Source organism: Anopheles marshallii, chromosome 3 (assembly GCF_943734725.1).
Source record: "Anopheles marshallii chromosome 3, idAnoMarsDA_429_01, whole genome shotgun sequence".
In the NCBI taxonomy this organism is placed as follows: domain Eukaryota; kingdom Metazoa; phylum Arthropoda; class Insecta; order Diptera; family Culicidae; genus Anopheles; species Anopheles marshallii.
In genome coordinates, this window is record NC_071327.1 from 32619947 (window position 1) to 32753671 (window position 133725).

A 133725-nucleotide genomic window follows, 5' to 3' on the forward strand; every position below is an offset into this window, starting at 1 on the left:
TATGAACAATAATATACCCCCACGATGAAAAAAAATCCCACAACACAACATAAATCCCAACACCATTGTCGCCCAAATCTACCGGCATCGTGTTTCGGACATTTTTCGTACCTCTTAATGATGTGATTTATTTCGATCGTTAGCGATAAGCAAGCGCGTGCAAGAAAAATTGTGCCAGACATCCGCGTTTCTTCGCGAGAAAGCCAAACGGGACAGGCACCTGAACTGATCGAAACAAGTAAATCTTTTCCCACCGGTTAGCGATCGGCTTAGCAACAAGCGAGATTGAACAAATGGGGCAGGGGGATGATAGAAATGCACTAAATCAGTGTCAGTATATACCGACACATGTTCGCTCACGAACTCGACAACATTTGCAATATTTCACTGTATGCTTATATTCACCTGTTTGCGTATAGCTCTGTCCGTAACGCGTTTAACCTTTGTTTCGAAATGTAGATTCCACGAAATGATGATGTCAACAGTATGATAGATTTTGTTTTCCTGTACCTCGTATTCATACCCAACATACAATTAGCGGTGGCTCGAATAAAAGATAAGCATATCAGTGCTGCATTCATACCTCCCCGAACATGTCGCTGACAGTCAAATCGATTTCTGGACAATAATATTTCACAAGACAAACCAGGGGAAGCTCATTCTCATTCTGGCCACTGCTACCCGAACCGATATTCGCACGATGTAACCCTTACTACACCTACTTTACGTGTAGGGGTTTGCCCTGCGGGTTCATATGGCAGTTCATGATGACGGCGGAATTGATTTCGTTCTTAATTGATGTAATTAAGGTCACGGCGCATGGTAACCGCTTGTGCATAGTGAGGAAAAAATTATCTATTAATCGATCGATGAAAATTGTATTAAACTTTTTTGTGGAAAATTTAAGGTTGAAGTTGCAATAGACTTTTTTATAAAAATTAATACCACACTAACTATTTGATACTTATGAGCTAAACTTAATGCCTTTCTCGTCATAAGTATTGAAACTTTCATCAAACAATTTCACACTTAAAAGCTTTTCCGAAGTTCACTCAAGAATTTGCATTCTAATTTCGTTTACACTCGTGTAATCAAGTTAAGTAATCGCTAGCGCAAGTAAAAGTTACCGCGATAACGACATAAATAGCCCGTAGCGGTAATTTAATATTTATGCAAAAAACGAAAACCTTACAACTAATCTGCATCGGTGTGGGGTGTATTACTGCCCAGCGGCACTAAGCACATTGGTCTGTTGGGACGATGACGAACTTGAAGCGCATCATAATTTTGAGCATCACATTTAATCAAACTGTGGCTGTGATCTGCGTCATATTTTCCTGCTTGTCCTCCTCCCCGACTGAATAAGCTTATTTCATCGTTTGTAAGTTTTTCTCGTGTTTAAACATTTTTCGGCACTTTCGGTTTTTTTTTTTTTGCACTTTTATTCCCTCCAACAAAAGCCACATGGGACGAGAAGTTTCACTCGTGTACTTTGGCAAAAAGTGAAACGTCGCAGTCGTGTCTTCACGAATCGCACACAACAAATACTTGCGAGAAGTTTTCCTTCGCTGGCGTATTGTTTCTTATTGTTGTTCCTTTTCATTTTTTGCAATGCATTTTCCACCACTGGACAGTGATTATTTTTACTCTCCACGCTATACGGCCTGCAGCACGGCTTCATGGATAGCCCGTTTCCTTCAGGTATTTGCTGGGTGTGTGTTTTTTTCTTCTGTCGCTTATGCGAATACTCGCGCTGAAAGGCGATTGCTTTTCCGTGAAGAGCAGTTCTTGGAAAAGTTTCGCTCGAATGTACATGATTACGTGATAAAATATTCACGCACTGACGACCATTTCGTTGCCTCACTCTGTCAATACTTGTTCTGTAGTGTTTCTTATCGTACAACGCGTGGAATGGACCGTTTTCACTTCATCTTTAATTTAAATCGCTTGTGATGAGGGTGTGTAAGTACGTTGTTAGCTAAGCATAGTTCAAATTAATTTTCATTGGTGAAAAAATGAAGATTAAATGGTTGGGTAACTGAAGAAGAAATTTATAATTTGTAATGTCGTAATGAATTACAACAAAATAGTCAACTTCATGGACTTCAGATAATTAACGCAGGAGAGTCAAAACATCATAGAAATTATTAAAGCAAAGTTAATCTACGAAATATTCAACAGACCCACTTCGCATTAAAAAAAACATTCAGTCTCCATTCTACGGACACGTAGTCATTCAAAAACAAAAACTAAAACCGAACAAATCTAAACTAAAAGCAACAAACAAGAAAAAAAAGATACGAACGCACACATGGTTTCTGTGCTATCGTGCTTTTCTACTTCCCGGCTTAAACAAGCAAAAAGGGTTATAATAAGCAAGGGATGAAGCTAGCATAGTTATGTAGAGCTGTTAAACTTTTAATTTTGCTATTAGTCGGAATTGAAAAGCTTCATGTAAAGTTTTTACGGTTTCATTTTATACAGAACAACTGTAAATCATCTGTGAAGCAACGGAAACAATCTACTAATGGCGTGGTCATGCTAGAAAATAAGAACAATCATAATGCTTTTCCTGTTCATCAATCAATGCTTGATCATGATCAACATTTGGAAATGAAATTAATTTTCCATTCAGAAAGCTTCTGATTGTATTATGCAGCTCCTGCTTCCAGTAAATTACGTCAGCTAATTTCGGTTAAAAGATAAGACGCATGACGAGAAAGGCACCATAAAATCAACACCATTCGATCGATGGCTTAACAATAGTTCCCAATTCGAAGCGAACAATGATGTAATTGTGCCTGGACCAAAAAAAGAGAAGTAAAACAACACAACACCGCAACGAGATTGCTTAAAATAGAAAACGAAGAATGTCAAGAGCTTTCGCTTCCTCCTACATAATTCTAATTTATTCCATTGCTCCAGCGACGGAGACAGTGGTGATACGAATGGCGAAAAACTCAAGAAGAAATACAGCACCGTAACCGCAAATAAAAATACCAAAACCAACACCACCGGGCTGTGACTCAATCGTTCGTGCTCAACAATCGATGCTTTTGCATGCTTCAGAGTCAGAGACAAACTCGCACGGCCCATTCCCACCACTTTCCACTTGAGTTTAGGTCCTGGTCTGCACGAAGCGTAACGAATCCCATTTCGATGGCATTGTTATTCATTCTAGAAGAAGCATAGAAATACCAATCCCACACACACACGCAGACACTTTCATATACTTTTGCGTTGCGTTTAAAGATCCATTTTTTCGGTAAAAGCTCAGGCACGGCTTAGTTTGCACTCGGTGAATTTAGATACCGAGCCAATTGGACCCCAAATCGAACAGATTGTATTTGCAAATACTGAGTCTGTCAAACTCGGTAAAGTAATATAATCCCTCTGTTTGTACATCAACCTGATCCGGCGAGAAGGAGATTTGTTATTCTACTAATGGAATATTTGGGATATCGCAAGAAAAGCAAGCTGTGAGTTATGAGTTACTTATTGTAATGTTGTTAACAATGTCACAATGCATTTACGTAGTGATTTATAACATTGAGTAATTAGTGAAAATGTCAGTGTTTTTTGTGATTTTGTATATTAAGCAACATCCAAAGTGAGTCTTACGGGGGAAATATATCATAAAAAACGTCTTAAAATATAATTTTTACTCGTCCTACGGTGCAGTACATAATTCCCAAATGTGTTTGGGACAACAGTGTTACTGAATTGCTACCAAGTGATTCGTGTTCTAAGCAGTGTACATCTCGTCAGAAATTAACATGCTACCATGTTATCATCCTCTTAGTTATGTGTGCTTAAAAATGAGTAACAGTGTTAATATTCCCCGTTCTAATACAACCAAAATGGCTTCATCTAAATCATTAATGGAGCCGCCTGGTAGGTGGTAAAGATGACTAAATCTCCACGCCGGCCCCAATCAATATTGACCCATCGTATTGAACTGCCCCAACAGTATGCGTCCCACTGACTTCAAGATTGAGCCACCAATTAGTATGCTACGCGAACGAAGTTAAGTTTACCCACGAATAACCAGCCTCAAAGCGCCGGTGTATAAAGGACACGATGGCTAACCAAACCAATCAATCATTGAAAAGTAATAATCCTTCGTCAGTGCCACCACCACCACCAACGACCACTACTGCAGCAGCTGCCACAACCATGACCAAAGATTCCATCCGCATCCATCGATCGTCATTGTACGATCGATCGCATCCGGTTGCGTCAAGACCAGCATCATTGCCGACCGTCTCGGCGTACTCAACCCCATTGCCGGGAACCGCCGTGAGTTCGCGACCTTCGCGAAGTGTCACACGCCCGGTGGGTGTGGGATCAAACCCTTTCGCCTCCCAGACGGCGGGTATGCGCGTGTTCAAGAAGTGCAAAAGCGCCACTTTTCAGATCGATGGACACACCTACACCATAGGTAAGTATTACTGGGTGTTCTTTCTCCGAAAAAGGGTTCTCCACGGTTTGGAACGCGTTGCCAAGGAAGCGGATTGTTAGTTCTAGGGCGAGGGTAAAGTTTTCGGAGCACGGCGCAAAGCGTGCGGCTAAAGTGCGTAGTGCAGAAACAGTGCCGCGCGTGCTGTTTCTCTTTCACTTTTGAGAAGGGTGCGTCAGCTATGGAAGGATAAGTTCCGACCATGGATAAACTGCCAAGGCGTCATTAATCTTGCGGTGAAACAAATAGCTGTCACAGGGGGTGATATGATAACGAACAGATTTAGGATCGAAACACTCTTCCCGGTGTGAAACACCCTTTGTCCCGTTCACCACATAACCGCCGACCAAAAAGGTGCGAACCACTGAGGCTCAACGGCGGATAAGGGGAAATATTTGACAAGTTTTATTCGAGCCCCCCTGCTGTGACGTACCGATTGGGTGAGATAAAGTTTCGAAGCCAGCTTCAACCGATGGCGATGTCTAACAGACTTTCTGATGGGCTTTCGATGTTGTGACCGTGGGACACGGTTACACTTCGGTGTCTGGTAATGGTCTCCGCAGGGAAATGAAGGTTGTTCGAAATGACAAATCTGGCTGTTGTCTATTTTCCCTAGAGGCTTCATTAATGACGGCAGAGGATCTCAAAACACCTTCATCAAGGAGGAAGAATCTAATAATAAAATGATAATGTGCTTTGGCTACGATGCTGTTAGCGTTGGAAGCTGTTTTCAGTCAATTGAGACAGACGACGATTGGACGAGCTTGAGATTTCCCTTTGGATAAGTGATGATACTCCATAATTCATTTAATGCATATAATGTTTTTTCTTTAATTATTCCCAAAGGAGAAAAAATCGAATCAATTATGCATGGGTATCTTCATTTTCCACATGTCAAATCTAATCTCACAGTGATATGCCTATGTGAGTGCCAATAGCCTTTAAAAAGGAAACTGTCAACAATGGTAAATGGAGCAACGTCCTAGTCTCCTTTTAACCGTGTGTAGAATCATCACTACTACCACCATAGCGCGCACCCGAACATAGCTGGACACATTGTCGACACACATCCATCAAATCGTTATCCGATTGTTATCACTCATTCCCGTTTTCTTGCCCCATCCAGTACTCCCTCTCCTCAGTCAACAAGTCCGCCGACTACGGAAGGAAGCTGTTTAACGCTTCTCGGTGCTATCTCAACCATGAAATACACAGATCGCACATGGTGTACGCAACATGGCGGATGGTCCGTGAGACAAACGACCGACAGACACCGTACAGTGCGGACACGCCTCAAGGATGCAGCCCTACACGCCTGAACAAATACGCACAGATACACACACACATACACACGATGTAAAGAAAAACATTGTCCGTTGGCTGTTTTGTTCCGCTTCCTTGAGGATTTCACGTATTTTTTTTTTCTCGCTGGTCTGAATCGCTTGCCAACCGTATCGATCTTTTCTCTCGTTGTTTATCTATAACGCACGCTGGTCACGCCAGCTCGTGGGTCGAAGATAATTTGCTCAATCATCATCAGTTAAATTTGTTTGCGTTTGTTTGTTTGGGTTTTCCATTTCGAGTTGTTTGTAGTCACACATTGGAAGCGGTATTCGTAAATGCTATTATTAAAGTGTTGTTGTACTATTTTACGGCAAAGCTATCGCAGGTTACGTTCATGTCTATTAACTAATGCACTGAGATTTTCAGTAATCCTCAATCGCAATCACCAAATGTTTAACTGATATAACATAAAACTTCCGTGAGATGAAGATGAAAGCTACAAACATTAACCAATCTCATCGCTCCAATCGCGCGTTGACGTTGTATGCTCACCGAAAGCTCCATTGCATGATAGATCCGAGCCAGTTGGTTCGGATTTTCAGATCATGCTACTGCCTTTCTTGTGATGCCGACTCAAGCAAAAATGATTAGGATATTGATTTTCGTTCCGTTCACTAGACTCCCCGCGGTGTGTAGCTAAGGCACTAGGGGAGAAGAAGCAAAAACGTTGAACTAAAGACGTACCGATTTCATGCACATTGAAGCCGTCTGGTAAAAAGGGAAGAAATGTACACCGAAAAGCGTACCAAGCGGAATAAAAACGCCATTGTGTATGAAATGAAAAATTTGTCCACCACCCGCTGCGGTGGTAAGCAAATCTCATTTCGGTCTGACAGAAACTGACTTCTGTTAACGAGCAGCGAAGAATGTGAGGTACAAAACAAAGTACTTTGGATAAATAGGCAGACGGAATACAAGTACCAAGAAAGGCTCAACGCAATTTTTTTAAAATGTAATGCAAGCATATCCATCTGACTGCCAAATCAAACGAATCGCTAAGCAAATGTGAAACGAAACGATTCCCATTAAACCTCGTCCTATGCCGGATATTTAAAGGTTAAACTTTCTTCGGAGAATTTAATCATACTCGTCCCCTCTTTCAATGTACATCATTTTAGATCATATTGATTGAGCAGTACTACAAACAATAAAAGTTTGATCAGAAGCAATTTAGCTAACATGCATTCAGAAAGGCATCAAATTTGTCGTACATGCATTGGTGATTTTTTTCCCCAATAAAAAGTACATAATTTATAGGTTATTCACTAATTATTGTACAATACTCTATGAAGTTTATAAAATAATTTAAAGGTCAGTTGACTCCATATAATCATTTTTCAACGTTGCGACTTTGCATTAATTGAAACTCAGGGGAGTTATACCGTAAGGATGTAATTGCATGTAAACAAATAATTGAATATTTCATTACCTATTTTTCTCGAAGGAACCGGGGTCCAAGAAATCACTCAAAAGATACATAAATCAGACAACCAATAGACTAGATATTTTCGTCAGGTACCTTTGACTTTGCAACGTCATATATTTAAAAAAATCATTTTGAATTGAAGGTCATTTTCTGAATTTATTTACGTACAAGTTGACCCGTCAAATACTTGTTTTGTAAAACGTCAGAGGGTATGCCTATTTATAATAGTCTTACTTGCAATTCAAAACAGTTAAAGATGATTGTAATCCATATAATATGCCTGAGCCTAACCTATTCTAACTCCTCTCCATGCAATAAAGTTGAAAGCTGTCCTTCTATTTAATAGACGCTCTAGTCGCACAAAGGCTGTGATGTTTGTTTATTTTACGAATCACTTTTCAAGATCAACAAATATCATTCCTTCTTCACTTCACTCAACCTGTTCACCTTTGGCACCCAAGTTGCACTGGTAACAACCATGGTGAAAAATCAAACCCCATATATGAAGACGCACGACACGCCAGGTACCTCGATACGGCTTTGGGAGGAATTCCGTTCCCCGTTACGGTTGACACTAAATTTGTGTAAACAAACCCCTGCGAGGTGTGCGTTTTCGGGTGAACGGAATTCAACGGCATGCTGTCGCACTTTCACGCCCTACGCTCGCTGTCAAGGTTTTGTAACCGTGCTAGCAACGCACCGCCACGGACTCGAGGCTGTGTTCTGTGTGTCTCGGTAGCTCGGATGGGATGCTGTATGGTGCGGCGAAATCTAATTTCACGTGCATGTTATTCAATTTCGTAGTGATTTTAATGAATGAAATTATAGATTACACGTACATGGGTACACGGTTGGTTGGGTCGAGCAGTGCCCACAAATCGCGCACTCCGGACGCATCTCTCATGTTCCGAGTGTGCTTGGGTACTTGGGTGCTCGGATAAGATACTCATGTGAGTAGGATGGTACGTTTGTGTTAAATTTGCTGCGCTTGTAAATCAGGACGATTTATTGCGATTTTCAGCAAATTATTTCACGAGATTACACACCATCTCCAGTTCTGCTACAATAATTAACAAGCTAAGCTGGATGTAGCAGATTTCCATTAATTTCTTTCTTGTCTTAAAGAAAGAAAAATAATGACAGAATACGGTTGATAGAGCCAGACAGACATGTTCAATTGGATGTATCTTTATTTATTGTTAAAGTTCTTTTGATAACAACATTCAGCTTTTATGATACTTTTTGTACATTTAGACCAGGAATAACTGCCTTTTGTTTTGGACATCAAAGATGTTTGCAATTTGTTTTGTTCATGCTTAGTCTATCTTTCTCCAGCAGAACATACCGTACACGGAGTAAGACTTTACCTGAATATTCAAATGCTGAATGTTAAGATACCAACGCCCTGCAGCGGAACTTTCTACACATTTCGAGTGAAATACTGTATGCAAATCATGACTCTGCATTTTCGGTAAACTACATACCTCAAGGGTTTCATCACTCAAGGGTGGGATCTAACCAAGCGCCGTTCGATAACTACGACCAGCCAGGGATATCATGCCGCTTTTATCGTTTGTCTTTTCGCTGTCTCTCCACCACCCTGGCTTCCTTTTGTACCAAACCGCAACACCAACGAGGGAGGAAAATTCTTTCAATTCTACCCTAGGGTGTCTGGGGGTGCTAAAAGTCATCCATTGTTGGGAACCTTCGGACGAATAGAGGAACTTTTGTTTTATTTACAGCTTTGCTCTATATTAAACATTCCATAGTTTGCAATTTAGATGACACCGAGAAGTGGCACCGTTCTCCGACTCGCTTACGCGTAGTATGGAGCGCTCTTACAAAAGCGTAGTCGCAGAGAGGTCACTTGAAGTTGGAAGATACTGCACGCTCGATTAGAGTACGATGGGATGACATGGATGTAGAATAATATGGCGTATGGGATGGAATGCTATGACCAGTGCACACAGTCAACCGCTGGCTGGTCGATAAATGTTCAAGGTTAATGGGGATAGGCAGTGGAGACATTTTCGGTATTTTAAAGTGACTTACATGTGCTTCAAATTTATGTGGAAAATAAGGGATGGTGATGTAAAATTTTTCGTAAAACATTGAAAAGAATTGTTGAGGTTATTTAGGACACTCCAGAGCGATATTAAGGCCCTTAATACTTTATTATGTTGCAGTGCATTGTGCCATGTTATTGTGTTACAGTAGAATATTTCTAACAATGTTTTATTCTCTTTTACTTTAAGGTAAGACATCTCGGGGATAAAACTCTATCATACGTCATATTTTGCTTACGGTATGTTGCAATGCATTTCGATATTATTCAACCGATAGTACTTATAATATTTAAATAACATTGTTACTCGATTTAAACTGAAAACACAAAAGGGATAGCTTACGCACTAATTTGTAAAATCGCTAAAACGCTTAAACACACCGGAAACCCTAACCGTTGGAAATTCTGCACTTAAGTTGCTAGTTTCTATTCCACCTCCGTAGCTCCGGTATATAGCCCTTAGGCAAAAGAAACGACGACAAGGTTCACCTCAACAGAATCGCGGAATCCGGATGTAGAGAGCGCATTCACAACGGAAGGATAAAATTCGCCACTGAAGTATGTTCCCGACGAGGTTCATTATGTTGCGCCCTAGCGTCCTGGCGGAACAGGAAACAAGGGATGGAATGGAACGTGTCGGAACATGAACTGTACGTGACCGGTAGAATTGTCGCTTGCGTTGCGATAAATGCACCAGCTCGCGAGAAATTTATCATTATAACCACTCGCAAGTTTTCTGGCTTTAAAAACTTAAACATTCTATTCCTTTTTTTAACCAGTGACGATAATTTAAAACCGGAGCTTTTGTTTTCATTTCTAAAGCAATCGAGCCCGCACGAACAGTGCAGAAAAAGTGAAACTAAAAGAATGCAATCAAAAGTAGTAAAATTTCTATGACCTTTCTTGGCCACGATGAAGCGAAAGTTTTCACATAATAAATTGCACTCAGTAGCAAATTGAAAGACTTTCACAACAAAGACACCATTTCTGGAGGGAGTTCTTTTTTTACCATTTTCCATGCCATTGTGGAATCTTTCGAATAGTTGATTTCTCCGCCAGCGTATGTTCCATATCTTTGCCTTCGAAAGGAAGTAATTCATAATGCAAATCATATTTTTTTGGTCAATAAGCTCAAGGAATGAAGCTTTCTATATTAAAAGAAATATGATCATTAAAATCTAGCTTCACGAACAAGTAGTTCACAAGATACAATAATTTATAATTGATTCTCTTTTTTGCACACACTGCTAATAAGCCCACTCGAACGTGTTGCGTTCATTCCAATTCCTACTTACTTTTATCCAAAAGCAAAAGCAGCTTGAATCATGATTAAATGATCGGTCACCAGCACTGGCAGCAATTAGAGCCAGACAATCCGTCAGGCACTCGGTCAGCAATTCAGCTTCTGTGCAGTTGATCCACCATTAAACTTGGGGTTTCAAACGTTTTGTGACAAACTGTAATTGCTAGGATAAAGTCGGGTTCGAGAAAGGTACGTACCAAACCCTGGATTCCTGTGTGGTGCTTGTCTTCCCCAGCACCGTGAAACGTGGATGATTCAAACGCCCACCCGTCCAGTGTAAATGGGGCTAGTGCTATACCATTGGCTTTTAGCATCTGGATCCATTCCGGAACCTAACGAGCCCATAGCATCGCTCTATACCGTACCGTAAATACTGGCAGGGCAATTTTTCAATCCGCTTCATCTTGTGGGTTTCTGTTTTTACCCGGTCCTTACCTTCAGGATGGAGCGCATAATCCTTAAGTGAAACATTTAATCCATATTACATTTATCCCAGGCACCCGTTTCGCCGTGTCATCTTCGCGTGTGAAATGGCACCCAACGACTCACCGAGAAACGAGTTGCAAAGCTCACAAACGACAGTGTGCGACGATGCAATTTAGTTTGCTGTGGGAGGGTTTTTTTTATTTCTTCCTCGCTCTCTAAGCGCCATCCAACAGTAACCATACTTGAAACCGAGAGAAACTCTGTCCCTAGCTACAATCTGGCGAATGCGACACAGGGCTACAAACTCACTAAGCCGTATCAGAAGCTTCAGTACACTTCTGTCAAGTGTGCGACCGTGGTCATTCCGACAAACAAGGTTACCGTTCCGTTTCTTTCCGAATCCATTTGTACCGAATAAGGTATGATGGTAAATCGCAGCCACATGTTTTAGTTTACATTTTTTAAAGCGTTCCATTCAACCACTTAACTCTTAACAATCGTGAAGCAATCACTCAAAGTAAGGGTATGTGAATCTGTTGTGATAAAATATTTATATCGCCAGTCAATCAAATCGCAATGTAAAAATAACCACATCGTGTATGGTTGCAGGTTTAGCTGAATCTCATCTTGCATCCCATTGAACATTGAATGATGAAATCAATTCAACGAATAACAAATATTAGGCAAACGAAACGGTTTCCAGTTAAACCGCAAGATACATTTCGATTTCATTGAAATTCGAAGCATGAGCGCCGTGTTATCGTAGAATTCCATGTACTGCTCAATATGATGGGAAACAATATTGAACGATAGGCTGTATTTTTTGGGTACAGGTCACGTGGGATGTGCGGTTCCGGTCCTGAAGCTTCCTCTTGATGGAAATTTTACATGAACCTTCTAGACAAATTTTATTCCCTTACAAAGGATGTTTTCTTTTGGAGTTACCAGGAAAAATGGATAAATTTGTCTGAAAATTAATCTATCACAGTGTTTATCACGATCGAACAAATGGAGGCGGCTCTGTTTAATTTGGTTGTATTTTTGGAATCTAAAAGTAAATAATTATTCCATCAAATATGATAAGGCATCAGAAGCTGTTTTTGATTATTGACACTTCTTCGAACAGTATGTATTCTTCAAGTCTCTTTCGAACTTCCTTTTTCGATGCCGGCGGCATTTCGTAAGAAATATTTCCCAATATTTTACATTCGCTAACCCTGCTTGTCGTCGTATATCATTGAAATGTTCAAAGCGTCCACTCCACTTCTCGACACCATGTCCACACGGTTTGCTAAAACTTTTGTAAAATTACAAACGAACACAATTGAAAAGTCAAATAAAAAGTTGCTCGTCATAAAGCCATCGCCGAAAACAACCGTACGACTCCTGTGCGGTGCGTGGAAACGATGGTAATTATGCCGGCGGTTATCATTATGGAAAACTTTTCATCATTCCTAGAAAATGACCTTAGGGCATCCAAGGGACAATTATATCAACACTTCACCGTACTCTTCAAACGTGCATGAGGTGTAGCGTACGACTTGAAATTTCGGCCCATCAGCGATTTCCACTTGTCGGAACCGAGCAAAAGCCAGAGCTTTTGTAATCTGGTCTTCCGTACCGTAAGGTGAACTTTTGCCCGTGACAAAGATGCAGCATTGACAGGGCGGCAAAACGAACATTGTCAACGGACTGATAATATCATTGAAACTTTGGTTCGTGAGCGTTAATTACCTCGCTAAAGCGTACTTCACGCTTACTTGCTGCTTTACGATTCATGGTGAATGAGTAATGATGTGTGAAATAATTGATTTTGCGCATCATGCTCTTGCAACTGATTCTTAGAATAAATAATAAGTAAAAACAGAATCCTCTGTTCCACTCACTGAAACAACAACCCTGTAAGTTCTGGTAGAATATTTATAAAAGCACAATGGCCTGAGAAACCATCACTGGTCATTCCATGCATTTTAAACCAACACAAATGCTCCTTAGTCTACATTTAATTAGAACTTTTTCCTTCCTTTATTCGTCCTCTTACCATTGTAGAATCCATCCACTACCGCGCACATAATACCAGAGCAAGTTTATTTTAACAAAAGCTTACTTGCCTCCACTTTTCTATCAGATTCTTTTCATAGACTTTTTCACTGTAGGTTCTATTGGCCAAACAGCCAACAACCAGAGTTGGAAATGAATTGCCTGCCAACAACCTGTCCATCTGTATTACAAATTTAATTGAAATTCTCTACCGACTCTGAACCGTCAATCAGTGCGGCTAGAGCTATAATTTGAGAATGCTAAGCTTTATGAATTAAATTTCATGAATTTTTAAATTACTATGTTATGTTGCAAATGTTCTGCACAGCAAATGACTTTTCCAATCACTCATATGCATAATGAATTAAAAATGGCATTTAAAGTTGAAAATAATACATACGGTTTTTTAAATGAATTTTACATCGTTATCCAAAATACTTGCTTCCAAATTATACCTTATTGTTTTATAAGTACATTCTATGTTAATTTAAGTTCAACATAAAGCAAACAACCTCTTAAATATTCCAAATAGATCAGCCTCTCATGCTTGCTAACACTTAATTGCAATAAATCTGTTCATTCGACCATTGCTTCGCTTCACAACGCATGAAGAATCATTATGCACCATTTGCGGAAAACTAATTAGCCCATCTGTCACGTGGCCCGCCAGTTGGCTAGGTCAGACTCGCGTAGGTCAAACTGCCACCGGCACTCGGAGAGCGAAGATTTACGAGATTTTCCTCCGATTTCGATCCCCATGTCCTGGTGATGGACAACCGAACCGAAGAACGGAAGTAGCGCGAAACGACACCTGTTGCGCTTTCGATTTTTCGCTTCATTATTTCCGTGATGATTACTGTCCTGAAAGTGAGAGAGAGAGAGAGAGTTGCCAGAGAGTCAAAGTGAGAGTAACATTCAAAGCTCGAGAGAAACGGGTTCGATACGCTCTGAAGCTTATGGCAGAAACACAACAAAAGCTTTATAGCATCAGGATAAATACAAAAAAATACAAAGGAAAAACATGCAATCAAAAAGCTTTTCAACACTATGTAAAAGCTTTCAATGAAAGCTCCAAAGGTGCCATAAAGCTTTTTGATTGTATCTTATTTTAGCGGATAATTTTACTGTCGTTTTCGAAAGACTATTCAATTTGAATACTATTTGTATTCAATAAACTGAAAGTAAACCATTTAAGACTCGAAAGTTAACATAAAAAGTAATTTAGAATATAATTATAAATCATTTTGGGGAAATCATCCATGCCATAACTTCAACTCACCTCAGGCCAACCATGTTTCCGTTGCTAGATTCAATGTAGAGGACTAAAAAGACTTTAAGGACTTTATCATCCTGCGCCTTTCTAATGGCAATGCAACCCTCCTCGACTGAGGTGTAGTTAAATACAAACCATACAATGTACGGATTGCACTGATATTCTCAAGTAAGCAGCAACACATATCATCACACAGTCCACTTAACTCATTCATTACTATCCGCGAACATGAAACAATTGCTTATTGTCCTTAATGTCATGTTAACGCAGCAAAAATAACAAACAGAAGCGAACGTCAATATCAATACAATCAATCAAATAAACACCACCAATTACATCGGATCGAGTGCTTTCAGTCGTGTCATTTCTCGCGAACATGCGATGATTTCTCAAAAGCTGAGAGAAACAAACCCCCCTCGAAAAAAAAAACTATCATCATTGGACATTCTGCAGCATAACTCATTGTTTTGGTACCCCATTTTTTTACGAGTGACCTTAAACATTTATCATTTTTTGTGTTTATCTGCTTTGTTTTCGATTCATTTCGATATCGTTCGTACGATCATTCGTCTGGAAAACGGTGGCGGTCACACATTAAGGATTCCCCGCGAAAAAAAGGTGCACTGTCAAGCCAAGTGAACGTCGTTTCGGCAGCGCTACTTTACCGTGGGCTTTAAACTGAACGCAACGACTGCATGTGCCGGCAGAATCGCTTGAAGGGAAATAAAATGGGCAAATATCGAAACTGCAACCGGCATAGCCCCAAACCGGTTTGCAGTGCGAACTGCAGCGAGAAGGCAAATATTTCATCAATATTTATTTTCTCACTCTCCTCGACAAGCTTCGCCCTGTTGCGTGTGCAAGAAGTAAACGCACCGGATCGAACAAAAAAAGCACACAGATACAATCTTCTGGCTGCAACCAAAAACCAAAAAAAAACCAACACGGCATGGAACAAGCGGCGTGCCTTACTGCGTGCATGCTTGATTTACATGCGAACGTGCGTGCGTGCGACCCACCTTCCGAAAGCCAGACGATCTTCCTTAGGCCTGCTGCAGCATCCAAGGCAGCAAGGCGTGTGTGAGTGTGTGAAGCAAGCACAAACTGAATCCGCCGTGGACACAAAAAAACGAAACGAACCAACACCGGGTTGCAGCATGGACAGCATGGGCACAAGACACACACCAGGCAATGACATGCACGTTGGCGGGAGCGATGTTTTGCGTATCGCCGGACACTAATTGGCTTAATACCAGTCACTTTGGACTGATTACGACCGAACACGTGTAAGATGGTTAGCGGGAGAGATGTTTTAAGGAGATTATTTGAAAAGATAATCACACCAACGGACAGCAGAAGCAAACAAAAAAAAACACACCAAATGATGCGCTGTCGGCTGCTTAGCACTCATTATGTTGAAAGCAAACACACACACACACTGGTGTAGTAATTTGTAAGCAATTATGTTCCCTTTTTTATTCTGTTGGTCGCTACCGATGAAAGGGATTAACATGAACATGCCTTACAGAAACACCTCAAATCAGACGTTATGTTCATGTAGAATTAAGTCTTAACAGAAGGACTTATTCGTTTGAGGGTATTTTTATTTTTTGGAGTTTCGTTTACTAGTTGAATCGCTTACAAAGGTGTGGTAGCAAATAGTCCTTGTATCAGCAGTATTAAGTCTTTCTTATTATTATGACCTTTTCAAATATGATTTCAAATGAACTTTAATGCTTTTTTGTCTGCCTTTTCAATATTCCTTGTTATTGTAATTGATATTATTTTCAGCCAATCACACTCTCCAAATTATTTCCTGGTATGCTGGATTAGGCTAGATCATTCCAAACCATCACCACTCCTTTATATCATGATAAAGCAGTGCGGATGGTTTGGAATGACCTAGCCTAATCCATCATTCCAGGAAATAATCATGGATTTCAGAGGTAATTTTCGAAAGATACTTTGTGAGGACACAATACGAAATTCGAATTTTTCACCAAAATCATCACGATTATTTTCATAACAATTGTCAACTTCATGCTGAGCTTCTGATGCACGTGAAGCACCTATCTGCTGTCTTAGGGCCAAAAATCGACTTCTATTTGTAGCTACGGGTTTCTTTTAATGTGTTTTAAATTCTAGATTGGCCATGCACACGGAATTCTTCGAGATGTAAAAGTTCTTCGCTCTAGAGTGGAAACAAATTCTAAAACCAGTTCTTTTTTCTTGTATACATAATTTTAAAATGGTCCTAAAGGTATATCAGTGGTTTGTAAATAACCTAAAATGTTTAAGTAATGTTTAATTTATGTAACATGTTTGAAGTCCTCGTTTTGTCATACAATAATGAGTACCCTACCATCTGTTTACTTTTAAACAACACACAAAAACATTGGCTTATCTAGCTCTAGAAAAAGCTAATACCCAACTTGCTCTCCTTGGCTTAAGAGCCTTGCACCTGTTAAAAAACAATACGCTCAACAATCGTTCGACAACCAAACCCTTTAATCCCTCCAAGCCTAACACATCGGATCAGGAGAACCAAAAACAAAAAAAAACTGAAACAACAAACAACCCTTCCAAGGTCCGCTTGACACTCGACAACGAGTAGCCTCCGTTAGGTAGCCCATGTGCTGACAGCATAAAAATGACAGGGTATTCATTGCACAGGAAACCCCCATCCGAATGGAACTTGCGCTGACGTTTAATTGGTTTCAGACGCAATCTGTACGACGCGACCCCGGTCCACCCTAGGCTGAACACCGCTAAACACAATGTATCAACAGTCTGGCCCAGGCAATCCGCTATCGAAACTAATCTATCCATCGCGCGCTGTCAAAGAATGGCAAAAAAGTGTGCGTAACGACACCGTGATTGTATCGGCACATGCGGACCCAAGCAGTCCAAACGACGATCGAAAGCTAATGAGTGATGTTGTCCGAGTCGGGTCAACGATCATATCGGAAAGGGACACACTCTGGTGGGGCAGAAAATGGTGTTTGATAAAGTGTTACTATTAATACCCAGCAGAAAGCGTTCTTTTCCAAGGATAAATCTCTCATAGAGTGTTGATTCGAGTGGACATTCTTGTTACAATCGGCATCCAATATATCCCACGTTTGAACAGTTTTTGAACTATAAATCACTAGCTTTCTGATAAGCATGTTGCAAAAGTGCATCGAACTTTGCATCACAGTTAATTTTAATCCCGTTTTATTCACCACACATTGCTTCACTGCATTGTGTGGTGTCACTGTTCGAACCATGTTCATTACTCACACCGGACAGGCGCCCTCCGTTGCTTGTACTCCATTGTTCCATCGACCCACGTTCATTAATCCGTTCGGTTAGCGGCTCGATTTGCAAAGTGCATCAAAGAGCAACCACATTTTCGCGTGCATCGATCACCATAACCGGATCAAAAAGTCGCCTCGCCAACAATATGCCAGACTTAATTAATATGTGCTAATCTGCAAACGGACTCCGGCACACGTACCTTTGTGGTGAGATTATGTGCACTCCCCCGTTCGTCCGTACATGGCCCAGCTCGTACGGAAGGTTTGAAAATGAAAAATTGATTCATTACCCGCACACGAGCATCAAGCAAAACGGATCGAACAGCACCACTTACGGGACGGCGATCTCTGTGCGCGTTCGCCACGCGACATTATCTCTCCCAGCTGGTGCAGAACGTCACTGAATAAGGCTTGTGCTCGCCTATGGAGCTCCACCGTATGGGGGCGACCACAAAAAGCCGGCGTCTAGCGTACATTCGGGCCTTTTCTTTTGGACCTTTCCGAAACTCTGTTTTGACTCCGAACCGTCCTAATGGACAAACGGTGAACTAGTTGCCCGCACAAACATTAATGTGCGTGTCATGACCCATGGCAACCCATGGCAAGGCGAGCAAAAACTAAACCCCCATCGCAGCATGCATTCCCGTCACGATGGCAACCGAAAATGTATCGCAAACCGGGTGCGGCCCCGGTTGCGTGTGGTTTGAAAAGATTGGAACAAGCGTCTGTCCCACACTGTTGCAGTTAGTTGTGTACGGTTCCACATTACCGGGCGCATAGCTGTATGCGGTGTGTCTTAATCTTGGAAACAATCACTGCCCCACTGATGCTGGGTGATGATGGCTTTTTTCCCCCCGTCCCGAAACCATTTCCTAGCGTTTCTTTGTCGGTGTGGCCTTAGAACCGCAAAATTTTAATCTGCCGTGTCTAAAAAGGTGAACGATTCGCTCGTGTGATGTAGTGGCTTGTGGTTAAATGTGAGTACGATGGGTTGAACTGTGCTCTGCTGCTCTCCAATAATGATTGGAGTAATACTTTACAGTTTACTGTTTAAAATAACGATCAAAAAATAACCAATAACAAATATTCAAAGAAAAATAATAAATAACAATTATTGTTTTGAAAAATATATAAATAAAATAAATACCAATCCAGAAAAGCAATAAACACAACTAAAAACCTTTGAGATTTTCAAAAATTAATAAAAATTATACGTTTTATAAAACCCACACGCGATATCAGTGCTAAACGCATCAGCAAAGATAGTAAACTAACTACCAATTCCAGACCATTGCTGAGAATGATAACAAGCAATGCCTGAGCGCCCGTGCGCCATTTAATAAATGTTAAATAATGACAAAAACTACAAATCAAAACACGAGAATGGAAACGGTACACAAAGGTGTACACTGCTTCTGCTGCGTCACCAACCCCAACCCAAACCAGGTGACCCAGTGCGCACACGAACCCATCCGGTCCCCGTTGCGTGCGTTTGCGCAAGCAAAAGAACTATGTTCGCGTGCGCCTTAACACTCTCGGCGCTGGTGTGTGATTGAAATTTTGTGTGCTGTGTTGTTATTTGTCTGCGTTCGCTGTGTTTCGCTCTTTCTTCTTTTTGTGTACGCTGCATCTCCCACATGAACCCGCGTGCCACGCTGAATAGTTTCCCAGCGGTGGTGGGAAACACTCGAACGGGCTCTTGTCGAGCAAGAGCAAGTGTTTCTGCGCACGCGTAAGGTACGCGACGTTGCTTTGCGCAGACGCCAAAGCCACAGTTGCCGAAGAACGGTATGCCGGTACTTAACCTTACTGCCCGACAGTACCACCTAGTGTGCCTTTCAATGAACATCGCCATAGCCACGCAGTGCAGTGTGTCGGTGAAACTTGCAGCATCCGATTTACACTGGTTAACCCTTGATGGTAAAGCATTTTTTTACAGCCAAATTCTTCTTAGTTACGCCCTGATATATTATTTTCATTACTTGTTAGATTTCGGTGAGCAAATTTATGTATTTTGAGATCAAAATAATAGGCATAAATACGAAACACCCCTTTATCGAAATCTTCAAACCAAGGGTTAACATATCAAAGATGATAAATTGATAGAGCTTTAGGGGGTTTGCACGACACCCTTTTGCTCCGGCGGTCTAGGCAAACAATGGTAGACAGGGGAGGATCACAGGGCTGAAAGGATCGGGTGGGGGGCGTGATGTTGGCGGGGGGCATTAAAAATGACAACAATACCAATAGCACCAACACTAGCAGCAACGCTAGCGCAAAACATCATTAAACCGAAAAGCTTACGCCACCTCGTCTTTGCCACTTTAATAAGATCGTTTCGATCATCTCGTGTTCGTTCATCCGTTCATGCCACTTCGTTTCGTTCACTCGATCGTGGACCTGATCGTGGCCGAGAGCCCCCGTGTTGTGTTGTATGGAGATATGTTCAGTTTCACTTTTTAACGCAACTCGTGCGCACTATAGTACGTTCCGCGGTTTATATGTTGCACACTGCGGCCGGTTTTGGTGCATCGGGATTTAGTGAAGTTAATTTGCACCGCTTCGATTTCATTTGCAAACGTTCTATTTCGTGTAAGTTTGCCCTTTTTCATTGTGTTTGTGTGTGTGTGTGTGCATTAGTGTGTTTAGTGTGATGTCTCTAAATACTTCGCTTTGTGCAGCAGTACAATTAGCAAGCCTTGCCAAACAAGTTCTCCCACGTCAAGGGCACAACGAGGCCCCCCGTCAGTAATGTGCATGTTGTTTCACACAAGACGAAAAAAAACCTGCTCAAAATTGTTCTTTCGACATAAAATAATTCTACCATCAACATTGTTGCTCTAGTGTACGCCCTTTTCTGCATTAAAGTTTCGTTATGTGTCGTGAAGTGAATTTTCGTAATGTGCACTTACTGCTCGGTTTATAGTATATTTAACAAGATCACACGGATCAAAAACCGTTGTTAATAATGTTGTTAATAATAATGATTTATTTGAGTGTTTAAATCTTTTAACACTAGATAATTTTATTTTACTTTATACCAAATAATCCATGCATACTAAAGAATCGATATCATACAGACCAAAACTATGAACATTATTCGACGCTAAATTGCTGGATCTATACTCCTAGAGCCGTTAAGCCGATGAACTCTTTGTTGTATTCAATTTTAATCACGTTTGTGAAATAAATCATGAATTTGAGGCGTTTTTGATTTTACCATCGTTGTACCAGTGCATCATTCTCAAAACAAAAAATTCATTCATAATTTTAGTACTTTCTATTACTTTATAAATTGAAATTATAAGTCTTCTTAGTAATGCTAGAAAAAAAAAAGTTCACTATCGTGATTTTCCGTTTGTCACGTTTGAATTTCACCAATGGCTCATTTGTTTGAAGTTCGATGCAACCATTATTAAGTTCCCTTTGCTGCATCTAAATACATTCCCAGCGCGTACACAATTCGACCGTTCCGAATCTAACAACCAACCAAACCCAGGCCAGGAAGGGAACTGAAAGGCATTTTAATGATGTGCCACAGTAAGTGGACGAAAAACCTCGCCTGCACTCCACTGAAACCGGCCCATACCACATTCGGTGACTTCTTAATTATTTATTTCACCAAACCGCTCGGCCCGGCGTACGGCCTGCATACTGCAACAACCACCGAGCATTGGCCGCAGCTCAAACGCGCCCGATAATGTGATGCCCGGGCCGGATTCCCCATCATCAAACAACGTCGCGTACCGCATAAACAGATACCTGAATACATTGAACAGTCAGCGCTGTACTGGGTGGTAGTGAAACGCGAGCGACGCAAAATCAAATAATTAGTTTCTGTCCGATCGGTACGAAGCAGCACGCTCGAGCCAGCCAAGGACTGACCCCATGCGACATGCCAGAAAAATTGATCAAGTCAGCGAAACATACCCAAACGAAAGCATTCGGCAAACGGGTGCTGAGCACGGTGCGGTCCGCTACCAATTGGATGGCCGATCGGTGTGAAAATTCGTTTAGCAATCTCGAAGACGGGTGAAAACCGTTTGCATCGTGTGCGCGTTTTCGCTGTAATAAACTTGTTAAAAATGCTACTCCCTCCCCAAACAAACTCGATTATTCTTCGGGACTAATTGAATCCCTCGAGACGGTGTGCCCCGTTTTGTCTTCTACGCGCACAACGAAATGCGATCGTTCGCTTTCCTGTGAAGTAATTTGTTTCACAATGGGCCGTGCAAAAGCGAAATCGTGTTGAAAAATGCGCGGGAAAGTACGACAATGTTAAAGCCTTTGCCATTGGAACGTAAAGAATATTTCCAGAAACTGTGCCGTACACAGTTTGAGGAAGAAATCCAGAAACTTATTTCAACAAAGCATGAAATTTAAACTAACGAAGAATAATTTACTTGTAATTTACTATCTGCAATGCGTACAGTCTTCAGCATAACTAAACACTTTTGTGTGATTCGTGCAAGTTGTAGAAATATTTAAGTAATAAATTCTTCCATCCTTTCCATTACCTGCAAGCCTGCGAAGCCGAATTGAACGAACCTTGCCTCCGTTACTTTCGCTGATGAAATTTGATGAGCAAATTTCAAGCTGGTAAAGAAATCTTTGGGCACTTTCTTTGTAATCTTTGCACCACCGGGCCGTGCAATGATAGCGACACCGGTCTTCACAATACAAGATTGGTCCAAAATTTCATCCCGACCAATCTTCCGTCAGCTGGACTGACTATCCGGCACGGGTGAATAAAGGGTAGCCAGAAATGTAACAGCGTAAAATTTGTAGAAATCATAGACAATCATGTTATTTTCCTAACAACTTCAGAAATTAACATACGTACCTTACCGTACCTTGCTTAAAATGCTATTCTTAAAAAAAGACGAATCACCGTGCAGTTACATTGCGCAGTTTATATACACAATTTTGTTTTCATTTTCATCATAGCTCGTTATAGCTAATGACAGTTAATAATATTGGCAAATGTTGAAAAATCTACAGACCAATAATTGCCGCAAGGTATTTCGTTTGCATTAAAGGCATGGTTGATATATGATTCAATCAATGAATTTCAAATCAATGCTTAATAAAAAAAACGCCAATCAATTTTATTAATCATTCCTTCCCATAATTATGAAAAACGGTTTATGTGAAATGACACAGAAAAACACTTCTCAATAAACTCAGCACAATCGTATCGTTTGCCTTCGGAAGCAATCGTTTTCACGACTCCCTCTATAAACTTCATCGCCAACGTCAAGGATGCTCAAGAAATTCAAATAACAGAATCAAATTAAAAAAGACAACCACAATAAACTTACTCACCCACAACGGTCGTAGGCGGTAACGGTACGATGCGAAAGGATCATAAGTCTGCGATGATGATTTCATTATTTCCGTTGCAATCGCTTCTTCACAAACAGCGCAACGCGCTGTAAAAGGACAAAGGATCTGGAATTGCATTCAAGACATTAAAGGCATAGAACGAAGAAAAACCGCAACAGTGCACAAAAGGGTGATCGCAGTGATTTCAGTGTGTGAACCGACGCTATAGTGCGGACGAAAATTTAAGTACACAGCGAACGAGAACGTGTACTTGCCACGCGGCTCGAAAATGCCCAAGCGAGTGAAACAGTGTCGCAGCAAGGACATTGTAATTACCGGCGACAAAAACGAAACCAACGTCACGGACAGCAGCAACAGCAGAGGCAACGGTTGCATAAGCGCTGTCACAAGCAGCAACATCAGCGATGCTCCAGCCAGCACACGCAAAGGAACCGGTGCCAAAGGAACGCACACCGGTACCGTTGCCGGCAGTGTGCCACGCTGCTGCGATGCACCTCTGTGCAACAATAGCAGGAAGTGCATCGTGCGTCAGAAATCACAAAAAATTGTCCTGGCACCGTCGAGTGGAGAAGATCACATTTATCACATTTACGGTAGGTGTGACGGTGTGCGATCACCCGTTCGGGAGCATTTGGTAGGCAGGAAGGAAATGGCTGTATTTCATGATATACAAAATGCTTCATGACACTGTAAACACCCAAAGCAACGAAAAATTGAATAGTGATTGTAATTGCTTTAGTTAGAAATATTCATGGGCAAAGTGCTTTAGTTTTATTCAATAACCCACGAACGAAAAAGAACAAACCAAAAGTAAAATCCGTCCATGTGATTCTTACCAGCGTAATGGAAACGGTCCGAAAAATTGTAATGAAATTTACCAAAAACATTTACCCTTTTTTCACGCTTTGCAACGTATGCGCACAATGAGCTACAACTCGGTCGCTCGTGTTTACCATGTATCGTAAATTTAATATTCCCTCACGTTTATCATTACCCATTTGCCTCAAATTGATTTGCGCAAGAGTGAAATTGAATAATTGCACTTGCACCGTGCAACATTATGTCATCAATAAAAACATTTCCCCTTTTTTATGCTTTGCGGTTGTGAAATTATTTATTGTGAACGGCGCAGTGATTTATGGACGGTAAATTTTGTGTGGGCAGTTGTAAAAGAAGAATGATGTTGCGAGTAACAAAAAAACGCATCTGGTTTTTGTAATTTAATAACTTTTCAAACTTTACATCGTTTCTTTGCAATGATTGATCAGCTGTTTCTAGAGCTGATCCCTTGAGTACCATGAAGTTTGATAATATTTCTGTAAATGCTTCTTGTTTCATTAACTTATTGTTAAATAATACCAGCTTCAGAGAAAATTACTTTGAAAGCTGCCCAAGGTTCAAAAAGGCAAAGAGATACAGATTTCTTCGATCGAATTTGAACCGAATATTGAAGCACCAAATAAAGGAACGTTTTCAGCTAATCTTATTTATTTCACTAAAAGGAGAAAAATTGGAATAAAACAAGACTTTTTAGACATTATACCCCGATACGCCGCCATTGTGATATCTTGTGCTTGCAGTAAACTATGCCTACTGGGGTTATGGTGTCTTCTAAGGCCGTTGGAAAGTCATGTGCTGCGCTTGTTGTGATAGCTTGCGTTGTTCTATCATATAAAAACCCCTGTAACAATCAAGGTTGAAAAAGTAGTTTTGGTTCACAGTTTCTTGTTATTGCAATTGAAATTGTCAATAAAATGCTTTTTTTTATTCAATGCATTATTGTAACAATAACTAACCATTGTTAACATTTTTCTTTTCTTCGTTACAGGTAAGTGGAAAAAACGCTCATACTACTATTCGCACGGGTAAGAAAACCGGAACCCCTTGTTCGGATGATATACTAAACTAATTAAAAGATATTTATTTATTCATTGTTCCGACGCATGAATAATGTAAATCTTACTGCGCTGGGTTCCATCGCGGTTCTTGGCGGAGGGAAAAATTATGAAACCCTTCACACATTCTTCATTACATCGACAATGTTGGGCTGGGTAAAATCCCTTATCGATTTTCTACCATCATCATTTATTTTTAACCACCGAGTTCAATAATCTGCCCCCGTCTTCGATTAATTACGCCAACCGCCCGGTTATCGGACACAATTCTTGCGCTTTAAAGTCTTGCAGTGTGCATCAAGCATAGCGGAAACCAACGGAACGGATTGAAACTTTAAAAGCACCCACCAAGCAAACTTTGCGCTGGATAAAGTTGCCCTTAATTATTCGTATACTGCACAAGAAAAACTACTCCTTCGCTTCGGGTGTACAAACAAAAACCCATGATTTTCCACCAACTCGGCTTCTGTCCGTTTTCCACCCACCACAACCGGGTCCCCCATTTTGGCCAAACTATCAAAGTGATGCAAAGCGGAAAAAGAACAAACATATTAACCATCCGGGAACGGGAAACCCGAGACGCGCTACCCTCCACACAGTGCGGGTCCAGTTCCGATCGATTTCCCGAGCAGTGCTTGGCAGTGCTGGTTGCGGAAGCAGGATAAGGGTATGTTGCAAAAACATATGATTTGCGCCGACTGTTATGCGCCAGAGCGGGATAAATCTGGTTGGCCCGGGCGGTTAAAAATACTGCTGGAAAAAACGCGATTTGCGCCAGAAAATGGGAAACAACAACCTGCTGCATGCTCGGGGAAAAATCCGAACGAAATGAACCGCACGACGAACGTTTGCTTGGCGGTTTGCGATGGACGTTTGCACGGTGTGCGAGAGAATTAAATGCTACGCTCTCGTAGAGCTGCATTGAAAGTTCACGCACCTATGAAGGTTATACATGATTTTTAAATCCTTTCAAAATTCAGATGTCTGCTTAGTAAAACAAATAACTTGACAAAAAAATGACAGATAAAATCATAAAATGACGGACACAAATTTTAAGACTTTCTGAAGTGCTGAACATTCATCGGCATCAGAGAATCCACTTCTCTTCAGTCAAGCCATCGTCACATCCTCCGGGAACTCATTCATCTATTGTTCCTTGTCTAACGCAGGTCTATAGCCTTTCAACTTCACTGGCGCATAAAACAACCCATGGCCTGCCACAATCTCCAGCTTCACCTCTATTCGGACCACGAGAGCTATCGCCTTCTCGACGACCTTGTTCGTTTCTTTTATGTATCTTTTGCTGCTCCTGCATCTCCTTGCCAAACTCCACCCGGTCCGATCCCCTTGCGCTTATTACTCGATGATGCCGTGCCGTCGCCGTAACTCAAGCGCATGTTACAGTTATGTCATGTCGGCGAACGTTCGCTTTCCCGGTTCCAATCAACAACAAAACCATCATCAACACTGGCTGCAGTAGTAGCACTGGCACCAGCAACAGCAGCAGCATGCAAAATCGAACGATACGAAGACCGAAGTTGAGATTAAAAGGAAGAAAAAAAGGAAAGAAATTGAGACAGGTTTGGGTGAAGATATAAAACGGAGAGAAAAAAAGCAACGCAACCTAAAGCATGAAATCTATGCTAAAGCAAGGCGCGAACATGGCAGGTTGTACTGGTTGAGCTTAATCCACCTAGGAGGGGTGTTCCTATAACTTATGAGCATCGATCAAACCTTTCTTAAAAACATTTTCACTACTGCAGAGAATTCTTGAACAGATTTCATACACGCCAAACAAACTCACGCACATATGAAATTATAACACCTCATCAAACCAACAAATCCACTCCATCGTTCGATCGTAAAACGTAAAAGAAGTGGTTATTTCCGGAGTCAATTAGATGGCCCCCTCTGGCAACAACGTGCGTCCGTATATGGAACTCCAAAGTCCGAATCCGTTATGCATTTATTGCTTTTTTGAACACTCACTGTTAATTAAGCCACCAGTGTAAATCGATGGTAGAGCTGTGTGCCAGCATCAATTGTGTTATTTATGGGGAGCTTATTAATTTATAACACAAATTTGTCTGAAATGCTTTAATACGTCACGTATGTTTTTGTATCATCAAACTACCATTTAGCGTGACGTTATGTTTGTAAGTGAAGGTGCCACACGTCAACCAGCTGTATCGTGAGTAACACCTTCTTGTGAAAGATGGTAGATCATTTTTAACAGCATGCAATCGAGACAACATTCTCGAAGAATTCAGTTTCACTCTTTGGTATGAATGTATCTCTGCTGATTTCATTTCACTAGGTCAAGAAATACACTTCGATCTTATAATCGCCGCTGTCCGATCTTGCGCTTAAGCCATGCCGATAGACACCTACTTTTTGTATTTACGGTATCAATTTTCATCAGCGTGAATACAAAAATTGTCATTATGAAGACAAAAACTGAGGCATACCTTAGCACCAAAGGTACTGTATTATTCTTTTTAAAGCTAACGTGCCAAGACTGTTTTGCGTTCTATCGTTTACCGCTTAACAATTCGTAAACCTTCTGAGTAATTCAAAGTTTACTTAATATTTTAAATCAAACATCACATATCAGCATCAGGAAAGAAATACACAACGCATGTTTGTGTTTTAAAACAAATTTTAACCTTCACGCTCTCTCGCTCTCTCCCACTGCATCCCATAGTGGGGAGCTCACCGAAGGGAGCAGTAGTTCATTTCGCCCCAGCAAATCATTTCGAATATGCCATGCTCGCACACTCATCCACCGCGGGCTGATACCGCCGGTGTTCATTTTCCGTACGAAGGCCGAGATCCAAGCTTGGCCGAGAAAGAGATGCTGTTCTCTTTTGAATTGGAACCGCGCTTGTGCGTGCGTGAACCCTCCGCAGAGAGAGAACTGTTTCACGGAGGTTGGGCCACAGCGGTGTACAATGCACGGGAGGAAAAAACGCGTGGCCCTAACGAGGACGTCTAGCGACACAATCCAACTCGCAAAAGAAACAGTTTGTTTCAAGAAAGCATCGCGTTCGCGTGCACCCATCGAAGCGTCTGAACCGACAACGGCAACGGGATTTTTCGCGCGTCGCATTTCACACGGTCGCGGATTTGTCGGGACGAAGTACACACGGCACGCTTGACTAAAGTACGTTTCGTTAGCTAGAAGAAACAATTGTTTGCTCACAGCTTCATAGAGCACAACCATACGACCACGAAACACAGGAATCAATCGTTCGCAAGGACAATTTCGGGAACGCGCGCGCGGATTGCATTAAATCGGCGGGTTTTATTTCTCATTTCCGTGACCTTCGCAACGATCGATTACGCGTTTAATCGTGGAAGGCATCCTTTTGCTTGTGCGTGCGAAACGGCATAAAAGAACCATCCCGGGGAAAATGATTAAAACTAATACCGTGATGCACGGCCCGCATTGTGCTTCTCACGGGCACTTATCGGGATTGAAGCCGCACAGTTAAATTAGAGCATAAAATACATAACCAACGAAAAACCGATAGCAAAAAAGGAAAACGAAACTACCAATCACAACCGGAAACATTAAATTCAGATTCGCTTACGGTTACGAATCGTCCAGTCGGTAACAAACTTCGGTGGACCGGTTTTTTTTTTGCTGTGTGAGATAAAATTACATCCCAACGGAATCGCCTCACCCCGTTGGTGATTGGAATCGGTTCGGGTGCGTTCGAGTGCGTACTGGTCGGGGCAGAAAAGTAAATAAATAATTACATTAAATACTGCTCTTGAAATCAATCCAAACCAACCGGTGCACATCTTTGCTGAAGGCAAATAGTTCAAATAGTTACAACATTGCGAGTGTAGGTGTGTATTGTGTGTGTGTGTGATGTGTTGTGTGTGGCATATTTTTTGGGGTTGATAAAATTATATGTAAAGCTCTTGTCGTTGGCTTTGCTGGCCCGCTGTGAAGTTGTATGTGAATGAGCAAAATAAATAAATAGTGCTCCCATAATATCGTGCAACGCCATCCATACGGTGGTGTCAGGTGAAGCAAAAAAAAAAGGTGTGCTGTTGTGTGAAAAATAGCGAAAAAGAAAAGCTTATGCTGTTATAATTTAGAAAGCAACGATGAGAAAATACCTCCACTCCAGACGTTTTCCACACGGTTACATGGAAGTCACAGGATCTGCACACAGGGAAAAGGTGTTTTATTTCCAGTCGAATGTTCAATGTTGCTGAATGTTGCCCATTTTTTCGGTACAACATTCCGATTAAGCTAAAAGCAAAAGTATATTCCCGAACAAAAAAAAAAACAACAAACCTCAACAGCTTGCGGGCACGAATGTATCAATGTGTATTGAGCGAACACAAACACTCCTGCCTTCGGGTAACATTATCCATCTGTTATTATCAAACGTGTAGGAAAATTTTCGAGAAGAAATCAAACCCCAACCCGGCACCCATTGCAATATGAAATATTGTTCCTTTCTACGTAAATATGCTTGCTGTGCGTTCAACCTTTCGGCGATTACGACGTTGCAACACACTTTCTTTTGAAAATCCCCCTACAAATCGAATCAAATCGTACCGTACCGGCAAAGTACGCACTTATGAAATAAACAAATAAGTAAACAAATTAGTGTCAGTAACGCACACAGACACACACACAAACCGATCGAATAAATAAACCGATCCTCATCCGGTGCATGTGAAATTACTTGTTCGAGGAAGAAAAAAGAAATGGTGGATGTAGTCCAGGGGTTGTGGCGTTTAAGTTAGCCTTAGGGGAATAAGTATTTTGGTTTTGTATGTTCCCGACCAAAGATCCAAGCCTCGAGAAAGGAAAAAAAAGCTTGTTTATTGCAAACCTTTCGCTTTCGACGTATGGATGAATGTATGGTTTATAAAGGTGGAAAAAATCTACGTCACCGGATGTATTACGGCACGCGTATACATGTGAATGTAAACGTACGCAAACACTAGATTCGCGAATAGACCGGATTTAATGTTCTTAGACCAGTATTTTCAACCGGTGCATTATCCTCTTCTATTAGTGAACTCTACACCCATTGCATGAGTTAACACGCTGAATGATCATGATCAATGAACATGTTTGAAAAGCAAACTCTAATCGAGCTTTAATGTTTAACACGATAAAAATGTATTTAAATAGGTCCTATTGGAGCAAGATTTTTTTTATTAACTATTATTAAAGGCTTAGCAAATTACTCCGTTCATTAATTTGTCTGCTTGTACATAAAAAGTAAACCAAGCGCATATGTGAAACCTTTACCGAGGAGAGTTTTTCATTCCCAACAAGCAAACCCATATCATTAAGCCAATGAGGGTTAAACTACTCCATCAATCTCAATACCACCGGTCGCGAATCGATGAGTGAACGAAATGGGCAACAGTAAATCATGCTTTCATGCAAGCAACGACAACAACAGCAATAATGCTCGCAGCTCACCCCAAAAAGACAGAGAAAGAAAGCAAACGAACGATCGTTTGCTGTCTGAAATTGACTGGCAAGTTGCTGCAAAAACACCGCTCTGCCTGGTTTGTGAGCTTTATTTTTTATGTTCTTTTAATATACACCTACAAAGACGTATGTGAATTGACTTTTCAACACTCGATCGAAAACGTTGCCAGCATTCAAAACCAGCTGTTCCATCTTTTTTCCATAAAGAAGTTAACCATTTTTCTTGCCATTGTGACTGGGACGAAACGAGCTGCCAACCCATTTCACCAAAACCGGCGTGGAAACCAGCTGATGCGTAACCTTATTAGGTACGTGTGACCACCGTAAGAGTACGAGTTCGGTTGTTCGGGTGCACTAATGATGTGTCCACACAATCCGTCCCGACCGAATTGTCCTTGCACGGCGGATTATCAACTCGCATAACGATGAAGGAGTGATGAATGGGCAGCAATTTTGTGGTGAAGCCTATATCTCGTGCTCACCTCGGACGAGGGCATTAGTTCCATCCCTTAACAATAGCTATTAATAACGAACGCTCCTCTAGCAGTGCTTTTCAACGTTCAGTATTCAATTTGTTGGCAGATGAGTCGAAAACTTCATAACGACCTTTGCTAAGCTTGTCATTTGTCACGTTGAGGTTAATTTGGTATAAAGACATATCTCTACAAAATAATCAATGGTTAAGCTTTATTAAAGCTCAGACTCTTCGGTTTATATCAGAAGTCTCCGGTTTATGCGCTTTTAAATCTGCTAGACTTTTGCTAAGTCTTCCAAATTCTAAGTATTTGTTTGGCACAGCTTTATCTTCAATCAAACCGTTGCGTAAACAGGGCTCTAAAATCCCTCTGCGGCAATCAACTACTCCTAATTTAATCAGTTAACAGGTTTATGACTTTCGGGGTCGATCCAACCTTCTATTGCCGACCGGTAAAGCAAACAATAATTTCTGCAAATCTTCTCTTCCATCTGACAACACACTAATCAACATGTTTTGTACAAAACGTTTTCGCACTAAGCCCCGTTACTTGTGAACTGTTTCACCTGTCTCGTAAAATTTCCTATAAGTCAAACCCCAGCTCAAGGCTTGATTATGGGCAGATAATGATGTTTCTAGCTACCACGACCTACCAGTAAAACCCTTTCCCGAAGCAGTGTTGAATTCATTGCACTAGTTGTAAGATGTTGGGAAGTACGTGGAAGTGTAAATCACGGATGTGCCTTCCAACCACGATACGGTGCTGTGCCTTTCTTAACGGGCTAAAGCGGTACATGGGCGAGTTTGATGAAACAGGAAGCATAAAAGTACTGCCCCCACATTGCTTAAACACTCCTCCTGCACAACTGTTGGGCGGAAATCGAGTGGGAAGAAACCAAAACACAGGATAACAACCGCAAAAACACATTAAATCGTTTGCGGTTAGTTTCCTCATTTCAATTTTCAATTTCCCAGGCCCACTGTTTGGTAGGATGTTGAAGATGTAACATAATCGGTAGCAAAAACGTTTCATGTCGGGAAATCACTAAAGAGCGTAGGGAGGCACGTTTTTGGAAGAAAATAAATTCGAGATTGAGGCACTTGTTGAAACCACTGCTGGCGTGATTAGGATGATACGTGCGTCACAAACATTTCTCTTTGGAAGTAGTATACTTTTCATCCCCGAGAACAAATGCAATTCAGTCAGTTGTCTAAATCATTAACAATTTCATCATCTTTGGTTATATACTATTTTTATTACACTTATTTATCTACTTGTTTGGGACGGATCAACATATGTCAGACAATCCTACGAGCTGAAGTGTGTTAACCTGAAGAAAGTTGTGTTAAAACTCCTCAGTTAACTAACTTGTGGGAGATATTGCTGAATCTAAATCATAAATCATTAACTTGTTATTTTACAAGGCATTTTTGAGCTTCAAAAATTGCCAAAAAGTTGTCTAAAATGATATTCCTCCACATCTCAAAACACTGTGTATATTGATGTAAAACACTGTAAACTTAATATTCAGAAAGACTCATCTGATTGTTTTCGCGAGCTGTAAACAAAACACGATTAATTAGCATGCTGTAGTTGATGCATGCCCTCTTGCAATCCATTCCATAAAACTCTGCCAAATATTTAGCACCAAAAATTTAACACTTTTCCTAATGAATGTGTACACTCGCTTGCCCAACCGGTGAGCTCCGTTTTTGTGTCATTATATTCTTCGACACAGAAACGGCACGTGGTCGAAACAACTCGTATGTGAGTGTAGTAAGATGCACAATCCCATCTCGATAACAATTCACCCAGGGCAAAGCATCCCTTCACCAACGACTGCCAACTGATGAAGCCAACTTTCCGATCACCGACCGTACCGTAAGTGATTGTATTTTAATGCACTCGGCTCAGGCGCACATATCACATGGTTTGCCAATTAAATCATCGGCATCAGCCGGCTTCTCGATGCCTTAAACCCCAAACGGTTCGTGACTCAAACCGGACGCGAGTTTTGTTTTTGGGACCGTGGAAAAGCTTGACTCGCTATCACGCGACATCTCGACATCGTGAACGGGTACGAGCCAAAAAGGGGACCCAACGCGGGAATCCGCGCTGACAAGCGCGGCTCATTAATCACGGGGCCTTTGGCATCACCACAAAAGGCACACCGGCACACGAGTGACACCCTTTCAGTTTCGTTTACACTGGTTTCGCTGGTGAAGTGTTTTCAATTAATTATGATTTTATATTGTCAGCACCCGTGAGCGCTGATCTTGGGACAGCGATTTACAAAAATAGCCCTTCGGTCAATGGTGGCCTTGGTGGTTTCGGGGCTTTCGAACTACCGGTGGAAGCCAAGGGACAGGAACTGGGACAGGATGCAACAGATTAGGTACAAACTAGGAGGTTAATTTTGCTCTCCGCCAAACACCGCGCCCGGTACGCGATGGTACGGTGAACCACCCAGCACAATCTCCGCTAATGGTCAACGTGGTGTTTGAAGATCGCTAAAGAATTCGGTCGATGTTGGTTAGCGCATGGGAGCAACGTTGTGGCGGCAGGGTAGGGCAGTATGTAAACAAGTCGTAAAATTAGACTGCAGAAACCGAACCGATCGATGACCGTGAATGGGGCCAATGGTATAGGTCTGGCAGACCGGGCTCGCTGTGTCTGTGGTTTGTTGATACGGACACAAAGGTGATATTTTTCTTCCTTTTTCCTGGGTTTAAGCGTCGAAACGACAAACACACTGGTTCGGTTTAGATTCCGTATTTTAATCCGAGTTTATAAGCAATAGTTAAATTCAATTTAGATGACAGTTACTTTCTTGTAAATTCTCTTTTTTATAGCATTAAACCAATAGCTACAAATAGAAAATCTCACTTTGTTTATGGTGCTTCTTTCGGTTGTGCTAAAATTAGCACTTCCGATAATTTTTTGTTCACATTTCACCATGTAGCGTCACACAGCTAATCTTCCCATTGGGGTCCATCACCTTGACGGAGTACCGTGGGATAATCAGAACGACCTCCATCGTATATCCAAATCGAAGTAGGTAGGGGATGACATAATGACCACCAAAACCGTGCCACCACTCACCCAGACAGACAAGCCATTTACCGCTGCCCGCCAAAAATTATCAAACTTCCTGCGCGAAGGTCATGGTGGTTCGGAATTCCGGAAGGAGCACGCTAAACCGATTCACCATCTATTAACGTATCACCAATGCGTCACAGTGAGCGCGAATGTCGATGTCCATTTGCTTCTTGCAGGAATTATTGATTTTTTGGTTTAAAATTGTGTTATTGGAATATTGCAAAAGGGTACAAGGTTAAGCTAGGAATTGAACATCGATTGGTGGATGTTGATTTTCCATGTTTAAAGTTGAACGAATGCGTTATGCATTATGCATTTAAACAAATGCAATTCCCTAAGCAAAAATAATTTCTGGCATTGCGTAACAACCTTTATTTATTTACAAATAGATAATTTTTTTACGTCTATCGCAACTATTCTAAACAACAATGAAAGCTAAACACATTTGCGTCACTTCAGCGTCACGTCTCTCACACTCGCGTTATCAATTAACTTAATTGACATGATCTTCCATTGCCATGGGATTTACTGGTGACACGAAACGTCCCTTTGCAAAACCCCCATTCATCGACGGGAGACCACGCATTTTAGCACGCACTTGTGAACACATTCACCATTGAAACTTTAGCCAAAAGGATGAACTCAAGGGATGTCAGTGTCGATAGCATTACCCGATTCCATCCAACTTGACGCGCGGCTGTTACAAAATGATGCTGTGAAATACACACACACACGAGCCCAGATACGGCCAAACAAAATGGGCCGTTGTCCTTGAGCATCGCCGGGAAGAAAGCACACGTTCGATATTGTGTTTTCCGTTTTTTTTTTTGTACCATTTCCTTCGAAAAAAAGGATCAATCAAATCAATTTTAATCGTGTGTCCCATTGGTCGATCTATTTGATATCCGTTTTATCCGTTTATTCGTTCCGCCTAGCCATGTGTTTGTACTTCGTGTCTGTAGGATGATGGCAGTGTTATGTTCCGTTTCGTTGAGTCCAATTTTCCATACTGTTTTTTTTTAGTACACTTTCTACGCTTTTCACTATTTCGTTACAAAAAGAAATCTTCAGGAATACGAAACTCCTTAAACCACATTAACACGTGCATGAAGGCTTGTGTGATGGAAATGTAGGAAATTATTGATATTCCAGTGATCGGATCTTATGGCGTCGTATCATAAGATCACACGAATCGAACGAGGGGTTCATCTCGAATAACTACTAACACCAACCATAATCTTCCTCGTCAACACACGACAAACCCATAAGTGTGAGCTTGAAAAGGGTTTCCACCGAAAAAAAAGTGGAATTTACATGTTTTCCATCTCCATTCTGTACGGCATTGCGGCAAAAGCAGCAAAACAGCCGGTCTTTTTCCTTCAAATTTCACTCAACCCAAAACCGTATTCAACAACGCGTGTTTTGAACGAGTGGCGCACATTTCGGACTGACAGCATGAAAAAGGAGTACACGTACGCAATTTTCACGCAATTTTTTTTCTTCTACAGCATTTGAAGCGACTTTATCTTACACCAGGTGTCCTTGAAATGCTGTACAATCATTCGAGCCCCGGCCAAAGCGTACGTTTGACAGCCCGCACCAAAAGCAACCATCTGATTTGGTCGCAGGCAAATCTTCAGTCAGTGTCAGTGTACTTCTTTTCCGCCCCTGATGTCCTTCAAACCGTTGAATAGCGAATGTCGAAATCTCAAGTTGCCACAACCAGGAAGGGCCTGAATGCCACCCGATGAAGAGGGTTTTTATTAAGGGCGACATTTCGTATGACATATCTGTTCCTGCGCGTAGGGTTGGTACTTTTCGGTTACTGTGGCTTTCGTCGAGCCCGGTTGGGAAGGAAACAAAACAGAACCAAACGGAGTATTTGCCATCAAGATGAACTACCATCTCGGTGCTTTATTCTCTTGTCTTTTAGTACCTTTTTTAAATTTTCCACAAGAAGGACTACATTATAACAAGATGGCGCGGTACCATTTCCTCCAGCAACAGCAAGCATGCATGCGTGCTCTTGGAGTATCAGCACAAGACAAAGAAAAGGACAAAATGGAGCTAAGATTGTGCCGGAAAAGTAAAATTTCAAACCCGTCGAACGATGAAAGATGTGTAGGGTGTGATTTTCGTTTTCCTATGCTTTAGTCTGCTCGTCAAGGCATGTGTCTATCCTGTCCTTCCGTCAAATGTTGCAATATTTAAAAGACCTTTCAGACTAAAGGAGCTGAAATAAGACATTCAAGGTTTTATTCCTCGGAATGCAAAGCGGATCCTCAATTCGCAGAACACATTCACTTCAAATACCACACGGAAATGACATCCTGCTTCACAACACTTTGCCACACTAGAGAACATTACCATTTCATCTTCAAGGTTAGAAGATCTAAAGCTCTTTTTTCATGAGCTGTTGATAAACTTAATATTGGACAGATTATGCAAGGTTTATTCTCTTACCCATTTTGACAAGCCACGTGTTTCACGGTCACATCTGGCTCAGATATAAAGCTCTAATCTTTTCACGCGAAGGACCTTTTCATCTCTGTTACCTTTCTTTTCAGACTTAGAAAAGAACTAAGCGTTAACAATGCTGTCCCACGATCGATTGTTCAATCTATTGCTAGGTAAGCGATCGAACAATTCTTTTAAAACACTCTTTATGGGTTTACCGCAATGAGCAATGATTCTGCATTGTGAGTGCGTTGTGAACCGTCAAAAACAGAAACATAAAAGCTCTTTTAAAGCTAAGCTCTCCTTCAAGTCAGCAATCGGCGATGCTCAAACGGCAAAACCCATTTCATTGATGGTTCTGCTTGCGTTTTCCTGTCAAGCACCAAATGATCAAACTACCCAACTGCGGATGTGTGTCACTGGCAAAATGTAATCCTCTTTGCCGAGCCACATTTGTTCGTACATGATCGGATCTGGTCGGAAATAAATCCTCCCTTTTTACAGCGTATCGTAATCCTACACAAGTTACTTCCACCGTGCTGCCGCATTGAAATTATGAAAATGCTGACAGATTTCGTTCGAAAGCATGTGTCTTTAGAAATGGTGGAGCATTTTTGGAACTGGTGTGTGAGGGAACGAGCGGCTCATGTGCTGTACAGCGAAGCAAATGAACCGTGCGCACGTATCTACATTTTAATGCTGGCATTAAAGCTTGTCTAAAGTGCGATGAATAGGGCCTAGAAACACCGACATCATTACAGCGCATTAATCTTGTTCTACAAACAGTATTACTGTGCTGCTTGGGTGCAAAAGACGAGATAGAAGAAGGGAAAGAGAAAAAGACAATGATGGAACTGAGTTTAATTGCATTTATTCATGTTCGCCAATAACGTTGACAAACAAATTGTCTATTTTTATGTTGTATCTAAAATGTATTTCTATTAATTTAAAACTATTTGGGCTATTTTAAAATTGTTTAATTTTTGTTTTGTTTGTAAAGGTCTTATACAAATTCCCTTATTCTTATACAAAGTATCCTTAATTTCAGTTTCGTTTCAGTTTCAAAGTTTCCTATAATTCTTATACAAAGTTTCCTTGAGAAATGTCGTCCAATAGAGCATTTGATAGGATAGACAGCATTCAACTTACAGCAAGCCTCGCATTATCAGTAATTGATGTGATACGCATAAAGATAATTTTTCAATTATAAACACTGAACGCCCCTGGAAAGCCAGCCGGATGCGCTCATACCATGTAACGGAAAGAAATACTATTTAATGACGATTTTTCTACTTCTTCTAGAAAATGTTTAATGTTGCGTTTTTTTTTCGTATACAGTTTCCATACTTAAGGGCAGCTTTTGTGAATCTAGCGACTTGGGCTATCGATTTTTATCTACTCTCGCTGGTGAAGTGTTTTCACATCGCATGCTTGCTTTGCGTTCGGAAACCGAATATTGTTTTACGCCAAAAAACAAGCACCCCTCAATGCATAATAGGAGGCACAAAAAACACGCACCCACCACCGAAACGTACTTACGGGAATGGCAATGAAAATCAATATCTACATTCGTGCAATGAATCTGGTGGCCCACGGGTACGATAAAAGATGGCCAACAGCGTGCTTGACTTGTTGGCGGGATTGGGGCTTTGGGTGAGAAGAACCGCATGGTGCAGAAAGGGCCAGCTGGGGATGAAAGGAAAAACAGGCGACAACGATCGCTTCAATTGATTTTCCCGTAAAATCCGCTTTTGATCAGAACGAGATCCACTCTTTTGAGGATAAACAATTACACACCTTTCCTTTGATATACACAATCATGGATGAAAGCGGTTCCGTTTCTATAAGAAAGAAAAAGCAAACAATCACTGAAACGTGATCATACAGTATGGGTAAAATAACACTTTTGAAATAATAATTCACTTGCATGCCAACAAAAAAAGGATACACAATCAAAAGCCTTCGGTACATCTAAAGAGGTCACACTTTTCGAAGCACTTTGCGTGATTAAATTCTCCCATAACGTTCCATTTCATATCGAAGTTTTACCGCCGACGCCATGCTGAATAAATCTAACTCGCCGCCAGTGGTACCGAGCCGAGCAATTTCTCATTTCCTATTCTAACTTTACACATTTCAAATCGAAATCGCACAAAAAAAACCCACAAACTACTCAACACAACCCCTGCTTTCATGCGGAAAAATCACGCCTGGTTTCATCGGAAAGGTTACAAGTAGTAGAAAGTCATATGTTCTTACACTCTACACAACCCTTTTGAACCCGATGCCAAAACCGGTGGAGTCACAGAAATGGGATTCAAAATGTTATAACATTTTCAGTAAAACAAAACTTTATCTTTGGCGTCAGCGCTCGCCATGGGTTTTTTCCCACTGGTTGGAAAATTCGTACACGGACAGTGGTTTTGCGTCACTATCGTTACGACGGAAAAACGAAACGAACTTATTATCAACACACAACGGTGCCTGATATGAGCCGCTGTACCGGGAGCATGCATATTTATGAATAGTTCTAAAGGTCACAAACATAAAACAAGGAAAATATTATTTTTAAATTATTCATTCGTTCTCGTAAGACAATAAAGGGAAACTATAATTATTTTCTAATGAAAGCTATTTTGAAGAAGCAAAAAAATAATAGAAGCTACATTTGATTCTAATTCAAACGACCTTCCAATTTGATTCACTTAAAACTAAATAAATATTCAACCAAACGCATTAAACCACATTCATTGTGGTTTCCCCATCGAACGCATCGCTTGAATGGGCGGGAATAGCCAACTTTAACCCCCAATGCTCGTCACCAATCGAATCGAATCGATGACGCTGTGCGTAGATGTCATAAAATTATCATACCTCCCAGCTCACAATATTTGCCGTTTGCGAACGCGTCATGCCCTAGCGCGAAACTGTATCCCTGCTCGGTTCGTCTAACTTTTCCAATCAATTCGAACTGGGCCAGAGAGTGTGTGTGTATATGTGTAGCATTTAAATAGCAATGCCCTTTCCGTTCTGGACATCAAACCATTATCAACCACTACAACGTAACCGGCCATAATGCTGATCGCCGCGCCTATCGATAAAAACGTGGGGTGAAAAATGGGTAAAGTTTTTCCCTTCAATCGATACGCACGACTGCACCAATACTTTGGTCGAAGGAGTAGCACCAAGCAACTGCAGTTCCCGTGCCGTACTTTATACACAACCACCTCCTAGCTGGGGCGCACATTGTCTGCGTCTGCGGGTGTTTGTGTTCGCAGTACAGGGCACGTTGCTTGTAACCTCGTTATCAGTTTCAGCAAAACTATTTTCCCTATTTACGTTGCCACGCGGTTTTCCCAACACAGCTACACAGCCGCACACCCTTTAATCGGAACACGTGTTTCGCAGACTTTCCGTCTCCACGCGATGAATTGCTCGCTAGGTATTTGTGATAAATTGCTGGCCCGATTACAGCCTTTTTCGTCCTCGGGTTTGGCCTGGTGGCAAACATCCTTTTTCCACTGCGTCCGTTTGTCGAAGTGACCTCCAAAAACGGACCGACATGTGCACATAAATCGTGATGCGATTTGCGTTCATGTTTTTCCTCCTTTTTTCTCGGCGCGATGGCGATCCTTGCTGTATTTCTTTTGCTTCCGCCCCAGTGACAAACAATCATTTTCCTCGTGCCGGAAATGGACCAACCAGTCCATCATCGTGCTTTCAAACATTCAAAGCAAAATCGTTTCAGTTTCGCCAAGAACGCGATAAAGGCCGGCTCGAACAAAACTTCCACACACACCCAACGCTCCCACTCCTCCCGAACTATCCGGAAAATCGAGCACTCGAGAACAAAAGTGTCGGAAGCGTGCAGGAAAGCAGGAACGATGGCGATCCTTTCCTGTAACCGTTCCGGTTCGGTTCATTCAATCGCCACACTCGTACGGAATGCGTTGTTGTGAGTGTTGTCCCAATGCTTTTGAAACCAACGCAACCGGGGAAAAGCTACAATAAAAACAAACAGACAACAAATAAACAAAGTCTCACCGACCCGAACCGTTGACGCCTGGGAGCAGGGAGATGGGTTGCCTGAGATCTGTGACATGGAAGGGCGAGCGGCCTGGGAGGGAGGGGCGAGAAATAAAAACATCTCCCGAGAGTGGTCAACGCTTAAAAGCATTCGGACAGGAAGTTGGGAATGTGTCTACGAGGTTCTACACCGTCTATACGGCTTGTCCAGGCCGTCGGTATCGGTCATTTTCTTCGTTTATTGTTATTCTTGCAGCGTTTTATTGCTTCCATACGATTTTCTCGTCACAGAAAACCGGTCCAAAATGGTTATAGTGTGTTTTTTTTTTCACGTGCCCAATCGAGTACTTCGTATCGTTATCGTTTTGCTTGTGTTTGGCCATTGAGTTGTTAGTAAAATTGAAACTGAAACCTTCTAATAATTGCTTTATTCCACTTTCTGATTGTCCTTCTCCGGTCACCGGTGAAATTTATCCGATCCTGGTTATAAAAAAAGTATCCTGAGTTTACCTTTTATTAGCGAAACTTTATTCCAATTAAAGAGAATTAAGCTTTATTTATTTCAATAATAAAGCTATAAATCAACCACAATTTTTTGTGCTCTTAAAAAATCAATAAACGCAAACCCTACTCATACATTTTGGAGTAAAAACTTTCTTCTTCATAATAAAAGCTCAATTTTCTCTTTTTACCCCCTTGTCATAAATTACACTTCACCTGCGCTGAGTGTTTGACAACATAAGACCCCAGGAATTAGCTTTTACATTTTCTTGCGCTTCAAACTAGTTTTACCCAACGAAAAACCCCTAACCCATTTCCCGGTACATCTCTTGATCCAGATTTAGTATCGCAGACGTGGATTATGTTCCACAAACTCTTCGTCTCTCCTTTTCTCCCTATTGCTGGGAAGATGTTCACAAAACCGTTGCTCAAACTCAAGCAAAACACCAAACTTCGTCTTCAGACTTCAGGCCATGGATTAAGAAAACGATCTTAAACTTCAAATCCCTCTCCACCAGAATGATCCATCATATCAGGCGAACAATGATTTAGGTTCATACATATTGCACCGTTCGCTTCCGAGTGCTCTGGCACAAGTTGGACGAACGTGTAACGCGTCCCGTCGTCCAGCTGTGCCAAAACCCGAGACTCGACCGGTTCAGACTCGACCTCGACGGTCAAGTACAAGTAGACCCCGGGAAGCTACTTTTCAGAAAACGGCCAACCAATTCTCCTCTGCTTGTGCTTGCCTTCCCCAAGCTTATTCACAACCCCCCCTGGGATAGACATCGTTGTAATTACTCTCATAACACCGCGCTAACCGACCCTCTCACGTTTCACTTTCTCATACTCAATCTTGTTCTTCCGGCGACTGTCAGTGCTGCAGTTGGCTAACACAGATTGCACTCTCCATCACCGAAAGGGGTTTGCTTGTCTCCCGTGTCTCCTCAACAACACTCTCCAGGCCTTTCTTCAGCTTGGGGAGCAATGCATTTTTTTAAGCACCAGCCAAACCCGGGCCAGACTGTCCGAACGAGTCTGCCGGAAACAATTAATTACGCGCGACAACACGCGAATTTCTTCGCGAAAACCCCGGGACACGGAATGTGTAGCACCGCCACTTTGCACACAAACACCGGGCTAAACGGTTTGCTGCATACTGCACCGGTGGCGCAAACCCCCGTAATTTGCATGGGTAGATGGTTTCGTCACGCCAAAGTGTCGCTCCAATTGGTAAAGTTTAAATAAGCACTGCCGCCAGAACTGTTTTCAATTATAGTTCGTTGTTTGGAATAGGTTATGCCGTGTTAGCGTTTACGGGTGTGTACCTTAACAGCCCGAATGGATGCCTTTTGCGCTTCGTTAATTGTTTTCCACACGGAGAAAGGTATGCTGTAGATATGCTAAAACTAATCGTACAAATTAACTACATGATACGTTTATTGCCCGCGTTTACAAATTGTTTTATAACAAAACTGTCCCTAAAACAAGTGCTTAACAGCTGCCAACAGCATAACCATCAGCGATAGCTTAATACCAGCCGCTGCAGAAGCAACAGCTCTCAGTACCACAGAATCGTGCTTCAGCAGTGTCACTTGGTGAATATCAACTTCATCCCTGAAATAAAATTAAATCCCAATTAAAATGGTGCTACTATTATTTAATGCACCAACCCTTCACACCTACCCTGCTTTGAAGTTCGAGTCCGGTTGTGCTATTTCCACCTTCATCCGGTGCGGCAGGTTGACAAAGTCTCCCAAATCGACCGTACGGTTACTGGCGGCCATGTTAAGCACGGTGACTAGTGTATCCTCCCCGTGAAGCTCTCGGCTAAATGCGTACACATCCGAGCCAACCGTGCGGTGTATAAACTCACCGTGCACGAGCGAAGGGTGGCGCCTGAGGGCCGTAAGCTTGCGGAAATGTTTCAGCGTACTCTTCTCGGCCGCCTCCTGCATCATTACGTTGCGCGTCGGATAGTCGGGATGCATCCGTAGCCAGGTGGTACGGTTTGTGCTGAACCCAGCCGATATCGTATTGTCCCACTGCATCGGTGTACGATTTGGATCGCGATTATCGTACGTTTCAGCTTCCTTAAAATCAAACATACCGATCTCTTCGCCCTAGAAAAAATAACCGTCTAAGTTATGATGGCTCCAATCACTGAGATGACTTGGCGATATTTTCTTACGTAGTACGTGATGCTTGTGCCCGGTAACGTGTGCAATAGTGTAAGCACCTGATCAACATACTCCAATCCAACTCGAGTAGCCACACGAGAGTGATCGTGTGATCCCGCCACCCAGCTCGGTGTATGACGGGCAGGCATGTGGTTCATCCAGAAGTCGATCGATTGTTTCAATCCGATCGCGTTCTGATCGTTTCTGAAGTCGTAGATCAGCTGGAAGTTGAAGGGCATATGGGCACCTTGCCGCGTACCGGTTGCATCCTCATAGTACAGCATCGTATTCTCTATCGAAGCATACGCCTCGGTCATAATAATGATCGTTTTATCAAACCTCCGGCCGTAGTCTTCACACAACTGCCGCCAACTGTACACGACACCGTACGTGTCTGGGTTATCTTTAGTGTAGATATGATCCAGCTCATCGTACGACCCGGGAGCTCCCCAACCGGGCGGCTCATCCCTTAGCTGCGGATCCTCGAACATATGATTGATTGCATCGAGCCGGAACCCATCGACTCCCTTCTCCAACCAGAACGTTAGCATGTCCGTCATTTCCTGCACCACGATCGGATTGCGGTAGTTAAGATCAGGCTGCTTCTTCGTGAACTGATGCAAGTAATACTCGCCGCGACGCGTATCGTACGTCCAGGCCGGTCCACCAAACACCGATATCCAGTTGTTCGGAGGTTCTAGCGCTCCCGTGACACTATTCACCTTTCCAGGGCGCCAGATGTAGTAGTCACGGTACTTGGCATTCCCGGTGGCCGACTGTACGAACCAATCATGCTCGTCGCTGCTATGGTTCGGAATAAAGTCCAACATCAGCTTGATTCCATGACGGTGCGCTTCGGCGACCAACTCCTCCATATCGGCCATCGTACCGTACTCAGGTTGGATATTGTAGAAATCGGCCACATCGTACCCAAAATCTGCCAAAGGTGACACGAACGGTGGACTGAGCCAGGTCGCATCGATGCCCAGCCCGGCAAGATAAGCCATCCTCGAGGTGATACCTTTGAGATCTCCTATACCATCGCCGTTACTATCTTGAAACGAGCGTGGATAAATCTGATAGAACGTGGCATGCTGGTACCAATCCTTGTCGTCAGCCGCCTGTAAACCACACACCAAAACCACTACCAATCCAACAGTTACCAATAATGGTCGGAAAACCATCATCTCTGTTTCGTATCGTACCACACAGTACGGTAGTTGCACTGACACTGATAGATGGGTGGCACAGTCCGGTTTCTGACAAAGGCCCGCATTATTTCTTGTCGGTTTTTTTTTCGCTCTACCGAACGGCTGATGATAATGATAACGACATTATTAAACTTCTGTTACTTCCACATCAATCCAAGGATCGTCGGCGTAACCGGTGTGTGTGTGAGATTACGAAGCTTGCCGATAAGATAGCCAGTTGACGGCATGCTAAATTGAACCGCTCTTTATGGCGTCAGATGATATTGTTTTACTGTTGGAGCATAAGAGAAGAAATCGATCGGCCATATAGTGAGAAGCGCGGAACTTATGATTCGATTCCAGTTGTCAAATATTGATGTTCCACAATAGTTCTTTTACAATTCCATCTCCGGCAATTGCACGAGAATTCTCTTTCAAAATTGACATTTTTAATAGAACTTGGTTGGTAATAAATGAAACAAATCTGCTGATGATATCTTGCCGCATCAAATTGTTTAAAATGTAACCGTAATGTACATCTTAAATACTTTGTTGAGAAGCGAAGAGATCATCCAAAGATATAGATGCATTGAACACATTGTTCACAACTTCGAAATGGGTCACCTTTAGCAACTTGTATGACAACTCATCCCCAAAACATAAAAAGCTAATAAAATTGGAGCATCTTGGGAAAAAAACCCGAGCGACAAGCACACTAAAACATAAAACACGGCCACACGATCAACCCGTCGGTTTTATGATGCCTCAAGATCAAAACTTTTCGCGGTCAAATCAAGTGGTTAAGATTATGGACTGTTCCGGTCAAACTTTCCCTCCAAAAACTGAAGCAGCAGCAGCAGGGCAAAATTATCCTTACTCGAGTCTCACACAGCCCGAAAATGATGGTCGTGATGACACATTCGCGAACTTTGCGCACTTCTCTGTGGCAAAAAAAAACTTCCCGCCGACATCTGGAAAGAGCTGTTCGTGCATTATGGAGTATACCAAAAAAGAAGCGGGAAATTCTTCTTTATGTGGGACGTAGCGACCCCACGAAAAGGTTTCTATTCGCGCGCTTTACTGAAAGAGGGCAAGACAACAGCTCCACTATAAACATCGATTCTTCATGATGGCGATGATAATAATGGTTGATGATTGTTTTTATGACCACATCTACCATTTCCCATGCAAGCTCACCCGTTCATGATGGGCGCGCATTGTGCAGGAGAGTTGGAAAAAATGAATTGCGCTGATAAACTGCGACGGGATGGCACGTACATTGGTCGCCGTTATAGGAATTTATCTCACCCCCCTGTGTTTGTGTGAGAGAATTGGTGTGCAAGAAACGTGAAAAATCGAAAACGGGGTAGATAATTGAACAATCGAATGCGAGAGATATGACGCTGGTGGTAAGGTGCCCGTTCTCAGCGTTCCCGGTTCCCTATTTTCGTCTTTCGATGTGGCACTATCATGATTCACAATTAAAACACCACCGGCACCGGTACGATATCTTCATGATTCATTTTCACCCATCGGGAAATATTTCTTTCACCATTTACGTAGTTGCAAAAAAAGCCGTGCTTTTGTTTCTCTAGCTCGCAGCATTTGGCCACCAGGCCACCCGCTATGGTAATGCTTCGATTCCGAAGAACCCTTTTCGTTATGCGCCCCTCCTATCGCACCGGAGATTCAGCACCTTCGCGAGCGCGATGGAGATCGTAATCAATTAATTAATTGCTCGATTAACCTAGAAATCGAATTGGCCATCGCGCACACACACACCAACTATGTCACTAGCCCGTTAAACACACGATGGGCCAATGGGTGGGATAAAAGATCACCACAACTAGCGATGCAGTTTTCTCATCCTCGCACCCCAAACCACCCAACGTTGGACCGACGGTTGAAGATGAATTATTGATGACCCGAAGCCGTCAGTCGCACAAGAAAGTCCATTGCTTTCCCGTACAATTACAAACCAATTACCGGACCACCGTTCCAATGCACCGCATCACCCAATGCCCGCATCGGCTGTATTTTGCAATGATGAGGCCAAAGGCGATCATCCAGCTACGTTCCCGGTGTGCTAGCTTTAGCTGTTCGGCTGCAAGCGATGGTATCGGGCGGTACCCGTTGTCCAGTGCACTGGGAGTTTCCAGTGTGGAATGAGAAACTGCAGTTTGCTTGCAGTGAAAAGACTGTCCGACCATGCAGTACGCCTCAGGTGATAGGAGTTGCAACAAAAGTGCTTTCCACCTGATGATTAATGCATGACCAACGATCCGGTCCGCACGTTCGGTATTCGGAGTCATAAAACGGTGCCAGTGTGGGCACTGAAGGTGCATCTTGACTTAGTTTACTCAGAGAATGTCTAGTTAAGATTTCCCCCGAGTATCATCTATAAACGTTCGGACGATTAACTTCACGACGGTTTGAACGTTTTTCTGGGTTTTATGGGTTTGCTATTTGCAGAGAATTCGAGGCCCTTTGAATATCCGGTTGACTTCTATTTTTCGACTCAAAAATACAACTTAATGTAATCCGTCAAGATTTATCAAGTTACCAACCCCGCTTAACACAACACCCTTGAGATCTGATGGTGTACATTTCAACGTTCTGTCAGCGATCCGAAACACGAAGGTAACTACGTCAACACTTTAGTTTTGTAAATCCCTCGATACCCATCCGTTTTAATGTTAGCCATTTCCTGTGGGAAAACCTTTTCTGAATCAATACACCGCAAGAGCAGTATAAAATTGGTGCCCTGTTCTCCTAGGTATACCCCAACCCATATCCAGGAAGGATGAATATTGTACACGAGCCTGTAAATTGGTTACCATACCCCGGAGCGCCTAGGTACTACCACTTGTCCGAGGACTTTCAAGGTCTGGTACACACCCAAGTGCTTCTGGATTTTCTTAAAAGGAATCCAATCACTACCTTACTGGTGGCCCTTCTCAAAGCACTTAAGTGTCCAAGGGGTCAATCATGATGCTACGAGCATGTTTGTGCTTCCACCGCAATACCTGACCTAAATTTTGATCGAGTGTTTTACTTGTGCTCACACTTGAAACGGTAGATCGAAACTGATTGGCAGCAACCCATGACGAAAAGCTTTATCAAGTTGAAGCTTTTTTAAATCGAGCTACTAGATTGCAGAGAAACTTCTTGCAGTTTTCCTCTTTGAAGAAAATGATCAAGAGACTGTCTTTCGGGTTAGGTTGTTTCTAATTGTTTCGTCCTTATCAACTCGTAAACTACTGGTGCACAGCTACCGTTCTGTACACGATTTAAAGCTTTTTGGCATGACCATTTTCCAAAACATCAGAAAAAAGTACCGGCATTGCTTGCCGACCCTTTCGTCACCTCCTTTTTTTGGACTAGCATTTTTTTTCGTCAGAAATTATATTGTACGCCATTTTTGCACCAAACGGATTGGTCAGAATGTTGGGCCTCTGCCATTGTGTCGTTTTGTCCCCGGGGCGAAACAACCGACCCATGACATATTTATGACCTAGGAAGGAAAACCTTGCAGAAAATAAAAAAGTGAAATACTAGACTTCCTACCCGAACACCCTGAAATGTCGTCACAAAATAGGGCCGACGGAATGTCCTCCTACAATGGAAGAAGACCAACAGCAACCGAAAGCATCACTACGAAAGCCACGTAAGACAAACGTAAGCTGGCACCAGAGAGTCGTAACACACGTGGGCGTTGAATGGAGCCGTAAACTGCACGCGTGCGCTAGCGTCCTGTAGCTGTACGTGTGTTGGACGGACAGTGCTCCACTGTTTGTACCCCGGCGAAGGATTTGGACGACGAATTTGTTTATTTTATTGCCAGCACTTGTACACGGTGAACTCGTAACGGTCGTGGGATGAAATCAAACCGTATAGAAACGGAACGAGAAATGGGCACACCAGTACAAACAAACCAACAGGAAATGATCGGCGTAAGTGTCGGCGCCTTGAGTGGCATAGTAAGTGGTTCGTTTTGATGGTTGCCCATTTATGTACACGTTACGAGCACGTTTGTAGTGACAAGTCGATGAGCCTTTTACAATCACATCTTGTCATAAATTAGTGCAACCAATTTGATGCGTGTGTTATGGCGAGCTTTATAGCGCACTGAAGACATTGATAGCCGACATCAAACGAGCGAGGTGGAACTTTTTGTATAAATTTAAACAAACTTTTCTCCCTAAAGGGAACTTTTTTCCTTCCGTCACTTCCAATTTACGCATCAAAGTCGGTCGAGTTTGTTGCAATGGGGAAAAGGGACGCTAATTACCATGCTGTACACTTTTAGCTCTTCCAACGGTTGACTTTTCTGACACTGTGTCCGTTGGTTGGCCAGTTCGGTAGAAAGTTGGTCTAAAATCCCCAATGATCAATATAGTGTGCAGGGGCTAGTGTCCCAACCATTCTCGACCGTCCGTGATGCATGGAAGGAAAAAATATGATGCCCATGGTGATGACAGGATGCCAAAGTTCAACTTCTAATGGGTCGTTTAGGAAACTTGCTCACCAACCAGCTCGTAAGTGAAAGCGATCATGGGTATTTGGACCTTCTTTCTTAGTTCAAAAGTTTTAGTGTACGGTATGATCTTTGGACAAGCTGCTAACTTTAGTGCCATATGGAGTTAATTTTATATTCGTGTTGCACATTTTACAATAAATCCGTTTATAGATAGCTTTTCTATACATCTCTGATAGATAGCTATAGACAGCTTAGTAATAAATGTAGTGTCATTTCTCTTTACGACTTTTGGAGTAAAGTGCTTTTTATTGGACCTCAATTTGAACACATTTTCCTGAATCATTCATCTCCTATAATCATTTTGAGTTTCTCCTCTAACTCTACCGAAAACAGATTCTTTCGTCTTGTGTACAAATGATGTCAAAGCTCTAATGTGCTTTATCATCGTGTCTACCATTAATCGCTAGCAAGATTGTTAGAAAACCCTAAGCAGTGATATTACAGTTGCTTTCTGGTGGAAGAGTCGCCCTAGTTGGAGTATAACAATTACCAACTGGCTCAATTTTACCAAGTAGTGATGTCAATAACCTGAACTCTAGCAGATTAAAAAAAGATTTGTTTCCGTTAAAAACGGTAAAAAACAGCTTAAGGACATAAAAATAAAGTTGATCAATTCGACATAAAACCCGACCCGACATAAAAGTTTTGTTTACACGCTTTTGCTGAAGTTGTTATATAATCCGTCCTTCACTTTTACATTGTTTCAATCATGCAAGTCAGCTCAATGTTTATGCAAATAGAAGTAAAAGAAAACCATTACAAAAACCACAAAAATAAATAGCTGAAGAAGATTAATTGACAGTATGTATAACATATTTCAGGCTTAAAAAATGAAACAGTGAAAAACAAAACCAATCCCAAAAGAGAGGAAATAGAGAAAATGTTTACATTTCCATCCTGAAAATGTTCTCATTGAAACGCTTTGTGACCTTTACCAAAACATTGAACTTATTGTTTTTTTTACCCATTATCTAACCTCCCACATAACGCTTTGCCAGATTATCGGAATCTTTTATTTTGCCCATTCGATTGGGTTAAGTTTATGCTGGTTTCGTGCCGCAGCATATTCGAATTTCGCTTATATCGATGTCAAGCCAGGATACCGCAACGACCCGAAAAGAGAGTATTCGCTGCTCTTTTGTTACAATCTAACATTGCCAACATCCCACATTCACGCCCACCCGAAGCCATCCTCAAATTTCGGGCCCTTTTCATACCATTGTCTCGCGCTCAAACCGCATCCGACAGTACTGCTACGATTTTTCCTCAAAGCACACTTCGATTCGTGCCTTTTGCATAGGAACGATTTTTCTCATGCCCGTTGCTGCTGCAGCACTGGTAAAAGCGCTCGTAAAAGATCCTTTAAGTAGAGTGCTTTGCTCGCTTTTGTGCTTTTCGGCTTCTGCTTTCCATGCGGTTCTGCTGAAAGCTTCTCATGTGTTTTTTTCCCCTTTGCCTTTCTTCATGATAGCCATTTTGTTGCTGGTGTTTCCAATGCTGGGAAGATGTTCTGAACGGTATTACCGCTCTCTTTAACGCTTTCCTTACAAAACGAGTAGCTTTCGCTTTGTGTAGGAAAGTATGAAAGTGACCGAAATAATGGCACCTTCTCCGTCACAGAATGCACAGAAGTCGACAGCCAAACGGCACCGGCACCGGTTCATCGTCATGATTATGCAAATTATTTATGCTACACGATCCATTTGTGTGCGCTCAGTTCCGTTTTTTTTTTTGCTAGTTGGCGGCCAAGTTGTTTGCCAAAAACCAAAATATTATTTGCCAGCAATATGCTGCGAGTTTGGTGCGCATTAAAAGCGTCGTACAAAACTTCACGACCGTGGTAAGCATGTTGTCTAACTGTGACGAAGCAATTCTATCGACCTCAAGTTGATCGACAGTGTTTTCGAGTGGTTTCATTAAAGAGATGACAGGTTGAAGATAGCTTTGTTCATTAATACAATAAATAACAGTTGTTTAGACGATGGTTTTGAAGAGAATGTTAACCTGATTACATTCTAACTTGTCTCAAAATTGCCTCAAATATAAATAAAGACATTGCTAGGTTTGGAAACAAAAGCTCCTTGCGTTTAAAGGTCAAATTATAAAATGATAAGCGCAAGCAAAGCTTAAACCGGGCTCAATATTACGGTACTCATTCTGGTGAACTCTCCTCAATGATTTTTACCACCGAACGACCCGATCGTTGCCATTGGAGCCCATTTTTTGGGGGATATGCTTCTAACGAGCACTGTGAACGGATCCCATCGACCCCATCATCAGATAAATGGCAGCATGATAACAACATGAAACGAATCCTCGAGCGCACAACTAGAACCATAAAGCTTCAGTAGCTTTGAATGCCAACTTTTTCCCTCGCCATTGGATGAAGCTGGAAGAAGAAGGAGTACCGGGCGTTACGCTGATTCGGTATTTCTCTGTTCCAACCCGAGAATGAAAAGTGTTGCCAGGCAAGCAGAATCCACCGTCTCCACAGACCATTTTCGCCATCCACCATCAATCGCCCGGGCCCGCAACAAACACTGTTGGACACGCCGAGAATCGCACGAGCGCATTAATAAATTATACGACGAAATGTTCCCGATAACGGGCGAACAATTTCACAAAACGAAGATTCCCGGCCGTGTCTGTTTCGTGTGTACACGTGCACCAGAGCAGATCCTTTTGCGACTTCTTGACTTTTCTGCACAAACGTTTGTAGGTCGCCAAGGTGTGTTAAGGTAACGTTTGCCCATTTGTCCTCATTGTTTTGGACGACGCGGGGGTGAAGGGGATCGCACGGCCGTGAAATAAGGACAATTTTCAAGGATATTTAATGCCTGCCTAACCTTTTCACTTATACTACGATGCCTGAGAACCTGCCTTAGCAGGTGGTAAATGGTGGTAGAGGGTTTAAAGGAAAAATAATTTACTGTTGCTCGGTACACCTTCAACTCACGTCACGTTCCATTTTATTATCTCAAGGTACCACGGAAGGATCGTTTGTAAACGAGGTTTATAGCATCCATGAAGTCCAATTAAAATCACACAAAAAGGTACGGGCAAGATCAATACGCATTTCATGGCACGGGTTGAGGGCATTTGCGAAACGAAGCAATAACCATTTGCAGTATTATTGTGAAGAGTATCTTTTCCACTTCACATAATCATAACTGGTGGCACTGTTTAGCATGGAGATTTGGTTTTAGTTCCTTTCATTGCTGGACAGCCTTCATTCACGAGGATCGCTTTCCTCTTCCGTTCTTTTCGCTCGGGCGACGGAAAGTTGATCCTTTCTGTACCATTCTGTGCTTTCACTGGTTCGAAACATAATTTCTGGGTGGGTCCCGTAAAGAATAAGCCGCTTTACGAATTGTTTCCCATTTCCCGGAGGGCTTTTACTTCGGTCCGTACGGAAATCTCATCAGTAGCGGCTACAGCCATGCAAATATTAGAGAGAGGGAGAGAAAAAAAAGCTCACGCACCTATGTTTGGAGAAACCTACACACAGAAATACGAATGTATGAAAAAAATATCATTGGCCTCGCCAAAGGCGTCACAAAAGTGGATTTTCAGTTTCAAAATACTTTATACGAGTTTGCTGTACGCCCTTATACATATTCACTCCCAAAGCCCTGGTAAACGATTAGCTTGGTTTCGAAAATCAAGTTCTCAGGAAAAAAAACATTGCCAGAGCAGTGAGGCAAAAAAAGATAAGAAACAACCAGAAATGTTAAACATTCCAATTGTACACACACATGTACAAACCTACAAGCTAAACAAACACAAGCAAACTCACTGATTTCTTTTGTGGAAGTTTTGCGAGCTTTCGCATACTAGGGAAAAGCCTCGCAGTCTTGTGTTGGGTCTTGGAGTATGATTTCAGAAATTGAATTGCAGTAAGCCGCCATGTAGCCGTCTTCGATACTTTCCCTGACGCCAGGGACCCCAACCAAGGCACCGCTATTCTATGTCCCAATTCCCAAACGGAACATGTTTCTCCACTCTTAGTGCTTCTCCAGAGACGTTACTTCCCTACATTGCGGGCGTGAATACGTACGTTCTTTTTCAGTCTAATCAAATTTTCCCTTGGCGTGAAGAAAATTGAGCATTAAGCCGAAGTAGCAACAAAAAAAAGCGTCCTAGTATCTGCCATTAAGCGTTTATGTCTCAATTTTCACCAGCCGGGTCGAGCAAATCCCATGTGTTGGGCATTTTGTTAGCCCCCTCCTGGGGGGAATGGTTAACGATCGGTACGGATCGCGAACGTGCTACGCTTCCAACCAGTGCAAAAAACGAGCAAAATAAAGTAAGCTTTAAGAAAAAAAAGTTCTCGTGAAGACAATCTTGCGACAGCAAACGAAGCGTGGTTAGGGTGCTCGGCATGGTGGAGAGAAAAATGTAAAAAATAGAAAATGCAAGAGCAAGCAACAAAACATAAACGGAAAAATAATATCTTCACTTATGTACCTACATGGAGGATGGGCTGCCCTTACGATGGTACGATCATCCTTCAGACTCGTGGGACAAATTTACCATTTTACCGCAAACCTCGTTGAAGGAGCAATAATTTACTTGACACCCAACAGCAACAGCGCTCGAAGCGATGGAAGATGAAACGGTACGTACGCCCGGCCCGGGGACTTGCGACCGAAGACAAATCGCAGGGCTTTTGTGCCGTACGGTTTGCCTTTCGCCACGAGGCTAATGCTTTTCATCAGCAGGAAAATTTACCATCAGCGCACTTCATTTCCGATGGCATGATGTCTTTTGAAGGCTTTGATTTCGTTTCTTTTTTGTTTTGTGAAAGGGTTTTCTTTAGAAAGATGTGCAACCTCATGCAGCATGGTTGAATGAATTAAGTGCCAAGTTCAGGAAGCATATAAAGCATTTGGTAACTTTGTTTTAAATAGTTTTATTTTAAAAATTATGAGCTCTAGATCAAAGACAGGAAAAAAAGATAACTAGAATGATACTTCCCATCCTCGTGATCTTGCTAACCGCAACCAAAGCGTTTGGAGTGTTCTCATTTGCCTGTCGAATCAAATGAAAATTCAAATGTTCTGTTCATTTCATCACTATTGCTTAAAAAAAGTGATCGTTTATCGTGTGTGAATGTTTAAGTAAATCAAGCTCCACATACGGTAGAGTGTTACCGTGCATGCAGACATCATTAGTCATCTTTACCACGGGTGTATCGACAGCTGGCACAACGAGGGAAACCTCATCATTTATCGCACAACGAGGGAAAACATTCGTCCACTTCATCAATTGTCCACTCATCCCATCGAAACGGTCCCACGGAGCGGTTTTTCGTTCGTTTAACTCGCGCGGAAATTCGGTGCATGTGAAACGTGTAAACTCTGCTTAATGTGTCTGCGTATGCTACTAAGTCATGAAACACACAAACTCAAAGTAATGAATTAAATTGTCAAACAACTGAAAATAAGGCATTTCGTCGTGACTAGAAGCTAAACAAAGAGCTTTGAAAAAGCTCCATCCCAACATTTTTGTTTCTTGCCTGGTTCGTTTTATCCCACCCGGCACGTAGTCCGTCCGACAACGAAAAGAGACTGTACAAATTGTGATTTCGATTCGGTAGTGCGCTTGATTGATTGTGATTTCGAACGTGATGTGATTAGATGGCTATAATTTAAAACGGGGAAAATTGTGATTTATTTACGACACACGTAATGCGTGGGAGCAAATTGCACCGCTGTTACTGGTAAATTCTGAATACAAAACGCCACAAGAAAACCAACATACAACATCGTTCCTTCAATGCATCCAATGCTCCCGTGTGCTGCGGGTTGGGCGAATTAATTGAGAAGCTTCCAGTCAAACAAACAAAAAAACCAAAGAGAACATACTACATCATGGCGGGTGATTCGAACTCGAGCGACGAAGAGCTTCAGCAGCTAGCACAAGCGCTGGAACGTGGCCCTGCCAAGTGCCACGAGTGTTACGGTGACTGTGTGGACTGCGTACCGGACTGCTGTAAGGATACGACCGTGCACAAGTGCCACCTCGATGGTGGGCCCGGTCGTTTCCAAACTGGCAAGAATCTGCTCACCCGGGCGCTTCGCTATCCACCCGGTACCGCCACCAGGAAGTGTGTCCTGACGCTCGACGGGTACTCGTACGTAATTGGTAAGTGATATTTGTCTTCGGTACGATTGATTGATTACCACCATGCTGGTAGTACGGCAATCGGACGGTCCAAAATGTGTGCGTCGTTTGATGATTTGCTGGGTAGTAAATAATGCAACAAATTACGGAAAGTTTTATTAGTATTTCAGTTCCAATGAGCCGATGATAATCGATGTTAGTTCGGGGAAGAGACACGATATTGGATGATATTATATATTGAGCTCGATAAATACAATCTATATTTATAAAGCTTATCAAATCTGGGAAATGATTCATGTTTTTTTTCTATTTTGGTCTCAGATTGACCAGTGAAATTGTATCGTCAGAGATACACCGCTTAGTAACACCAGTCTGCACGGGTTAAGCTCTTGCCAGAAGTATGTTTATCTTTTGAATAATATCAAGCTCCCAGTACTTCAAATCACAAGCTGTAGTAGAGTCATGCACCTACGATATAGTCAGCTAATTGTCCTTCAATGTTTCTTCAATACATCATTAACATGACAAAAGTTCTAGCTAACTCAGCCTGGACATGTTTAAGTCACATCCATGTTCTGTGACTAATTTGTAAGAACTCCGCTAGGTACTCAGACAACCTCCAGCAAACAGTAATCTTATCTCGGAAGCGTCAAAAAGAACACTTGCTAAATAACAACAAAACCTTCAACCTAATCAGAGTAATTTCTATGATAATAACGTGACGCTGATAATATTAGCGGCGTCTTATTCCGAGGGTATTCCACAGAAATCGCATAAGTGAATCCCGAGCCCATCCGAGTAGTCTTGCCGGACAATATGATATTTAACGACGATGGAGAAGAATTTTTCCCCGGAATTATCTTTCAAGAAAGGTCACAAGGGATGTATGTTCTAGCCGACCCCTAGGGAAAAATTATCTTGCCAACTGAAGATTCGATTGGAAGGAAAATTTTCAGCTTTAAGTTGAAAAAAAAATATCCCACTTACACTTTCTTAGAACTGGTCCAATGGAAAAGGGCCAAAACCGTGCTACAAAATCGATTTTCCCAGTTGCCCAGCTTTCCCGTAGGTTATACGAAGACGAAGCGACGCACAAGAAAGCTTCCCATACGGGCGCGTATGTGACAATAAATCAACTTCAAGTTAAATTTAGCTCGCCTGGAAGTGTCATCATTGTGGCGGGACATTCAAGAAGGCTCTACTGGATTGGTTTTTTCTTTACATTGTTGAACCAGACATCATCCACCGTATTGCCCACCAGAGCACTTTCGTACGAGGAGCGCGAATGTTTACAAATAATTCAACCTTCATCAATTTTTTTCTTCCGGTCCCATGCAGAACGATGATGATGGTTCCTGCAAGAAAATTTTCTTTGCTTGCGTTAACGCGCACAGACACGTAAACAGGCACCAGCCAAACTTGCCACGTCATAGTGCTGCGATACGGCGCTACGATGACGCCACAGCAATCAAATCGGGAAAAAAAGGAATTGTCATCCCAGACTGGCACGTGTGTATTTAGCCAAACGGCTTAATCTTCGAACGCAATACAAATCCTGCACGCGAAAACGACAATATGTACGCTGTGTGTCGTGTAAGGGTATTTATTGCCCTGCCATTATAATCGGTGACAAAGGAAAACAAATTGATAAAAAGGTCTAGAAGAGGAGCGATTTTACCACCGCTACGATGACTAATCCAAGGGAAAGAACAGCCCGTACTCCACCCGATACCGGACCGAGCACGATCGAGTCCCATGGTCCGAGTGAGACTTGCTTTGCATCCAGCAGACGACCGACCTTGTGTCGCGATTCCGTACCGACAAGATACACCTGCGTGCGGTTGCGGATTTCGTACAGGTCGTTTACGTCGATCGTTATATGTTGGTCGTAGAAATTAATCAGCACCACCCGGTAGGGATCATCCATTCGGTCCTCATATTCGCGCAGGTAACGCACGAACGCAAACACACCGTCACCGAATGCGTGCGATTTGAAGTGGCCGTGTGTGAAGATGCGATGCTTGCGCATTGCAACTGCATCCAGATAGAACTTGTAGTGGCTGTAGTCGGCCTCCTGTTGCTTCAGCAGGTTCGTCTGCCGGTAGTACGGATGTACCGGGAGCCAGGTACGGGGTGCCTTCGAGAACCCGGCATTATACGAATCGTCCCACTGGTACGGTACACGCTGAGGATCACGTGAAGCATCCCTGTACCCATTCGGACCAAGATTACAACCCTGCGGATCGAGCGTGTCCTCGTACGAGATGTCCCGATGGTCGATCATACCCAGCTCATCGCCATTGTACGTTACGGCCACACCGGGCAACATCAGCAACATCAACTGCATTCCATCGACACGCTCCTCGCCGTATCGGCTAGCAACACGCGGCTTATCATGGTTGCCCAACACCCAGTTGGTAGCCTTACCGCGCGGCACATTGCCCAACCAACGGTCGATAACGCGCTTAAAGTCCTTCGCGTTTGACCATGCGCCCAGTTCTTCGATCATGACAAAGTTGAATGGGAAATGGGCCCGCTGCTGCCTACCATCGTCCGACTCGTAGTAACGTAGGGTCATCGTCAGATTGGCGTACGCTTCCGTCATCATAATGCTGCAAGATAATCGAACATTCAGTACCGAAAATGGAATACACCCGATTCAACTCCCTACTCACACAGCATCACCACCCTGTTGGCGCGAAAAGTCATCCAAAACCGAGCGCCAGTGAGCGATTACGTCGTACGTTTCCAGAAGATCCTTCGTGTAAATGTGATGCGTGTATCCGTAACTGTTCGGATCCTCCGGATTGTTGATGGGCTCATCGATAAAGTCCGGATGTTCGAACATATGGTTGATGGCATCGACTCGGAATCCGGCCGCTCCACGCTGCATCCAATAGCGCAGCACTTCATCAAACTCGGCAATTACCGCGGGATTGCGGTAGTTTAGATCCGGCTGTCCTTTAGCGAACTGGTGCAGATAATACTCGCCTCTCATTTCACTCCACTCCCAGGCAGAACCGTAGAATACCGATTGCTGCAAACCGAAAACCCCGAAGCTGATTACTTCTGCCTAACCTCAATTATCGTGCCCAAACAAAAATCCCGTTCTCATACCCAATTGTTTGGCGGCATACGCTGTCCATTCACCATCCTTGCCGGGCGCCACACATAGTAGTCCCTGTACGGGGCAATACCGCGCTCCGAATCGATGAACCACTGGTGCTGATTGCTCGTATGGTTCGGCACAAAGTCCAGCACAATCTTCACTCCCAGCTTGTTCGCTTCGGCAAACAGTTGCTCCAGATCAGCATTCGTACCGAACAACGGATCGACCTGCTTAAAGTCGGACACATCGTACCCGAAGTCTTCCTGCGGTGAGCTAAAGATTGGACTCAACCACGTCGCATCAATGCCCGTATCCTTCAGGTACTGCAGCTTCGCCGTTACACCTCTCACATCTCCCACACCGTCATCATTCGTGTCGTAGAACGATCGTGGATAGATCTGGTAGAACAATGCCGTTTCCCACCACTCTTTGTCGGATGGTGAGCTCTCCTGCGACTGTATGGCGCTAACAAGCACCAACGCTAATAACACCAAACACCAGCGTGCACCCATCATTGACCACTGTCGCGAGCGTACTACTCCCGCGGGTGCTGCTCTGCCATCAATTGAACTTCGGTAGGTTGCCGTCCTATCGCTGGTCAATTGAAATAATTGATGCATTAAATCGTTCCGCGACTGGACGGCACGGGAATTACATCACCGTATCTTGAAGATGCCCGACAAACCTGGCGGCATTCGTATCAGGATCGTTATCCCACGGGGTCGCTACGATAACGGCATGACGATTGCAACACACTGTATATATTATGATCCAACGATCAGTCACACTAACAAGGGAGGTGATAATAAAACGCTATTCAAGTCGTTCATGTCCATTGAGTGAAGGTTTATGGTTGAGGTTAGTGAAGATGTGTTACAGTACGTTGTGTTATCAAGAATTACGGTTGATCAAATTGTAGATTCCAGCACCCTGAAAGTCTCCTAAAGCCTTCAATTCTGAAAACTAATTTAAAATGCACTTTTACACAATGTCTCAAACATACCTCAGATAACAGATAGTAAAACTTTTCTATCTCTTTACTGTTTCTTTCAGGTAAGCTTCACGACATGATCACCTTCAACTATCTGGCATTAAACATTACCCCTACATACCCCCAGAAACACTGCACTTCGTAAGTACACTGTATTGTTAATCTGTTCCAACCAATTTAATCTTACAAAAAGATGCTTACCAATTAATCTTACAAGCAAAACATTACCAATTTCGGACTCGACAAATAAGCGGACCGATAAAGGCGTTCCAATGTTTTCAACCTTTCGGTTCTTCTACCTATTTATGCTGTTCGATCCGTAGCGGAATGGCACACCTAATAGGGCTGTGTGCCATCCTTCATCAAATCCGAATTGCCTACTATCGATTGATGCATTAATCTTATCTCACCGCACCCAATCCGTCATATCGGAACGTCGTTTGCCGATTGATCGGTTGTCAAGCTGTCCAATAAGGGATTGTTGTAAAATATGAGACTGTTTTCGCCCTATGCTGCCGAATCTATTTTCAACCTACTCCAACGTACACCACGGTTTGTTGGCGCGTGACTTTGGGTAGGTTTCGGATGATAACGAATCAAGCGGTAATATCTTCATTAACGCGCTGAAACCTCATCAAAACGCAATCGTACGAAACCAAAAAGGGAACAAAAGCTTATTCATCGACACATCTTGCCCAACACGGAGTGGCCCGGTTGCTTTATCGAATAAATTACAATTACACTACAGATAGGTTGACACAACAGAAGAGACGAGACTTAGAAGAGTGTTCGCAGGATCGATGCGACCAGCAGCATAACCATCGACAGACCGATCGTGCTGGCTGACGATGCAATCTCGAACACAACCGCATCGTACCGGCCGAGAATGATGTGGAACACCTCGGTCACCTCGTCGCCCTCCTTCATGTGGGCATCGAGCGACGTTAGTTTCACCTTGACCGCATCAATATCTTCGTGCAACTCCTGCAGATTCACGTTCACATCGTTATCATTTAAGTTGACCACCACGGCGTACGATTGCTCGCCGTCGAGCGTGCGCGTGTACCCAAACACATTGTTCAGCAGCACCTTCGACTCGAACTTGCCGTGCATGAACGCGTGCTCCTTGCGCAGCTTGATCAATTTCTGGTACAGCTTAAACATACTCTCGGTGGCCATCTTCTGTGCCGCGAGATTAACTTCCCTAAAATTTGGATGCACCGGTAGCCAAGTTTTTTGAGTCGTTGCGGCCGTAAATCCGGCATACGGTGTAGCATCCCACTGGAACGGTGTGCGGACAGGATCGCGTGTGAACTGTTGGTACACCTCCGGGTTCGTGTTGGCGGCTTGCGGATCTTGCGTTTCCTCGAACGTAATGTCACGGTTGTCCTCCATACCGATCTCCTCGCCGTAGTATACGACGGCAATACCGGGCAGTGTCATTTCCAACACCGCCAAGCTAGATGCACGGTCACGTCCAAAGCGCGATGCAATGCGAGGGCGATCATGATTACCCAGCACCCAGTTCGCTTGAGCGCCGGCCGGCATAGCATTAAGCCACTCATCGATAACCTCCTTAAAGTCGCGTGCTCGCGAGTCTGACGACAAGCGGTTAATCATGGCGAAGTTAAACGGAATATGGGAACCCTTACGATTTCCATTCCCATACCACAGCATGGTCTGTTCCATGTCGGCATACGCCTCCGTCATCATGAGACGCGTCACATTGTCGGCAGCCTTATACGTGTCGAAGAGATCGCGCCAGTCGTAGATGAGATCGTAACACTCTGGCAAATTCTGCGTGTACTCGTGATCCAGGTTCTCCCAGATCAACTCTCCTTTCGGGTCGATCAGCCTTTCGTCGCGGAACTGCGGATCCTCGTACGCGTGGTTGATTGCATCGATGCGGAACCCATCAATGCCCTTGTCCAACCAAAAACGCACCATATCAGCCATTTCCTGCTTTACTTTCGGGTTGCGGTAGTTCAGATCCGGTTGCTTCTTGTCAAACTGGTGGAGATAATATTGCGTTTGGCCAGGCAGCAGTGTCCAGGCAGGCGTATGGAAGACGGATTGCTATCGAAACACAGGAGAAAACAAGCGAAATAAGCTTTGGAACATCATAAAAACTTGCACTTGATGTCCGTTTATCACTTACCCAATTGTTGGGAGTGCCTTGGTTCACTGCATTGCGCCAAACATAGTAATCCCGGTAGTCTCCTTCGTTGTTAACCGATTTAACGAACCACTCATGCTCGTCACTCGTATGGTTTGGAACAAAGTCAAGAATCACCTTAATGCCGAGCTGCTTTGCCTTCTGGACCATTCTGTCCAGATCAGCCATACTGCCGAAAATTGGATCGACATCACGGAAGTCGGCAATATCGTAACCAAAGTCTGCCATGGGCGATTTGAACACAGGACTGAGCCACACACCGGTCACACCTAGATCGGCCAGATGTTCAAGCTTTTCCGTTATACCGGCCAGATCACCTACTCCATCACCATCGTTGTCTTTGAATGATCGTGGGTATATTTGGTAAAACACGCCCGATTCCCACCAATCCATCTCGGCACCGTGCTGTTTGCCAGAGATCACCGACGATTTGCCACTGACCGCGGCCAGCAAACCAACGGTCACCAGTAATAGTGCACCCACTGCGATCCGCATCCTGGTTGAAAACTCACTCTGTCAACACTGCTGCGCTGTTCGAAACGCAATCGTGTCAGTCGAGGTGGAAGACACAATTTATAGGCTACTCTGCATTCCATCAAGCAAATGGGACGCTGCGTTATCTTCCACAAGATAGGCTGATAACAAAATGGCCAATAGTGGAATACTCTAGCTTCGGTACGAGATATGATACTGAGTTTGCCAAATGTTTCCCATGACCGTGGATACATCCAGAGAGCAAAGCCAACAACACCATTCCAATATCTCGTAGCTCCCGTAGCACCAATTGATGGACGGCTCAATGTGAAGGTTATCAACATCGACACACTGCTATATTACGAACACGTATGCCCCTAAGGGGTTTGATATAACAAGGCCAGTCCGCTTTATTCCTCGAGCCGGATATCTTGTACAACGAACTTTCCCTTGACTCATGACAATCGACAATCGGACGAATTTCGGAAACGACCTATAAATTCGCGTTATCAAAATCCGGCTTTGCTATCCACCGATCAGAACCGCATACTTATGACTCAAATGCTACATTTAGCCATTGTTTTACGTTTGTGTCTGGTAGAGGGAATACATATTTCTTCGTTAGAGATTGTTTACCAGTATCTAGTGGACCTCAACGGCACACAGCGCTGCTGGCCTATATTCTAAGTAATTACCGCCAAACTACTTAGCGTTACTAGCATTAGGACATTTAAAACTCTTACCCAAGTCGTCCCTGACGAAAGTTCTAAAATAACTGCTTCGTATGCACCGAGTGCAATATTCGTAACATCCTTCATGCATTCATCCACCTCGTAAGTTCCTTCGGGAGACGTAAACGCTACCTTTGCCCGTGTCGCATATCGATGCACAAGACTTAGATTGAATGTTACCGCGTGTGAATTACCGTTCAGTACCGTGGCATATTCATTCTCGCCCAGCAGCGAACGCAACACCGCAAACACATTGTTCGGCAGTACGAACGATTGGTAGGATCCGTAGCGCAGTGTGACAGATTGTTGGTGCCATCTTATCAGCCCACGGTACAGATGATACATAGACCGGTTGGACGATTTTGCCTGTGCCAAATTGAGCAAAGCATAGTTGCCGTTCACCGGGAGCCATGGTTCGGTTTTCACCTCCGCGGATGCAGACGAAAATCCTGCCCATTTGTTGCTGTCATCCCACTGGAACGGTGTCCGGGCGGGATCACGCGAATAGCGCTGAAATACCGTTCCGTTCGTACTGCAACCGAGCGGATCTTGCGTTTGATTCCACGAAATCTCTTCGTTATCTTCCATACCGATTTCATCGCCCTGAAATTAGTAAAAGTAGTCTTTAATTTGGATCATATTCGTTGTGGCTTCCTGGAAAAGACTTACATAGTACACGAATACCATCCCGGGGAGGGTGAAGCATAGCATTGCCAATCCAGCGGCACGTTCCCGCCCAAAACGGGACGCCACGCGTCGAAAGTCAGGATTACTCAGCACCCAATTTGCCACACCAGTTGGTGGTAGCGCATTTAGCCATCCATCGATTATAAGTTTGAAGTCTTCCGCCCGGGATTCGTTGGAGATTTCCCGCAATAGGCCAAAGTTCTGCGCGATATGGGCACCGACCTGGTTCGCTGTACCGAACCATTTCATTGTGCTTTCAAGGGTACCGGTGTAGGCAGACGTTATCATGAGCTTTCTGTCAGTAGCACCGTCTGCCGTGTTGTACTCCTCGAACAGTGCGCGCCAATCGAAGGCAAGGGCGTAGTTGTCGGACTGAAACGAAACGAAGGTAGTTACAGTACGAACACAAACAAGCGCGGAAAGTGTTATCCCATTGCTTACCAAGTCACGTGTGTGAATGTGATTCAAGTTTTCGTAGCTAATGGTACCGGCCGGATCGATCAGAGGCTCGTCCCGAAATTGTGAATCCTCGTACAGATGATTGACCTGCATAAGCCTCAACCCATCGATATTCCGATCCAGCCAAAACCGCATCGCGTCTTTCATCTCCTGTCTCACCTGCACGTTCCGGTAGTTTAGATCCGGTTCGGTCTCGCCGAACTGATGCAGATAGTGCTCGGTACCACGTACGTTCTTACTCCAGGCCGACCCACGGTACAGTGATTGCTGTCACATAAAGAAAACCCATAACGGATGAATACAATCAAGCGTGTACGAACAAATCAGCTGCTACGCACCCAGTTGTTTGGTGGGGTGCTTTCTTTGTCCTCTCCCAATTCTGCTTCTTCTCGCAGGATGTAATAGTCACGGTATGTTTCATCCTTTCGTACACTCTTCTGGAACCATTCGTGCTGCTCGCTGGTATGGTTGGGCACAAAATCCAAATCCAAAATCCCGTTGCACTACCTGTACGAAATCGGCCATCGATCCGTACATCGGATCAATGTCACGAAAGTCTGCAATGTCGTACCCAGCGTCACGCATCGGTGAACGAAACACCGGACCCAAACAAATGCCCGTTACACCCAGTTCGATCAAGTGATCGAACCGGTCGAGCAAACCGCGCAGATCACCATTGCCGTCACCGTTACTGTCACGAAAGGAGCGTGGCAACAATTGGTACAGGACGGCCGATTCCCACCAGTTCCCGGTGCCCGGTGGATCCTGCCGAGGAGCATACTGGACGGTGGAATCCACCTGACAGACTATCTGTAGCACGAAACCAATCACAACTGGTCGGAACAGTCCCATCACGGGACAGTGAAATTTTACTTCTGTTAGTGAAATTTCATCGACGCTAGATGACACGCTATTTATACCACGATCCAAAACGGCCCGTGGGATGAGTTAACAAGCGAATGGCAAATGTTACACGTGCCAAAAGCTTATCGCCAAATTGGAAGTTTCTCTGACAGGTACACGTCCAATAATGTTTCGGTTTTCCGATGTCTTGGCGTTGAAATGGTGCGTTTTTGTGATGCTTGATTAGTATTACACGTCGGATTAGATTATCAAACTAATTACGCGTTCTTTTCGGCTTGTTTCCAGTAATGTGAGATAAACGCATTCATGACAGCTTCACAGTATAATTAAGTATCATTTCAAACGAATTATTATTCTCAAGCAAATGTGATCGTAATTCAATCTACATCTCCTCCCTAAGTACAATGCTTGATGAGGAGCACAATGCGATATCGATGTGAAAACATATTTTTTGTTTTTGTTTTCTACAAACTCTTTGATAGTAAATTAAGCTGATTTGCTATCTTATCAAAAACCTCTATTGAATCACGTTCTCGGTGCCTGATTGCTTCCTGTCACGTTCCTCGATCCGATTGCTGTGAACGGAACAGCCATAACATATCCGACACCGTATCCGATCGAATGCCGGTTGTTTGTATACAAGTGATTTTACAATTTAATGGTCGATTATTTCGCACTTTTCATTGATCACAACCTCCACGAGGACCCCAAGCGGGGGTCCTACAATCAATCAAAACGATAGCAATATTACATGATCTCTTATCTTGCAATTATTATAGTCTCAGTGTCGGCGACCCACTGGGAGTAATGAATTTCGCAACAGCTAAAACAATCACATGCCTTAACCAGATCGAATCTTCCCGAAGTGGCAGTAATCATTTGCTTATCGAAGTATCTCGTGACATAAATTATCTGTACCTTGTTTTAGAACCATTTGCGAACAATCTGGAGAGTGTGACATTGCCTTGATTAATTTGATTCCGTGTACTGGTTTTGTGCTCAACCCAATTTACATCACTCGGACAACTTCCATTTCAAACACAGGACGAGATACTAACCGAGATTAACTGCAAACTAAACAATTGATGTTGACAGATACATTCATTTGATTACCAAAAAACACGCCATCATTCGTGGCAACTCAAACTGTACGTGCTGTAAACCGGCGTTCTATTCACGTCCGAAAGCTCTTTTTAACAAATTTACCCTGCCACGAATTATTCATTCACAAACTAACCACAGTGCGGTGCAATAAAATTAGAATAAATAATGATTAAATTAACCAAAAGCACTCACTGCACAACAACACGCTAACAAACATGCAAACAGCGACACATTTCCTACGCCAATTGAGGAAAGAAATGAACAATAATGATTATTTGAAATGCCAGGCCCGTGTGTTGGTATTCATTTATGTGTGAGTGTGTGTGTGTTTTTTTTCTTATTAGCTTTCCATCCATCCGTTTCCAGTCGACAGCACTTGCTTTGCTTCGCCACTGTGTACTGTGCCAGTTGCAAAGAGCGAAAGAAGCACCCGTGTCCTTAATGTCCTCCGTGTAGACCCGGGTCCTGGCTTATGGTTGTCATTATTTTTTTAAACTACCCCGGGCAGTCCACTTGCCGATGGTTTGCCATGGCGGAAGCCCGTAGTAGCTGGAACCGAGCGCAATTATGATAGACGCAATTACTGCTGCGTCCTTCACCGTGCGCCAAAGGACAGCTAAATTTGTACTCGGCATCGCATCGCGGTCCCGCGGTCTGTGATAAGACATGAAAAGATGAGAAAGAAAGAGAGAGAGAGGACGAAAGTTGAAAGAAAAATTAAAACGTATACACACACACACACACACGCCCAACGTGGAAATGTAAAACAAATTGTTTAGTGTGCGCAGTGTCGTACGGAGAGGTCAGGAACTGTGGGAACAACGTCACAGCAACAGTAAAACGAGGAAAGGATAGAAGTTTTCTTTTCCACCATAGAAACGCCATGAAATGGCCATTCGGTAGAAGTGTAAAGAATGCCGCTGATGAAATGATAGATGATGAGGGCACCACGTTGGGGTGGTGTGGTGAGCAGAGCTCTTTATCCCGCACTCTTTAGGTATCGTCCACGAGTCTCCAGTTGCGCAAAGAAAACTGAGCTTCATTTTTTAATTAAAGCACACCCTTTGCTAACCTATCGTGCGCTCCAATTTCTGCCCTATCTCCCCTATCCCTTAAACCATCCTTAAAGTGACATCTCAGGTGGATGACCCAGCAAATGAACCCGTGACATCGTCGGTGTCTTCTTGCGCGTCCGCCCAGAGAAGATGCTCCGCTAGCTACCGGTAGGCAAATTGGAAATGGTACCAGCTAGAACAAACAGCCGCAGCATGTTCATTTTATACTCGACAATGGCGAAAAGAACAACGGAGGCAAATCTTTTCCGGCAGACCGAGGCCTCGAAAAAACACAACACGCCCTAAGTGGAGGAGGACGCACGTGCCAGTAAGAAGATCGCGGCATATCAAGTGGAAAGTGGGTAATGGAAATGTCAAGCTTCATATTTTTCCTACCACCAACAAAAAAGGGACTGGGATGGCCTTGCCTTATGACTTAGCTCTCCAAGTTTGAGGGAGCACCAGCAGCAGCAGCAGCAGCAAAAAAAGAAGGTTGCTCCAGCAGAATGTGTCTTGTAGCAACAGCTGCAGAATGGAGCGGTTCAATTAATTTCATCATTAATTTTCTTGAGTGAGATCAATGAAGCACGATATTCGATTAGTGAAACGAGCGTCATGAATGCATTATTCACGGTGGATTGATTTGCTAGCAATGTCTACCGTATGTGGACCAGCTGAGAGTGTTGTACTACGAATGCAACACTATTTACACCTAAAAGTGTTTAAAGAGAATTAATAGAAGTGCTGTACATCATTGTGTGATTTTATACAACAATTTTCACGACACGCAACTCGCAACAATGCAATAAGCTTTTTATTTTGCTAATGAAACACGCTACATGTTTGCTTCAATGAAAGTCCTCCACTCCTAACCCGTCCGTCCCCGTCCGTCCCGAACGTCGACATTACAGTGGTTTACAATTATAAATTCAATGTTTTCGCTACATATTCCCTTGCCAATCTGTTATACACTTGAGAAAAGCATCAAACGAAAACAAAAGCATGCATGAGAAACTTTTCTAATTCGATGGTGCTGTTGCTTTGTTTAGCGAAATGTTTCACCGCACTGCAGCTAAAACTGCCCCAGGCGTGTGTGTGTTTTATGTTTCGGAAAACAATTTCGATACAACTTTGCTACCCTGCAATGCAACACTGCGTCGAACAGGTCCTGGGTTGGAGGGGAAATTTAATTAGGATGTGATTTTTTAATCTAATCACTAAACTTCATTACCAAACACAAACCCGTTTAATGTGTTGTATGTTCTCGCACGTTAACGCAATGTTCAGAAATAGCATGGAAATGTTTTACTTGGATGATTGTGCCTTCATTTTGCCTTCCCGTTTCTCCTAATGCTAGTTGTATAATTTACCTCGACGCCAACGGCGTACTTTGTAACACTAGCCCTTCGTATCCGCCTACGACCAGTTTGTCCGACTGCACGATATCTCTGGAGGCAATGTGATGTGAAGGAAGAAATCGAAAGAAAGTTACAAATTTATAATGTTGAAATATTAAATTTTCCATCTTCATGCAAACTTCAATCAAGTACACTTACCCCGTACGATAGTTAGACTCGGAACCACTGGAAGCGACCGTTAGCTCGGGCGAAAGTCTTGGAAATACTGATGCCAAATCGACCGATCGATCGGTACCACACGACAGGTTGATCACCACCACAAACGTGTCCGTGTCCTGGAGCTCGCGCACGTACACGACAATACTGTCCGAGTATGGGACGAGTTGGATCGAACCCTTCCGGAACGTTTCGTGAGCTCGCAAGCGTACCAACGCTTGGTAGGTTTTGTAATGGCTACGGTCGGAACGTTTCTCCGCAGCCAGATTTAGCCGGCGATAGTTTGGGTGTACCGGTAGCCAGGTCGATGGACCAGTGGAGAAGCCCGCATTGGCGGTGTCGTCCCACTGGAATGGGGTTCTTTCGGGATCGCGTGAAAACACAATAAATGCATCACCGCCACCGGTGACAGAGTCACCCTCGCCGTTACTACTGATCGCATCCGGATTGTCTAACATTCCTATTTCTTCTCCATAGTACGTGACTGCAATACCCGGAAGGGTTAGCAGTAGTGTGTGGATCGCATCTATACGTTCGGGCCCGTACCTAGTGCCCACCCTCGGTTGATCGTGATTCCCGAGCACCCAGTTAGCAGTGGCACCGTTGCGCGGCATATACGTGAGCCATTTATTGATCGTGAAGACAAAATCTTGAGCGGTCGAGTCTCGGTTAAGGTCAGTGATGAGCAGAAAGTTAAAGGGCATGTGTGATCCCTGCCGAGGTTGGAGTTCTTCACCCGAACGATAGTACTTCATCGTGAAGGTAATGTTGGCGTACGCTTCCGTCATTATGATACGACTGTCTCCTCCGTGTTCTTGGGTCCAATCGTCCAACAGCTTTCTCCACTGGTACACCATATCATAGCCTTCAAGCTAAAATGAAAAACATATTACTAAAGTGAATCCTATTAGGATTGTGTAATTGGCCACTAATTTAACACCAAATTTATGGCAGGGTTACCCAAGGACACGGTATATTAAGTCCCCCCAAAAATCGTGACTAGAAACGTTAAGTTGTTTCCTTATCTAGCTTTGCCTCATGCTTTTCCCAACCTCGCGTTGTTGCCACCCTCCTTACCAAATCCTTCGTGTAGATGTGGTGCGTAAAGCCGTACGATAGTGGATCCCGGTCGGTGCCCGTTTCCGGCTCGTCCGGAAAACCCTCCACCTCGAACAGATGATTTACCGCATCGATGCGAAAGCCTGCCACTCCTTTGCGCAACCAGAACCGCAACACCTCGCGCATCTCTTCCGCCACGGCCGGGTTGCGAAAGTTCAGATCCGGTTGCTGGGCGGTAAACTGATGCAAATAGTACTGACCACGCACCGGATGAAGCGTCCAGGCGGAACCGTAGAAAACCGATTGCTGGGTGGGTTTTGAAAGGGATGCACGAACATAAAAACACCGTACAATGTTGTACAGTTTCACTTTTTTCGCAGCTTCATTTACGACCATCTGGTACGCGTGGCAAACTTACCCAGTTATTTGGTGGCAGCCGGGTTCCATTGCCGGTGGACGGATCCACGCGACCATCGTGCCACACATAGTAGTCGGTGTACGGTTCTTCGCGCGCCACCGAACGTTGGAACCATTCGCACTGGTCGCTCGTGTGGTTGGGCACAAAATCAAGGATGATCTTGATACCGAACCGTTCCGCTTCTGCCAGTAACGCCTCGAAATCTTCCATCGTTCCATACTCCGGCTGGATTGCGGTGTAGTCCGCGATGTCGTACCCGAAATCTACCATTGGCGATAGGAAGATGGGCGATAGCCAGGTCGCGCCGATACCAGCATCCTTGAGATGTGCCAGCCGACTAGTAATACCGCGCAAATCTCCCACCCCATCACCGTCCGAGTCCATAAACGAGCGTGGATAAATTTGATAGAATACCGTCCTTTGCCACCATTCATCGTCCGATGCTTCCGTACGGCTCGTATGACTTATTGCAACCAGCAGAACAAAGTAAAGCCACCGCCATCCGGCACCACAGTTTGGCCGATGTTGGTTCACCATCATCACCAGACCACGCACGATTTGGTCGTGTACGAAATGTCACGTCGCTTGCGGATGATTTATGCAAATCGAGAATCAACTATCACCCTGCAATGCAACACACAGAGGGCGACCCTTTTTTTCTATCCGCGTTTTTTATTTTATTGCACTCACAAATGCAGAATGCCAACGATCGATGATACCGAAACGGCACGGTCGAGGTTTTGAATAAATTTAATCACACGTTCTGTGTGATTGCCACCCATATGCACCCGCTCGTGATGCACTCGCTCGGGTTACTGCAATGTGTTCGTTCACCTAGAAAGGAAGACAATAAAAGAGAAATAAGATAGTGTAAAACGCTTGAACCGTTCGCTTCGCTTGTGTTTGGGTTTTGACTGAGAAAACGATCAACGATCGAATGTTGATGCTTCACGCTTCGGGTTGAGTTCACAATTACGACGAGACGCGATGAAATGCAACACCAACACTGTAAAGCATGAATCAAAACAAACACAGAATGCTATCAATAGTGCGCTATTTTTTGTCTTGTTGCAATCGAGCAGTGAAACGCAGCACTGACATTGGATTGCTTTTCTTCACCGATCGGGATCGGTGGTGCATTGAAAATGCAATGATGGGAACGGTGTACAATTGGATATTTTAAATGCAATATTGCACTGTTTTATCGTTTTAAACATGATAGTACAAAGCTTAAATAACGAAATAACAGAAACAGTATACAGTGCAAAATCGCACGAAATACTTCAAATTTCGTCCTTTATTCACGCTCATGAGAGGTCAAGCGACCAATGTCGATAACTACAATTCGGTGATTTATGGTTAAGAATAATGTATGATACCATGGACACTACAAACGACATGTGTTCGGCATCTCAGACACGTGCCTCCATAAAGACGTACGAAACGCAAACAAAAAAACACACTTCAACTCCCAATCCGAAACGATTCGTTTCCCGCTGACATTAGCCAGTAGTTCACTTCCGTCACGCATCCGTTGCTTTTGCACAAGTGAAGTGACTGGAAGCAACTGACCAACCATGACGGGACCCGTTGCTGGGGTTGGTCCGTATCTAAAGGAATGTCCACTCACATTCCCCACCAAAATGGTGGTCACCAATGGAAGGTGGCTATGAACTTTTGGTCACCCATTTTCTGCCGGAACTCTTCTCCGCACCAATATCTACTTCTGCTGCAGAACTAGATTCATAAGTGCTTTAACATACTTCCAAAGTATTCCAAATAGCGAAACTTTCTAATATATCCGGCTCTCAACCAAGTCAACGATTATTGCTTCAAGTTCGGCATAAAATCGCCTTCGACTATAGCAACCGCGTCACACCTACACCGATCATACGCATAATCTGACTGGTTGTTATTTTAGAAACTCATCAATCCAAGATCTTTGCGTCGCACAAACATACCAAACCAGACCCAACCGTTGCCAAAGACCAACTTTGCCCCGCTGAGGCTTTTCTGCCGAAGATTCCAAACTTTACACCCGTCACACCGTTCAACCGTTCCCACGAGGGTGCTTCTTAGTTCTCGGAAAATGCTCCAAAAACCAACTTTTACGCTTCAGTGGTCGACAGGTAGCGGTGTCTGCCGGAAGCGTATTCATGTGTTCGTGCGTCAAACGAACAACCGCTTGATGTTCTTTCTGCTCTTCGCTGGCCGTATCGCACCGAAACCTCATCGAATATAATGCAAATTTATGGAATATTTTACCGAAGAAATTATTGTCCGCTTCCCTGGCTAAAACTCACGGCCCGCGGTGGCCACAACGTACGTACGCCCGCGTCCTACCACCGAAAGCACAACCTTTACACGCATGACAAAGAAGACACAGCCCGGTTCCAAGCGTTCCGAGACAGGTAGTGTGTAATTGAAGTTTGATTCCGTTGCGGTAGCGCTGGGACGACTTATTTAGGATTTTTACTCCCGAGGTTAAACACGCTGAACAGAGCTCGATAATGCGGTGGCCATCAGAACAAAGACCAAAAAAGCTTTCCTACGGACGTGGTTTTGCTGCGTGAAATCGTTTTATGGACGACCGTGATGTGGGGAACGACCGTTCCGTTTATCTTCTGGATTTGGCAAGAGGGAATTAAAAAACTTTTACGTTGCAGCTTTTTGTCTGCGCCGTTGTCCGCAACGGCAACATGGATTTAAATGGGTCGTTTATTTATATTCTTTTTTAGCGCACTGCTTTGAATTGCAACACTTTGCAGACAGTCATAAAGTTACGGAGGCAGCATAAACGAGATTATTATATTTATCGTTATACCCAAGGTGGTGCCGGTTTTATACTGTGCTTATAGCAATTAAAAGCCTGCCTCACTCTCTGAACTTTGATATGAAAAAAGCTCTATTTAAGTGATTATGTTGAACCTGGCATGCGACTTTTTGATGAAGAAATAAATGTCAAACTAAACTTCGTCCATCTTGTACTAGTAGAATAAGCGATCTGATCTGTTCGCATAATAATCGAAACATTACTGCATGCACAAAAAGCGTACAATTTACAAGCAATCAAAACAAACATTTAACTATCTTATCAGCCCATTCTAGGCTGAGCATAACGTTCCCATTGTATCCAGCAAAACTTTCCCAACCAATCTTCCACACGACCGCTGTGCAGATACTCTCAGCGCTACTTCAACCTGTCCACTGCAGAGAACTTGCACCTACTTCAGACGCTGGCAGTGCCCAATCAAAAGCACTGCCTCAGGAGAAGACCGCTCGTTATTAGTATCATATCGTAAACGAATTTATTAGTATATTTTACGACTAGGCGAACTGACCGTGCTGACGCGGTGCTGACGGTGGCGAGAAGTAGAAGTTGTTAGCGAACTTGTGCTGGCTTTTTTTCTTTCTGTTTCCTTCGCTTGTCTGCTTGCCTTGCCTGCGTGAAAAACGATCGGTGCAAAATGTTCCATGATGCTTCGCCTCTATAGTATCCAGTCATCGTATTACCCAATGTTTGACCATTATCATCAAGATCTGATACTCTGTCATCGTGATACACTGTATCGGTATCGCCTTTTTTCAGCATTTTTGCCACAGTACATCCTTCACAATGTGGCCAAAAATTGCCTAAAACCAGGCGGAAAAGTGTCCGCACGAACCAATTTCATCACCATCGCGATGCGATTGCTAAATGGGCGCAATAATGAAGAAACGCACCGCCATCAGTTTTCGGTTTGATGAGTAATATGAGCACCAACGTAGTTTGAAGCGAACCGGTGGCGAAACTCTAAAACCAAAGCCACAACGGGAGATGGCGCGTTATTGTATCAATTCGCGAACGAACCCAGTTGTCTGTCACCGAACACCAATCATTTATCTGTCTGGCAGGATTTGGTCGCTATGATCGCTCGCTTATCTTGATACTGTTTTTCGATCCAACTCCACATCGGTTGCCCAAAAAGTGCGGACCGATTGTGTGTCAACAAATCTGGCAACGAGTGCATGTTGAAAGGACGTGTGCATTAGCGTCGAGCGTTCGTATGTGTGAGGGTATTTGGAGTGTGAGATTTCTCAAATCTATCCAATCATTCGAGACGGTGTAATCTCCTACTCCGACCGAGACATGAGTGGACAGGCGTACCGAGTGTTCGGCAGCTACGTGATGAGAATTCTGTTCCAATTCTTGCTTGAAGCATTCTACCAGCATCTTCTGGCGGTCTGTTTAGTCTTGTTCTTGGTTGCTAGGTTTGCTACATTCAGCATTGATTGGATTTTGATTATATTACTAGGAAAGGAGACGAATTTTGAGCCGAGCTTGTATATGTATGTCTGTCACGATTGGATTACATTGTGATATTTTCTGTAAAGAGGAACTATTTCCCATACACAGTTTAATTCAACAGTCAACATTAAATTTCTTGGAATTCAAATACTTCACTACGATGAAAATTCCAGGGCTGTTGAAGAAGGTTTCCGATCCATATTAGCGATAATGCTCTGCATTTCCATGAGTCTTTCTGTGATTAAGCTTACCAGTAATGAAAACTGATGATGTTTTGTTAAAGATATAACTCCCATAGTTATATTAAAAAAAAAACCCATAAAAAAATCTTCTAGTGGTAAGAAATTCCCCGAGCAATAGTGTTTCAAAAGCGCTTGAAAAGCTTCGGTTTCTTCTACCAACACTTTGCACCTTCGAACCAATGCATTAAATTACAAGCAAATCATATCGTCTTGGTTCATTGCAGTTCTGTTTTTCTTGATCCAACCACTCTACGTACTTTTCCACCCGCACCAGAAAACGCCAAGGTGGGAAAGTTTGCGGTATGCTCAAAAGAAAGCTAACGACTTTTTCCAACCATCACCGTCAATACGTTGGGACGGAAGAACACGAGCAATAGGGTGCACCATGGATGCACGATGCAATATGCAACCACTTAAGCGTGCTTATAACGCATTTTCCTTCACAGCCATACTCAAGCAACCCAGCAATAGACGGAGTAAGCAGTTTTCTGTCCGCTTGGCACTATGAAGCGTTGGTGCATTCACTTCACAGCTTTCAAAACCCACCGTGCACATTTTCAAAACAAAGCGCGCGATGCACAGGAAAGCTTTTGGTGGACTAGAATCGGGTGCAAGTGGAAAATGACATTCAGTTAATGTAAAAAAGTGGAAGAAAAAGGGAGAGTCTTTTTTCGCCCACGGTCGGATTGAGGCACTGACAGTTGATGGAATTACTAGCGCTCACCAGAGCTAAGTTTATTTTGTTCTCATTTTACCGGGGGCTTGAAAAGTTTGATATAATAGGGTTGGAAATGTAAAAACTTTAATCAGCGTAAAATTAATTTGGTTAAGAATGATGATGCAGGTTGAGACGAAATTGCATTTTATAGAGCAATTTGCTACATATACCCAAACTAATTGTGCGATGTAACAAATCCAATAAACTTAATTCATGACATCAGAATTTTAAATTAGCGGATTTCCGTTAAAATTTATACTTTGTGTTGATATTACAAGAACTTTTTGTTTCACTGAACCAACATAATACAAAAGACCCACGCTACCTTTTTCAGCGACGAAACAAAATCATGTTGACAGATGCTTTGAAGCGTACGCCCGCAGAGCATACTTTCAAACCACAATTACTGACAACAAACCGGCATTATGTTTCTTCGCAACCCATACCTGTTTCGGGCTTTTTCACGCGGTTTTATAATGTGTAACAGCAAGCAATACTTTTCCCAACATTTGCCCACTTCCGATGAACTTTCCCTTTCAATCGAATGGCTGTGTTCTTTTGCGTTCTGCTTTCTTTTCTAACCACCACCAAACCAAGCAAAGGTCTGCCTGCAAATCGAACCAAAACTTCCGAGACCCGGTCGTTTCCGGTTGAATGGAAAAATGCTTCCCAATCATGGAGGGTTTTTCTCTTAGCCTAGGTTGCGGTCCCGCATTGTTTTTTTTTTTTGTATGCTATGCTCGCACAAGTTCAATCTCGCGGGGTCCAATTTTCACAGCAGCAAATATTCGCGACCGTGCATTCCCAGGCACCTCCACAGCACAGTAAACCTCCACAATCCAAATGCAAACAACCGTAACTTCCATTAATGGGTTGCATGCCTCTTTAGCAATGGGACTCCCCAACACGCGCGCCAAATACCACACCCGTTCACTCGCGAGTTTCAGATTCGTGAGCATCAAATATTAATGGTCCCCGTAATAACTTTGCCACACTGAAATCCATCACGTACCAACCGGGGAACACACCACGGATGTATGAGTGAGGTACGACGCGTACGACCTTACGGGTGATGTTGAGCACCAAATTTTACAAACCTTTTTGCACAGATCCTTACACAGGGTGCGATAAATTATAAGCGAAATTTCTTTCTGCCTATGGAACGGTAAAAGAACAAGGTAAAAGTCTTGTGTGCGTGTGCATTGGGCGCTGAATCAGCCGGGGGTTAAGTGGAACAAATTATCAGCACCTTTCTAACAGTAAATCCCTTTGGAGTGATAAGGTGAACTGTTTGTTCGAAGGAAAACGCAACATCGTCGTGTGTGCAGCGAATCATAAACGTGTATTCCACAACGTTGATTTTAATTGTTCATGAAATATTAAGCTATATTTCATTGCTACAGAGGCCATTTGTAAGCGTTAGCTTAATGATCAAATCATAAAAATTAATTTTTATCTCACTGTATCGTGTACGCAGTGGTAGTAAATTTAATTGTGATTTATAACAGTCCTCTTAAAGCCCTAAGTGAACTTAAAAATTGACTAAAGCTTTTTTTTAGCTTAATAGTCTACGGCTATTAAATAATGCCTGCAAGACTTAATTTATTTCTCTCTCACTGGATATTTATGTAACTCAATAGTCTGTCCTTAGTACAAGGATATGGCGCTGATGATATTCTATCAAACACCTTCAGTTAATTAGAATGTGATCAAAGGTTAGAATGGTTAGAATGTCATCAAAAGGTTAGAGATCAAAGAATTCTAGAAGGATAGTTTTTGTCTTGTTTAAATAAGTAATTATAGACTGCTGATACATTTTGTTTCTAAACGAGCTACACAAACAAATCATAACCATCGAAAGGATCAACAGATAGTCTAATTGATACACAACCTGTCATCCTTGATTAATTGTCCATTATCTATGCACTCTACGAATTACTGGGTCTTAATTCTTCGTGAGCTTTCATTAGTGAGAAACACACAGCAACATCTCAAATAGGCTATCTAAAATCTAACAAATCATATCCGAACAGACGACCGAAGCTCTCGTAGTCCAATCAATTAAAAGCACCCATTGCTTAATGGACTGTAGACGCTAGCAATCTATAATTCTAGAGCCTGTTACAACATTTCCGCAAACATTGCTTTCTATTCCATCCAATAATCCACTCACAAACTACACATCGTTTCCCCTTGGCGACGAACCATGCCCCTGGGATGATGGTGGCAGCAACATAAGAAGTCTGCAGTCGTATGTGGGATATCAAAAACTAACATTTCATAATAATGGTCAGCCAGCCAGACAATCTTACCCGATGCCGTACGGAAGCAGACCATCGATTCAAAGGAAATTCAATGCCTTGCCGGTGCAACGCAGCAAAACCGTTCGCTCCAAACAACCCCAGTGCAAAACGAGCTCAACAAGGAAATGTTACATTTTCACCTCCAGTGTGAAGTTGACTTTGCACCCTGACTGAGTAGCTAGTAGTTCGTTGCGTTACTGGACCACATGCAATGGTCCACTGCTTACGCTCGGTTGGACCTGTCATAAAAATACGACTTTATTTTTCCCGGAGAAAATGAACACATTGCATCGAATGGGACGACACAAGACTCTGGTGCTTATCCGGTTGAAGATGGTTGTGATGTAGCTGCTTATCCGTTTACATGATTTATAACGATGTCTTTTTCGATGTCTATCCTATACCAACTGTCCCGGTGTGCGGATGAGTTCATAAATGTTTATGAACCGCTGCCATAAACCCTTTGAACACTTGCTGATTTTCAATTTTGTTGAATCGTAAAACCATCGCAACTGTGCGCCATTTGCCATTCCACGAATTTATACCATTAGCATGAAACTCGATGGCGAAAACAAGATGTGTTTCCCGTTAATCTATGAACTTAAACATACCTCACTCTATTACACAATAATTTAATTCAACCGGAAATGCCAGCAACAGTTCCCATTCTGTTCAATTCATCATTAAACAACACATCACCACTAATGCCCACACGCCAGTCAGAAGCAAATTGTTGAACGCATTCCGGACAGCTGTCGGACATAGTTTTCACACGTAATCGTGCATAATTGTATAATGGTTGCATCGAACAATTAGACACGTGACGCACTATTCATATGAAAACACAGACACGGGAACTAACTGATACAATCGCATAACGGAAATGGTTCGTGTTCCGAGCCGGTCGCGGTATGGAACGATCGTTTACAGCCACTAATTAAAGCAAGGCTCAGCTTCGCACCGACCGCAACGTGTTTCATTTGCATCGCAAGTAGGACAACACGCTGATCACCATTTGTCACAATAAAATGCCATCCTCGGTGACCTGCCTGGATGTCGTTGGAAACTGTCAGCCGCTGGAAGCACAGTGGCTGTTTGGGCCATTTAATTAACGTAAAGGAAGGATTATGGTGATAGTGTCAAACTTTGGTCACGAATTGAAAATAATGTTTCAATACGATTCAAATACATACCACAAACACGGCGGGTTTAAAGTCATTGGGTAAATCACAGTATAATGGAGGCGCCTGGTTGGTTACAGCAGCGTTGGAGTACTTTCACATACTTAAACTAATGCGTAGTGATCCGATAGCGTTCAAACTATTGCTTCAAGTAGTTAAACAATATGCTAGACTTTAAAAATACTGCTTCCAATAGTTATCCGCTTGCTAGTAGTTCGATTTTGACATTTAATTATATTAAAAGAGATGCATATTATTATTGAAAATGATATACTAATTATCGTATGCGACATTCGTTTGTTATCTTTTATATATATATATATACATAGAAGCTCGTATACTGTATTCCGAAATGTCACACATTATTTCTTAAAGTAGGCTTTTGACTTCAAATATAAGCATCTATAACCATCTTTCAGACCTTGAAATATTACATTTTTGCATGTGAATGTAAACATAAGTTATACAGAAGGTAAGATCGCATTAATTGAAGGTGAATGCAATAAAACACGATCGATGCAGATATTATATTTTAATCTTATTCCGGTACGTTCTGCACAACCTACAATGGTTGCAACGTCTTTGACTTGAAGCAATATTTTACAAACAAACAAATCGTTTAACTTAAACCTCTTCTAAATTGTATTACTCTTTATTTCCCAATTGATGTTCAATACCGCACCAATTCTTAATGTGAAATTTTCTTTCTCAAATATGACAATTTAAAAATAAATCAATCCATTCCAAATGTTTAAACATTGAAATATTTGTGCAACATTAAATTCCCAAAAACAACTCTCACAAACACACACACGATGCATTCAATTCAATCTGCACACTCCTTCAGTTCCACATCTTGTCGTATACGATTTTTTCTATTTTTCTTGCTTTTCCTCTTTTTCTCTTTTTCACTCTCGTGTTTTCGATACCTCTCTGCATTCTCAATCCATCGCATGCATTGGGCGTTCGTCGCAAACAGTCGCTAGCTCGCCAGAGAATAAGTTTACCAAAGATGATATAACGCTCGCCGGTGCTGGCCCGGGGCGCGAACAGTTGCCCTGCTGCGATCCGGCCACGTGTCCAGGCCCAGGTCCCACAACCAGCTACGGAGCTTGCGGATCTACCGGACCAATCGGATCGGTACCGCCGGCCGGTATCACACCGGGTACTACGGGCAGTGGCATCAGTGGTGCCGCATTGTCGCACAACCAGCAGCAGCAACAATCATCATCAACTCAGCAGCAACAACAACAATCCACTGGCAGCTGCTATCCGTACCATCATCACTATCATCACCACCACCATCACCATCATTGCCATCAGCCAGTGCGAGCGGATTGTCACTCACGGAACGGACAGATAGCAAGTAAGTAGTGGTACTTGGTGGTTTGCTGTATTTGAATTTTGTATGCCTGAACGAGTTGTTTGTTTGTTGTTTTCTACGTAAATGTTGTGCCTGTTTCTTGCAATTATATGCGTATAATCATGTTTGTAATCGTATATATTAACCAGTACGTATATTGAATGATTGAATTCAAAACAAAACCACCAACCCATGATGGTGTTTGGTTACGTTGTCTCGCTAATAGTGGCTTAACGCTTATAAACATTAGTTAGATATGTAGAGTCACTTTATCCTGGGTATAGTGAATCATTTCGATGAGGGATCTCAAAAATACATCAAAAGTTCTCACTGTTGGCATTGGAAATAAAAGTTCATACTACGAATAATATTGCACTAAATGCTGAACGAAACCCCACTACAAGCTCTACGAGCAAAAAACCAGTAGTTCAAACATCCTACATGATTCATTAAGCGTCTTACCTCAAATCCCAAAGACCTTCCAATGTCTGAAGAAATTATACCAACCCTAAACATGCTGTGGGCGCCCGGTGCGTCACAATCATAAAGCGCAACTGTGCAAAATCAACACCACTCAATTAAGGCCATTTCTCTCTTCTCCTAGCTACGCGCGTAATACGTTTGCAGCTTATGCACGTAGCCTTCCGGCTAATGAATACTGCCTTCCTTGCTCTCTATCTCCCTCCCACTCTGTGTATCCCGGTGCATCAAAGCAGAAAAAGCATCTCCACATTGTCTTGGTACCGTGTGCCACAAGACACAACCTGCTGTAAAGTGATATTCATTTCAATTAGGCACACTCTTTCACCTCTTCCAATTGGCTGCGATGCATACGGTCCTTGTAACGATGGACTTGCCTTTTGAACAGAGCTAGATCTCGAGAACGTTAGTGCTGTGAGTGGTTCAACTGTGAACTATGTCGGGACGTATCTGCCTCGGGCTGCAGGAGCATAACGCACACGAACGCAGCTAATCGGACCGATCGATATGCAGAAACGTTGCCTAATGCATTTCACCTCTAGAGCACAATACCTGGCTCTATGTTTACCGCAAACATCGACCACACAGAATCTCAACGCGAAAGCTTGGGCAATAACACAACATCAGGTGAGGCGCCACATTAAGTGCATTGTACGTGCAAGGCAAAAGTCAAACCCAGACAACCACTCGCAATGCTAATCTAAAGCGTTCCGTCATATCCCGGTACTTACAGGATCGAAGACGACTTCTTCGCTTCTGGCAGTGCGACTGTCTGCTCCCGGCCGGAAGGTATTCGCGTACTAATGAAAGAGGATGTAATCAAGTGAAATGTTTCCAACCGTATTCGGTTTGCTTGCTGCTGTGCAACAAAACCATTTCTCATTAAGCCGGACAGTACGGTTCGAGGCATGGTTCCTGGCTTCGGGATTAATGAGAATAGTGTTGCAATAATTCTTGAATCTGAGAGAATTCATCTTTGAGGCTCCCTTGAATGAGACTGCTTTTAATTAGGGCAATCTAAAAGCTATGAGAAACACTGAATTTTGTCGAAGCAACCTCAATAAATAACGAAAAGACAAGGACAATGCCTAACGGAAGGTGCACAATTCCAATAGAACGGGAATTTGTTTAATTTAATTTTGCTGCTGCAGTAATGTTGTCCATGCATTGAACGTTTGATCTTTCCATCGCTAGTCGCTCCATCGATACAAAAAAGCAGTTAAAGTGAACAATTTCTTTCAAGCCTAACAATGACTTTCTATTTAGAAAATACTTAAAGATAAAAAAGGACATACAAGTATTTCTTTGCTAGTTATACAAATCCTGAGTTCACAGTCAGTTAAACAAGTTTACAATATGTAATAAAATCAACCCAGAAATCCAATTATACTCCAGAAAACCCACAACACAAAACATAATAAAGAGAACAGGAATGCTTCCGTAGTTTACATAGTACGGAGCTTCACTATTCTAACGGACGATCATGTGGATGTTCATCAAATAATTGAATAACACACAAATCCCAAGGCACGAGCACATATGGTACAACACGAGGGTAAACTGCAAGCAAGTGAAAGTTTGAGGAACCTGTAGAGCATTGTACGAGCGAACTAACACAATTTAACCTACCTGGTGGTATAGATGTGAGGTGGTAGTCACATACATAAACCCAACTACAAACCGATGCTAACGAACTGAACCTTAACTTCATTTATGGTGGTATTGTTGTTAAACCACAAACGCCCACAAATCCAAGCTTATTGAAATTAGTTTCCTCGTTTGTTACTAGGTACGGGTGAATTAAATACTATTAAACAAAGCATCTAAATACTTGAAAAACTATTTGTTTGTATAGTTTGTATAGTGTAGTAAGTTAGATTTGCATTTTACTCATACATTTTATATACTCGCAGCAAGGTATAACAATTTGAAAAGCACCGTTCAGACCGTTTTATCTAAGAAAGAACCTCTTGTTAAGTTGCTTTATGGAAATGAGCACTCTTGGATTTACAACTTAACCATATTGAAAAAAACATCACATTAGTTTTGAAATATTGAAATATGAATTACTGCTAAGAACTTATCATTCCTTTTCGGACACTACTACCCTCGCTGGATGAAAAACCACCCTAACCATCAAATCAGGGGAGAAAACTCGTACGCACAAAAGTTGTACTAAGAGCATCATACAACATTAAACCCCAAACCAGAAACACATCATGTACCGGTGCTGGTCGGTTTAGCTTACAATTCCGGTATACGATAAAATGGTCAGCATCGTCAACATCAGTTAGTTGGTTTAGCTTTCCCTTTTGCTATTGCTACATGCGTATGGTTTTTGCAAACGGAAAATACATTCATATGAAATATGCGTGAGGCAAGGATGCAGCACCTGGTGGTCAGTAAATTGAAATTCGTGGTAAATGCTACCATGTTAACTCTCTCTTTCTCACTCTTGGTATCGCTCGCTACTATTGACAAACGAGCTGTGAACTTATAGTTCGATGCAAAAATGATGCTCCTGTTTGGTGGTTGCATTGGTTGACTCTAATTTCCGAGCATGGTTTGTTGAGGGATCGAATTGAATCCCTGAAAGTAGTCCGGGATGGTTTAATACGACCATGCGTTATATTTATAAATTCTCTATGACTTTATTGTGTTTTAAATGCAATACGCACAATTTTTGCAAAAGGATTTCGTGGGTATATAATGGATTGATAATTAATTTTATTGTTTTTAAGGTTTAAATTGTTTGAAGAATGAGTTTTAATAACATTTAAAGGGTATGAAAACCATGAGTACTTCACAATCTTTCAACAAAATACCGAACAATACTTAAGGCCAAACACATAATTGTACTACTATTGAGCACAGCAAACTCAGTAGGCGGTCCTCTCCCTAATCAACAATTAATTAGTGAGCGAAACGAGAAAAAAACCTCCCCCATATGACGCCACTCATCAAGAAAGTGAGAAAAACATAGGCAAGGTTACGAAGAAAACGTCCGCTGAAAATTGACCACAAACCAAACCAAAAACCTCTGAAGACAGTTGACTGTTGCGTAATTGATCGTTAACCTTCAACACCAGACTGTCGGACTGGCATTCGGTTCGAACCGGACCAGGCGTCTCCATCAGCCGAGCAGCAATGCCGATAATGATGACCGCACGACATTATAAAGGTTAGCTTCCACCATTGACCTTACCAACGGAATACTGAACGGCTTGACACTCAATCGGAAGCAAATGATGTAGTAGGGGACTACAACAAGCATGCTACGGGATTTCTCGTACGGCAAACGATGTGTAGATGAAGCATTTTATGTAATTGCTCGAAATGCTCTATTCGTAATTGGTTCACGGAATAACTCTTTATTTCTGCTGAGAAAAAAAATGTACAATCGCTGATGTTGGCATCGAGCTTCAGTAATTCATAGCAGAGCTTCTCGTAATTCTGCTAAGAAATTCTGACTTGCCGACGATCTATGGTGGATGATGCACTTGTGGTGCGCCGAAATGGAAAAGCATATAAGTAATCAATCTTTCCGCTTGTTTGCTATGCACTTCAAAATGTGTTTATAAGAACAGGCAACATCACGCCTTTATCAACACTTTTAAAAGTGTGACTCAACAAATTTCCGGTACGCTTCTCGTTCATTCTTCTTTTCCGACTTTGGACAATCTGATGCTATGATGGAGTGGGTCTCAAAAGCAAAAAGAGCACCAAATGATGCATCTGTTGATTTATTACACGTTCAGATTGAAACGCTGCCTAGAACAACACTTTACCAACCAAAATCACTTTGCTTGCATGTTGTTCACAAGCAATAGACTAAAGTGAGCGATGATAGACTAAATAAAACAGTTTGCACACCATTCATCTTAACAAACTTGAGCTGTTTTTAAGCTGCCAATCGGGCATTGAAGTGTACATTTATATCTGGGACTCAATGAATAGTCATCCCTAGATTTACTGTATTTTCGTCTACTAAAAACCAAAGAAACCGAAAAGTGTTTCAGTGGATGTGTACCTTTTTTTGTTGCTTAGCACTAAGTAAACAGCATATAGGTTTGATTGCAAAAACTACACAATTTATGGCTGAATTCTTCATTTTAAGACATCAAACTATTACTTACTTACTTACTTACTTATCCGGCGCTACAATCGCTTCGCGGTCTTTGCCTACTGAAGGAGTCCTCTAAACCGTCCACGGTCGAGCGCCTTTGTCTTTCAAACCATTATCCCGGCCTTGCTGGCAGACGCATTAACGCCATCACTTCATCTCAGTTTGGGCCTACCACGCCTCCTCTGTCCATTTAGACGATCTGCAAGGGCTAAACTATTTTTCAAACTATAGTTCAAAATAGCCCTACTGATCATTAATGCATATACTTCTCATCTATGTACTTCCAACTTAACTTATGATATGATGAAATTCTTATAGCACTTTTAATTTATTCTAACTGATCCATCAAAAGAAGGAATAGTAACTGACCCACATATTTTAATAGTTCTATCCTCTCGTTTACACTGTAATACGATGAAAATCTTCCTTGAACCATTTATAAGCTGTGCAAACCCAAATCTGTAAATGCTCCATCTAACAGTAAATGTTTGTTTTCGCCCATTTACTTCTATCTACAGAACAGGGTAGCCTTACGATCGTTCGGCGAACCAATAGCAGAAAAAATACAAACGTCCAGCAGCAGCTCCAGTATCAGGAAGCCTTGGACGAGTCGGAGTACCAGCAACAGCCGCCATACGGTAACGACTCTGGTGCCGAGGGTAGTGGTGGTGGCAGAGGAGGTGGCGGAGGTGGAGGGGGAGGTGGTGGGGGTGGCGGTTCGGAGGCCGAGTACGGTCAGCAGTATCCGCCCCTGTCCGAGTCGGAACTCGCCTTCGTCAACAGTCAGCTAAGTCGGGAGCTCGAGAGCATGCAACCGACGTCCGGGACCGTTAGTGTCGTCGCGAACCGTACCGAATCGACGACCGGGGATGAGCTGGACAATGTGGACCTAGCGACGGACAACCTGCCGGCTGTCGATACACCAGATGCATGTGATAAGGCCGCAGTCAGGTGAGTCGAATCAATCTGTTTACCATAGCGTAACGCAAACAAAGCATGGAGAGCGAATGTGTTTCCAAAGGATTTAGTTCCACACAATGCTGGCCAAACTTGTTGCTTGTTTTTCTAAGAAAAATTGGACCTAAAACCCCATTCTGTTCCGTCCCATTTCAGACTACGATGTCTGCTGCGGCAACTGCAGCGCGGCGAAATTTCCGCCGAGCTGCTGCAGAAAAACCTTCATTACGCCGCGCGCGTACTTGAAGCCGTTTTTATCGACGAGACAAAGTAAGTATGAAACCATTAGCAGCGTAACAATTTATACCGTCCATATCAAACGTCACGTTAAGAATTGAGTCGCGAGACGCGTTAAATAAGCGTGCTTCCGTGGAAAGATGTAAAGTCCTCCATATCATTCGTCTTCATATCGATTAAAACATGCAATTTCCATTTCTTAAACAAACCAATAATCTTTAGCAACGTAAGTTAGTTTGAAACGTGTTCAAGTTGATCAATTTATCATTATAATCGCAATTTATCATTATTCATGCTGAAAAGCTCAATCGTTCCAAAAGGGTTCAAATCAATGTTAGCTCTGTTTGATTTTTTTTATTTTCGCCACAAAGTGTACTCAACAGTCCTGTAAAACAAAGCAATCGATCTGACATGTGTTATAAATGCAGATATCCTTTTGCCTAAATCAAACATTATTCTTTGGAATTTCAAATACCCATTACCAGCAGAGCTGAGAAAAGTACCTGTATGTACTTGGAACTCGATGTCTGCTGTCTGGATTTAGGCTTTTAACAACCTTGTAACTCAAACTCAAAGCCGATTCATCATTTGCAAATCCTTCTCTCTGTCTCACTCTCTGTCAGGCAAAGCTTCCTTTGCGTGGTAATCAAATTTACCGACCACATGAATTTCGTAAATGGTGCGCGTTTTGCAAAATCCAATTTTCGCGTCCGCTGGTGCAAGATTTTATCATCTCTCACATACATAGACCAGACACCAGCCACAATCCGAGCTTTATCCAGCCGAGCATTAGAATGATGGTGACTATAAAAAAGTAGCTACATTACAACCAAATCACACTCGCACGCAGAAGTAAGCATAGCACCGTCTGCTAAAGCTGTTCCGAAAATTAATGACACCGCCCGGCTAATTCCCTTACGAGGTTGTCAGACGCCAGAAATAGCATTCGCATTAGGAATGGTAGAATCTACTTCAATTTGATAAGTAAATATCACCATCAATCCCCATGATTCGCGTGGGTCACCCGGTAATGCAATGGAAGCCAAAACCGGATGTCGATAAAAATACACTCACATGCTCACAGGGACACGGGGCAGCAGGGTTCCATTTGCGATTCTGGTTCTGGCCGTGAGTGGTGGCACACGCAACAATGGATAACATCACGCGCACCACCAACGCTAATGGAGATCGTCTCGTTTAGCGCGGGGGAGGCTCGAAAAGGACGAAAAATCATCATCGGTCCGCAGCATGCAATTTTTACCGATCCGTACGATCTCCAACCATCCGTACAGGGCGGTGGTTAACAATAGGGGACAATCCAATTTCTGGTGAAACAATTTTAACATCATCCGTACCCATGTTCCCGATGCTCGTGCTTGATGCTGATGTAATGTAATTTTACCTATCTCATGCTTTTTTGTCCTCCCTTTGGAGCTGGATTTGTGAGCTGACAGGCGGGGAGTTGACAGACCATCGTGTGCACTTCCAAGTCAGAAGCTTCTCTGTTCTTTTTTTTCGTCCCTGCGATACGTCAGCGACTGCGAAATGGGAAGCATTTATTTTCATTTAAAAATCGTACCTCCTAACTGTTATTGTTTCATTCGCTACCACTCCACGCCGGCGTGACGAACGGAAGGACGAAGGCAAGGGTCCGTAAAGAGAGATAGGAAGATTGAGAGGTCACACGAGCAAATGGTGTATCTCTTGAGCTGCAAGCTTCTTTATCCATGTACCGGGAAACCTGGACACGTTTCTTTTCGGCTTCGTCTCAACATTCTTAGCGACGCAGTGGGATGCCGTTAGTCGATGCTTTGACATGTAATTTGTGTGAAATGCAAGAGTGACATAATGTCCCCAGCGAAATGTACGAATGATACGGTTCATATTGCGTCTGTAGAGAACAAGTACCATAATGTGGACAGCACAGAAGTCTTGTTTGCACAGGACATTTATTTACACTAGCTATGAGTTAAGTAATTTTCAGTTAAGTATAACGTTAAGCGTACTGAGCATTGAAAGATTTGAACCCATTTGGAATGGCTGCTTTATCAGCTGCTAGTGAACTATTCCATTCATTCCATAAGATTTCAATGAAAACAACAATCCCTACATTAGCTCGTTTCATTTTGCTACACAGCACCAGGGAGTGAAATATTTTCATCGTCTTAATCACAAACGACTAATTAAAATTACCTACAATTTATTGAATTGAATTAAAAACTGTGAAATCGATTTTTACAAAATCAATCATTTTTCCATTACACAATTAATCAACAACGCGTCGTTGAGGTACCAACCGACATGTTGCTAATCAAAATTGAATTATTTTCTATCCAAACACGAACAACCCGTGGGCAAACATGAACTCAATCCAAAAAAAAACCCCGTTGAATTCTTCATATCCGTCCGACCAATAATTGATTCGAAAATGTGATTTTCGTTTCGTAACACAAAAAAAAAACAACCACCACTGCTCGATTGATGTGATAAATGAACAAATAAAAAATTACAACTAAATTGCACACAACCGCGCGCTCGTTGGCAATTGGTTACAACTATTTTGCTGCCACAAACAAAAAATACGTATATGAAACACATTGTAACCCTTTGGCAACACCCGGTACGTCCACGGCTTAACACGACAGTCAGGATGGTGGTACCGGAGGAGGCAGCGGTGGTGGCGGTGGCCCGGGTGCTAACAACGCTGGTGGCGGTAGTGGAGGAGGTACTAGTTGTAGTGGTGGCACAGACGGCACCGGCAGTACGGCACCGAATGTCAACGCGAGCAGCAAGGAGCCGCACCGGGGGTCTACGACGTCCGCTCCACCAACGCACGGTGGTCCCACGGGGCCACCGGTCAACAAAGGTGTCATACAGAGGCGTCGCTTACGGGCTCCAGTGTGGGCTCGGTCCATGTACGGCAAAAACAACGGCAATACGAACGGGAAAAAAAAACCCGTTCTATTCCTACTTTCACTTTTGCTCCTGATTTGTTCCAAACCGTAGTAACTGACCTTTCATTGTTTGATGTTTTGTTCTACTAACACATTGTTTGTTTTTTTCGTCTCTCTTTAGTTTTAACCTAACCTCGGCTTTCTTTTGCACTCTCAAATTATGATAACACTTTTGTTTGTTCTTGCTAGAAACTATAAAGCCTATTAAAGAACTCTTTCTTTTTCTTTCCTTGACAAACGATCGTACGAATGACTTGACAAAACAATTAGTTTACCCATTACTGGACTTTATAAAATTTTTTATTATCAGTTTACATTCAATTATCTCTAATAGTTACTGTTAACTTTAATGGTTTTGAGCAGAAAATTTTGCTTCGACTATTGAACCGAAACCATTCCCCCGCGTACCAGGAAGTTCGTTCCGCCTGTTCATACTGTCTAACATTCCCATTACCATATTTATTAACTATTCCCATTCCTTCGGCATAAGAGCAGTGGGATCCTTGCCGATACGGAACCTTCCCGAGAGATGCTTTCTGTTGCACAAAACTTTTAATTAATCTTGAAATGTCAGCGCCCGGCGACATTCAGCGCGATCGCTTCCGTACCCTTAGCACACCTTTACTGAGCACACTAAATGATTTCCTGCGTTTTTTTTGTCGAGAAGAACAACGCTACTGTGAAGTTAAGATTGCTAGCAACCGCACGACAACTTCAATGTCAACATCCTTTTGTATCACTAGCAAAGGTTTCGCAACTTTTGTTGCTTTGCGCCGGGAATATTCCCCCTGCGAGATCCAACTGCAGATGATAGTCCGCGATAAATTGTTGGGTGAAAAGAAGGTTAAAAGAGTATCCTTTCGAGGTACGAAGGATGATCCTTTGAGGTTTTCTAAAGAATGACAATCTGAGGTGCAAATGAGAATGGGGAAAAGTTTTATCAGTAGACTGACTAACAAAAAAAAATTACCCGTGCCAATTATTCTCTCAACCTCAAAAAGGGAATTTCCGCTATTATTATTTAAATTAGAAAGTACGAATAGCGCTGATAAAGGCGAAGAACTTTGTGCGAAGTCTTGGCGGTGCTTTAATCAGTTTTAATTAGTTACAACTTCGCATCAAACGATGAGCTGAGCATTAAATTTTGTTTGATTTTTTACTTTAATATTCGCCTAATATTGATACAATTTCTTTATCTTCAATCACGTCCACCAATTCATGATTTAAATACTTATCAGTTGAGATTTATCGTTACTATTTCGACTTGACTTCCTCAATAAATCTCAATTTACACACACACACAGAAAAACACAAACATAAGGATAATTCTAGAAGTTCACTATTAAATAGAACGAATGGTACAGATTCTTCGCTTACATAAAACTTTCACTCATGCCCAATGAAGCATTAAATTATTGATTCTGTGCGTCTGCTGTCAGCAATCAGGGGCGATGAATAAATCTTCATCTTGCTCCAGCCTACCAACAGCCTGCGGGCATACAACAACGACAACATCCCGTCCCATTTCTAATCAATTACACAAAACACAAACTCAGCTCAGAAACCAGCTGAAAATGCTGAAAGGTTTCAGAATTTTCCCGGGGGGAGGGGGGAGTGGGTTCGAAAATAAACACGCACATGCCCAAAAAAGGAAGAGCACCGAAATCTTCACCATCCGACTCGATGGGGCTAAAAAAAACCTTTCCCTTGCAGTAGCTTGTCTTTCGAGGCGTTCGAAAGTCAGATCCGAATTTGCCTTTCTCGTAATCGAAAGGCAAATAAAATCATCCCAAACCGGATGAAACCGTCCGCTAGAAGCGATGAAACGTGGAATAGAAGTGAATTAAATTTAACTTCTTAATGAAGTGTGATTGGTTTTATTTTGTGCAAGATGAGGCTGTTTGGGTTAGAGAAATATTGAGATACATAAGGCCCCCTGGGGAAGGAGGTTTTCGCACGGAGAACAATACAGCTACACATCAGCGAATCCCATGCGAGTGGTATTTAATTTGTATTTTGGACGAACGTATATCGAACTCGTCGGTTATCCGTTTTTCCTTGTTTTGTTATTTCCCCTTAAAGCTTTCTCTGGAAATCCCATTTTTCTTTTTTCTTCAGAACAATCCATCGGCAAAAATATCATCCAATCGGGTATGCACGCGGTTTGAGCGCTCCACCAAACAACGGTTCGACGAAAGGTTTCGATTGCCTACCACGGACCAGGTCTGTTTACGAAGCTTGTGTACTGCCCTACCGCAGCTGTGTGGCTCGGGTCAAAATCAATTTGTTGTGCTTGCCGGGCGTAAGGATTGCATATGGACCGGTGTTCCTACGGCCGATCGAAAACTTTGCCAAACCCCCTGAAGACAAGGGTTTTTCGATCAGTGCAAGGGTTGTTGATGTTTTGCTTACGGATATGTGCGCAATTGTTGTAGCGAAGTTTGGGATCGAATCCTTTATGGTGGTATTCATACTGCGTCTGTAAAACAAATCAATCTGTATCTAGATCGAGGACCAATACACGTTACTTAGATATCTGTTGTTGTTTTTATCGTAACTTTCATTAGAAATGAAATATAAATCGTTAAGTGTTGTGAAAAAACACTTTTAAAATGTTATTAGCAGTATTCGTGTTTTAGCCGGACGAAATGGAATGGAATTGCACCGAATGAAAACAAATAAATGGCGTTTTGATTTTCACCACCGTAACATTACCATTCCAACGCTTGATGTTTGACATTTTGGTCCGGTCAGGCAATAGCACCACATTTCACGATTGCACGATATTTCCAGCCCACTACGTTAGCCGGTACACCAAATACATTTCACCTCGTGCTAAAACATTGACAGCAATGCGAGTAAATGGTCAGACTAATAAACGGCTGATGCCTGCACAAATCCAACCAAAGCGTACTACACCCACGTGCACACGTACGAATAAACCCACAAGCACATAGACACTCGCACACCACTGGCAAAAACCAACTAACCCCTAGGACATTGTACGGTCGAGAAACTTTACGTACAAATATTTACACTGCGTTGGCTTTTCACGAGCGTAATTTATGCCCAAATGGTGCGAAATGCTTTAGTGTAGTGGGTGGACCATGTTTGTGGACCGCGTTGCTTGCGTCGGGGGCATTGCATGGGAGGTAGAAACAACAACAGAGGTGCATGCGTTGCATGCACATGCCGGAGTGCCCTTTCGAATTTTGGGCAGAAACAAGAACGGCAAGTCTGCTCGTTAAGAGTTACTCAACCGAATGTCGATTGTTGACGGTGAAATGATAAGTTATGAGTGACCAGACACTTCTTCATGTTTCTAAGACCTACGAATAATATCGTTCTTCGGAATCTTCACATTGTGCTACAATCTATACGAACACAGAAAATCTTAAACAATTTACACCAAAACTTCAACTGAAAATTAGGAATGCTGCTTGATGATGATAAATGCTTTTTAGTTCTTTATAAAAAATAGAAAATGAAACAAGAAATAAATCAGCTAACATAGAACTAACACTGGCATTTATACATCAACTTAGTTGCTCAAATTTATTTCCCATGTTCAATTCATACAACTTATCAACTTTTGCAATATGGATGTTACTGAAGGCATTTGGTGAGTACCCACAGGTCACATAGAACTACTGATCGTTCTGCGTTTATCCACGCACGGTTGTTTGCATTAAATGCTCTGCTAGGCCGTTATTGGTTGTGGAAAATATGTTCCCAATAATGTACGGAAAATGGTGATTATAAATGGTGAATCGAGTTTTAATGTGCTCAATCCTGTCTAATAGGAAAGTTGAAACGTTTTTTATGACAGTCGTCTGCTAGTGTTTAAACAGAAGCACCCTGAAACGCACCAAAAGCTCCATTGAAACGGAAGCTTACTTTATAGGATTGCTGGCTAAGTGCCACAATTTATAACAATTATCATGTTATATCCACTCCATGCCACTCGATCGCCATGTTTTTCATTTCGAATTGTAGGTGTTGAATTGCAAATCGCAAAGAAGCCAACACAACAATACGCAAGAGAGAATCACAGAATCGAATTACTGATCCTTCACCATGGCACGGTGGAAAGTGGAACGAGCTAAAAACAACAAAAAAATGACCCATTAATAATACCCATTTGTCGCGCTGGGTCGAAAATCGTTAGCCGTAAAAATAAATCGAGCGATCTAACGATGGTGCTTCTGCGTCATATGGATTTGCATTCTTTGTACATGAAGTAGGAGTGACTTATTTTTCCGCATTCCCTACACGTGTCCAGCCAATCTGTACGTGTGGGCAGTTTGCGTCATGCCACTAATAATCATAATCATTTCTGCAGGAATTTTGTCCATTTCACGGCTATTTTCATCCCACCAAGTTCAGGCCGCATTATTCTAAAGGACTTCAACTAACCAACGTTTGTATGATTGTAGATGTAAAAGGCAAAACAAAACACGCACACACACAAAACCACTCATTACCGTTAATTGGCCATATTTTGACAATGGCAAAATTTGGCAAATAGAAACGTAATCAAGATTACCTACTTCGTAGAAATAAGATGTATACAAACAAATGATCCCACCCACTCACAAAAATAGCCAATTCTTTTGAAGTAATTTTAATAAAAACAACACAAGCACCATCAAAGCGACCGTCTATTACAGCGCTGTCTTGTTATCTCAATTGAAGATGGATAAAAAGGCCACTTAAAATAAATTGAACACGTTTGAAATGTGTAACAAATCATTTCACTTATTGGGACCATCTCCAAGCCATCCATCATTAACCGAGTGAGAAAGGAATGGAACTAGCAGCAGCAATTTATTTTGACTAACAATCTCTAATGGTTGCATACGATTGGCATACCATTACCTAAGAAAGTGCCATTTTGGTGGATTATGAAAATATTTTCACTTTCCCTTCATTGCTCACACGGTAACGGTAGGGTTGCGCTTGATATAGCAGTGCGAACGTATTAATCCTACTTGTAGCATTCGTTTTAATGTCATTTAAATCAGGATAATCATTAACGCTAGAAGCTAATAGTAGTGATTTAATATTATTTGCCACTAGCGCTCATTATTGAAGTTTTTCGATCGTTATTAATCACTAGCACAAAAAATAAAAAATAAAATGCTTGACTGTGTGCGATTTATTAACTTGAAGTACGGGTCAGGGAAAAAAACACTGCTCACACCGGCTAAGCGAGCAACCAAAGCCATAACTTTTAATTGCTAGCAACGAAATAAATCGCAACTTTACCCCGTTTTTTGTTCTTATTTCTACTGCCAAGTGGAATGACCTTCGTCATAAACGGTCTCGGCACTAGCGATTAAAACCCATTTCTACCTAGCAACTGACCGAATGAAACCGGAGATCAGAAACCAAATGGAAGTTGAAAAAGTAGAAAAAGATGCTGGTCTTAAGAAATTATGAGTAAACAACCCATACAAATGGTTATTTGTCTATTTCTAGTCATAATACTTCGAGTATAATTGTATTTTATTGTCAATTATAAAATTATACAATAACCAAGGAAAATTGCTTTGCTTAATAACAAAAAGTAATTCAATACTAAGTAAAAGCAATTCAAAAATAATTCAATAAAAAAAAAATAAATCAATGTACATTCCTTCTAGAGTTCCTTCCTAGTGCCGCTAGTCATAACTACGAATCCTCGGATTATATTCTCTCAGACACTCATCAATTCAGATAGTTTTTTTCCGAAAGTCCATTGCCAAGATGATTTAATTTTAGCAATCTGTTGAGAAGTGCAAAAAAGCTTCCGAGCTCAATATCAAATGCATTCTTCTCATGTGTCCGAATTATCGATTCTAAAAGCACCAGATGTGCATCAGAGCCAGATGTACATAACACCATTTTATCTTTTCATCCCATTTGAAGTAAATAGATAAGCGGAAAACGATGAACGCGAAAAAGCACTCTTTTGTTTTTTTTTTTTGCGTTGGCGACCGATGCAGCTTCTTTTATCGAATTTCTGTGACTAGATTCACAAGTAAAGACTAAGTTCATTGGTGTGTTTCCTTTCTAGAAATTTATCAATACTTTACTTAAGTACTTTTCAATCGCAATTTAATGTTAAAACAACGATTTCAAGGAAAATGTTACATTATTGACAAAAGCACCAGGCGTCTCCATCGACCGGCCACGTTTTCATACAACCTTTGCGTCTCTTCGTTCCTAAACATTTATTTTACCATATGCGCTTTTTTCTTTTTTTTTCAACGTCATGCTGCTGAAAACAGCATCGTTTAATATGATCACCCTTGTACCTTAATACGAAGGGCAAACTACATCGGTAGTGTCCTTAGTAGCCACCCCTTTTTATGCTTCACCCATGGATTCGTTGCAAAGCAAAGGCTGGTTTGTCATATCAAATGCCGCATACATGGTGCCCACTTTTAACACTGACGAAAAACGAAACGAAACGTTCTTGCTTGTCACTACTTTCCATTATGCTCTACGTTGTATCGTAACTGCACCGTTCATATTTCACATACCGACCTCAATTCTCGTGCCCAGTTGCACCACTGTAAAACTCTTTGCCTGCCACGTTCGCTTCAGCCCGAGCGAGCTACGTTCACTTCACTTCCGCTATTTCCACATGAATTACTGCACAATCCGGTGGTCTGATTCACCGTGTGCACAACAGCGCGGGGATGTGAGTGTCACCGTGCATGCCTGAATCAAGAATTCTGTTTGACTTGTCACCGGCAGCCCAATAACCCAGAGTTCCCAGTCGCTCAGCAAAAAAGATACAAGGCAAATTGTATTACAAGAAAAAAAGAAGAAATGTACCAAACACTTCCGGAAAATAGCTGCACACGCTAGTTTGTAGCGATGTGCTCTACCGGAACAGTAGTTTACCGTTTCCTACGATCGGGGTTTCTTTTTTACCCGCACCAAAGCCAGAACGAAATGTTAAGCTCCCCCAGGAGGAGAAATAAATCCTCACCACTTACATAATTTTCCGTCAAACTCAGCACGGATATGTTGTATAAGTTGCTTTCAATGGATAGCGCTTAAAGTGGGGAAATTGAAAGCATGCACTCACATGCACACCACTGAAGGAAAGAACCTTCTCACGAGACACGATTAATACTAGTGACACTGCACGGATATGCCCGCGATGTAGCGAATGGAAGAAAAACAAGGAAAATCTCAATCCCGACTGTAATGCATTTTAAATGCAAGAGTTGACATAGAAGGGAAGCATTAATGCGAAGGTTGTTGTAGCCGAGCAAATAACCTTTCGAGCACGAATTTTTACAAGCAGGTGTTCTCATTTTTATTCCAGGTTCCTGATTTCCCGATTCGTTCGAGCAGCACTTGCATGTGCATTCCAACTGAAAAGTCAATTTAAACGACCCATCCCCTTTTTTATGTCTACCTTTCGAGTGGTAAATGCAAACATCCCCATGTAAACCAGTTGCCATTTACAATTCAATTGAATATTTAATACGGAAAATCTTCGTTTGTTTGCCATTCGTTCTGGTGCAAACAAAACATGAATTTATTCATATCAACTTTTTTCTATTTTTATTTAATTTATTTTTCATTTTCATCACAACGTAGTTGTGTGATGGACTATATTAGCCTTAAGTCATTCCAAACAAACTTCTAAGCATTAGCATCAAACTACCACAATCAAACAATTATCCCATAAATGGTACATATTAAATATGATGCAGAGCACTGCGTCGTTAAACACCACAATGGCGTTTGGAGGATTTCTCCACGAGCTTATGCCCTCATCCAAACTATCTGTTCCAATATACTTTTCTAATTACAATCTCTCACCTCTGACACATCTTTTCACTCTCTGTAATGCCATGTCTGTCCTTCTGTCACTCGAACACCGAAAAAGGCCATTTTCTTTTAACGTTTCTCACGAAAACTGACTGGGCACACAGGATCGAAGGGAAAAAGCAAATATTTGCCTGTTTGTTTATTTATTTGTCCACTGTTTGCTCTGACACGTACAGAAGCTTGTGGATGGCGCCCGTAGCACATGTTCGTGCACCAAAACCTGCCCGCCCTGGCTTAGCACAGCACAGAAGCGAGTTGAACCAAACGACGAGACGCCTAATTGCGCTCTCGATAGTAAGTTTCGTTCTTACTAAAAATGGTATCAAATGAGGAAAATGGGAAAAACTAACACAACTCTCAACAGTACAGTGGAAGGGTTGATTAATTCCTAGATATCAAATACGTTTCTGGTGCCTTGCAGTGCATTCTTTTTGTATCTATTTGCTTTCATGTCGGTTGATCCACCGATTCGTCCACCGTGGACCATCGTGTGCTACTCTTGTTGCTGCACTTGAGCGTTGTAATTGTCTTAAATCACCGGGTTTTAGTAGCGCCGGAAGAAGCGAACGCAAAAAACACGGATCCTGAACACTAGCCCGGTGTTCTGTTTAATTGAGAATCAATTAGAGCCTGACACGGCACGGTTCTATCCTTACATCATCGTACCTTTACAGCTACAGGTGTAACTTGTTCCTTTTTTTTTATTAGTGCTCGGGTGCTTTTCAAAAGCACTAACACTCTTCTTTTCGACCTAAATATACCCACCGTGGTCCCATTCAATCAATAGTTGTGTTCCAATGTTCGACTGTCTCTACTTCAGCATTACATCGGTTTTCAACGTCCAAAGAAATCGATTTCCTATCGCATGACTGATGGAAGATTCGGCAACCCTTCTTCAATAATTCCTCCCGTTTAAGTGCTGGTTCCTGTGAGTCCTGCGAAGAGTCTCGTCTAGTTGATGTTCTCTCTGTCCGCGACACTACCACAAACTAGCCAGAACCTTATGCGTGTAACAACCACATCTACAATGTAAATTCGAGAAATTACCCCCCGTTGAACCACATTTCTAAGTGCGGTTTAGTAGCACATTGAACGTCAAACGTGTCAGAAGGTTGTGTATTAGTCGGAAACGAATTGAAACATTCGACAAGTTCATAACCGAAAGCGTAATTACGCGAATAATTCGCCACACCAGTTTCGATGAGAAAGCGTACGGTAGTGCTGTGAACTTTGTGCTGATTTTCCGTACAAACGCGAACGCAATGTTTAGACGATGCGAACACACATTCCGGACAGTGGATAGGGTGGAGAAAGGGTTTTCCTCTTCAACTACAATAACGGCCGCGACGACCGTATCGACGATAAAGCGTCGTCATCAGAGTCCAGCGTTTTGCCACGAGCACTGCCGCTCGGTAGCGATAGATCTGGTGAATTTTCTCATTCGCTACCAGTACGGCAATAGGTAAGAATGTTGACCAGCGGGGCTATATATTGCCAATCCAGCGTGCAAAACAGGAAACCCGTTGAAGGTACTAAACTGGTTCCCAGCGTGGAGTTGGAGTTTGCTGTTTAATTTACACTACCGTTGCCCAAAAGCTATCGCACAACCGAGTTCCGTATGTGACGTTCCTGCCACAGTGTTGACAGTGTTGAAGATGTTGGAATTATTCGACCCCATAGCCTTTACGCTATTTGTCCATCAGTTGAAGCATTCTTGAGCGTCTGGAATGTTCTGCTTCAATTCGAATCATTCGGAAGCACTCGAACCGGATGGGACATCTGGAATGTTCGATCAATTATCAAATATTGGAAAGGAAATGAAAAATAAGTTCGGTTGAGCTTGTGGACAATTTTCCCACCGAATAGCACCGTACGCTATATTCATCATACAAACAATACGCACCAGTGCACAGACCTCTCGAACGCTCAAGTCCCACATTTTGACCTACAATCATGCGCGCAGTATAAACACAAAACCCAGAAACGTCAAGTTTAATTGACAGTTCTCGCTAACGGGAGCTTCCGTTCGATTGTGTGCTTTTTACTCGTTGCCATAGCTATGCGCTATGACCTGTGGTTTGTGGCCGCGGCCGAAGCAATACATTGTTTCGAACCGCATTGTTCAAACTGGTTGAAACAACACACTCCAACCCAGGTGTTCCGGTTGAAAGGCACAATTGAAACGGTACAACAACAATGGTTTGTTCGGGGTCCGTTTGCTAACTTTACCCTTTTTATTGAATATACCATAGCTTCAGTGCTCTGGACGTGCTTTGTAATTAGTTTTTTCATTGGAAAATGTGCTAGTTGCGCGCTTTCTCGTTCAAAAGCAACCACATTAATGAAAGACACAAGCGAAAAATATTGGAGCTTTTTGTGTGGGATATATTGAATGGCGGCGATATTGTTCGCTAGAAAATGCAACAAAAAAGCCTTATGAAAGTGAATACCAAATAATAAAACTTATATTTGAAGAAATTATGTATCTAAACATAAATACATTGAACAAACCAATTGATTTTATATTCAGCTATATTACAAAAAACCTATAAATTCTAATATTCAATCAAGCTTTAAACTAAACATCTGAAAACAATTCTATTGCACCAATCTATTTTGCCAACACAAATCGCTGCATTATTAGCGTCCACCATTAGCGAACAAATTCCAATGAAATAAAGTTCCAAATTAAGAAAAACGTCCACCAACGCCAGATCTCCTATGCTTTCCGTTAAGAGCTGCCTCTCGAGACACAGGCCAAGGTAAAACGGTTAAGATAAGAGCGTACTCGAGCGAAAGGTGATAATCCCATTGGACCAAACTGTAATCACAATGTTGCGAATGGCCGTAAATGTAATTAAAGCTCGACCACGGGTAAGCAAGGCCATAGGCTATCTTCTGCTCCTTATTGCCCTGAGCAGGAAGCAACAAAAAAAAGGAAAAATAAAAAATAATTAGCCAAGAACGCCGTGTCAAGTCTTTGTCCAAGGTCCAACTTACCTAGGCTCACCGTATAAAACCTACCCGTGGTAACCTGGGTAATGTAGGCTTAATTCGTGGCTAAAACCCAAAAAAACCGCAGGACACCAACACCGGAAATCCTATCAAGCGCCGTCCAAAAGCCTACCGTTGGCTGGACGAGTTTTCACGGTCGCAAACCAATGTGGAGAGCTTATTAAATTTTCACCAACCCACCACTTTGGGAACAGCCTAATTTTTGGCATTAATCAGAAAAATTAGGTCAGAAAGACCTTATCGCCCCTAGCCGGTATTATGGCGTTTGGTGGCGTTGCCTTAGTTCGGTTTGAATAACGCAATAATGTATTGGGAAAAAAGAAATCTATTCTAAAGGCTTACGGAAAGGATAAAATCACAGAAAATTCGATGATAGATCATCTGATTGTGTTCACTTGTTTTCCTCCCATCAATTTTCACATGCCTAAATAAATATTATTTGCTCGAAATGGCCGACATTTCATAAGTGTTCGCTCACATCCACAGCACACTACCGTTTAAATGCGTCCGGTAGCCTCGTTCTGTTCTGGCCTGTCAGAAAACAATGATTTATGGGTCTACACTAAAGACATACCGTACCCATCACTTCCGGGTTCTGATTCTCCGTAATGTGCCGATATCCTGCAAAACGAGAATTATGCAGCAGTATGCCACCGAATGTCTACGATCCAGGGAGCAGGTCGCCATTACTCGGTCGATGTGGTGTATCGTAGCCATGTTCTAGGCCAGAAAGTTGTCCCTCTTCTAGACTGTAATCAATGAGCAGAAGCAGACAAGAGAATCGATCTGTCACGATGCTTTTATTGGACCCTGACAAAGCTTTCCTTTTGAAGCGGTCTGGTACGATTCTACCGGAAGCTTAACGTGTGCCTGTCGCTGGAGACGCCTGGTGGCTACGGTAGTCATGGTAGAAAATGAGGCCACACACACAAAACAATGCCAAGATTATTCATGAGCTCGTAAATCAGTCAATGAGTTGGAACACGACGCATAAGGTTGCAAGTGACCATCCCCGGGTGTCCCCTGTATATGCTAGCACGTTCAAGCACCTTGCATGGCAATTCGATGAAGCTATTCGATGTCATGTGCTCGACCAACGTCTAAACAAAACATCCACCCATCCACCAGCTTATGAAGCGGTTAAAGCCTATCATACCATACCGAAGGATTGAAGAAGCTGATCGCAAAGTTTGACGCAAGCTAATTTTAGCTTTGGACTATTGTTTTGTATCACCGCAAATCGTTTATATGATTAAGTATTATCCATTCACTGATTCGATTATATTTTCTATTTCTATCCCAATGCTGTGTCGATGGAAATCGATCAGCATCGCCACAAAACCAACCATCAATAGAGCAAAGGGTAACACATCCGTGTGAGTATATGCGTGCAACTGCGGCTGATTATTAAATCAATTAACTGTCTTTGAATACAATTATCTCCACCCAACCACTCCACCAAACTTATAATCCAGCCTGATAAAGCAGCTTGTGCAGTAAGTAATTACAATTCAAATAGGTTGTAGTAGGAACGCTCCTAATACAAACAATGCGCGCTCGTACACAGCTAATCAAAAGTAATCTTTAGAGCTTCTCGCTGTGTAAAAAAAAAAACTTCTGCTAGTCAACCCTGCGATAAGCAAATTGTGTATTGAGCGTAGAGTGAAGTTGTGCTGCTGAATGGAAATTACTTCCAGCTGGAACAACTTTACGCCAAGGGCCACGGTTATTAGCGTGCCGTACAGATAGTTTTGTTTCGCGCTCTAATGAACACACTGATGTCTGTAGAACAAGTGTTGTACCATTATGGGAGCTGATACACTACAGCTCCCAGTACGTAGTAGCACGAAGCTCACACCAAAGCTAACCCGGCTGCCGAAGTTGCTAAAGCGGGAAAAGCATAAAAAGCATCCCATCAAAACTACTTCCGGTTACGAAGCTTCCACAAGTGTACATAGAACAAACTTTACCGCATAGTATAAATGTTAATTTTAACGCATTCAACGTTGCGGGAGAGTGAAAAATGATAATATAAATAAACAAATCGGAAAGTAAAACAACGATCGGCGGACCGCATCGAAGTGGTAAAAGTATAACAAAGGCGTAACTTTAGCTGTGGTGTAATGCATTAGCGCTATGTCACCCTTTTCGGATGGACATCATCTCCCAAACAATGGACAGTCCCACATGCAAATAGATTCCAAATAATTTCTAATAGCTTTACAAAATAAGTAACTTAACTAGCTATAGCTAGCTTCATTGACTAGCTAAGCAGTAAAATAATCTATTAATATAATTATATTTATATTAGTTTCAGCAATATTATTTTTAATACTATATAATTTTAATGAATTTATCGGGATGTTTGACGAAAAAAAATGATATTATGTACTCCAACGTAATAAAATAACCCAAAAATATGCCATCGAATATGTCATGAAATGTCATCGAAGAATTTTGCCATTATAACCATTTAGCCTCATTTACCATTATTATTTGACTATTAAAAGGTGTACCTACCAATGGCATTAAATCATAAAACCAACACAGCAATATTCGGCAGAAAAACGCTTCAACCCAAAACCACCTCAAAACAAAGTGCCAACAGGAAGCTTTCCCACTCCTACATTTTTAGCTACACAAAACGTTACCCAATTGTCGCTGCAGCAATGCGCTAGAGGAAAATCGAATCACAATCCTTTCAATCGTGGTCAAAAGTTAGTCGTTACAGTGTGGAGCTAAATTGCGTTTTGCGGGGTGCCAAAACGCTGATTGAGCTTTGGTAAAAGTTTCCGTGCGGTTACGTTCCGGTGGCGATTACCACTTTGCTGTCAATTCTGGATCGAAAAGTTTGGTGCGCGTCGGTGGAAAGCGCTAACGTGCCGTAGACGAGGTGAAAATTCAATTTGCAGCCCCATGCCGCACTTTAGATCATGCTTTGTTTCACACAATTGATGGGGAAAAACAAAGCAAAGTTTAAGTTAGCCTACTTTAATTTCTGGCATGGGAAGGATACCGTATGGAACCGTATGGTAGTTTTAATTGATATCACAACTGTATATGAACAGAGTATAATCGAGAGAGCTGTTTATAAGAGACACAATTTTCCAAAAAATCAAAATTACAATAATCACAATAATTAGTTAGGTTCACAAAGAAGAGAATTTACGGTGACATATAATTGTCCTCTATTATTGCGACTATTTATCGTTGGCATCGTATTTGGTATCGTATAGAACAATTTAAATTCCGTAAACCCAATTGTCACTTTGTGCTTTCTAGATCATCTCCGGTAATTTTGTACACTTCTTCAGTAGCAAGAGCATTAACCAATGGCAATGACAATGAATTTTACCATCCTTTGCAAAATGGCACTCGAGGTCGGATGTACTGAGCGCCGTCATAAAAAAGCCCCCATTTAGACACTGGTGCTGTAAATCCAATTGCGCAAAACAACAGGAGATGTATGCTCGCTCTACTGTAGATGATAAGCCTGTCACCCATTTTGGCACGTTCGAGCTTTCACAGATTTCACCCAGGGTTTCATAACAATAAAAGCGTCCAACGAAAAGATCCACCGAAAATTACACAGCAAGGTCCTTTGCGGCCACTCTGCTTACGCCCGTAAAGCTAGTCGGTGAATCACGAACAGAACGATAATTTATGCTTCTGTGGCTAAATCGAAAAGACTCCACGGACCCGCGCGCGACTCCCTGCTTTCTTCTTGGTGAGATTTTCATTCGATTTGCGTTTAAACAATGGCCGAGGTTCACGCCCGTTCGCGTTTGTATGCATTTTCTTTTTGTTTGCCTGGCGAAAGAACCGCACAGCAAGAATGGTACCAACGGCGCCAGAACACTTTTCGCGAAAAGGGCATTGGACCAAGCGAACCCGAAACACATCCTCATGCTTTCGCACATTTCTCTCGGGAGCAACACATCCACAGTTGGAACCGTTCCAAGCAGCTGTTTTTCCCGTGCAAACAATTTTCGGAACATGAACCAGCCGAACCGTACCCGGGCATGGAGTGAACTAATAAATTATCTCGCTTTACTCCACCGGAGAATTCGTGCACTGTCGAAATGGGAACGTTTTACAGTGGCACGTCCCGGAGGCGACAGCAAAACTGGAGCAATCGGGGCAAACGGTTTCACTAACGAGTTGCGAGGAGAAGCAAAAAAACTGTCTGAAAAACTGAAAGAAGCTATTTCTTCTGTTTGCGAAGTACTAGTAATACGCAACGTGAAGTTTTCTTTTGGTTTTAAGAGGAATTTGCTCTTGCAACGCTTAGTGCTCATGCTTCGCGTACCAGCTGTGTGAGTTTCCACTATTTATGCAAAAAGATGCAATTCCGTGTACGAAACGCTTCGAGATACTACTCCCCATTCGTAAGACAATTTTAAAGTTTAAAACCCCAAATAAATTTTAAAACACTTTACAATGAGCTCGTCTAATCGTGACTCGTGAGAATGAATGCATTATTTTGCTCTCCATTATCACAATGATTCGTTTAAACTCTGCATGAGAATAGTACCGAATGATAGCTTATATGCCAGCATTGACGTCTACACAGAGTCATTCCCAAATAATGTCCGTGCTCGTCATGAAGTCATCTTTTCCGGACGACCGGGAGATAAAACAGATCTTCGGAAAGGAATGTTCCTGTTAGCTACAAAAATTAAATTTCTACGGAAGAAAAGAAAATGCTTCACCCTACGGGTAAATAGTGAAAAACTCATTTCATTGCAAAGCTCTCTTTCATCTACAACACCCAACGGTGAACCGAGCTTATATTCAGCTCTCAGCGAACGACAGTGAAGCCTTTGACGATATTCCAACACGGCATATAAAGCAACAAAGCACCACACTGGGCTCCAATTCTTCAAACCCATCGTAAGCTTCATCATTTCACAAAAGCATGCACAATCTGTTCATCAATCGGATGTTCAAGGAAAAGGATATCCCATTTGGTCCAACTGATGTTAACCACAGTATGCAAAACGGACCATGGGCACTGTTTGGTATAAACCCCAAAACCGGCAACCAATCGTTCTCTTTTTTTTGTGCATTGGATATTCTAGAGGTTTTTATTGCTGCCAAAAATCTGAAATTGGAATCCTTAACTATCTTACACTCCATACCCAATCATTCGATTTCTACTCTAAGATACGGTAAGAATGCAGAAGTAAATTGGCCTGAAAATGGCCGGCCAAGTACGACACGAACTTATAATCCCCAGCTAGAGCCGGGTCGGCCCGGGAAGTGGGTTCTCGTTTTTCCGAAATAGAACATTTCAACCAATGATGAAGCTTTTCGCATGACACTCCCATACCGGAATCCATCCCACCATTGTTGCGGATCGTCTGGGTTCCACGAACCGTTAAGCACTGGGTCGTAATAGGGTAAATGGGTAGGAACAAAAGGACGCTTTCGCTGTACACACTAAATAAGCCCAATGATGAGTGAAAGGGGCAGAAGCGCGAATCCTTTTTTTTTTTTGTTTTGTTACCAGGAACGTCATAGCACCATCAAGCTGTAAATGATTAATTTCCATCTAAAAAGCACTCGACGCGCGATGAGCTTCGGTTTAGTGAGGGTTTTAATTAGATGCGACGAATGAGAACATTTCGTTTAGCAAGTATTAAGCAACGTTTAATCTTGCCGACCGCTCACGTCGGCCTATGGCATCAACTAATCCGGTACAAATGAATAACGTCAGGAGTCACAGCAAAGGGGTGAAACTGTTCCAGCTAATTTAGGGTGCAGCAAAAACATAAGGCTGTCAACTGTTTGCTACACAGTACGTGCTACAGCATTTCGATTAAGCGATTACTTATTCTGTGAGTGGATTGAAAGCCTTTGCGTTTGTTATGTCCTATGGAGCATTGGACTTTTATAAGAATGTAAGAATGTAAGAATTATCAATTAATTAAAAATAATCAAATTATTAAACACCACGTTCTGGAAAGCTAATAACGATAAATTCACCACCACAACAAGAATAACACTTGCCAGAAGGCTTACCACGCGCCACGACGTTAGAATGGCGCCGGACAAATCATCCCTTTCAAGTATGGGTAAAGTTGTCAATCTGGGCTGAGAAAAGCGTAGTTGTGAAATAATATAGTGAGAGTCTTGTTTGTCAGACGGTTTTTGCTCTATCTCATACAGTTTCATGAATCAGAGCCTAATTAAACCTTCTTATATAGGACAAGAAGGTTTGAGATTTGAACCCAGCTCGAGATTGTTGTAAGACCCATGCTTTGCCGTCGTTACTATTTACCCGGCCTCATGAGTAATGGTTCATAATAGACTTCAATCAGCGATCTCTGTGGATCACAAAAAAAATCTCCAAAACTAAACACTTACCAGCTTTAAGCCTAATAAAATACAAAACTAAGTGTCACATAAAAGCAACCATAAAATGTTAAAATGGTTTCCTCAAGTTATCGCACTAGAAATGGCTTCATAAAGATGTTTTCTTGCGCAAATTTTCCCAACATGGTTCTGCTAGCACTAATAAAGGCTCAGAATCATATTCCATTAATGGCTTCATTTCTTGAAATACACATCGTTACATAAAGCAAACACCATCTCTATCCGCAGCATATCAGCGTATTGGGCGTAACATTCCTAGCTAAACAAAAATTCCAAAAGAAGATATCCGATCCAATCATGAGGAGAGCGACACGCTCAATTTAGCCATGTCGCATAGAAAGACATCAAAAGCGACATACCGGGGTCTGCAAACGTTTGAAACGGGAGAAACACGGAAATAAATTCCTGTCCTGGCTACGTACATCATCATTCGCTCGCTTGGAGGCGTGGAATCTGCCCGTACAGCTGTGGCATAATTTCATTACAAAAACATACCCAACAGCACACATACAGAAACGTGTACGTACACTGCTTCGCATCTCCTCCGCAGGAACGCAGAGAAGTTGGGAACAGAGTTTGCATACTTTCAGACGCCTTCAGAACCCAACCTCGAATGTACACCGAATTTATTTGCAATAATCACTTAAGGATATGGAATTTTAATGGCACATGGAGTACTCTGGTGTACGCGTACGCCTTATGCGGGAAATGGTTGCTGGTTTGGTACATGGTGGCGTGATGCAAGTCGCCGTGTACCGTGTAAACGGCAGACTGGTGAACCTCCAAGCCCCGGGTTGAATATGTTTCGCATCTAATTGAACGAAGCGTTTAAATGTAAACACATCCCAATACGTGCCCAACACGGTACCCGTCTCCGACCCTCGGTGATGGGGTGCTGTAAATTACGTCCGGAAGAAAATGTCGACAAAAGCGGTAGATAGAAGGAGATGGAGCAATGGGTGATGTGCAACGGACATACGGTCCGGTTGAAAGTCATCGTGCCCCCACTGCTTTTCCCTGGTGAATCATTTCTCGTCCTTCGCGAGGTCCGAGGAAGGTTGTCGTTTTATGTTCCGTCCTCCAGCCCGCTCACCTTCACAGTTCGAGGGTAAGCTTTCAACGATGTTAAAGAGACAACGCCTGGCAGCATGGATCCCTGCCGTTCGGATCCCTCAGGAGGAGGCTCGACATACCCGGCAATGCCAAATCCAGAGCAGAAGCAAAAACTCCTTCACCAATGTTTCAAATACTTTCAACCAACCGAGCTTGGGTGGCCACATACATGCTTTCCATGTGTGTGTGTGCGTGAGAGAGTGCTTTTATTTTTGCTTTATTTTGCCCTTTTCACCAGCGCAACTCCCCGAGGTACGTTGGATGTTATGTCTCGCCACAGAGGCTGTGGTGTAGCGTGATGTCGGCACCAGCTACCCCGTGCGAACTCACTGAACCATTCCACTGCGGCTCGTGAAAGAAGATGATTTAAAATTTATAACGAAATGCTGGGAACGAGATACCGTTGGAGCATTGCTTCGAATGAGAAAAGGAGAAGATTGCTCCGAAAGGGCTTTTTTGTGAGCTTCTACCAATGCACAGAATCAGAACTCCTCCAGAAGTACGCCAGTGGAAGTGAAGTCCTTCCAAATCGAAGCATTCTCCAAAGGGATGTAAATCTTCACGAAAATCTACACGCGTAGCGAGCGTTTTACCCGGGGATTTTTGTTTTCTTCTCCCGGTTGGTTCAGTCACTGTCAATGATATACTTTGCATAACTCATAAGCTATCCTGCAAACCGAAACGCGTCTACGGCGATACGCGCTTCATTCCTGAATGCTGTGCGAAATACGTTCTGAAGCGGAGTGTTTTGTTCGCGCTGCCCTAACTTGTTTTCCCCCTGCTTAGGAAGGTGTCAAGTACCAGCACAGTACACATAATGCTGTGCAAGTACCGACGAAGAACCGTTGATTAAAAGCATCATATGAGCCACCGTTAATAGAGTGGCGTTATTTCTGTTCCGAGTTTATGCGTTCCTTTGGGTGCGAAGGGCTAGAATTTCGCACAGACTAAATCCCGTAGAATTTGACCTCAACCGACGAGTCTTTTCTGCACGAGTTGTGAAGCGTAAGTGTACATGCAGGTGTAATACTCCATCATGATGATAATAACATTCCGCAAAAGAGGTTTCATTAGCGAACAATTTTAAAATAATCATCCAAGTGTACATATTTTGACGTTTGTACAACTGGTGCCCATAGTGATAAAGATGAAAGCTCGAAACAACTCATCTCACTCACTCACCTTTCATTTACTTGATCCGGGCTCATCCGGGGCTTTCGTCAAGTTATATTTAATTTATTCACTTCAATAGAAGCGTATTTTTTCCTTCATTCCAGCATCTTATTAACACCGTAGACATTGTGAAAAACCACAAACAAACAGTTCACCACAACGAGCTCTCTTAAGGAATACGATAGCCAGACACAAACGAAAAGATTTTCGCCCAAACCTGTTCTAAAGATTTAAAATTAGCCTCTTGTTCGCTATATTTCAACCGAGCACACTGTTTAGCAATCAAATCAGTACATTATTCTCACATTACCACTTCATCACTAGTAATCGGATAGAAAAGTGTTGGGCTAATGGTACTTCTGGTTCTCCATCTCGAAGTACTTGAGATGATAAATGTTTTACAGCACACCAGGCCTGCCTCTTAATTACACCAGCCGGCACACCCTAATTAATGATTCTTTGACAAGTTTAACATCAACCGAAGCTACACAGTTTTCCCTTTGCCGTGATTGAAATGTTGAATTCCCGTTAAAGCTAATGATTGTGATAATGTTCTCTTGTGCTTCGATTCGCAAGAAGAAGAATGAGTACCTTTTTTAGTAGGAATTTAAATCCGAACAAAAGAACGTTTACATTTTCTGGCTGTCAATAGAGTTTTTTTTTTTCATCACAAAACATCACACTCAATACAATACCATTGCTCACTGAAAAGAGTTGCAAAACATCATCTCATTGTTGATAGGCATCTTGCCATAAACATTTACCCGTATTCTTCGTTTAACACTTTCCTATTCATTACCCCCATCTGTTCCTTGCTTTCGCTCAATACACACGCTCCTACTTTTTATCCTAAAACAGTGTAAACAATGGCACAAAGGCAACGCTTTTGTTTTTGGCTTCATGAATAGTTTTTGCGATAGCTCTTCATCCGATGAGCAGGAACTACCGCTGCAGTTGATGGATGGTGGATGAGATAGAGCCCACACCAACCCGTACGCTTCATCTATTGTAAGCTGAAGTTTTCAACCGACGAGCACTGAACCAGCTCAACGATAAGGCACTCGTGAATTGCCGTCCCTAATTCATGTAAGAAGCAACATGACTTTTACTGTCGAACTTTTACCTTCCCGAACGGTGTTCTCTTGCACGTCACGGATGGATTGGTACAGCTTGTTTTCGTCCGAAATCGGATACGAGTAGCTATGCTAGCATTTGCTATTCTTAATCCATCGGCTGGTAGCTAACAGCGGCTGCTGAAGCATAAATCCTGCGTAGCTTCTACAGTGATGAGATAAACCTTTAAACTAAGCTTACCCTGACGAAGCAGTCTGCTTTCGTGCAGCTTAGATGCATAAACGCAACTTGCCTAACGTACGATTATTCCTACTGAGTCGAACAAAAACAGTTAGCAACATTAGCGTGCAACTATAAGCTTAACAATTCTATCCAATCGAAATCATGCTCTGCCTTTTCTTTATAGTCACGATCAACAGCTTAACCCAAAAACCAAAATGTACAACACTTTGAAAGTCAAACAAACTTTAACCAAACTGTAAACTCGGTAACAATCTTTCCATCCCCATTAGACATCCTCGAAACTTCGGAAAGTGGAAGTATGTTTTTCGTCATTTCCGGTGGGTAAAACAACGTTCCCTTATGCTTTTCCCCGCACGCACCATTTCCCTTTGGAAACAAAGCTTTAAGCTAACTGGAAAGGTGAAATTAAATGTGGCTTAAGATTTCCATCTGGGTAGCTTTCCCGCATCCCAGGAACAGTGTGCACCGCGGTCAGACAATAAACCAAGATATGTTTCTCTGCAAACAAATCTGTTCAACAGCGAGAAAGAGAGAGATAGCTACAAGTGCTCGTGTATGCATCGTGCAACATGCATACGCTTCGGGCAGAACTCAAGCCAACTTTGCACGGTTACCGTAGCAAAGTTTAATTAACTAAAACATTCCGATGCTAGCTACACAAGTAGATATGGTGATGATATTTCACTCCGGGTGGTAAACAATAGTGCGGATTAGACCACTTCAAACGGATGAAGGATCAAATCAAGAGCCTTCAAAATGGAACACAGCTTTCGCTTTGTATGATTAGAACTGAGTACTAATTTAGATGGAAAGCATGTGGATTAGATTATGTTGTCATCCAGTGGTTTGTACATTACTGCTTTGAGTTCTTATCTCGTATGAATAAGACTTTTTTAATCATTTTAAGTTAAAAAAATCAAATGAAACTTATTGAATTGTATAATTTTAGTTAAATATTTAAAATATATGATTTTAGGGGATTTATTTAATATCTAGTACAACAATCATTGACCAAACTCATTTCACTTTCAGCAAATGGTACATGTGATATTTATGCGTTACTAGAAAAAAAAAGTTTCAGGCTTATGGCTTCTATTACCGGACTCCAATTTACTAATGCGTTATGGAGGCGCCCGGTGTTTCAGTAGAAGTGGGGCCGATCATTAAACGACAGCACCTGTAGTACTATCAATATTCTGCTGTAGGTTTTTATAGGCACTAGGAGCTATATATTCCATGCCAGAGCCTCCGAGGAAATAAAGATTTTCCTCTAAAAGGAAATTATATACAACATGGAGACGCCCAGTAGTTCGGTGATAGCTAAGCAGAATTTCAGCGAAACAGGACTTGTACCAAACTTCATTCGGACCTTTTTTTTTTGCATTACATATCAATAACGCCACAAAAAAATATTCAATTATAACAATTACTTTACAACAGTGAGATTCTACTGAAAAAAAACTTAGAAAAATGAGACAAAAATTCCACCAATATTCAAATTTCCATAAACCGTTGGGCACATTAGCACAACATAACGTACCATTAAAAATTGCGTAAAATCACAGCAAAAATATAAACAATAAACTTTGAATGCTTCATAATAATTTCACAATTTAATAGCGCTCCCATAATGAACGCCAGCATAAACGCTACTGCTCCATCTGCTGCCGGTCGCTAATTACGACCTGGCGGCACTAGCATACGATCCTAGCGCATAACAAAAGCAAACGCTGCGCTTAAAACAATACCAAACTAAATATCATTTTCCGCAATTACATACCCTACCATCACCAATTTGTCTCGTGGGCTATCCCGGTGGTCAGACCACCAGCACTCATTATAAAGCGATTCGACCGGGTCGTCGTTTCGGTTGGCTTGGTGTCCTGCTGCCCGGTAGGATTGAAAAGCATTGTTCTTTTTTTATCCCACATTTCCCCTACAAGGTGCAGTCGGTTTTGCAATAAAAAAAAAGAGCAGAAATTGGTCCTGCTGTTTCCTGCCCATCTAATAACCCATTAACGCGAACCGGAAGTTGTCGTTAATTGCACCGGCTGGTAACGGTAGGGTAGTATAGTGTTGGCAAGCTTTATGCGTTCGACTGTGGGAAGTAATCGACTCAAGCGGGGTGCCCTGGCTGGAGGGCAGAAATTATGTACTTGTTTTGTTGATGGGGTTTTTTTTTTTATTTACAATTTTTCCTTCGGCCCTAACTATTTCTACAGGCGACCTCGAACCGGCAGTCGGGGAAATGATAATGGGTACCGTTGGTATGCTACCTTCCGGTGTACATTTGCGTTGTTTTACAGCACGCAGTACTTTCCGTTGCATGTCACTTTTAATGAAGCATCCGCCAGAACCGTGATTATAATGTTCAAACACTTCACTTAACATACGAAACAATTGTGTTACTTCCGTTTGCAATATATCATTGCATATTTCGCACAGGCGTTCGTTCTAACTGTGTTCACGTAGCGAATCATTTTCTACCTTTTCGTAATTAATTCTACCAACACAGTTGTTGGACAACTTGGTTTGTGGAATGGAAACCCGAATACCTGGAAACAACAGTTAAAATAATATTTTTCCTACCACCCACAACTGAGGGAAGATTCGTTGCCCGGCAAAGTGCAGATACATTTTTTTGGGTTTTATTTTTATGTCCCTCCTTTCTTTTTTACTTTGCTTTCTGTTTCACTTTATTTATTTTACATCATGGAAAAAAATAAATTTGATTTTCACACCGATCTTTACCATTGTGTTTTACAGGGTTTTGTTGATTAAACCGTTCACTCAACCATGACGTATGAAGTATACCAATTAATTGATGCAAGAATTTTAGCACAACAAAAAATACGTTTTAATGATGGAATCTGTGATGAGAACCAGAGCAGAAATGGAAAAATGCTACTAAATGTTGCAACAAACAGAATCCCATTTTTCAATTATGGAATTCCAATGCCCCGTGATGGTGGTATTTATTCTACGCCAGAAAAGTAATGAAATTGAAACGGGAAAAATAAAATTTTGGTTACGTGTTTCTTTGTCAGGCTTCATCAACAATTGATTGATTTGCTGGAAAGAAATCCCCATTTCACGAGAATTAAACCACGCAAGTGGTGTGATTTATAATGATATTAATAGCTTGTTTGCTTGGGAGAAAATTTAAAACTATTTAAATCCTCTATATTGTATCAACTACGGAACAATTATGATGGATATCTATGCCATATTCTTCTATAAAATAATCAATAACAATATAAACAATTAAAATGAAATAATCAATAAAATCATACAGTTTACCACTCAACAGGGAAAATTTGTAACCATGTTTCAATTGTAACATAATCAAAAGTATGCAGGGATCATAAAATTCCCACTTCACCGTCCACGCGCCCGATAAAAGACATAAAAACCCCATTGCCTTCCGGGAGCTACTTGCAACCCACGGATCAACCGGAAATCTGGTTTGGTCGGGATGGGATGGGCGAATTTTATGTTTTACCAATCAGCAATTCAATCCATCAAAAGTGCGTTATTATAGCGCTTCCTTGCAGCAGGTTTTACCGCTGCAGTTCTTTCACTCCATGTTTCATACATATTACAGTGCGACTGAATTGAAATGGGAAATCCTGCCCATCCGGTACGGGGCATATTAAATTATGCCCAACTGTTAAAGATACAGCGCAGATGTAAAAACATTAAAATTTCAAACATAAAAGCGGTAGGGGAAACAAAAACACCACAAAAATGCTTTTAGTCGGATTGTATAAAACATAATGAAAAATAATACATCCACGCTCGTAGTCCACCTTAATTTGATCCAATTCGTTCGTTGTCGTGGAAATTTATACAACACACACGACATCCACACATTACTAATCCACTCATTGTAACACAACCGCACAAAACCGGTGGCCACTAGGAGTGATAAACTTTATGACAAAACAAATAACCCATTTCGAAAGTTAGCAAGGGTTTCCCCGCAAACTGGAAAGTGGAATAAAAAATAACCACATTCCACAGAACGGAACTCGTTTAGCGCAAAAGAAATTGTGCTGGAAAATCTATAGCATTAGCACCCATAAAACCCGGACCGAACGGTCAACGAACTACCGGTAAGCCCACGGGCAAAATGATGGGTCACGGCAGGACAATAAAGAATAAGGTGCCATTGCACCATAGACACACACTCACTGCCAATTTCTAATGAACTGCACTGTAGCACGCCATTTCAAAGTCGTCACTAGGACTAGCAGACAGATCCCATGCTTTAGACAACGTGCCATTATTTCCTTGAAGTTCGAAAGTTCGAAAGGAAAGTTAACTGTTTAACTTCTTTGAGACAATTCGTTCGTTATCGTTGCACACTCGTACGTACAAAATACGCTGAAAAGACCTAACCACCTAACGAAGATGACAACATTCGCGTCTTACTGAATGTGCACCACAACTAAGACGTCGGTTATGTTTAATATTAAATTATTTACGCTTTTCGTTGCACCTATACTAACAGCTAGTTGCAGAAGACTATTGGCGAGGCACAGTCACATTCGACGTCCTTAAAAGAGTATCCAGCAAAAGGACACAAAACACGGACATAATATGACATTCTTCTGTCTGTCTGCTCCTATTAACTTGTTTTTGCCATTCTCGTTTGATCTTGTGTTGTCTTTTGTCTTTGTTCTCTTTTTATTTTTAGTGCTTATAGATTGCTATATGTATTGTACAGCTTACACTTCTTTTCTTTTCTTTTTACCAAAAAATTACCCTTGTAATATGCTACTTTTGTTTAACTAACTCCCATAGTGTACTTTATTATTTATTTCCCCATTTTTTATCCCACTGAAAGATTGGATTGTTTTTTCCCATTTGTTTTGTTTGTTTTCCTTTTCTGTGAATCGATTTTTCTCAACCTTTACTAACTGAAGATTTTTACCTCTCATTTCTTCCCACGCGCTACGTTTATCTCCCAAATGGTTGGACATTCATCGCTCCATTTGTGATATAAAACACGAAACAAACACAGGCGCCTGGCGGATGAAGACGATGAACTGTCGGAGGTGCAGCCGGACGCGGTACCACCGGAGGTGCGGGAATGGTTGGCGTCCACCTTCACTCGGCAGCTCGCAACGACGCGGAAGAAGTCGGATGAGAAGCCCAAGTTCCGCTCGGTTGCGCACGCCATCCGGGCCGGCATCTTTGTCGATCGGATCTACCGGCGCGTTTCCAGCACCGCACTGATGCAATTTCCGCCCGAAGTCGTACGCGTGCTAAAGGTGAGTAGTAAACCCAGGATTGCAGTTCCCAGTGAGCCCCATGAAATGGCAATGCACTTTGCTTGCAAAAAAAGTTTAGATTTCGTTTTGGTTTCGTCCTCCCGTGCACAAATCACACCCCCCTCGCAAGCCCAACAAGATGTATAAAAGAAAACGAAATCAATTACACGCCGTCCACCATCACTTGTGCCAACTGCGTCTTACAATGGGTTTGTGTTGCGCATCTCTTCCATTCCGGAAACGGCACCCGATACGGTCCAGCTGCAAGCGTTCTTCCGTGAACGGGACAAACTGTCCCGCTTTCTTCGCTGAAAATGCACTACCACTGATGATGGAAATAGTTTCCCATTGTGTTTATTGTTCGACGGGCATCGCACTAGTTTCCCACGCTATCGTTTCCGCAATAGTACCTTCGTTCGCTCATCGGAAATTGAAAACGATATTTCTCCCCTTTACTCTGCAAACATGCGTCCAAGTTCGGTCGAGCTGCCATTTATCAGCAGTGATAAATGTTAACATTTGAATGCACTTCCGGCAAAATTTGGAACGTTAACTGAGACCAAACAATTGCTTTTCCTTCATTCGAGGGTACTTTGCATGCTCCCGAAAAGTTTTTAGAGTCGTTGTGAAAATAAAACGTAATGAATACTAACAGAACGCAAGACGTACGTATGCATAAAGTAACATTACACAGAATATACGTTTGTTTCCTTGTGAAATAATGGTTTTTACTTCGTAATCATTGTATTGTTACATTGTTCACCATTTTGCTCCCATCTCGTTTTGGGCCATCTGGGCCTGTCCACCGCTTGACATCTTGTATAAACGTCACCATTTATGTGTGTGTATGTTGTTAAAGTGAATGAGTTGATACCAAATTTAGCGATTAATGTGTATCCTTCCTTTTTTAACGTCCTAGAATTATTTCATTAAATGCGTGTAGTTTGTTACATATCGATTTTGTCTGTTTGATTATGTCGAAAAATACAACGTTCCAAGAGTACACACATGAGTAGTGGTTTAATTTTTGATTTAATATTTTTGCTTTTTCCCAATTCATTGCACTTTCTGTCACGAATTTTGCTTGATTTTTTCTTTTTTCTTTATGTTTCAGTTTTGTAATAACTTTTGGTTGTTTTCGTTTTGTATTTCTTCAAATAATTTTTTTGCTTCACACATAAAGCGATTGACGTTTTCTTCTATTTGTTACCTCACCTTTTCCACTAATTTCCGTAGCCTTTTCTCTCACAAAACACAAATCTTCCCGACATTGTTTTCCTTGTTTTCTAAGCAATTTTTATACAAAAATAATACGAAAATACTTGTTTCACACATCAATCCTTACTGCCAACACAATCTTACGCAACCTGCATCTTCCTACCGGCGATACATCCCATTTCTATATGACTATACGCTGCTCACATGCTTTCTTACTTGTACAAACAAACATTCAACATATACTGCCGGAGTACTCTGTTAACGCTTTTTACAGTGTTTTGTGTTGGGAAGTAGAGTGCTCATAAGATGACATTCTATAAATTAATGTTGTCACTGTATGATGAATAATATCCTTGTTTACACGCTCTTTTACCTTAACGATCCTGTCCCTCTCGCGTAAGAGTAAATTTTACAATAAACTCTACCTACAGTGTAACCTACAACTCGAACCTGCTATCACCATTATTGTGATAATTGTGTGCGTTTCCAATATAAAACAATAATAAACAAGCCCGGAACGTTTCGTACACCTGTATCCTGTATCTGCACATGAAAAAATTGCATTAATTTAAACAACCTTTTGTCGGTCTTTCTGGCTTCCTTTCGTGGTTTGTCTCACGACATCTCTCTTACTTGTAAAAACGAATCCACAGAGTAAAAACATTACTAAACATTCTCTGCTATGTTGAACACAAATGTTCGTACCGATTGCGATGTTATTTTATCGTGTAATCACACAGAAAAACCCACCGAAGCACCATTCATGTAAAGAAATCTTCTTTCACGCATGACTAAGCGAAATAAACGGTTCAACAGTAGCGGAAAACTACATGTTCTATCGTCCTTTTCATTGCTCAGCAAACATGCACAATGTTTGATTCTGTTTGCCAATAATTGCTGTATTACATTCTACATGTATAGACATTTGACAAACTGGTATTGGTCTGAGTTGTTGTCTCTGGTCTAGCTCTAACAAATCCTGATAATTCATCGATACAAAAGCTACTCATAACACCGATCATCTACACGCAATAGTACGGACAGGGTACCTGCCTCAGTTCCTAGCGTATTCTACCCTCAGCATACAATTGTTCAATGATTTCCACGACGAATTTATTGTAGAGCTAGTTGATAAAACTAGGTTTTCAATTCTGCCCAATAGCATCTGGCTGTGTTTGTTACGCGCCGATTGTTACGCGTTGCGCACTGACCGCCGCAGATAGATGATGTGCCGGTTGGCACAAAATGATGATTGCATTGGCGATGATTGCGAAGATCATCGTTGCCCCGTGATCGTGACGAAAGGCTGTGTCGATAGTTGTGGCCTGTCTGCTTCTCCCCGAAAAAACCGCTTATTTGCGCTCCTTCAGCCGCAACTTCAATCCCTTCCGCCTAACCACGAGTCACAGATTAGAGGCGGAACGTTTCGAGGAGGCAGTGTTGTTCTCTGTCAGCAGGAGAAGAAACAGAAACGGAAGAAAGGATGCATCCCCATCAGGAAAAGAAAACCCCCGCGAAAGAAACCAAGAGAAACAAAAGAACCCCTGAGAAATAGTGGACCGTTCGACACCGGCAATCGGAACCACACGGCTCTGCCCAATTCATGGAAACTCTCGATAGGCTTACGGTTCACGGCAATGACACGGCTTCCCGAGGGCGCGCAGGACAGAGCAATGACTCCAAAAGACTAACCTTTCGAGTCGAGCAACCGCTGTCGCTTCGCTTCCGAGGCGCTATTGTACAAACTGTTGAAGCCCGGTGACGAGCTGCGGTCACCAAACCCGGTACTGTTTTCCTGCTCCTCCAGAAACCGATCCATATGGTCGGTCAAACCGGGATGAAGGTTGTACTTTTTCTTCTCCAACCGTGCCTTGCTGGCGAACAGATCGTGCCGTTCTGTTTTCTTCCACAGGTAGTAAAACTGTACCAGCTCACCGACGGATCGGGTGCGTACCTGTGGAAATTGCACCAAAGGCAAAACATTAAATCAATCTGCTGCCAGCCATTCCGCGAGCACCTTCGCTCACCTTCGTCTGCTGGATCATGTGGAAGTCCTTCCCGTGCACGCGCAACCCATTCTCAAAGTTTCGACACTCTTCCTCCGACCATATGCTCATCTGCTGCTCCGGCACAGGAACGGAGTTGTTGCTGATGCGCTTTCGGCGTAATGCTTCGTCCACGTTGTGTCCGCACTGTTGCAGCAGATAGAGCGATTGTTCGTCGTCTCGCAGATGTTTTCCGAGCGGTATCGCATACACACTGTTCGACTGAGGATCGCTCGTGGCGGTACCACCAGCTGTACCAGCCGTGCCTTTCTGTTGCCCACCACCACCACCACCGCCACCAGTGACACCACCACCACCCCCAGTTCCTAAACCGCCCGCAGGACCGGTGATTTTCACGAGATACTCCTCAATCGCTTGCTCGTTCAGTATGGTCGGGTTCCAAAGTAGTTTGTCCTCATTCTCGTACGGCAGTGCATCATCATACCTGCACAAACCCTCTGGTATAACGGCCTGGAAGTCACTCCCCACCATGATCGTCTTTTTCACCTCCTCGTCCGGTATGTAATCACCATCCTCCTCGTCTTCACTCAACGCCTGCGAATCATCTGAGGGAAGACAACAACAGTTACCGCGATTGGAATATAGAGCCCATATTTTTTAAACACTCACTGATCGGTTCGAACAGCTGCCTCAACTCGGACGGTTCCTCGCCCTCGTCCTCATCGTCCTCCTCGTCATCCTCGTAAAACTGGCCACCGGTCGGTGTTTGAGATTGATCCTGCCGCTGGTGTGCCGCATTATGACCCGATTCTTCTTCATTGGGGTAACTATCTTCACTTCGCTGTTTGTTGCTTCGCTGTTGTGACTGGTGCTGTTGCTGTTGTTCCTCCTGCTCGTCATTATCACCCGGTTCTTCGTCATCGTCTTCTTCCTCCTCGTCATCCTCTTCCGCTCGACCCGCACTCGGTGTCGATACTTTTTCTACTGCAGGAACTGCATCCGTCGAAGGAACGGAGGAGGTCTGCTGTTGATGCTGGGGACTAGAATCTGTTTTTATTACCTCCGACAAGGGTTCTGTTTTCACGCGCTCAGACGCGCTACTGCTATCGGCTGAAGAGTCAACTTCTGGTTTGATGCTATTGTCGCCAGTTTTATCTGTGGTAGAGACCGGCTCTGTTTTTATTTGTGCAGGTTTGCTATCATCCGCCGGTGGTCGTTCCGGTTTGGATGTGTCAGGCTTCTGTTCATGCTCCGCTATCGTTTCACTGGCAGGTTTTGTGTCGAGATTTTCCTTATTTGGGGTGGGTGCTAGTTGATTCTTCTGCTGCGCATCACTATTACCGGGTTGTTCCTCCTCGGTAGGCATATTTACAATCTTTAGCATTGGAAGGGAGAGAAGGTAGGATCATGAGTAACAACAAAAGGAAGCTTGTGTGTATTTTATTATATCAGATATTTATTTTTTACCATCACCAAACAAATCGTTAACAATAACTAATTAATTCTATTCTAATCGCCTATTTTGTATTTTCCCCTATTTCCTACAGACTCTTGACGATTGGTCATTCGATGTATTTGCGTTGGCTGAGGCGGGTAACTGTCAGCCGGTCAAGTATCTTGGTTACGATCTGCTGAACCGGTACGGCATGATACACAAGTTCAAGGTACCGCCGGCCACACTCGAAACCTTCCTGACGCGCATCGAGGAAGGCTACTGCCGGTTCCGCAACCCGTACCACAACAACCTGCATGCAGCCGATGTCGCACAAACCGTACACCACGTGCTCTGCCAGACCGGCCTGATGCACTGGCTAACGGATCTGGAAATATTCGCCACGCTGCTGGCAGCGCTTATCCACGACTACGAGCACACGGGGACAACCAACAACTTCCACGTAATGTCCGGCTCGGACACGGCCATGCTGTACAATGATCGGGCCGTGCTGGAAAACCACCACATCAGTGCGGCGTTCCGCGTGCTCAAGGAGGACGACTGCAACGTGCTGCAGAACCTGTCGCGGGACGAGTACCGCGAGCTCCGCACGCTCATCATCGATATGGTCCTAGCGACCGACATGTCCTTCCACTTTCAGCAGTTGAAGAACATGCGCAACCTGCTGACGCTGGCCGAACCGCAGGTGGACAAATCGAAGGCCCTCTCGCTGGTGCTGCACTGTTGTGATATTTCGCACCCGGCCAAACGCTGGGACATCCATCACAAGTGGACGATGCTGCTGCTGGAGGAGTTCTTCCGCCAGGGCGATCTCGAGCGGGAGCTCGGCCTACCGTTCAGCCCGCTCTGCGACAGAAACAACACGCTCGTGGCCGAATCGCAGATCGGTTTTATCGAATTTATCGTCGAACCGAGCATGACCGTCTGTGCGGATATGCTCGAAATCGTACTCGCACCGATCGCTCCGATCACCTGTAACGCATCGAGCAGTGCCGGTGCGACGGCACCGGGCAGCAGTAGTAGTGGCGGTGGTGCGGCCAACAATACGTCTAGTAGTAATAGTAGCAACAACAATAATAATAATAACAACAACAATAATATTAATAGTAATACCAACGTCAACAATAATAGTAGCATTAAAAGTACTACCAATACTCTTAGCGTACCGAACAACAATACGAACAACAATGAAGCAATAAGTAGTGGAGCGGAGGGCAAGGGTGGTGGTGCCGAGGGTGGGCAGGGTGCCGGTAGCGCGGGCACCACCGCGACGAAGAACGGCAGTGCCGATCCGAGCGAGAAGCCGAACCGCTTCAAAATACGCAAACCCTGGACGACCTGTCTGGCGGAGAATAAGAAAATCTGGAAGGAACAAGCAGTCCGTGGTAAGTAGCGAACGGTGGCAAGGGATGTTTTGTGACATATTCTAACACGTATACTCTTCCATTCCGAACACAGATGCGGAAGCAAGGGCTGCAGCAGCAGCGGCAGAAGCGACCGCAGCAGCAGCAGCCGCAGCAGAAACTAACGAATCTTCCGACGGACAAATCACGGCTGATGGTGGTGCCGAAGAGCCAAAGCCAGATGAGGCGGACACAACCTAAAGAGGGGCAGAGAAATCCTGAAAATGCATTGATGCGCATTACGGTAGCAAATATTTTTACGGGAATGCCACACACACTAATCCACGGCAGAGCCACAGAAGAGCTGGTAGAGTGGGACAAGAGGTGACAAGAATAGAAAAATATAGTAAAAAAAAACCTACAACAAGATGATAGTAACTTTAAACAAACTTTATGAAGCGTGTAACGAGATGCGTAGAGAGGAACGCTAAAGTAGTAGCTGTACTGATCGGCAGTGTGATCATCAGTAATGAAGCACGCACGGTTGACAAGGTGAATAATGGAACAAAAAAGCAGTTGAATATTTATTGGTATCATCAGCATATTGTGTTAGTAGTACACTTTAGCCACCAACCTGCAAATCGGCAAGGTTTTCCAGAAGATCAGTCTTGCAAAGCGCCTGATTACAAACGCGTAACGCAAGTAAATTGTGTGCTCTAGGGTGCCCGAGTTAGGCAGTTGGATCCGAACACACGCTCAGCTAGCGGAGGTGTGCAAGCAATCAGAAATCAAGAACAAAAATATATTTACAAAACCCCCGAACGCTCTATTTCTTACAGCTTACAAAGTAACACAACATCACACGATCATTAAGACACGCGCACACATTGATTAGTGGAGTTGAAGAAATTAAGGCACAAGCTCACCACATCCAGTCTCGATCACCATTATTCGCATATTCAGAATACTACTTAGGCTGCTCAGTAGCAGAGCAAAATGAGCGCTGCTGAGTAAGGCGGTGGCAAAAAGCACAGATTTGATAGAGACAAAATTACTTCTTCTAGAGCTACCTGACGAGTTGTTAACGAAAGTAAAAAAAAAAAACAGCGATTGACCTTCTATTGCGGATCGAAATAAATGAGGAGCAAGGTGTAAAACATTTGTATTTCATTGATCAGCTTCTTTCTTTGTTGTTTCCAAACAACCAACTGATTCTTGACAATCAGCATACTGCAAAACATCGAGTCAGCGTGTAGGATTGCTTTACGCTCCCATTTAGTAACAGGTTAATAAAAACTTTAACCTTTCCGGTTAACTCTACTTACATGAAAAACAATAGGATGGAACTTTCACGACCATAATTGACATAATTGATCGATAATAATAATGGCACTGATGTAACATTGCTACCTTCCGTATCTTCACTCAAACCCAGCGCGGGTGTTCTGAAATGTTTCCACCCTAATAATAAGCACTCTCACGCGCTTTAATTAAGTCTGCAAATTAGTACTCAAACTGCCAGTCAGTTCTCACGTTTTCGTAGCTTTTCCATGGAATGGTTCCAGTGTCAAACACGAAACAAGATGGGACGCACATTTACCTCTCCAAGGGGATCTCTCCAAGTTATTAATCATTGCCTTTTCCATACCCATTAAACACCCACATTTAATAATGGTCTGGAAATAAGGTGCAATTGGTTTAAGCAAAAGGGAAACACGTAAAAACGGATGCTTTATGGGATGGATGAATTAATGCATGGTTTTGCTATTTTGCTTTAAAATCATTCACACATACACCGTTTCCTTCAGACGATCCTTTTTACTAATGAAATAAAACAGAAATTGTCGTTATAAAGAACTACTTAATGCCCTAATGGTGTAAAACCCGTTTAAAGAACAACGTTTAATACAATTGAGCGAAGTGCGCTATTTTCGGTAGATTTTTTTTAACATTCTTTTGATACCACTATACCAGAAGATAGAATGCAACACGCAACCCAAGATTAAACCCATCTACCAAAAAAGCGGTGAATTGTTTAACAAAACCGATTGATTTTGTAATTTTAACACACATTTCCAAAGAGTATACAACTTGCCTGTCCGTCACAATAAGAGTATATTTTTTATATACAATCAAACTATTAACAAAACGTATCCTTTCGGACATTTTCGATAGTTTGTAGTAAAATAAAACTAGCTTTGTACAAAAAAGAAACAAAAACGTCGTACTGCAGCAGCTCTACAATAATCTTAAAAAAAAACGCGAAACGAGGTTGATTTTGCAGATAGACATCAACCTCGGAACACTTAGAAAAGAAGCAACTCAACCACTAAAGACAGAAGAACAGAACTTCCCGAATCGAATTCGAACGGCCTTCTAAATGCTAACTGAAAACCTGTTTGTTAGGAAACTATTATCACCTCAGCTTCCACACCTAGAATGATCCACAGCACGGCTAGAAGCTCTCAGCATTCTAGCTATTTAAATCGTGTACACACTGCTATGGTTTTGGGGAAGAAGATTTAAATCTGTTATCGGTTTGAGCAGAGAGTTTACTTCACATTGAGATCTTCGCAACTAAAACTTCTACAAAGTAATGAGCAAAACTAAAGAGAATTTAACCACCTAATCGTTACGATACCCAGCTGTTATCCAATTGTTACTAGGTAGCCAACAAACTCTTCGACTTACTGTTTTACAAAATTGTTTCACACGTTCCTCTCTTAGCAGATCTTTAAAAGAATATATGAAGCGAAACTAATTGGGAGGAGACCGAAGATGTTGTTATATAAAAAAGCACAAAACTGAGGGATAAAGAAAAAACAAAAACACAAACACAAACACCCGCAAGTATGCAGCAAACAAGGAGAATAAAAGTAATTAACGTACGAATTCATGATTATCTACTGTTCATAAAAAAAACAGATGAAATAATTGCAAATATTGCAATCATACAACAAACCAACAAATACCAACATACCGAAGCATAATCTGGCATCACGCTTGAGCTCCTGTGTGAGACTAGTACGATAGACTTAAGCGGAATTCCCAATCTGCCTCCGAAGGCATGCTACAAATTGAGAATCTTCCCCAAATTCATGAACGTCAACACATCATCGGGCTGGTTTTTTTTATGGTTTGCTAGTTAATGTAGAACAAGAACCACTTGTAGATTATTCAAATGTTACAAAAGTGTTGTTATCATTTCGCTGTTGTCCTCCAAGATGAAGGATTTTGTTGTTGATAGTGATTCCCAGAATCAAACAGAAAAAAAGCTTATAACCCTTATAATTTCCACCGGAAAAGAACACGACCAGCATAGAGGCCTAAAACATAAAAATACAACATTCGTCCTACCAATGCAAGATTAGACTTTGGCTGGCCTGACCTTTCTTCCTAGACGAACGCCATAATCCGTCAGCAACCTCCCAGTTAATGACCTTCCAAATGGGGGCCATGCTGTGAGGTTCCAATTCTAGGGAAACTTAACGTAGCACATATTTACGTCTGTGATAAATACACACGAATCTCTGCTGCCGTTGTATGAATGTTCAACAGTTCCAGCGACATCACCACCACCTTATCTACTACACCCCGATGATCGTTTGACCGTGTCCGTGTTCGTTTTTTTTTGTTGCGTTTATTCAAATATAAACACAACATGTCCGCCTTATGATTTGTTTACTTTTCTTTTTTTTTCGCTTTATGCTAAATTCGCTTGGTATTGGAGTTTGTTTTACATTAATTCTGTCTGGATTGACGGTGACTGTGAGGTAAATGGTGCGAGACCTAGACCTTACAATCAATCTGCTACAAAGCAAGCAGATTGTAACAAGCCACCCATAGGAAAACAAAACTTCTAAGAAATTACACTTGTTTGACGATTACGCCATACGCACACATGGCCCCATGTTTTCTAATTGAAAATAGCAAGGTAGCGCTACTGAGGGAAGCTGGTACCCCGCGGAGATGAACTCGTATTTAAGTGGAATTGGCACGTAGCCATTACATCACAGTTGCGTCCCGTGTGTCGATCAGTGAGGATCACTGCTAGGTACCGCTTTTCTGCACGAGTTACAATACAATCGGTTAAACTACAACCATGAAGCTGCTGTTTCTGTTGAGCTTCCTGCTGTGCGCAATTCTGGCCGCGGCCGGAAAGTATCCGTGCCCAGCCTGTCCGGCCAACTATCTGCCGGTGTGCGGTACCGATGGCAAAACGTACGCCAACGAGTGTATCGTGGAGTGTACCGTTGCACCGAAAGTTCAGGTGGCCCGTTTCGGCGAGTGCTAGAAGTACCAGTTAAGACCATCCCCAACGCGCCCATCTCCAACTGCAACATTCCGAAAGCAGCTACTGGATGTTAGACGCAGTTAGCTCAGTTATTATTTTCTTCTGTTTGACAAACAAATAAAACTTATGTGCTAGATACAACCTGCTACAACATACAATCTGTGTGAGGAAGGATCTGTGTTAGTGACTTGCTTATTGGAGACAGTTCCGTTTCCACTTACAATAGTTCCCCCAATTAACACAATCTCCATAAATCGAAGGAAAGAAAATAGAGATTATTACTAAACACTGTAACAGTTTAATGCTTCTTCAACAACCTCTCATAATAATCCTGTCTTGTGCTTGTCGTGTTCTAGTGTTGTAAAGGGAAATGCGGGAAGAAACCCTTCCTAACGAGACTCACTACGCGGAAAAGGCAGTGTAAAGGAACACTTTGTAACAAAACATTAATCTGTAAGACACATGCCCCAGGCTGGCTCTGTGTATGCGTGTGCACGTACGATAAACTGGGGGAAAAATGTACAGTTCTAGCATTACCTATCTTAAAACTAATAGAAAATACGCTAACGTTTTAAGTTTTTCGATGTCCTCAGTTCGATTATCACAATAGACAGCCGCAAAGGTGGAACCAAACAGGCCACAACTTACACTACTGCACACCGGAGAGCATACAAATACAAATGTCTAAAACATGACAACAGCAAATGAACTACAAACTGTAAAGTCACATTTAATGTGAGCAATATCTTCATCTCCAAGAACAAAAAAACAACTTCCACCCCAACTTACACACAACACACACACACTAAAATACACTCATTTTTTCTAACATGTCTGATTGAGGGACCAGTCTTTTAAGTTTCGCCATTGCTCATTACGCACCTCAAAATATTTCAAAGCAACGCTGTTGCCCAAACAAATGGGCCTTTTTGTAGCTAATAACGTTCCAGTTACAGCAATCTTTCCGGCTTTAAGAACCAAAAAAGCATACACTTTTTGCCCCAAACCCCACCAACTTGTTAGCATGGGGAGTTTAAACTTTTGAGCAAAACTGTTTTTGCAACACTTTAATCACTCGAACTTTCCATCCAGTTTTTTCAAAGTAACTCGATCTTCGCATTTCACACCAAACCAAGAAACGAGTAGAATTAAGATATTAATGGGAAACCCAGAATAACGCGATAGTAACTTGTACTGATGTATAGCAAGAATGTTGGAGTTTTTTTTTCTGCGGTGTAATACACACATTTTAGAGGCAACTGACATTATCTTACATTTTTAATACAACTCCAAACACCCACATATGATACACAAGATAAACAGTAGTGGAATTTAAAGGGCACCAAACACGAAGGGAAACCTTTTTTCGATCATAACACATCAGAAATACATCCTGACGTTTATTGGTCCAGTTTGTCAGTGGAGTACCCTTTACGGGTGCCGAAAGCTCTTCCACAAACGCTCTCCCAGCATCTCCATTTTCTCCGGAATGCTGATCATACTTGGCGTACATTTTCACAAACTTTAGCCAATTGCGCACGGCATGGCGCACCCATTTGGACACACCAACACACATTTTGATGGCCCGTGAGCAATGGTGACGTAGCTTAGCAGTAAGGTGCCGTTATCAGCTGAAATTGGGATCATAGCTTTATTACATAATAGGATTAGCAAAAAAAAGGGCTAAGAAGCAAAGCGGGCGAATATCGGGGCGAGAAAATCCCGTCGGCTGACGAGTGCAAGTGTATTGCGGTGAGAAGAGCTTGGCGCAGGTGGCGGGGATCGATCGAACGATTGCGAATGGTAATGGTCAGATCTGCACACCACTTTGTAAATAGGACTGCATGCTCTAATGCTACGCTAATTTGGTGCGGAAGTTGCGAATCGCAGGGGACGCTCTATTCGAATAAGCAAAACATTATACTTAACTAAAACGCAAAGGTGTCACACAACTCCACTGTACGGAGGTGTTGTGTTGTCTTGCAAACTATATGCACAATGTGTAGAGATGAACAAACGATAGAACAAGCTAGTGTTCGTGTGTGTGTTTGCATGTATGCATGTTTGTGGTACATTTACTATCGCCAGCAGCTAAAACTAACTACCTAATCCCACCCCTCCTGATTGTGTCCATAAACACGTTTTGCTTACAGTGTGTACATAGGAGAACAAATATTAAAGCAAAAATTGGAAAAAAGAAGACCCAGATGGGGAAAAACATCAAGTTGCAAGCGCAAGACGTATGGTATTACAAATACTGTGGAAAGCAAACTCCAAACACGCGGAACAAAATAAAGAAAAACAAGAAAAGAATTGATCCGAAATCCTAAACTAGAATGATAACCATTTCTGTATGTTAATATCAGGATCGAATTGAAGAGCAGAGAGCACATACGGATGATAGTAGCAATTAGATGACATAATTATGCCACCCCCGCTGGTAGGGAATAATGCATTAGATGAATAGAAAGAATGATTTCTAAACTTTATAAAAATATAAGTATCTACAACAAGGCAAAAGAAGGAAAAAAAATACAACACAAAAACAAGAAACACAAAAACCCACATTATTACGCATCCCTATTGGCTAATGTTGAAGTGTATTTGAGCGACACACACCAGTAGCGTGTAACACTTGAAAACACAGACCGCTTGTAAGGATCGAAATAGAACAACAAAGCTTCAGCGTAAGCGTGTGAAAACATTATGCACCAAGATTTAAAATGAGGAAAAAAATAAAGAAATTTAATGAAAAAAAACCCTACACACACACAAAAACCAAAGGAGATCAGAACGTACGGGAGGAATTGCGGGAGTATTGGTAATGGTATGGAACAATGCAAGAGAGCTTCATTTGTACGAAAAACTATACATGGTTATATAAACTGGACGGTATCGAGAGTGGTGGGGGTACGACAAGAAAACGGTTAGCTTTGTATCACTGGCTCATAGTCACAACTAGGAATTGAATGTGTTTTCCAATCCCTTCTTTTAGGCTGTCCTTTTCTTCAACCGATATTGCTTCTCCTAGGCAAGGTCGATGGTAGCAGAGCAAAAGTACGTTTCCTTAAGACCGCTCCAGTACCGAGAGCAAAAAGAAAAGCGAAACGATTAACGAAAGGTCGTTAAAATGGGAACGATTTCCTTTTGTTAATGCTTGCTCTTCTATACGACACGAGAAACAACCCCAGTGTTGGTACCGATCGACAAGAGAGTTTAGAGCATATTTAAAAAAACAAAAACGATATCTAATATCGGACTTTCTCAGTTGCTTCATTGCAAAAGGGTTTGCGTAGAAACGTGATGCTGATAATGATAACGACACGTGTGTGAAAACTTTCCTCTCCAAACACGATGGGAATGCGACAAGGGAATGAATCAAGTTTAGCATTGGGACAAGACTAGCAAACAACAAACTAGCTGCACACTAGCGAAAACTTTAATTCTACACTCTAAATTCACCGTGCAGCGTGCTGCTCATACTTCTAGTTCGAGCGGAGCTACCGTAGGAAGAATATATTCAGTCTAGACTATCCTAAAACTCTGTACATATTTTGATTACTTTATAACTGACGAAATAAAACATCTATTTAATTTGTTCTTGTAACGATTTCGTGCATTGCTGATGACATCATGGTTATTTCAGTGTAAGTGTAATGAAAAGAACTATTACTGAGGGTCAACAAATACGTTACGAGGCCTATAGTCGTTAGCACTGTTTCTCCACTAATGCAGGAGTAATTGTACTGCTTTTTGGTATATAAAAGCATGTACAGCCGTAAGTTGCGTATAGAAGATAACATGTATTTACAAATAATCTTGATCGTCTCTATAGCTTTCCGCTAGTATTGTGCTTAATGAATCTTATGATAACATGTGACTCTTTAGCGAGAAGCCGTTCGAATCAGGCATCGATTCTCAAAAGATTCATAAATCTTCAGAGCAGTTTGGCCTTCGGAGGCAAAGTGGCAAAAAGGTAGTTTGACAACCGACGACCGGGAGGGATAGCCATACAATACAACCTACTTGGGGGGTCATTAATGTTGGATGATTAAAGAATATTAGAGGATTCATTAATTAATCTTGATGCTTAGAGGAATTAATGATCTTTGAAATAGAGATTCAGTTTCATTCATTCAGTTCAAAGATTCATTCAGATTCATTAATCTGATTCAGATTTACCCAACACTTTTATCCATCTTATTGGTTACGTATATTAAATTTCCCTTCAGGTTATTCTTGCGCATGGATTGTTCAATATCTATTATTCATCATAAAATTTAAGGCCTGCCATTGATAGGCTTATCAAGACTTAAGTTGCATTTTGCAATTAGCTAATTAGTAAGTGACAAACAAAAACAAATTCGTTGCCTTACTGCGGCTATATTTCAGTGAAAGTTGTAGTTCTCGAATAGGTCGTTAAATACTCTGAATCAGTGATAGTCGTATATGTATACGTCCTGCTAGAATATCGGAGGATTTCTACTCCAATAATTCGCTAATTACACTCCAATTCATTTTCACGTCCTGCTACGAACAGACGATCCGGATGGGTTTTGGTTCTTGTCCAGTCGTTTGAGAATCGGGTGCCAGTACTGCAGTGCCACCGACCCGTTGTTGTTGTTTATTACTTTTATAGGGACTTTGAGCTGGGCAGCTTCAATCGCCTCTTAGTCACCGACCAGCTACTATAAAGTACAGAGTTTGCTACAGAAGAGCTATAACTGTACTCCAATGTTCCAGCTTTGACATTAATTCCAGATTCTTTTTAAATTTTCATCAGAACGGTTGATTGGTTGCGAGTATAATGATGCATAGCTTAAAAACCATGTTATGATAGGCGATTAAATTGACCGGTGATAGGATAAGTGTATGTTCCTGCAATACAGACAAAGGGCTTATCGTAACAAGCTTAGTGAGCTTATATTTGAAATTTAACAACAACAAGCTTGAAAACGGTGGCAGGAACATTTATCTGCATATATATATCTGCATATATCCCCTTTCCCATCTTAAACTCAGCTTGGAAATCTCCCTAAAATATATAATCCCTAGGTAGATCAATTTACACAAAAATACGTATTTTTTTAAAAAGAAAGTCTTCAACAGCGTCTGGGGGGTATGAAAGTGCACTGATCACATAAAACCATGTCAATCCACATCAACACATTCGTCTACAATGAACCAAGATTAATGTTGATTGCACTATTATCAGATCAAGTAAACAAACATAATTTCCCGCTGCATTATCCTACTACGTTTATGAACGCTTGGGGTTTTGGATTTTCATTCAATACCGGTAGAATGGATTCGTCCGTTCTTACATGCATCTTTTGCTCGATCCGCGCCCTTCCCGTCGTAAGACAAAGAACACACTTACCACCTGCAATGAGAACAAAGCTATAAGCAATATGTTTGGGAACTGTGTGTTTAACAATGTATACGTACGAGATCTCCACCAGACAAACTGCTGAATTACAACACCAAGCTTTGGTCGGGATATGTACCACAATTAACCGACCGGATGTTGCTGTCGAACTTCCGCGGTAGTAGCCTGCAGTCGGCAAATTTACGAACACAACAAAAATCACGTACGCCCGCCGCTTCACTCAAACGACGGTGACGGCGGCGACGGCGTCAGCGGCAAACACAATCGGTGGGCGGGATTTTACGTTAACTTAGGACAACTATCAAACTGTTTATCACACAAACGGAACACTAAACACACGTAAAAAACGAATAACGAACAATAAACGTGAAAATTTGGCTGGAGATGGTAATTTGATCGCACTTCTCGACCAGCAAAGAAATATAAACATCAATGGCTTGATACAACACGATGACAGTTGTGAAAATCGTTCTGCCCCAGGTGGCAAAACACGAAATGCAGTTCAGCAAAAAAAAAGAAATCATATTGCACAAATTCATCAACAGTCATTTAACCGGACAATAATTAGGCAACATTTGAAGCAAAAAACTTAAACATAAAATATGCAACCAAAATTTAGACTTTCCGTTTAGGTAATAAATGTGGGCGCTTTACAATTGATGCATAATTGCGTAGTAACGCTTAGTAACGCTTTGTGGTCAACTACCATATTGAATGCGTGTTCGTTTCCCACGTAACAACATTCAGCTCATCCTCACACAGATCACAAAAACAAACAAAAAATACCCTATTTATTGTGTTAAAGTATGCTTTTATTGTTACAACGTACCTGCTGAATCCAGTATGAAATGCATGCACAATCTTATTATAAGTAACATCAAACATTTTAATCCAACGATTTCACTAGCATGACAGTCAAATAACAAAGGCTGTTTACATCTTTAATTGACTACACACTTTGAAGCCAAAACCGTTAGTTGGGTGTTCAGCAATAGAAATGTCTTGACTTTTGGAACAACAACGGGATGTTTGTGTGTGAGGAAAAAACGGCTCCGTAAAGTGAAGAAAAAACGCGACCCAAATGGTGTGAAAACGGTGCGTTTTGTGGCAGTGAACGGGCGTCGAACGTGAGCAAATGCATCCCATCACTTCCATTTCCGTGGTACCTGCATAAGGCATACGACTGCGGTGAAATGATAACACTTTCCGTACGCTGCACATAATTCGCGCAACACCCTGAAGAATATCGTCTGCCGTGCGTTCCGGATTCGCATTCGTATGTGTGTGTGGCGCTGTGCATTTGTGTTTCGTGCGTTCCGCGAATCTTCTTCTAGCTGCAGGTTCTGCGTGTCTCTCTGTGTTCTTTTCCGGATATCGATGTGATTTTAGCCGTTGTTGTTGTCCAACTGTGGCTCTATCCACCTGTAACGATTGCATTCCCTTTGTTCGGCAGGACATCGATTAAGCGCAGCACAAAACATCAGTGGGTGGCAAAAGGGTGTGCGGATGGGTGAGAAAGTGAATCGGCAAAGGATAAAGATTGTGTGACCGTGTCCTTTTTCACACTGAAGCGTGAAAAGCAGCAGAAACTTCACTTCCAGCAGCACACCGGTACAATTATCTACACATCATCCAGCCCCTACTATGCCAACCGGCCTCGTTGATGACGATGGCAGAGACGTGGTGATGTGCCATGCAGTCCGAAACATCCTTCCTTTCTTTCCATTCAGTGCCGCGGTGAGATGCGTGGTTCAGTTTAGTAGAAAAGCCCTCCTCCGCAACTACGTTCAGCGTTCGTTTCGGTGCTGGAGTACGGTGCGATACGTTGGGTGTGAGCAAAAAAGTGTGTGTATGTGTACGCAGTGGCGGAAATAGAACGCATCTCTCGGACGGTCGCGCTATTATTGGAGCCTACCGAAGTCTGTTGCGAGTTTCTGGTGCAGAAATTGAACGATTTAGAGATCCGCTGTTATACAACATTTAAAGAAGAATGTTTAGATGTAAAGTGAGCTACATAATTATTAATTATGGAAATTGTTGCATTGGTGTTTAACTTTAACTACCATAGAATCTTAGAACATCTTGGCGAAGATGTACCTTTCATACACTCATTGTTTATACATGAACGTAATTTTTGTGTATTAATTTCCTTGAGACCGCTATTTAAATTTTCGTTAATAAGTGATCTTCAACGATATTTGTGTTCTTTGTTCCTTTTTATTCAGCATAAAAAACATTAGCAAAAGAAGAATTATTTCATACCGTACGGTACTAAGCATGTGAGCGAATGTTTGTCCGTGTTCCTGAAGTGTAATGTAAGTTTTACAGTGTATAGTTACGAGTATAAGGAAAAAAGCAATGGTCAACAACTACAACCGAATGCATGATAATTGTTTATGCTAAAATAGCGTCACCACGCCTCCGTATATATGTTGCAACATAAAGTCCATCCTAAGACCGGTAGGTAAATACCTTTTAAGTTTTCCATTAGATGTAAGAAATCCTATTAAATGTATGACTACGTGTGACTCACTTATACTTTTGTTTCATCAGTTAGCTATATATGTAATCTTTTGGTGCTGGAATGATACCCCACGTTGCTTATCGATAACGGTTGCTTTGTACGCACGCATCGATGATTCAAAAGGTAGATAAGAAGCTGATGTTTGAACAGTTTTCTACCACCAAGTTGGCAGACTGAAAGTGAAATTTGCTATCATATGTGTTTTATTCTCTCTCTCTTAGTATATCTTTACTCCACAGCGAAAGGTTTTGTTGTCCGGAACAAAAAAGCACATTGTTTTGAATGGGTTTAATATGAGTTGGATTTAAACAGTTACACGAATTGTAATAGGATCAGAATCTGCCTTAACACCTTCAGGGTCATAATTACTGTACCTCCCTCTATCTGCTACCATGTTTGCATTTGTTTTCATTAATGTGTCTGTTGTTCTTTGTCTCTTTATTACTACTTCAACTAATTGAATGTCATGGAGCCACGAGATAATGGAGTTGATTGTTCTTAAACAGAATTCACCGATGTTCTTTGTATTATCTGAAACCAGTATTATTTTTCTGTTTTTCTAAACAATACGGATACTTTTTACTTGTTATATATGTTTATTGCTGTTGATATCATGCTTAATTTGGAGTTTTTTTTAAACAAATGTCAATTTTTGACAAATAATATAGATAATATCGATATGACCAGGCCGTTCTAACGAAAACGAAAAAAAAAATAGTATAGATAATGAAATCTTCCACATTGAAACAATCACATTATCAAAAATTATAATAATTTTACAAAATAGCTGGTATTTTCATTGACATTTTTTTTATTAATTATCTATTTAGTTTTATGAGAAGTTTACTTTATATATATATATATATATTGGTAGCGGCACCGATCTTCACACGACA

At 42.3% G+C, this 133725-nt stretch overlaps 7 protein-coding genes across 7 annotated transcripts; 2 read left to right on the forward strand and 5 right to left on the reverse strand.

Moving 5' to 3' along the window:
- The first annotated feature begins 4080 nt into the window (after positions 1-4080).
- On the forward strand, positions 4081-120883 carry LOC128712512 (dual specificity calcium/calmodulin-dependent 3',5'-cyclic nucleotide phosphodiesterase 1-like). Its single transcript, XM_053807403.1, has 8 exons — positions 4081-4441; positions 79357-79743; positions 84865-85297; positions 85460-85573; positions 88186-88455; positions 114353-114602; positions 119374-120664; positions 120738-120883. Exons 1-8 carry the CDS (start codon positions 4081-4083, stop codon positions 120881-120883), a joined length of 3252 nt encoding a protein of 1083 aa, XP_053663378.1.
- On the reverse strand, positions 42390-44364 carry LOC128711314 (alpha-glucosidase-like). Its single transcript, XM_053806182.1, is given in 4 exon segments — positions 42390-42525; positions 42595-43031; positions 43100-44277; positions 44280-44364. Coding segments are annotated over 4 exon segments (1836 nt in total).
- On the reverse strand, positions 56602-58565 carry LOC128711317 (maltase 2-like). Its single transcript, XM_053806185.1, has 3 exons — positions 58062-58565; positions 57620-57981; positions 56602-57556 (listed from the first exon to the last, which is right to left on the reverse strand). Exons 1-3 carry the CDS (start codon positions 58563-58565, stop codon positions 56602-56604), a joined length of 1821 nt encoding a protein of 606 aa, XP_053662160.1.
- On the reverse strand, positions 59822-61715 carry LOC128711315 (maltase 2-like). Its single transcript, XM_053806183.1, has 2 exons — positions 61203-61715; positions 59822-61120 (listed from the first exon to the last, which is right to left on the reverse strand). The coding sequence occupies exons 1-2, from the start codon at positions 61713-61715 to the stop codon at positions 59822-59824; spliced, it is 1812 nt and encodes a 603-aa protein (XP_053662158.1).
- On the reverse strand, positions 66022-70182 carry LOC128711313 (maltase 2-like). Its single transcript, XM_053806181.1, has 5 exons — positions 69646-70182; positions 69246-69533; positions 68151-69040; positions 67965-68042; positions 66022-66193 (listed from the first exon to the last, which is right to left on the reverse strand). The coding sequence occupies exons 1-5, from the start codon at positions 70180-70182 to the stop codon at positions 66022-66024; spliced, it is 1965 nt and encodes a 654-aa protein (XP_053662156.1).
- Positions 117224-119210, reverse strand: LOC128711318 (mesoderm induction early response protein 1). Its single transcript, XM_053806186.1, has 4 exons — positions 118496-119210; positions 117848-118431; positions 117513-117774; positions 117224-117267 (listed from the first exon to the last, which is right to left on the reverse strand). Exons 1-4 carry the CDS (start codon positions 119208-119210, stop codon positions 117224-117226), a joined length of 1605 nt encoding a protein of 534 aa, XP_053662161.1.
- Positions 120884-124724: 3841 nt separating the features above from the next.
- Positions 124725-124916, forward strand: LOC128715330 (ovomucoid-like). Its single transcript, XM_053810213.1, has one exon. It carries the CDS (start codon positions 124725-124727, stop codon positions 124914-124916), a length of 192 nt encoding a protein of 63 aa, XP_053666188.1.
- The last annotated feature ends 8809 nt before the right edge of the window (positions 124917-133725 follow it).

Bases quoted from the DNA above. Each gene is read 5' to 3' on its own strand.
- LOC128711317 (XM_053806185.1), bottom strand. From the start codon at position 58,565: ATGGGTGCACGCTGGTGTTTGGTGTTATTAGCGTTGGTGCTTGTTAGC. The intron at 57,982-58,061 runs GTATGAGAACGG...TTCGGTTTGCAG, and splicing joins GTATGCCGCCAAACAATTGG to CAATCGGTATTCTACGGTTC. The intron at 57,557-57,619 runs GTGAGTAGGGAG...ATTATCTTGCAG, and splicing joins CAACAGGGTGGTGATGCTGT to CATTATGATGACGGAAGCGT.
- LOC128712512 (XM_053807403.1), top strand. From the start codon at position 4,081: ATGGCTAACCAAACCAATCAATCATTGAAAAGTAATAATCCTTCGTCA. The intron at 85,298-85,459 runs GTGAGTCGAATC...GTCCCATTTCAG, and splicing joins TGTGATAAGGCCGCAGTCAG to ACTACGATGTCTGCTGCGGC. The intron at 114,603-119,373 runs GTGAGTAGTAAA...TATTTCCTACAG, and splicing joins AAGTCGTACGCGTGCTAAAG to ACTCTTGACGATTGGTCATT.
- LOC128711318 (XM_053806186.1), bottom strand. From the start codon at position 119,210: ATGCTAAAGATTGTAAATATGCCTACCGAGGAGGAACAACCCGGTAAT. The intron at 118,432-118,495 runs GTGAGTGTTTAA...GTCTTCCCTCAG, and splicing joins GCAGCTGTTCGAACCGATCA to ATGATTCGCAGGCGTTGAGT. The intron at 117,268-117,512 runs GTTAGTCTTTTG...TCCTGCTGACAG, and splicing joins GCGGTTGCTCGACTCGAAAG to AGAACAACACTGCCTCCTCG.
- LOC128715330 (XM_053810213.1), top strand. From the start codon at position 124,725: ATGAAGCTGCTGTTTCTGTTGAGCTTCCTGCTGTGCGCAATTCTGGCC.
- LOC128711313 (XM_053806181.1), bottom strand. From the start codon at position 70,182: ATGGTGAACCAACATCGGCCAAACTGTGGTGCCGGATGGCGGTGGCTT. The intron at 68,043-68,150 runs GTAAGTGTACTT...CATTGCCTCCAG, and splicing joins GAGTCTAACTATCGTACGGG to AGATATCGTGCAGTCGGACA. The intron at 66,194-67,964 runs GTAAATTATACA...GTCTTATCACAG, and splicing joins AGTACGCCGTTGGCGTCGAG to ACCGCGGGACCGCGATGCGA.
- LOC128711315 (XM_053806183.1), bottom strand. From the start codon at position 61,715: ATGCGGATCGCAGTGGGTGCACTATTACTGGTGACCGTTGGTTTGCTG. The intron at 61,121-61,202 runs GTAAGTGATAAA...GTGTTTCGATAG, and splicing joins AAGGCACTCCCAACAATTGG to CAATCCGTCTTCCATACGCC.